The sequence below is a fragment of the Oenanthe melanoleuca genome, chromosome 2, assembly GCF_029582105.1.
Source record: "Oenanthe melanoleuca isolate GR-GAL-2019-014 chromosome 2, OMel1.0, whole genome shotgun sequence".
In the NCBI taxonomy this organism is placed as follows: Eukaryota; Metazoa; Chordata; class Aves; order Passeriformes; family Muscicapidae; genus Oenanthe; species Oenanthe melanoleuca.
The window spans coordinates 102,648,355-102,792,533 of NC_079335.1; the positions used below are offsets into that span (position 1 = coordinate 102,648,355).

The following is a 144,179-nucleotide window of genomic DNA, read 5'->3' on the forward strand; positions in this document are numbered from 1 at the left end:
TCTTCTACTTTAAATTCTGTTTGCTACTTACCACTGTGTGGTAACCATCAGTTATGGCCCTAAACCGTTGCCCTGATGCAATTCCTCCATTCTCCTTGCATGGGACATCCCGAGCATGAGACCTGTCTCCCAGGGTGGTACATATCCTGCTAAGCACCCTTGTCCTATGCAGTCCTTCCTCTGCCTGCCACAGATCCAGCAGATGATTACCAATCACTCCAACTTTTACCAATTGCAGTGATGATGGTAGCTGATGATTATCAGAGGATTGCTGGATTCTGCGTGAGTTATGCTCGCTTGCACCCTGCAAAGGATGACACTAAAGCCTCCCTATGATGCTGACAGCTGGGACTAGCAGTACCAGTGGGATACAGCAGGCTGATGTTCCCAGGTGGCGTCGGCGGGGTGGCACCCCGGGACACCGACGGCTGCACTACAGATCCCAGGGTGCAGCGCGCCCGCCCCCGCCAGAGCTCGGGCCCCGCGGAGCCCACCGGGATATGTAGTCTGCGAGGCGGGCGGGAGGGGCTCTGCCGACGCGGCTGCCATCTGCCGGTCCGGGGCCAGCCGCACTCTCCGGATCAGCCGCAGGCGGCGAGGTGGGCATATCCCACGGCGCCGGGCGCTGCCTCCCCGCCCAGCAGCCGGGAGCCCGCCGCGCAGGAGGCAGCCGGCGGGGCAGAGCGGCGGCGCTGCCCGGTGGAGCACCATGCTGGAGTCCATCTGTGTCACCGGTGAGTAGCGGGAGCGGAGGCGGCGCGGTTCCCGCCGCGCCCGGGGCGGCCAGGAGGCCGCCAGCTCTTCCTCGCTGAGGGAGAAAGCATCGCCCGGACGGCGCCGCGGGTGTCGGTGGGGTGTCACCTATTCCTGGGGAAGGGGGTCCACACCTGCCTGGCTCCAGGAGCAGGGGCCCCCCCGGTGAATGGGAACTGAGCGTGTCACCTGCGGGCCCTGACCCTGCCCCGGGACTCTGGGGAATGCGGAGGTGACACCGCCTCCGCTGGAGCGAGGGACAGACCATGCAAGGAAGAATACGAATGAAACTATTGTTTATTATATCTGGTGTCTTACACGTTTTGACTCTACCCTTTTCTGTGTTCTTAGAGAAGTTAACAAATCCTTATAGTATGTGTGTATAAAAACCTGTATTATGACTATATAACGATAATATAGACGTATATTAATAATATAACTTGGCACTCCACAAACCTGTCTTCTTGTGCTGTGGAGCGCAGGAAAACCTACAGTACAGTTGCTGCTTGAAAATAGATGTTTTCCTTGTTTAAATTTGACATCCTTTCATGTGTCATTACTTCAGCTGCTCAAGCCAATGTTACTTTTCAATGGGGAAATCTATCTATAAGATATCTGCTGGAGGTGTCTTAGTGTGCCCTCATTCCATACCCTTGCAATCATAACTAAGATCTCTTACAACTACTCTCTCTGCGTAATTGATACACTGTTATATCTGTGCATGGATACGACTAGAGTGTTACGTCTGACAATGGGAAAAGAAATAAAGTTCATGGGATCGATCAGAGTATCCCTGGAGATGTGCAATAGCCACTGCCATCTAAAGGATGAGATTTGGTGGAAAATAGTTATTTTCCCTCCATCAAATACTTCTGAGTGCACTTGTGCTGCTGTAGAACAAGCCAGAGACCTGCTTGGATGAGACTTTTGTCCTGTGCAGGTCTGCCTATAAATCAGTGTTCTGTGATTATATCCTGAGTTTATTACATAAGTGGGAGTTTGTTGCTTATTTTCATTAGAGCCAAGTCTTCACTTTTACTGATTATTACAGTGCACATGTCATTTAATTTGAAGAACCTGAATTTGGAGTCAGTTACATAATAATGTATTTCAAAATAGAAGTAAACATACAGAAAAATGCTTGCAAGTCAGTCCCTGTCTTTTTTTTTTTTTTTTTTTTTTTTTTTTAGAGGTAGAAAGAGTGCATCTCAAATAACATTGTAATTTTAAAGAAGAAAATCCAAACTGCCAATTAGCCCTAAAAATTACTTACAAACACTGACAGCTAATGGATCAGATATACAAGTTGGCTGATAGTTGAAACCTGCCCTTGGTTTTGAAGCTCAGAATTAAAAGCTGGATGACAGATAACACCTTTGCAGGATAAAAGTAAATCGCTGGGTTTTTTTGGGGAAAAAAAGAGTCTTAGGTTAAATGTAAAAGTTCCCAATATCATACAGGCTCTAGTTAATAACTAAGCTGCTTGTGAAAATAGAAAGTAACTCAATGTCAGTGTTTTTACAGAAACTCATTGCTTAATTCTGCTGTTAAACCATGTTCAGTCATTATAGACAGAACTTCCAGTGCATTCTAGTTCAAGTTGCCTGGCAGCTTCTGTTCAAAACTAGAGTTTTTAAACTTTAAAGGTGTTTTCAGTGGTGAGGAAATAGAATATAGGATTATATTCAGATTCCATTATGCCACAAATACAAGCCTGTAATGTTTGAGAGGCAGTGGAGCATTACAGGTTCATATGCAACACTTTGTTGCCTACTTTTTTTCAGAATATTCTTTCTATAGCCCTCTGCACACATGAACCATACAGTCTAGAGCCCATAAACTACAGAGTGGTGTGAATCTATTCATATTGTCTGAATACTGGAGATAAACATTTCTTTGTAATATAATTGTACCTTTGCACAGTATATCAAAGGAAGAATCTTGTCTTATCTGTGTAGTTCCTTCTCATCTCACAGTTTCAAACTTAACTTTTGCTCGTAGACAAATCACATACATTATTTGCATTCCTATAAATTTGAAAATTCAAGTCAGCATTGAAATGATTTCTGATTTTGAGCAAAAGGAAACTCAGCCATATTCTAACATGATAATGGTAATCTGAAAAACAAAAGTAGTGTCTCAGATAATTACATCCCTAGGATAGGAGTAAGTGCTCTATGAACATGTTTGCTAAGCACCTTACTCACACTTGCAGTTTGGACAGGATTTGTTCATTATGCATATATTACCTGAGTGATAGCTGCTTAGAGCAAGGCTAGCCAGACAGAGATATCTGTGCCCACAAATATCTGTCATTAACCTCATTCCACCTATGGAACTGGTGGTATTTAAGAAGCTGCTTGCTTAGTAGCTGCCCTGTAGCCTAGAGGAAAGTATTATTTATACAACACTCTCCAAAGGCTAGAAAAATGCTTACACTGGGATTTTACCATGCATATTATTGACTTATTAGCTCAATCCATCAGTTTCTAAAGGACAGAGACCAATAACATAACCTGATTCCTGAATATAACTTAAAATATAACATTTTTTCTAACAAATAACCTTTAACAAAATTAGGCAGTGTCTGCAGTGGTGCAGGGTTAAAGGCTAGTGACTGGGATGCAATTTATACATGGAAAGTGTTTCATTAGTGCAGAATTATCATGAAATTTGTGGTTCTCATGTATTCTCTGTTGGCACTCTTGGACTCCATCCCTTTTCCGGTACTGCTGTGACACTGGAATAAATGGAGTTACAGATAAAACTCGTCTTTTTGCAAAGTCAAACCTGTGGTATTGTTCTGTGACACATAGTACACTTGTGTCTGCAGGATGGAGTAAGTGCAGTACTGCCGGTTCCAACTGATGTTTTGACAATGATGGGATTTTGGCTAGGGCACAACCTGCTGCCCTGGGGTCGCTGCCCTGGCTGGCTGGCTGCCCTGCTCTAGCCCAGCTTATGGGACAGCAGATGCCAAACACCATGGCATAAAAGAGGGGTAGAGCTCTACTCTGGCCCAAGACAGACCGAGTTGCTGTAAACAGGAGGGTGTTCTGTTCTTTGGTACCCTAATTATGACTAAATGGGGACAGGCAGCTCTTTTGTCCCCTCTTGCTTATGTCTCCATCACCTTGCACTCCAAGTGTGGCAGATTGTTTCATGCAATAATTCACCTGTGTCTCTAGGACCATGTTTTTATTAATGTGTTGCTGCAGAAAGGAATAAAATATAAATAAATGGAAGCAAACATGATGGAGAATCTTTTAGGGAGAGACTATATTAGTTTTTTTATTAGACCATATTAGTTTGTGGGTTTTGGTTTGGTTTTTTTTAATTGCTGGAGGACTTGTAGCTTTGTTACTGTTGAGTGTTTAGAAGTGAGAGCGATGATAAGAATTTTTACTTAAATTATATAAATATAAATGTATGAGGGAAGTCCTCAAAGGTAACTGGAGCCCTGGGAATATGTTCATTGACAGTTTTCTACTGCAAAAACAGAAATAAGTCAAATCAGGAAATTCAGATTTGTACTTCTCAGAACACATGTAGCACTTGTGGATGAGATACAAAAGATAAAACCTATGAGATCTGTAGTGTGGTATCTGTATTCTGGTATGCAGGGTAGTGTTAGACCATAGCATGGTGGTTTTCAATCTGCTGTTTACATATATTTTAGAAGAATCATCTGTCCAATGGTATCCAGAATTTAAAAACTGGAAATCACTGCTAAGCAATCCATGCAATTAATCTGAGTTGATAATCCATTCCAACTGGCTACTTTATAACAGCATGGTATCTCAGTACTTTTTGAATCACTGAAGCAGGTTTTCAGGAGGCAGGCTCAGCAATGAATTTGTTTTATATTCAGAATACTAGACCTCTTTTTCAATCACCAGGCATAGCTAATTATTGGAAACGCTTGGATATAGTAAGACAAGTTTCCTAGAGGACAGCATAGTCTTAATTTGGTTGATGCTGCATTTACAGATGTCAGTTTGCAGTATCTGTTATAGCTTAAACAAATATACTAGAGAATGAACTTTAAATTTGGTAATTTGCGACATGATTTTGACATAGTCAAAATATATTATTTTTTAGTTTATTTGGTAGTGTTGTTTAGAAGAATAATATACAGAATATTAGAACAGCAGTTAAATTACTTCTGTGAAAACTGCTTTGTTATCAATTATAAGATTTCAAATGTGCCAGATTACCTGTTGATTCCAGGTTTCCAGCACAAATAGGCATGGAAAAGTATCCTTTAGTCAGAAGGAATTAAAGACAGCCACACTTAGTTTGGCAGTTGAAAAATCACTTTGCTACAAGAATCCGCTTATAAAGTAACTGCAGATTGGGAAAAACTATTTTTGATATCAGCCATGTGCATGTGAAACCTGCCAGTGCATGTTCAGCAGCATTTGTGACATTTTCAGGAGAATTTTGATTTACGGCATTCAGCGATTATCTGTGTGTAAAAGCATTTATGACTGGCCAACCGTATCTCTTTGGTGTAACTTGCTGTCATGAGTTTTTGGTATTAGATTGATTGACACAAGTGTTGCGGGAGGGAGGGAATGGGTGGTTTAAGGTAGTTTTAAGTTGAATTGAATTTCTGGGTTTTTTCCTTTTCTATTTATCACTTCTTAGATACATGTGTGATATTAGTTTTAACTGTTCCAATATAGCAGCAATTAAAGGCTTCTACATTTTTTGTGGCTTTTAAAAACTGGTTAGTAGGGAAAGTGAAATATTAGTGCCTCTAGTTGCATATTTTTTCTTTGCTTATATTTTAAGAAGTAGCTGTGTAATTTCCAGCTCCAATTTTGCCTACCTAGGCAAAGTCATGTGCTCAGAAATTTAATATGTGTTCAGACATTCTGGAAACCTTAGTTTTCACTTACCCTTCTTAAAAGTAAGGGTTCTCTGTAGTAGTTAATATAGGTCTGAAATCAATCTCAAATACTTGCCCAGAAATATGAGAGTGGTCATCCTATTCTGTTGTCCAAAAAGTGCATCTCTTATGTATTTAGTTTGATGTTGTTCTTCTAGTGGTGGAGAACTGTGGTTTCTCACCGTGACAGCTCCTGGGAAAGCAAGATAAGCCATGTAGGCAGGTTGTCATGTATGTGATGAGAACGATCTGACAGAATTTCCAAGCATAGAAAGTGAATTCACAAACTTACCATGGAAGAAAACTGATTTTGCATAGGATACACATGCTTTAGTGAAAGGTAATAATCTAATGCTTCCATCTCTTCTTTCCAGTGGAAAAAACACCCAGGCTGTAGATCACCCATCATATATATGCTCATGTGAATAGGACCTCTGGTCTTTTTTTTTTTTTTAGGACAGGATGTTTGGGAGAACTGAGGAACACAAGTTGATATGGAACTGACAAAGGTCCAACGCCACGAGATACATTTTTATGGTGCTTATGTTGGGAGCAAAACCAGATTTTACTGTGAAAATAAAGCTAAAATTAAATCACTGTTGATTTTTTTTGCCTTGCCGGCATTTAATGATCTCTTGGTGCTGTTTCTTTTAAAGTATAATTACTGTATGTGAAGTAATTACAGCTTAACTATGTATAACTGTGGAATGAAGCTCAAATCCCTTTTGCAGGTTTTAATCATCTTTCAGCCATATCTCTTCTTCTGTAAACCCTTTTATTTTAGGTACAGAAGTAGGTAACGTTTCTCTGTGTCACAATTTATTTGTACCTGTAGTTTCAGCTCATCTAATGCTCTAGGAGGAACTGGTTGTCGAGAGAATGGGATGGTTAGAACCAGTGAAGCGAGGTCACTTCTCTCTAACAAGCCAGAACAAATATTAAATTCAGTTTAAATCCTCAATGACTTTACCGTGGAGCTCCTCTGCACCAGGGACCAGTCTGCCCCAAAGGCAATGCCAGGGGTCAGAGCAATGAAGGAGGGTTCACTCATTAAAGAGACTTTATTTGCTTCTTGCACTTAGTTTGGTTTACAGTGTTTCTTCTCAAGTGTTTTATTTAAGTCAGGTGTTACTGTAGAACATCTTTGATTAGATGAAATAGCCAATGTTTTCTTAAGGATTTTCAGGAGTGTAACTAGCTGACATCTCTCACATCTTTAAATATAGCTTATTGTCTGTATTAACGTGAAACTGAAGTATTTTAAACGTATATTACTATCCATATGCTGTTGTAAATTGTTCACAGTGGCTGGCCTTTCCCAATGTCCTCAGCCTTTTCTGATAGTAAATTCCATGAATCAGATTTTGCAGATAAGATCATACCAGACTGCTTGTATAGAAGCACAGATCCCTGTGGTAAACACTGTAAACACTGCCCACATGCTCCTATACAATTTCCTATCCTCTTCCTTCTTCATCCTTGCAGAAAGCCTTCCTTGCCTGATAAAGATCAATCAGCTCAAAACTATACATTTGTTAATGTAGCAGTAAATGTTTGTGAAGTCCTGCAGAGTCTTTTTTTAAACAACTAAGTTCTTAGCTGCCAGCAGTGTAGTTGTGCATGGGGATGCATGCATAAAATACTTGTTTAAATGGATATTACAAGTCCCAATCTAATTATTCAAAAGTGATATACACACTCAGTTCTCCCCTATGCCTAGAAGTCAAGATAAATGTGATGTGACTGCATTTATGACATTTTGTATTTCGTTTATGTTGCAGTTTTGAGTCCTTAAGATTAGTATCACTGTGTGAAAATCAAGTGTGTCCTCATTATTTTATTCTTCTTTTTTTCCCCCCCCTAAATGCAGAAAAACTTCACTGGCCTAAGACGGAGCTTTCTAGGAAATCAGTCCTGAGTCTAGACATACATAAGCTGGACACTAATAATGAAAACAGCCTTCAGCATCCACCTTCTGGGATCCTTAAGGACATTTTCACCACAGGAACCAGTAGCTACAACGTCCTTTTGCAGAGCAAAGAGGAGAAAAAACACCACGCTCAAAAGCAACCATCCGCCCACCACAAGAAACACAGGAAAACCACCAAGTGCTCCTCCAGCTCGCGGGGCAGCGAGCACCGCCGAGTGAAGGTGCCGCTGCCCTTGCTGGGCGGGTGGTGCTGCGGCCCCAGGCAGCCGCCTCTCCTCGGCGCCGACCCCGCGGCCACCGGCATCAGGATCGCCAACAGCACCTCGGCTGCGGGGAGCGCCGCCGCGCTGCCACCGCGGCCCCGAAGCAGAACGAAAAGGCATTCTAGTCTCACAAAGCCAAAGCAGTCCCAGCAGTCCTCAAAAAGCCATGGGAAGGATGGCGAGGCCGCTGGACAAAAACTCTGTTTACTGACTGCAATCAAGCCGTCCAATGTGGAGAAAGAGAAGGTTAAATTTTTCGACTCCGATTTCACGTACAATCCTCAATTTGAATATGAAAACCCTGCTCTGCCAAACGTGTTAGCTAAGCACAGCCATGCATCTGACAGATTTCTTAAGCAGGTATAATTATTTTTATTCCACTCCATTTCCAGTGATTATTTCTTCATACACCTATGTGGTATTTGCCTTTGTTTGTAGCACATAATTTCTCCTTGTTCTCCCCTGCTGATTGAAAAATGCATCAAAGATGAGAATAGTAGCAGCACTAGTAGAACTGAAATAAAATATTTTTTATTAAAAATATTAAAACCTTTCTAAAATGTACAGGATTTTAAAGGATAAGGGTTTATATGAAACATAATTTAAAGCAAGAAAGACTTTTAGGCAATGAAGCAGGGTCCAGTACAGGAAAAATACAGTTCCTAAATAGGCAGAGGAATAAGGCAGCATAGAAATCCTGCCAATCCTCTTGGTGACACAGGGATTGGGAGAGGATAGCAATTATTTGAGGTCATCATTGTCACATAAGCACATGTTGATGTTCCTTGTTTTAATCGACTTTGAAAGTGTACTTGAATATCCATTAGACTCAATTAAGCAGCAGCCAAATTCCATTCCAGAGAGAGGTAAATTTTAAGAAGACAATTTTGGTTTTTCATAACATGCAGCCACACTGGTAACATAGCTACAGACATTCCTATTCTCTGTAACTGCCTTGGCTTCCTACCCGAGTTACAAAAAAACTAAACAAAAGCCTTTCTTTCAGCCTTGACCTATGTGACAAAACCCAGTGCTTATCTGTACAGTAGCAGAAGCAGTATTCTTCCCACTTTTGCTATTTTTAAATGGTTTAGGATATTTTTTTTATTTTAAAATGGTTTCTATCTTATTTAAGTCTGACAAGCTTTTCTAAACAGAGACACTTATGTTTTCAAATTTCCTTTAACTTGGGAAGACATCCTGCCATTCCATGAGTTTCACTTCTTTGTGATATGAATATTTCACTTAAAACTAAAATTACTGGTGGAAAAGATACATGAATTAAAAGGACTAGGGATTGTAGGAACTGATCCCTGACTTGTGAATCGATGGATTTTTTTTTTTTGTTTTTCTAAACCCAAGAATGCACAAAAGTGCTATTGCCTATTACATCATTGTATTGATAATCTCCATTTTCACATTGAAAATATCTGTATATTTTAACAACTCAGTTTCTGGGTTTTCATTAAAAATTTATTTTCTTTATAAGAAAAGGTTAACAGCTGTTCTATTCTTAAAATCTTCTTCCATACTTCCAGACAATGAACTAATAATAATGACACCGAATAAAACTGCTCCTTGACCAGAGCTTTTTAATAGGTATTCCTTTGATTTTTTTTAGCAATATTAGCAACATAGATTACATCAAATCAACAACTACTGATTTGACAGACCAAATTTAATACAAATTCTCCCTTTTAGTGTGGGCTAGCAGAGCCTTAAAAGTCCTCTTATGCATGATGATTTTCTGATGCAAGCCTGTCTTTGGTTTACGCTTCTTTTAAAAAAAACCCCTAAGCCTAAATACTGAAAATTTTAACAGTGAATGATTCCTCAATATTATTCTGATTTTTAACTCTACCTTTTTCCCTGTCCGTAAAAAGTATGGGAAAATAAAGGTTCTGTAACAGCTTTATAAAAGGAAGTAAAGGATTTAATACTTAAAGAAGTATGATATTTCTGACAATTAACAAGGAAGATGTAAATTGTATCACAAGTCTTAGTTTGAGTCACTAGAAAAGCATGTATTCAAAGTTCAGCTCCTAAAAATACCAAACAAAAATACCATGCACATAAAAATGCCCAAACCAGCAGATTTAACACAGCCCCAAGCCCAGCAGGTGTCACTCTCTCTCTTTTATCTACAACTAGCTTTAGAAATTTTCATCCCTGTGCAAATTTGAATTTAATTTAATGCAAATTTACTATCCAGAAAAAGCAGCATTAATCAAAATTTTAGTTAGCAAGTAGTGTAGGAGCACTTGCTTTTCCTCACTTCCTTCCGTGCAGATTTTAATTATCAGAAGAAATATGTAGGTATCTCAGAGGAAGTTAAGTTCGGAAAGGATGACTTCAGTTGCAAAAAAAGTACTCACAGTATCAAGAGCTTGTCTGCAATAAAAACCATAACTGTATGTAGTCATCCTTTTTGCTACAAGAAGGTTCAATTTAGTTTTGTTGGGGATTTTTTGGAGTGTATTTGGCTTCTGTTCATTACTCCACTTATTTTAGAAAGCCTTGGTAACTGTGAACAAAGTTATTGCTATTTTTTTCTACAAAAGGTGCTCATGGCAAGTTACTCTTTCTTGCTCTTTTGTGAGTGAAAAGCTATAAACCCAGCTCTTACTGACTGAACCCACCATTTTTATAGGGGGCTTTTAGGATACTTAATTGAAATGACCTCAAAACCTGACATTTCAGAATTTTAGAGAATTTTTCAGTCATGTCGAAAATCTTTTTACCCACAACTCTGCATAGCCTGCTAGGACATCAAAACAGATTGTGTTTTCTTATTGTCCTTCCGGCATTTGTGCATGTCTATGAAATTGGTTAATATAGCATTACTGAAATATGTCTGGATGGATGACATATCACACTCTGCCCCATTTATTTATTTTTTTACAGGCAAAGAGCACTGGAGATTTGTAAACCATTAACCTAGCAATGCTGCAGGGGGGAGCACACAGGCTTGTGAACACCCACTTTACCTCACACCTCTACTTAAATCAAAGCTTTTAAATCCTAGGCACAGCCGAACACTTTTACTGATTGACTTTTCACAGACATAGAGAAAACATTTTTAAGTTATTAATGCATTTGAAAAATACTAATTTTAGTGTTTTTCTTCTCATACTGTGTTCTGTTTGTTTCTCCCTACTTTATGATGTTTTCTTCATAATAAAGGTTTTTCATTATGTCTTTAGGGAGGTAAACTGGAGAACAGAAAATATCATGCATATTTGCACTCTTCATATTGATTAACATATCTGATATTGCAGAATTTAATTCTCTTACAACTGTATTTCAGGCTCACTGCAGCAGCTCTGTGCTCTAAAGGTTTTCTGGCTCAAACTACTTATCCCTCATTGTGAAGCTTCTTAGCACTCAAAGCGTTGGTTCTTTTTGTTCAGATGCTAGAGGTGGCAATATTTGCTTAGAAATAATTATTTGCAGTGTTTGCAGAGCAGATTAACTCAACACTTGCAATTTGCTGAACCAAAATCAGCAAGTTGCAATTTTAGGTAACCTGTTTCTTTGAATTGTACAAGGCAGTAAGAATTCTGTTTCAATATACATTAAAAAACAGCAAAAATCTCCCAACCATTTAGTTGAATGAGTGATCCCCCCAGGAAAATGTTATACATCCTCTTCCCTTCTACTCATAAGAGTAAAGCAGTTTTGAGTTCATAAATAAACCAGTTATACCACATTGCAAATGTTCATGTGACACCTTTTAAGGCAATAATAAAAGTAGCCTACAATTAGCAAATTTATCAGATGTTGAGGAAAAATTTAGGTGGAGCTGGAAGGCTAAACAACATGGCATTCAACACTGAGTAATCCTTTGCTATGTGCAAATGATGTCACAGCTTAGGCAGGTGGAAGATTCAAAAACATGACACTGTAAAAAGCACTTGATTGTAAAACACTTCGTTCTCCAGTAGTAACAAATTTCCTTGTTAACTAAGATTTACAGATAAGGTGGGCTAATACATAACACAAAGCATATCAGGCCATCCAAATGGCACAGGTTCTCAGGCTCTGACACAAACGTCTTTCTTCCCCTAGAAGAGACTAATATATCATCTCTGGTGATACCACAGTAGGAAGATAGCTTTACTTCGGAACAGTCTCATACAAAAACCCAGTGAGTACTAACTTCAGATGATTTACAAAGTAATTCAAAAGTTTTAATTAAAAATATTTTTTCCAGCTCTAAATTGCTTCAATGTGACCTTTATACCACTAAGAGCAAGCATGCAAAAGAAAAGCCCCTATAACCACTGAATAAAACCCAAAATACTACAGCCTGAGTGGACTAGCCTCAAAAGGTACAATTGCCTTCTCTCCCTCTATTGCTCTTGGCCCAAACAGCCACCATTTTATGGCTGTGGATTAGACTAACAAGCTCAGCCTGGTACTGAGTGTTACCTAATGATTCACCTTGGAAGCTTTTTTCCCCCCAGCAGATAAGTTATGCAGGAAGAAGAGCAATGATGTGTGTCTACCTTGTCTGTCTTACAAATATTAGCAGAGACTGCAAACCCTTTGCAGCAGAGCTGCTTCTGAATGTAGGATGAGCTGACTCAAATGGGGGGCTGACTCCTATGTCACTGAACCCCTTCTCTGACTTGCTTGCTTCACACTGCTCATAAGAAGTGTTATCAGTCCATATTTCTACAATAACTCTCAACCACTGAGCTGTGTTGCTGAGCATGGGTGACTTGGGATTCAGAGACCTACTTGGCTGTAAATAATTTGTTTTAAAAAGTCAACACCACCATAACTTAAACCACTCAATTAAACAGCCTTGCCTTGCTCGTTAGTGCTTCTGTATCATTGCTTTCTTGAGCATCAGCAGAGTTTGCTGTGCAAGGGGGCTTGTCTTGGGATTGCTACTTCTTTTGGCACTCTTTGGTAGTGATCAGAAGGATAAGCAGACATTTTAGGTAATACTGAAAAGAACAGGAATTACTCCTAGCCAGTAACCTGGTACAGCCACATAGTTCTTATTTTCTTCCATTTTTTCACTTATTGCTCAGGAGTTTATAGTTTGGCTGAGGAACTGCAGCAGTACCAGTGTTCTGTTGGCCCAGAGGCTGGAAAATAAGCTCACAGTTGGATGCTGCAGTAGGCAGCAGCTGGCTTGCTGGTCTGATTTTTCCCTTTCCCAGCAAGTCCTTGCAACACCTGACTGAGTCATCTTACCTTGGAGGCAGGAGCAGAATCCCAAATTAAGGTCTTAGTATTGTAGTCAGTGCCTGGAAACCAAACACTTCCTAAACCTTTTCCCTTCAGGAGCCACCACCAGTGGGAGTGGTTGTGCAACAAGTGTCCAAACCAGGAACATCACTGGGGATGGGGCTCATCTCAGTATCAGGCCATCTGCCACTCCCCAGAGATTTGTGTGCAATGTGTCTGTGTGATGGCTCTCCCTATTGTTTTGGTGCTTCCAGAGCCACACCTGCCCACTTAGAAAGAATATTCAGGACTTTTTTCTGTTTCACTTGAAGCAGAGTCAAAAGAGAAGGTGACAGGGGTAAGTACCCTTAGTAATTTCTGAATATCTGTTAAGTAATGAGGAGGCTTAAGCTTAATGACTTTCTCAGTATGCAGGAGTTCAAACTTGCAACACCTATCTGAATGTGAATGGAGTGCTAGAATGTGGGTTACTTAGCCTGGCACATAAAGAAGTTTGCCCTTGAACTCTATCAGGTTGAGGTTGAAGAAGTTGGTCTGGGTCTGTGTTTCTTCAGGAGGCCCTGTATCTGAAAACTTGCTGTTTGTATTGTGCTGTTGATTCAAGTGCCTCACAGCATTTAGGAAAGTCTTCAACAGCCGAAGAGCGTGCCTGCAGGCAGGCAGGCAGGCAGGCAGGCAAGCAGGAAAAGCTAGAACCTGGGTCTTCTGACTCCCAAAATCATGCCGCCTCCTGTAGCATGGAGGTCTCAGCTCCAGAAGTTTGCTGTTACAGACAGCCAAGCAGGAGGTTTGATGTGTTTGGTGCTCTTTTTCTCACTGTTTGTTATGAAGAGGTGGTTTTAGAAAATGCCTGCTCTTCAGCTAAGTCGGAAAGTCCTCTGGGATTTCATTTCAAATGAACTTAGATCCTAGAATTTGAAGTGGGTACTTAGTGTTTAGTCTCATAGATTTAATTGAAATTTAATATCAACAAGTTGTGAAGACAAATTTCATGCTAGAAGATGGAGTGCTTAGAAGGTTGATGGAGAGATTACTTATTCATTTACATATTTATTACTTATTACTTCCCTAAATATTACTTATTTATTACTTATTACTTATTCCAGAGTGAATGAATAAAGTTACTTAATTGTTCATAGAAACCCTATATACCCTATATACCAAACAACTAGTAGGTGACATAAATATCTTAAGGATCTGGCACCTGGCAAAGGAGACTGAAGAACTGTTATCGTGAATTGTTCAGGCTGCAGGCTGAAAATAAATTTCCTGGGAAAAGAGTGGGAATATTTAGGTTGCTCCTTTAACCAAGGATTTTGTATAAGACAGGCAAATGCCCCAGCATGAGCAGACACTGAAAAAAATTATAAAACAGACAATGTTCTTAGAAGTTAAAATTCATAGGTAATTTTTAAAAAAAAACGAAAAATTATTTGGAAAAATATATAAGACAAAGAAATACTGAACATTAGGTGCAATATTTCTTTGGCATTCAGGTTGGTGACATTTCCCTCATCAAAGAGCTATTAGACTTTAAGAATATGTCTAGCTGTCATTTATGGATTTCAGTAGCAATTACTTAGGGTTGCTTAGTTTCAGCTGGAAAAACATTAGAGAAGGATTGTTAGTAGCTGTGAGATAAAAAATTAATCCAACTTTTGTGGAAAATCAGTCAGAATTACATAGCTGGAGACAAACGTGTTCATGAAGGGATAAAAGTGTATAATGTAAAAAGATATTCTGTCTGCTAGATTTTCACCTTTCTTGTAAGTGGTATTTTCTTATCAAGAGCATTAATTTTTAAAGGTAGTGCCAAGAGCTTCTGTTATCAATGACTATTCAAAAAGCTATTTCCTGTTGCTGGACTGTTGCTGAGAAAGTAATTATTCCATACCACATTTTCTTTTAATGCTGAAACACAGATAACTGGGGATGAGCATTTCACACCCCACCAATAAAATCTTCAACATATGTAGTTCAGATAATAGTTATGGGCATTGTGCTAAGCTTTGCATCTACAAGGGACTTCTTTTAGCAGCAATTCACAGGAGAATTGTTGATATCACTCTATTTATCTCATGAAATAGGCCTTCATTTTGGGGAGTTTAAAGAAGTACTGTGGTTTAAATGAAAAGTTTAAGTGAAAGTTCTATAAATAAAAGTTCCTGCTCTCTCTTCTCCTCTCTCACACAGACAACCCTGTTACAAGGGATTTCATTGTAAGGAGACGTTTTCATTGTAAGGAGACTTTTGGTAGAAGTACTGTTGTTAAAATTATAGTTACACATTTGCTTAATCATGGTTCAGTGTTCCTAAATTAGAAAATGCCCAGAAATGAAGCAAGATGACCGTAATAGTTGATCTTTATCAAATTCTTTGGAAAAACATAAAAAGAAACATGCTGTCAAACTGCGGATGTCCTGGAGACCTTTTTTACAAGGCCTGTTTTACAAGGCAGTTGTACAACACTGCCAAAATTAAAGAGTAAATGGGTATTATTTACTAGACTGATAATCATCTAATCATCACCCTCATGTATCTGGGTCTAAGATGAGTTGATCAGAATCTTTTTTCAGTACTTTGGCATTAATGTACATCTGAAGATGGCATAAATTCATTGCAGAGCATGTCAGCATGTATTAAATGTATACAGCCTGTTAGTGACTGCTAGTAAGTTAGGAAAGAAGGATTTTAAACTAAGAAAAAAAGAGAGATTGAGAGGAAGAGGAAGAATACAAGTGTCAGTCTGACATGGGGATCTTACTGCACTGATATTTGCAATGCTTTTTCAATTTATAGTCAATTAATATTATGAAGCGGACATTGCAGAAATATGGAAGCTATGAAAAATTTGAACAGGCTGCTGGAGGCAGCTTGCTGACCAAAAGTCGCATCTGGAATCACGTCAGGAAGTACATGGTGAAAGAAGGCTGTCTTGGTGAGGTAAGTCCTGCACTGGATCAGGAAAGAAACACTTACATAGACCTTAGCCATTACATGTGGAAGGACCCAAGAGACCATCTGGGACGCCTTTCCTCCATAATTACAAGAATATTCCTTACATCATACTTTTCTCATGGTTAAGCCCAGTCTAATATTTGAAAAATTGAAACTACACAAATTCATTGTGAACTCTTCAGTCATCTCTCTGAGTCTGTTTCCTGATTCATATATGTGTGTTCTTAAATTGTCTTCTTTTGGGAGTACCCAAGAACGACACCCTTCCTTCCCTCCTTTTTTCAGCTACTTGGAGACCAGCACATTTCCATTTATTCATCAGTTCTGCCATCTGTTCTCCTGCATCAAATTATTTACACCAAAGGAAAGACTTAAGAAAAGGCGAAGAAAAATAAGCAGTGGCCCAAGAGAGTGATTTATGAGAAGCAACACAAATGAAAGTGACATAAGTGAATAAAAATGTCTGAAAGTGCTTGTTGAGTTGGTTTGAGTGCTATTTTTTTCCTGGCTTTAGCCATCTAATTTTTTAGAGCCCTGTGAAAAAACCTTTTTTTCTCTATTCAGAATTTTAGAAGACCAGTTTGATGAAGTTACGTGAAATTGCTTGAAAAAGTCAGATGAAACGGAATGTATAAAAAAGGAATTAATCCAAATGAAATCACCAGATGACAGAGTCAAAGACTTGGGTGAGATCACTGGCAGGGAGCAAGAGAAGTCATGAGACAAAAATTAATTCCCAGAAACTAGGCTTAATTGGTAAACATAATATTATTAGGAGAAACTACTAAACTCATCATACATTTTTGTGAGACTATGATTTGACACGGATAACTAGACTTTACCTGTGTTTCTAAGAGTGGAATTAATAAACTACAATTTAGAGCCAGCAGAAAAAAAATGTATGTTTTGTCTTTTCCTGTGCTTTTATCTCCCTCTTTATTTTTGACTTGGTTTGACTTCATGGCACCTGGATCCTACATCCTCATCCAGTAACCCATGTCCTTCTTAATGAAATGCTTCACTTTTTCTGTGAAAATAGGGTTAATACCTCATGCTTAGAGTGGTCTAAAATATGAAAATACTCTCTCCAGCTGAAGAGGTGTTAATAAAGTTAAGTGGCACCTGTCCTTTAAATCTAAATGCTTTAGTATTTACCAATTTTTCCTGCCTCTAAAATGCATGTTTTATGGGACTGACCATTTGCTGTTGAACTTGAAGCTGAATGGTGAGTTTTGAGTACAGGGAAGTGTTAATATTCATCCCTTTGATCCCTGGGTCCTTTTCTTTGGATACTAAAAAAATAATCTTTCTTTAAAGTAGTCTCCCTTGTACTCTTCTGAGTGGTACTGTTTCTTTAGGATTTACATGAAGAGGGAAAGGTTTTTAGTCTTCAACAAAGAGTTTCACTTTTCCCTCTCAGTCACCTGTTTAAAAAGGCTTTTTGAAGTTAATTAATAAAATATATCAATATGCATTAGTTTTCTTCTGTGCCAGTTTTTGTTTTGATTACCAGTTTTCCAAGAGAAAACAGGAAAGCAAGAACTATTTTGCTGTATAGAACCAAACAATACCAGTATTTCAATATTTCAAGTCTGCATCATGTAACAGGAGAAAAAGTACACAGTACTACCCCCTCTCTTTCAAGTGGCTTTAGAATTGCTTTCAGACAGCTTATTATATAGATACCTAGTCAATTTACTAGATAAGATGTTCTTATCTAGTACTTTTCAGTTCTTAGTAATATTAAGATAATTCAACACAGTTCAAAAACTGGAATTTTCTCTAATTTATTATGCATGCAATTGCTCCCTGCCCTCTGAATTTAGTCACTGTTACTGTACTGAATTTTTCAGTTTCATGTTGGTCTACACCCTCACTCACCCCATAAGGTCTGAGGTTCTGTCAGTAGCACAGGTGAGTAGGATAAACTCATTCAGAAGGCTCTCTCAGGTGATTGCTGACTGCAAGAAGAGTTGTGGAGGGCAAGGGACCAAAGAGAAAGGAAATAATGGAAGGGCCAGCAGAAAAAGCAGGAACAGGAGTGAGAAGAGAGCTCTTTCAGTTCTACCTGAACTCTCTCCTCTTCAGATTGTGGTCCATCTCACAGAGGACCTGCTGTCCCGAGCCTCCATGACCGTGGTGAATGGCCGCCCCACTCTCACCATCAATGTCTCCACTGCGCGAGAGCACTGGCTGGAGGGGATGCTGAGACATGAAATTGGTATGGGCATGATGTACCTTCTGCAGGCAAAGGGGAGTACTTGCATGCATTCTTACTTATGGCCCAGTGATGGGCCAGGCGCTGGATAGATACAGAAAGAGGGAGCATTGCTATCCAAAGAACCCATGCTGGAGATGTGCTAAAGGGAAGGAAAAACCTTTTTATTACTGCAGTAAAATGATTCCTAGGGTTCATGGACATTAGCATTTTAGATCAGATCCAGAGCAAGCTTTTGAAGCAGGCCTACCAGCTAGTCCCACTTACAGCACTGAGGTTCCCATGGCAAAGGAATCTTGGAGCAGCCAAAGAGTAATCCTTTCAGATGGTGCTAGCCCAGAGGCTCTGCTCCAGGGCATACCTTCTGTGCTGTCATTGCTCAGGGATGTTCTGCTCATGATAGCAATTTTTTTTAACTACTCTGGAGTTTAAAAAAAAAATAGGTGGGGAAACAAAAATAGTGTGACCGTTCAACCTTGACCCCAACTATGCCACTGTACAAACCTGCTCCTGTCATGCTGCAAATGTATGCATGCTTTAGGTATGAAGAATTTACACAGTGATCCCTAAACTGGTGTAAAATTGTTGCAGTTTTGCATTACAACAAGGTTGGCCCAGCCCTGTGGAAAATTTCTACAAATTTTTCAGTGCATCTGTTTTAACTAAGTGCATAAAAAATGGATAAACTTGGCTAGTGCCTGAATAGCAACTGAAGAATAAGCCTAGGCAATTGCCTAGAACCACTGCTTCTCACGTTTTAAGGGACATAGCATCTTCCAAGGCTGCAGTAGTGCTGCTTAATCACCTTCAGGAGGCAATATTTCTGCCCTTTTACTTTGATTTTCCTTTATGCTGTTCTCTACAATGCCTAGCCTATGCCAGAGACAATTCATCTTCTAAGACTTCTGAAAATTCATTTTCACAGATTTAGAAAGTCTGATAGTTGCATTCCTTCAGGAATTTCACTTGCAGTGAGCAGGTGAATATTTGTGTAGTGTATATATCTCTGACAAAATTCTTTGTTGTAGACAAGGCTAAAGTAATCCCTTTTCCCAGTGCCCAGTCCTACCAGCTCAGAATTCTGGATTGGGTATCTCCTTATATATTTTATAATTTTTTGTTATTCATTGGATGCTACTGTTCTAAGTGCCAGGTTCCCTTTATTTTTTTTTCAGGAACTCATTACTTTCGGGGTTTTAACAACAACAGCCAGCCTTGGTGCAACCGTAATGGACGTAGAAAACATGGGTTAAAGCCAATCAACCCTACAGAAGAGGGGCTAGCAAGCATTCACAGCGTCCTGTTCCGCAAAGATCCTTTCCTTTGGAGAGCTGCCTTGCTCTATTACACAGTGTACCAGGCCAGCCAAATGTCCTTCAGTCAGCTTTTTCAGGACGTGGGGAAATTTGTCAAGGACCCCAATACTAGGTGGGATTACTGCGTACGCGCCAAGAGAGGATGGACTGACACTTCACAGCCAGGTGAGTTCCCTATTTGTCTTTTCTTGTTTTGTACTTCAGGGAGGTTTTTAGAATATGCACAGAGCTCCTTAATCATGTCATACAGTAAAACCTTTGCAAACGGGAGAAATCAGACCACATTTTCTTAAATGGCATCCCAGGAATTCTGCTATGGAAAAAAAGGCTGAAAATGCTCATGAGTGAGGTCTTCAAGATGAATCAGTAAAGGATTTTTTTTTTTTTTTTTTTTTGTGGATGGAAGTGGAACGTAAATGCAAAACTTTGAAAAAAACCATACTCACAGTTTGACCTGCTTCCTACAGATGTAATGTTGCCTGTGGTTATTCACAGGCCCTATCTTCCATGTTTGATTTCTTTTTCTGGCTAGTGTGTTTTGCTTTCTAGCTAGTTTTTGGAAAGGTTTTCAAAGTCAGGGATATAAATATCTAGTTTTTAAAAATAAAATTGTTCTGCTCTTAATGGCTTCTGAGAACATGCCTTGACGAAACACTGATAGAATGCAATGTATCTCCATTCCTTTCAGGCTGTTTCAATAAGGACCAGGTGTATTTGGATGGCATCCTCCGAATCTTGAGATACAGGGAGTCCATTGATTTTCATCTTCTGACAGCCCTTGGAAAGGTGACTGAACTCATTATTCCCAAGGGTATAGTTTTATCATTTCAGCAAGCCTGTCTGTAATAAGCTATGAGTCATGGTGCTTTTACTTTGATCTAGAATTATCTGCTCTGTACAGCACCTTCAATTACACTGTGCAAGTTGCAAGTATTTTGAGGTCCTAAAAATTTCTACCAGCTTGTCCTCATTCTTCACTTATCAGATTAAGATTTTATGGTCACATTTCTCAGACTTTCCTCTTTTTATGGGGTACACCCTGACTTGCAGTACAACAGCCTGCCTTGGCCAAACAAGGCAGGTAGTAGATAAGGCAGTGGTCCTAGCAGAAAACAAAACCATTTTACAATAATGCACCCCTCCTTCCACCACAAAGAGTATTTCACCTCAAAGCTCTCTCATTGATGGCAGGTGTTTTTCAAAAAATGAAGGGTTTTTTACCCCAGAATAATGGCATTTCTACATTTACAGAATGTGAATGAATTTTAGGTCAAATCTAACTGTCATGGCTTCTTTGTTCTCAAATCAACCTAGAATCACTAGGTTTGAAGAGACCTTCACAATCATTGAGTCCAACCCATGCCCCAACACCTCAACTAAACCATGGCACTGAGTGCCACATCCAGTCTTTTTTAAAATACATCCAGGAATGGTGACTCCACCACCTCCCCGGGCAGACAATTCCAGCACTTTATTATTCTTTCCATGAAAAACTTTTTCCTAATATTCAACCTATATTTCCCTTCGCACAGCATGAGACTGTTTCCTCTGGTTCTGTCAGTTGCTGCCTGGTGAAAGAGACCCAACCCCACCTGACTACATCCACCTTTCAGCGAGTTGTAGAGAGTGATAAGGTCACCTCTGAGTCTCCTTTTCTCCAGGCTGAACAACCCCAGCTCCCTCAGTCATTCCTCATAGGGTTTGTGTTCAAGCCCCTCACCAGCCTTGTTGCCCTCCTGGATGTGCTCAAGCTTCAGTCATCCTAAGAAATGCAGAAATTTTGTCACTTGTTCCAGCCCCAAGGGCAGCTACTCACCGGCAGAGATGAGACTTAGAGACTCGCTGTAGATGTTCCGAAGGTAGCTTTATTTCTTTGAAGGGAATCTACTTACAAAATCCACTTATATGATATAACAAAGGGGTTTTATAGCTTTTTAGAGGATTGAAATCTTAACCAATAAGAACTACAAATTACAAACTAACCAATTACCTTAAAATTCTAAGTAAGAAAAGACCAATCACTTAACTTTAAAAACCAATAGGAATTCCTAAGAGATAACAGAAGTTTTGATAAGGGGGGAGCATACTTTAAGGGGTTTTTTATCTTTAAGGAATCAGGTCCCAGGGGCCCTGTTTGGGGGAGGTAACATCTTCCACATCTTTCTTGAACCAAATCCTTGGATTGCTGAGCTTTCACAGTTCATTAAGCAGGGTTCATACTCACATAAACAGGGAGTCAAATTGACTTGAGCTTGAATTTAGAGCTGCTGTACCAACATTTCTGCCTACTTAGCAATCAATGGGTGATAAAGGGAAGTGGCATATTATGATAGAGGGTTTTGGTCTACATTTGAGTTTTCCCTTTACTGTCCGAAATATCCATATTGATAAACAAAAGCAATTAAGGTAACTAAACCAAGTTAGGAAGCTTTGAAAATAAAATCACACTGTCACATAAGTCTGCAACTTTCTCTCTGAAGTTTCCTTTTGCTTTAAGCCTGCTAAATCACTGAACACACAGTTCCTTTACTGCTTTATGCCTCTTTTCAGAGAGTCTGCAGGTTGTCAGGCCACTTTGAAAACACACTAAGTCATTCCTCATAAAATTGCAGATTCCACTATGATCCACATTGCATGGCACCCACATTAAGGGTCTACAAGCAATTTATTTCTAGCAGTATGATAATTTATAAGTGCTTGACTTTACAACTTTTAAAATCAAGGGATCTTAAAATGTATTCTGAATAGTTTAGTTTCAGACATCTGCAGTCAAGCTAGCAATTTGTGTATCAGAGCAATGTCTGCTCTCAGCTTCACAGATTAGTTGAGGTCTGCAGAGATCTCACAACATCATTTGGTCCAACTTCCATGCTTAAGCAGTGTCAGCTAGAGCAGTTTGCCCTGGACCATGTCCAGTTGGGCTTTGAATATCACCACTGATGGTGACTCCACAAACTGTCTGTATCACCTGTGCCAGTGTTTTTCCATCTTCATTGTATAAAAGTGGTTTTGTTCATATGGAATTTTGTGCATTTTAACTGGTGCCCACTGCCTCTTGCCCTGCCAATGTGTGCTGGTGAGAAGAGCCCCATTCCTGTGTTTATACACACTGAGGATTCCCATGAGCTTGTTTTTCTCCAGGCTAAACAGTTCCAGCCCTCTTAGCCTTTCCTCACAGGAGAGATGCTCCAGTGCCTTAATCATCTTAGTGACCCTTCACTGGGCCCACTCCAAAATCTCCATATCTTCTCATGAAAGAGAGAAATATAAAACTTGCATTGGGATCTAGCCTAGTGGTTTATCACCACTTCAAATGGGGGATTTATTTGGTTTTTTAGGGTGGAATGGGAGGATCAGGTTGTTCCAAAGGGAGTATTAAGCTTGGCTGGCACATTTTCCAGGTCCTGCTTTCCTGTTGCTTCTAACATACAGTGTAGAGGAGTGTGGTATGGATACATGCAAGCTGTTCAACATACCTAGAAGTGACTAAGGAAAACACTTGAAACCTGAGAAAAGGTGCTTCTTAAAAGGAACAGTTTTAAAACTTCACAGGACAGAATGAAATACAGGAAGCACTGCAAAATATTCATGTGGTAATTTCATGCAAATATTGCTGAAGAGAAATAGGATGAAGATATTGGGTGCACTTGAGTATATCATAATTACCAGAGTTTGAAAAACATAAAAGCAGCAAAATATCACCTACTGTTATGTTTCTCAAGAAACACATGAGCACATTACAAAGAGCATAAGTAAGCCTGTTTTAACCTCAGTCTTTTTTATCTAATGCCCTGACTAATAATGTGGTAAGGAAGACAATCTGTTTCCACCAGAGGATGGGATTATGTTTTTGATCTCAGGATGTCAACTTTGGTAATTTTTTTAGCAATTACAAGGACTGGGGAAATACATCCCATTCAAATCACATCTCAGATTATAGGTACATGTTTCTTGTTTGCAGTAGTAACAGAAACCTCTGAACATAAACATGAGGGTGTGGGAGTCCAGAGTATTCCTCTGGCTTCCCTGGAAGGTTTAAGACCCCCCTGGTGGGGTCCCCAAGGACCCTGGAATGGGACCCAGGTGTCTCGGGGGCTGGATTTGGCTCCTTGGAGCAATTTACCAACATTGAGAGAAGAAATGCAAGCCACAAGAGTGAATGGAGTGTAAATTAGACTGTTAGAATGTAGAATTAGCAGATTTCTAGAATGTTTGTGATAAGGGACAAGTGGCCAAGATGGAGAATTGGGGGTGTGGCTACCTCTTCCTCCTTCTTCTCCATGTCATCCATGCTGGGTGACACGCTGGCACTTTTAGATTGGATGAGAACAGATCTGGACCATGTAACAAGATTGTATTGTATTGGGGGTCATTTGTAAATACCTAGTACGTAGTTTAGACTATAAAAGATAAGTCCTGCCTTTGCCAGGCAGATTCTGCCTTGGACGTCTAGCGAGCAGACTGCTGTTCGCTGGACCAAGCATTCCTGAGATAAGGAACAATAAACAACTATGAAAACATCTAAGCACAGCCTCCTGCAGTCTCTCATCGGCGGGCATTGGAAAGAGCTGGGTTCCAGACCACCTGCATGTCCTCCAGAGGTGATCTCAGGTCTAAGGAGACACCTCAGGATGTGACATTTGGCGTCCCTGGGTGGGCTCGAACCACCAACCTTTCGGTTAACAGGGAAGGATGCTTTTTCTTTCTTTAGGCAGGAAAAGAGGTAGAATTTAATTGCTTGTAGTGCTGTGTCTCTACACTGAGAGATGGTATGGTTTTGTAGAGCTCCTCTGTATCCACTTCTAAGTAAGTTAGTTAGATGTAATGCCACACAATCTTCAGATAGCAGTACCTTAGTGACTTGAATAAGCATGGGCGTGGTTGTCTGTTCGTTTTAATTGGGTACATCTTGTCCTTGCAACTAGAAAAGCACACCTGTGTACTAAGATGCAAATTGATTCTTTTTGTGGACTTTGTTCCATTTGCCATCACTGAGATACGTACCTGTCTCTATGGATCAGGTTTAGCAATCTGGATATCACTGCCCTGTCTTTCCAGAAAGCCCTTCCATGCCCCTTGCACATTGGTGAATCCTTCAAGATGAGTAGAAACCATCACCTGCCAAGAGGACAGGCTGCTTCCAGGGAAAGCAGACTGTGCAGGGCTCAGCTCCTTAGAGGAAACATGGGGCAAAAGGTTCGAAGGAGCAGGCTCCACTCAAGACACCTGGCACAGCATGTGAAGAAATAGGATGTGTCAAAAAGTAAGCGCAGCAAGGCTGGTGGGCTTTGCCAAGTGCATATGCTGCTGTCTGCAGGGTGCCAGGACACACATCTTGGAGACAAAGCGACAACCACACAAATTTCATCACACTGGACAGCTGCCCAAGGAGTCCTGCTCTGTGTTTCCATGGCAGCTTGCGCCCAGCCAAAGCATTCACCCTTTCTGGACTATCATTCACAGCATTTTGAGCAACTGTGATTAGAAGTCCTAGCTTTTAGAATTGTAAGACTATGAAGATAGCTTTTTTCCCCTAAGGGAAATGGATATTTCTGTCAGGTCCTGTAATAGCTGCAAAATGAGAGTTCATCACCAATACCCAGAAGGCTCTGATGCCATGAGGCAAATCCAGTCTCCACTCTGCTATTGAATGGGGCAAACAAAAAAAACTAAGATTGGGATGCTTAGGTATTGTTCATATTGTAGTTAGTTACTAGAGATGCATTTTAATTTAGCTTTGCATAAGCACATTTACAGGTAAAAATGAAACAGCAGGCACCATGCATTTCCCAAACTGTTTCCTGTGCCATGCCTGTCCTGCCCTTTCTTTCTAGTTCCTTAGTCTTTTGCAGTGTTTTTTCCATTTTCATGTAAATCTTTCCACCTTGTTGAGAAGACATTCCAGGACTCACATGTGCTCCATCCTTTCTTTCTCTTTCTATTCCTGCAGCTGCTGTAGATGATTCTCATTCACATTCCTACAAGACTGCTTACTGATTAAATCAAAAGCAGAATCAGGAATTATGAAGGCATGTGCTTAATTTACACTTCTTTTTCATCTTCCACTGAAGCCCACAGTTGCTCATGTTTTCAAATGGTTCTCCAAGATTTTAAATTCGCCTGCTCTGAAATATTTTCTTATTTACAGGAGAGAATTTATAGCAGCAGCAGAGAAGTTATGGGACTGTACTGCTAAATTGACCCATGTACTTCCTTGCAGATCTCATATGAGGATGTGGATCGCCTGAAAGGATTAGCTGTGATTGAGAACATGAGGGTGCCACACTTTTTGCAAGACCACACCCGGTACATGGAACACTTGAAAAAGATAATGGAAGTCAATGAACTGACTGATGAGGAGCTCCAGGATCTCATAAATTAACAGTATTAGACCTCCATTCACTTACTGTGTGAGGATGTAGAACTGGTCTTCCCAGAGCTTGCAAAAAGGGACTTACGAGGGATGGGAGGGAAGAGTGGTCAGAATATGTGGAATTCAGAAAAAGACCCTTTATGTCCTTTTGCACTGTGATTGTATTCTGATTATTTTTTAAAGGGATTGTGCATTTTTTGTAAAATTTGTCTTAGAAATTCTTCTGCAGTGATCTGTCCAATCATTTACTCTCTTTTGTATGCTTGGTATAGTGCTTAGTGCTGTTTCTTGTAATATATTGCCTTTTCCCACCTAGGTTTAGAGGTGGAGGAAAGGAGACAGAGGAGAAATTTCCCCTTAGTTCACTTATCTTTGGTCATAGCTGTCACCGTTCATAGTGATAGAACTGCTGTAGATTTTGCTGCATTGCTGTCTGCATAACTTTCCCATTTAGTCATCATTACTATGAAAACAGAAAGTTTAAAAACAGTGCACAGAAGCAGGTCTTTGTGCCACGTAACATTACAAAAAGTTTCAGGGTTTTTTTTTAGTGAGAGAATTAGTGTTTTAAAAAAGAGAGAAAAGGTAGGTAGTGCTGTTTTAATGACTGTAAGTGAGTAGAAAAGCTTTCCCTTTCTTTCCCTCAAAAATTACACCATTCTACATATTTATGTGTATAGTACATGTTTCAGGAAGCTGAATTCTAGGAAGGGCCTCCCTCCTTTGAGGACAAGCATAGCACGTCTAGGAAATTCAGCATGGCAGTGTTTTGGAAGGAGGATGGAGCAAAACTGTGATTTCAATATACATAGTTCTAAATAAATTCAGGAACATAGGGCCATGATCCAGCACAGCAGGCAACACTCACTTCTTCGTTGGGTCACCTGAGCCTACAGAGGATCAGGTGATATTTTTGAGCAGTACTCCCACATTACAGCAAGCTTGAGCTTGCAGAGCTCATTTCAGAAACAAGATGTGACTGGGGGAGTGAAGACAACTCTGAAGTGCCCTATTCCTATGTTCCAACAGAAGTGCTGCACCACTCAGAAGCAACTTTACCTCTGTTTTTACTGCTGGTGCTATATGTAGGACCAAGAGAGAAAGCTCCTTACAGCAGAGAGCATTCTCTAGACACATGATGAATACCTTAGATGATGCAGGAAACTTACTATATAAACTACATTTTCTGATTGCAGAGTATTATGGAATTGGTGAGGCAAAGTATATAAGTATTCTGACAGAAAGGTTTATTTTAGTAGACAGAATTTTACAAGGGCTCCTTTGAACTCCTGGGAAGCAGCTGTGGTAAGAGAGCTGGGCAGAAACTAGTGGGAGCCTTGGAGAGGGCTTCTGCCCTTTCTTACTCTGCTGCTTTTGCCCACTGGTAACAGGCCTGGCATGGGATAAGGTGAGTAGATGGAGCCAAGGTTTCCCCCAGACTGCATTTGCATGGACCTGAGCCACAGTATCCCTCTCCTCTTATCCTGTTCTTTAATGTAACAAATGCAATAACTCTCCCACCTTGTTTTACACCCAGGACATTACCAGATATTACAGTAAAATCCTGAAAACACATTTTCTGATCCATAGGAAAATCTGTGAGGAAAAGGTGGCAGTTGGCTAAGAGGGCTGAAGGTTTATGAATAATCCCATAAAAGCAGCTGCCTTTCAGATACTATTGCAGGTTGTTTCCAATGGCTGGCTGGCTGGCTGGCTGGCTGCTGCAAAAAAAGAAAATGTGTTCAACAAGCATAAATTTATTAAATTTAGTTATTTTCAAGGCAAGGACTGAGAACGGCATGCCTTAATTTTGTGTTGTCAGTATTGTTCAGGAGCTGAAAGCCATTCAACTTCTGGATGCCGTTTTCTCTTCTTTCCTCCTTCAGGCTGTCTGGTTTGGTCACTGGTGACGTCGCCTGCCCAGCTTTACTTTAGAGCTGTGCAGAGCAGACATGGCGTTGCATCAGCCTGACAGAAGCCATTTGCAGTCAGTTATGCACATCTCTTCCTGGTTTTGGCTCCTTTGCCAGAAACAGTAAGAAAGCTACATATGACTGAAGTCAAGCCAAGGATTACAGTCAAGAGCTGTCTTAGGAGTAAACTGGACAGAGATCATTTGAGCTACACCGTGGAAAAATCCGGCTCACTTTGCTGACCCTAGGGTATGCAAAAGGGACAATCCTTTAAGAAATTAAGAAACTTTGAACTGATTTTATTCTGGCAGGAGAGATCCCTGCCTTTCTCCTGTGACCTCCTCATAAACAAAATGGTTTTCCTCTTCCTACAGTAGTAGCATCTTACAAACTAAGTGCATGTGCATATGTCCCCAAAACCAGGAGGCTGTGCTAGTCACACTTTTGCCACAAAATGCCTTGCCTGCAGGCCTGACACTTTTACCACTCTGTAGCCGTAAACACTACTACAGGCTTTTTTGCTTTACTTGAACACCTGCATCACCTTTTTTTTGCAAAGCAGTAGGTGCCATTAAACTTCCATTCTTCATTATTCTAGAAACAAATTTGCCTGGTGCAAAGTTTGGAGTCTAGAAATGGTCAGTATTAGTATGTAGCAATAGGCAAAGCTGCCATCTTCTGTTTCCAGCATTAGACCTGTCATTCCTCCTTTGTAAAAATGTTTCAAATTTTGAAGTGTAGCTTTTGTAAATTTTCCAGAATTTTTGTTATTCATTGTGAAGAGGCTGGTTACTGAGTTGTGATACTGAAGTTCTGTGACAGAGTGTGTGGACAGCAGTGGTGAGCAGCAGTGAACTCATGTCATTGCACGGTTTCATGGTGTCAGTGATGTATTGGCAGCCTTTCCTGGCTACCTGGGTTGGTTTTTATGCTTTGTGTATATGTCTTGCTATGTTATTCCTATAGAGAAACCTGGTTGGCATTGGAAAAGCCTCTTCATTTCACCAGATCAATTTTGAAAGGCATTTTATACAACTTTTACAAATAAAGACAAAATAATGACAGCGATGAGAGTATTGAAGTATTTCATCATGTTGTGTGAGGGGGCTGCTCTCTCCAGTGGCCTTGGCTCTACAGCAACTTGGACATCCTATGTTGAAGAGGTGCCTTTCTGACTCTTTTTCAAAAACATCACTTAGGGTTGGAGTCATAAAGGGTCTGTTGAACTCTTACACTGCATATGGCTCTCCCTGCTCAGTCAGAAGGCCTGGCTGCTCATGAGGAAATTATCCTCCTATTTTCTAGGATATGGTCTGAGGCTGCATTGGAGCCTCTTTGCTGCAATGCAATTCTCAGCACCATCCATGTGGGGAGTGGTAACACCAAATGTTGCACTTAAACGCTTTGATTCATCCCCAAAGCCTCCCTCCCCTGCTGCTTCATTCCAGAGTTCCCCATCCCCTCTCACATTATAAAATGTCCTTACTTATCTCCAGGGAGTCCCATCATCTCCCTATGGGTCAGCAGGAGCAGGGGTAGAGAACCCACAGATGAGGGAGCTCTCATGAGTGAGCAGAGTCAGGTTGTATAAATATGGTTTTGAAAAGAAAAAATTCCTGGAAAAAAAAATCCTGAAAAAGTTGGTGGCAGGACAAATGCAGGTGGTGGCACAGGAGGGGTTGGCACGAAGCCACAGTACTCCTGCCATCCCTCAGGGTCAGAGTGGGATGGACACCTCTCTGCAGGGACCTTCTCCACTGTGCAATTCTACTGCACATCTACTCCAGTACAGCAGAGCTGGGCTCATGTTCAGGCTCTGTCCCAGCAGCGCCTTACAAATGGCACTTGGAGGGTCTCACATTTATACTTTAGGGCTCAGTTTCCATCCTGTGGCACATTCCGAGCAAGATATCTGTCAGGCTGTTTTCTCCAGCTTACTGGCTTATTTCTGTCTTGTTTGACTTCTGTCCTGTCTCTAACACTCATCCATCAGACTGGGTTGTTTTTAATCCTAGTTCTTCACATTCCTTTTTATATAAGGAATATATTCTCTACCATACAATGCCTCTCTGAGCCTAAATAGTAAATTCACACCCCAAAAATCCACAGGTGATCTATTAGTCAACCTCTTCTTCCTCTCCTCCTACTAGTATTTTAAAGCTAAGCTACCCTGTATTTTTGATCTTCCTATATAGTTTTCAGTCAAGAAGCTTTTCTAGGCATGGACAAGATACATCTCCAGACACACAGGACCATGTGGAGAAGCCTCCAGTGGGGATTCACTCCTCTATCTGTTGTGTCATTTCTGTCCTTCCCCATTTCCCAGTCTCTGTAGCCCACACTCCTCCAACTCCTAACACCCTTGGTCAGTAAAAGGAACAATAGCTATAGAGTTGAAGGAATCAAGTTAAGGTTCTCCCAACGGAGGCTGTGCAAAGGTACCGAGGTGCCCAGCAGGCACGTATGAGTGACTTTTGTGGGAGCCTACTGACAATGTCAGGCAATAAGAATGGGGGGAGGTAAAGTGACCACTCAGCTGTAAGGCAACCTCTCTTGTCTGTAGACAAGGGAGTAAGGAGATCCAAAGGAAGAGCTTCCCTGAAGGCCACTCTCTAAAATCTGGTGGGGAAAGTCCTCTAAAACCCTGGTGCTCCTTGTGTTTCCACATAAAGTTTGAGCAATGTTGCAGTTCAGGTCTATGCACATTCCTTTCTCCCCTCCTTTTTAAATGACACCTTTCACACAGCTGATAAAGAGAAATTTGGACATCCCTCAAGCTGGGGAACTTGTACAGGGTTATGAGATGGCCAGAAGGATGGGTCATCAAAGGGTCAACCAGCAGCATATCTCCTAAGTGTACATCTAACCTGTAGGATCTCCTTTAGAGTAAATCCTTTGAGCTACTTCAATTTTACAAAGGAACTTTTTTACCTACAGATATGGAGGTAAAAATTACTTAAGGCTTAAAGGCTTGTCTGCAATTGTGGTCTTGTCTTGCTCTGTGGAATGTGGTATGCAACCCAGAACTGCTGAATAGTGACAGTGAGAGCTGTGCACTCTGCTGGTATGGCCCTCCAGTCACCCTGAGAGCAGCCAGCTCACAGAAACCTGCTATTGCATCTCTTCTGGGGATGAAAAAAGCTGCTGCAGGCTGTTTCCCACAAAAGCCCTGATTCACAATCAGTGTGACTCCTCACATGGGGAAGAACATTGCCTTTTGCGTAGGAAAAAAAAAAGAACATAAGCCTCCTATAAAGTTTTTCTCATCTAGAAACTTTGTATGAAAGTATTAGAGTCAGTGGCTTGGAAATGCCTTGCTTCTTGAAACAAGAAAAAGCTCATAACCTAAATACTGGACATTTCCACCTAATTTCTGAGTGCCTAAATTTGTGACCTGACATGCTCCTGGCAAATAACATCTGCTGACCCGGGAGCTCTGATTCCCATTGCATCTGCCTGTGGCCAGTGTGCTCAGTTTAAAACCAAAAATCAACTCAATGTCAGAAGGCAGCATTTAGATGTTTAGGAAAACCTTGGAGTCCTGGACTGATCCTTTTTTCTGTCATTTTCTAGGAACACCGAGCACTCAATCCCCTTAGGGTTTGAGTGCCAAGACCAAGGCTAATTAGCTTGTACAGTCAAGTCTCCACTCCTGCATGCTGCATTGAAACACCCTGTAACTCCCTCCTAGTTAGTTACTCCGAGGGAGCTAAAGTGTGCTACATAAGATAAACGAAGGAATCCAAAAGAGGCTCTTTGTCTTTCTCAGGGATCTTGTTTATTGCATGATGACTCCTTAACAAAGAGGGGACAAAGAGGGTTAGGGTCTCTGCTAACGGACTTTTCTAGGGAAAAGGTCAGGGAGGGGACTTGGCAAGAAGCCAATAGGATGTGGACACATAGGGTAACAGGAGAGATCAGGGAGGACAGAGGCCCTTATGGCTTTCCTGCCAATGATATAGGACCCTAGAAAGAGTTATAGCATTCCTTCTACCCCTGGTTTTGGGTTACAACATCTCCCAGTTTTTTTGTTTTTTAAGTGAGGGAAGGATATTCTATTTATTTTGATTCGAATTATGATTTTGTCCACCATTGATAATTGGTGGAAGAATTGGATTGTTTTATGTTTTTCATTTCTATGTGATTAACTACAGAGGTAGACGGAATGATACCATTAATGGCCTTGAAAATTAAATATCGTAGGATCCCGAACGCCATTATTACAAGGAAAAGAATAACAAAGAATAACAGAATTGTTTTAACTATAGAGGTCCACTACCCAGAAAACTCCCAGCCTCTGAACAGTTAAAGGGTTCATCACTGGGTTGAGTGGAGGGTAGGTTTTCTCTAAAAGGAAAAACAAACATTTTAAAACATGTTATGAGTCTCTGTCTGCCAGAATGTAGTCCTTTATAAAGCTTTTTTCTCTTCTTTCCAGCGGCGTCTTCTTTTCAAAGCAATGGTTACTTGCTTCTCATCTCCTTCTGCTGGAGCTGGATTCTTTGGAACAAACGGTTTGACCCACTTCTGAGGAATCCACCGAGGGCCTGAGGGAGTGGATATGCACGCATAACCACATCCCCAGGTAACAAGCTCATAGGGACCTTTGGTTTCCCATGTTTCTTGGTCCCTGATCAAAACTGGTGGATGCTGAGACAACTTGAACTGTTTACTGCTGTTAAAGTGACAACCACAGGAGGACTCATATTTTCAAATGAGCAATTCAAGAAATTTATAGTGAATAGGGCTTTGCACAACTTTTGCTGTGGAGACATCCACACAGTTGAACTGCTCTGTCTAGCTAGAACCTGTTTGAGCGTCTGGTGGGCACGCTCAATCACAGCTTGGCCTGTGGGGGGAGTGGGGGATGCCAGTTTTATGTCCCACTCCCCACTGCTGGACAAATTCCAGGAACTCCTTGGATGCGTACGCTGGACCATTATCTGTTTTGATTTCCCTAGGTATTCCCAACACTGAAAAGGCTTGCACTAGGTGTTGTTTGGCATGCACAGCCCTTTCTCCTGCATGGGCAGAGGCATAAACTGCACCTGAATATGTGTCAATGCTTACATGGATATATTTGAGTCGTCTGAAACTGGGAATGTGTGTGATGTCTGTCTGCCACACCTCACAGCTGCCAAGGCCTCGGGGATTAACCCCCATACCCAGCGATGGCATGGCCTGGAGCTGGCAGCTGGGACAGGTGGCCACAATGGCTCTAGCCTGACTCCGTGTTAGCTGAAACTGATGGACCAGACCTGGAGCATTCTGGTGGTATTGCTGGTGGCTCAGCTTTGCCTGTTGGAAGATGTCAGGTAGGCGTGCTTTCTCAGCTGGGGCTGCAAGAGAGTCTGCTTTACGATTCCCTTCTGCAAAGGGATTTTGCCTGGCAAATCGGTGTGTGACCTCACATGCATCACATAGAAAGGATGCTCTCTATGTGAAACCAAATAGATTCGTTTTGAGAGCAGCCTGAAGAGATGCTCATTATCGATGTCTTTGAGCACTGCCTGCTCCACTCTAGAGACTACCCCAGCAACATAAGCTGAGTCTGTTACCAAGTTAAATGGCTCCGAGAACTTCTCAAAGGCTCTCACAACTGCAGCCAGCTCGGCTATTTGGGGCGAGCCCTCCACTAACTCCATATCAGCTTCCCAATGCTGAGTCTGTGGGTTTCTCCAAGTCATCACCGACTTATGAGAGGGCTGTGATGCATCTGTGAACACTGTGAGCGCTTTGAGTGGTCTCCTACTCCTCTTCTCTCGAGGAATGAGGTGGAATTCCTCATTGAACAACTTATGAGCCGGGCCCTGGACTGATATTTGTCCACTGTAGCTGTCTAGAGATAATTGGAGGCTGGCATTGCTCTGGAGCAAGTGCTCAAACATCTCTTTGGTCATCCTTTCCGGAGAGTTTCTTCCCTCCTCAGAAAGTTTGATTGGCAGGTAAATGCTTGCAAAGTCACAACCAGCCAGCTCACGCAGCCTCATCCTTGCCTTCTGAATCAGCTGAGCCATCAGCTCTTGTGGCTGAGTGATGGTCTTGGATCTTTGATGGGAGAGGAAAACCCACTCTATGATTAAGAGTGAATCATCCTGCCCCTTGATCCACTGGAATATTAGACCATGCAGGTGTGGCAGTTTTCCCAAAACAATGAATTTGAAAGGCAGCTCAGGTTGATAACGGTGAGCCTGCCTCTCTGCCAAAGATTTTTGTACCTTTTCAATTGCAATCTTTGCCTCTGGGGTAAATTCCCTGGGAGAAACCAGCTCTCTTTCTCCTTTCAATAAATTAAAGAGAGGTTTTAGGTTCTCATTAGTGAGGCCTAACCAGGGCCTTACCCAATTTAAAGACCTACACAGGGAATGGACATCTGCCAAGGTTTTGGGATTACAATTAATTTCTAATTTCTGTGGAACAATAGTCCGTGCAGTAATTTCCAAGCCCAGGTACTTCCAAGGTGGCATCCTCTGAACTTTGTCTTCCTGCAATTGAAATCCAGCAGAGGTTAAAACTTTAACCACTAGGTCAAGTGTATGTTGGAGTATCAGGTTATTGGGAGCACACACAAGCACATCATCGATATAATGTAATATTATGGCTTCCCTTCTTTGTGCACGCACAGGGGACAGCAGTGAGGCTACATACCACTGGCAGATGGTAGGACTGCACTTCATGCCCTGTGGCAGCACTTTCCAGTGGTACCGCTTCATTGGTGCTTCTTATGGAGGGAACTGAGAAAGCAAACCTTTGGGCATCTTCAGGGTGTAGGGGGATTTGGAAAAAACAATCTTTGATGTCTATTACAGCCAATTGCCAATCTCGGGGTAACATTGTTGGGGATGGCATCCCAGGTTGAGGAGACCGCATGTCCTGAATCACTTTATTTCTCTGAGGTCATGTAATAATCTCCACTTGTCCTTCCCCGGTTTCTTTATTACAAAGATGGGGGAATTCCAAGGGCTTGTGGTTTCTTCAATATGGTTTTTTGCTAATTGCTCCTCCACAAGTTCTTCAAGCCCCTTCAACTTTTCCTTTTTCATTGGCCACTGTGCTACCCAAACTGGGGTGTCACTTAGCCATGTTAGTTTCTGGGCAGGGCGCTCCACAGTAGCCAATTCTAAAAATCCCATGGAGTTTTTGGAATAATCATTTTAATTCTCCACAGTGACATGGAGTCTCTCCCCCACAAGGGACATTTGTAATCTATTACAAATGGATGAACACTAGCCAATCTCCCATCTGGACCCTCAATTTGCACCATGGTTTTTGATATTTTAGCCAATTTAATTCCTCCTATACCTTGAATTTTCCCAGCCACAGGTTGCAGTTTCCAGTGTGAAGGCCATATCCTTTTGGGTATGATCATCACATCTGCCCCCGTGTCAAGCACCCCTTCCACATGGAGGTGATCTGATCCATGTGTTAGGTTGCATGCCAAAGAAGGTTTTTCCTCACCCACCGCTTCTGCCCAGTAGGCCTCAGGTGCTTTCCCATCTGCTGTGACTTCTGCTGGAATGGGAATAGCCTGAGCTAATATCTGCCCCTTGCCCAGGTAGAATGGTGGCTGAGGACAGCGTGCTAATATTATGAGGCAGGATACTTTTCCTTTCATAACCATGGGAGCTACTTCAATTTCTAATGGTGTGTGTGCTGTGTCTCCAACAACAAAATACTCACTCTCCATTTCCATGTGCAATACGGTCACGTCTACTAGGCTGCTTGACAGATCCACTGTAATAATTGTCCAATCAGTAGTCCTGAAATGAAAACCTTTGGTAGTCTCCAGTCTGACACGACCACAAGGCTGCCAGACCTGGTGTACAGGAGATTTAACATTTAAATTATTTGGTATACCCACACTTTTTATCCCATCCTCCTGCTTTGTTTTTAAGAGAGAGGCTTTTGCCACAGTAGTGCCCGCAATATTTATATCTCTGCGCGTTATGTTGTTAAGAGCAGGCACGCGCTGCAAACTCAGTTTTTTCTTTTGTTGGACTTCTTGTGTTTCTGGTTAAGAGGGCATTCCCTAGCGAAATGTCCTTGCTTTTTACACTGGAAGCAGGTGATATGCTGCAGCTGTTCAGGTGGCACAGGTTGCTTCCTTTCTCGTGGTGTTTCAGCTGCTGCAGGCTTGGATGGAGCTGGCCTTGGATTCCTTTCTGGTACTCTGAGCAATTCTGCATTACTGGTGTAGGCTTCTATCATTTGTGCTAGGGTTGGTTCAGGGTACATAGGAAGACTTAGAATGACTCTGCGACAGGCCTCATTGGCATTTCTTTGTGCCATCTCTTTTATCAATTCAGCCTGGGTTGCTGGATCATGGACTTGTCTTTCCACCTGCGCACGCAGACGATCCACAAACTGCAAAAAAGTCTCAGACGCATATTGTTTTACATTAACATAACTGCCAGTTATTTCAACTGTTGGTAACTGATTAAAACTTTTTTCAGCCACATTGCAAATTTTATCTAAAACAAATTTGGATAGTACTCGAGTTTGTTTTTCAGGGCAATGCCAAGTCCCTTCACCACTTAAATTGTCAGTGCTTTGGTGAAGCTCTGTTAAAAGAATCCCTAAAGAACGTTTCCACATATTAAACCACACATCATATTCTGAGGGAGTTAGCAAACACCTGAAAATATCCTTTAAATCATGAGGTGTCATTTCATTTGAAGTGAAAGTTGCTCTCAGCATACCCTTGAAAATCTCACTGCTTCTACCAAATTCTCTTTGCACTTTACAAATTTCTTTTTTATCTTGATATGAGAGAGGGTTATACACCCTTCTTCCATTTTTTCTACCCACATAAATTACAGGAGCAGCTGATGGTATATTCTCTCCCTCTAAGATCTGGACTGCAGAGCTAGGTACAGCCTGCTTTCCCCCCGCTGCTGTCAGCCGAGGATCCCCCTCCCCCTCCTCCTCCTCCTCCCTCAGCCTCTGGGCTGTCCCCCGGGGCCCCGCTGTAGCCCGGAGGATTGTTATTTGTAACCTGAGCCAGGAAGAGGTGACTAGGGTGAACTATAGGTGTAGGATTAGGATAGGGGACAGGGAAGGGGGTGGAGAAGAAAGGATTGTGGGATGAAGAAGCTGGGGCATGCCTGCCGCCATGGACCAAGTGGTCCCCCTCACTGTAAGACAAAGGAAGATTACTTTTTGGAGTATCATCAGAGTTCTGTTGAGGTAAATTCGAAAGAGATGGATATAAAGAGGATTTCCTGATGGACTGCTCACAATTTACAGCATTTGGATCCTTTTCAGAGACAGGGGAATTTGGAGAAGATGGGGGGGGTTTCAAAGCTTTTATCTGTAGCTGTCCTTTATTTTCCAATGGTAATAATTGTTTGCGAATATTTAGAAATATAGGGAGGAACAAAGCTGTAGCAGAATTACCTTTTTCTATTTTAGAAGTCAATAAATTTCCTATTTCATCCCAAAATAAAACCGAATTTATATCTTGTTTTTCAAAATTTGGAATTTCTTTAGAAAGCCAAGATATAAATTGTATTATCGTTTTCTGTTTAATTGCTACATCTCCTGAATTTATCAGTTCTTTAAGCTGAGAAATAATACTCTTTTGTTGTGCCGATAATTGAGAGCCCATTTCGATGTTATCAGAGCAATTTGCACAATATCCTATACCTTCACGGAATAATTACACAGAGAACAACGACTCTTTTCCGACCCGAGTTTAAAAAACCCCGCCAGAAAAGGGAGTGCGGGCTCTCCACGGTCGGGATGAAACCCTGAACACGTGGCCCGCGTTCCACCGGCCGTGCCAGCTCCGGGGAGCCCCTGCCGCCTCAAGCGGGTTCTGGGGAGCCCCCAAGAGCTGCGCAGCGCCGGAGCCGCCTGCGGCACCGGTTCGAAAGGGGTTAATGTAGCGATCCCGCTTGTCTCGGCGGGGGAGCGCTCCTTCGAGCCGCTGCTGCACTGCTCGAGGTGCCGCAGCTCCCGCGGCAGCCCTGGGTCCTAAAGCCCACCCTGCTGCCGCACCGCGACCGTCTGCCCGGGGAAACCCGTTCCCTCTGGGATCCCCGCATCCCACCAGGGAGTAGACCTTACCTGTCCTGACGGACCTCGGCTTCTCCTGTGATTCGTGAAGGATGTTTATCTTCTACGGCTGGCTCCCTCCAGCGCTGAGAGGAGTTATTGGCCGTATCTCTCCCTGCCTGGGAGCTGTTTAAAATCCAGCTAGCCAAGCAAGGGGGGTAGTTGATCAGACCAAACGAGGCTATTAAATCCCTGAAAATGGGATTCAGCTACCTGTGGGCTAGTAATTAAAACAAGCTGCACACGTTGGGCGCCAACTGAAACACCCCGTAACTCCCTCCTAGTTAGTTACTCCGAGGGAGCTAAAGTGTGCTACATAAGATAAACGAAGGAATCCAAAAGAGGCTCTTTGTCTTTCTCAGGGATCTTGTTTGTTGCATGATGACTCCTTTCTAGGGAAAAGGTCAGGGAGGGGACTTGGCAAGAAGCCAATAGGATGTGGACACATAGGGTAACAGGAGAGATCAGGGAGGACAGAGGCCCTTATGGCTTTCCTGCCAATGATATAGGACCCTAGAAAGAGTTATAGCATTCCTTCTACCCCTAGTTTTGGGTTACAACACTGCATCAGGATTTATCAACCTGCTGCTGCATAACCTGGTTCTTGGAAGTTCATCTCCAGGACAGTTATTTCCTTGTGTTTGCTCCTCAGAGGTTTTCAGCAATTCTCCAAACCCTTCTGTATCGTACCTCCTTTTTTAGATGGCTTGCAACACTGTAGTGCAACAACACTGCAAAGTGACCAAATGGACATTTGTCAAGTAAGTTCTTTTAAAAAGCCCAAAGGACAAAGCAGAGGCTTTCCAATGAAGCAAATGGGTCAGAGCAAATAGGAAAGGAGAATAATTTGGCTGAGAATAATTTAAAAGTTTTCATTGTGACCAGCAAAGAGGCCAAATACTAGACGTGGTAGCCTTGGTGAGCTGGGTGCTGCTTTAAGCTTTTTCCAGAAGATGCTAAAAGGTAGAAACTCAAACGTGTCCTTCCAAGAGCTGCCTCTCCTGCCTGAAGGAGGAGAGAGCTCCCTGCACTGTATGGTCTGACCAACCACAGCCACTGAAGGGACCATGGGCTGTGTATCAGCTGTCACCACATCCCCTGGCCAGGGGAGGTCTGAGGCTAGCACATGTCAGCAGGAGACAGGAGGCAGCACTGTTATAACAAAGTGGCCAAGGCTTCATGTTCAGTGGGCAGAGAGGATTTTTGCCAATCTTCACTGTGCACAGGTGAGATAAATGGCCTTAGAAAAAAACAAACCTTGACCGAATCAGTGTGTAGCCACTGGCGACATTATTAATGAAGCAGGACTCTGCCTCACAAAATGTGGGCTCCTGAGGGGGCCCCAAAATGTGTAAGTTGTATCCACCCTTCTGTAAGAAAGGCTCACTACTTCTGTACCCCCTCCTTAGTTGCTGCCTTCTTTTAGGGCCTACCTGGGCACTAAAGCCACAACCAGCTGTACCAGCAGAGCTTCCACTAAGAGCATCTTGAAATAAAATTGCTATTCAGGTTTGCTCCCACAGGGAACACAGCCACCACATCAGCTTCTGAAGAACTATAGCACAACAGATGTTCTTGGAAACTCCAAAATCCATCAGACTCACAACCACCTCATCTTCCTCTAGGGTTGTCAGAAAAAAGCAAACAAAGCAAGATTTTTAAAACCCGTGAGACCACAGTCAGGCACTGCTGATTGCCAACATGAAGTAACCAGGCACATACCTCATACAGATACTCCACACAAGGCAAAATTCCACCTCTAGATACCCAATTCCTCCATCTTCCTCCCATCTTATCCCAAGGCATCTTTTTATCTACCAAGTAATCACCTTTCCAGAGCTCTCCACTGGGCTGAGTAACCTCCAGGCTACAGACCAGCTTGATCAACCTTCCCTACAGCTCACACGTGAGTTCTGAAAGGGGCTCAGCTCATTTCCCACACCAGCAACCCCTGTTAACTCATGAGCCAAAGCAAGGGTCTCTTGCACTTTCACCTATGCAGGAGGCTGCAGGTGCTTCCCTAGGCTTTAGTGCCTCTGCACTTATTTACACGCACAGCTGAATAAATGGAATCTGGCCTTTCCAAGTTTTATTTCTAGAGCTATAAAATAATTCCAGCCTCCAAACATATTTATAGCAGGGAAACACTAGCTGGTACAAGAGAGTGAGTGTATTCTTAGGAATTTTACTGCCTCTCACCTCATGTATTCATTTGACTAAGGCAACTCTATTGCATCTTCACCTATATTTTGCAGCTATCCGGTAAGAGTTTCTTGGAGAATCTGGTGCTGCTTAAAAGAGGCCAGCAAAATTGTGCCTGATTGAAAAGGATAAAGCTGCAGCAAGGATAGAGTATGAAAGCTGAAGCCAAGGTCTTCAGCTAGTTTCTTTAATGACCAGAGATTAGTGCCTACACCTCCCATTTTCAACAGGTAATGTTGAGCAACTAAAGGTACATTTTTGACCTGATGCTCTGAGTTCTTAGTCATTCACTTAACCTCTTGAAATATCCTTGAAATCTCCCTCAGTCTGAGACTCACTCCCAGGCTATGCCACCTTTCCTGGGTTTAGTTTTGCATGCAAACAAAAAAGCTGTTCAACTGTGTGTGTTTGCATGGGAATTTATTTAGTTGTTGAGAAATTAGTTACTGTTGTATCATTAGAAATGAGGTGGTATTTCAGAAAGTTAAAGTAATAAAAATATTGCAAGAATATGATACTGTTTTGCTCTAAAACCCTCAGTTACAACATCTCCTTTGGTCTGGTCAAGAGTAGTAAACCATGCCAGAGAACTTTCCTCTCAGCAGCAAAATGTGAGGTCACCTGCAGCCAGGAGCAGCAGGCATTGGGTTAGTGGGCAGCTCAGTGCTCACTTAACCTATTTCTTTTGCAGATGCTGAAGTCCTGATATGTTTCCTTTTTAGGCACCTGGTTATTAATTGCTGCATGAAAAATCTCATGTAGGTGGCAAATTCAATGCTCCCCCTCGTGGCAGGGGGTTGACTGAAGTCCTGCCACCGAGGAATCCAAACCTGCTTGGAAGCAATCCCCATCCCTGCCATATGCACGATGACCTCATGCTGTATTTCGACCTCCCGTTGTGGTGAGTGAATCAGGCTTATACAGCAGTGAGGCTCAGGAAAGGGATGTATTACTGCCAGGTCTGCCAGAAGGAGAAACTGAAACCCCCTAAAAAAAGTCAATGGGTAGAGGTCAGTGCATCATGTGGGTCAGCCCCTGCAGGGATTGCATGAATATGGCTCATCTATAGACCTCCAGTATGCATGGCCTGTTTCTCCCCGATGCAGAATACTGACTCCTAGACAAAGACCCATGGCTACCTCTCACTGATGCCAGCGGCAGGGCCTGAGGACAAATGCTGTTCCTGTAAGATCCAGGAGCAAGGCAAAAGGCAGTGGAGACGCAGATCTGGCTATGCAGAGGGACAAGCTAGTGCTTTCCCAGCTTCTGAAAGTTATTGCGCAGAAAGAAAACCCAATACTGAATGTTGCACCAAACAAAAAGACAAAGTCAAGTTCCAGGAAGCTATTCTGGGGCAAAATGACCCTGCCAGGAGCATAAGGAAGGAGGAAAGAAAGGATGAAGGGTGCCTACACAGGGCTGCAGAAGAACAGTTGTATCTCCTGGCTGGGGCAGAGGGACCACTCAGGTCTCACTGCAGGTCACATAGGGACCAGCTCCAGCAGCTTTTGCAAGTGTTGAATGGTATTTGAGACTCACCAAGAATGTCCACCGTGTCTCTCTTTTTGGGGTCTCTCTTATTGCCTCACTTTACACAAGAAAATAACCACCACCTGCCCCTCCCAGCAAATCCTGTTCAGCTGAATTTTAGCAAAGAACTTTTCCAGTATTAAAAGTACACTTTATTTTCTGTACAATTCTCATCCAAATCTGCAGGCATGGGAATGTCCACTGTGTCCCCAGAAAAAGTTGCAGATTGTTCTGTTGCCATAAGACTCCGTCCAGAACTGTCCAGGAGGGGCACAAAGCCAGGACCACCAAAATCAAGTGCTGATACTTTCTAAGTGCAGGGAAGAGAGCAGGAAGGAGAGGGAGCGGAAAGCAGTCCTGCCGTGCCGTGGAGTCATGAGCAACCAGAGCCTTCCCTGGATGGCAGAAGAGGCACCCTCAAGTTCACGTCATCGTTCATGCTTAGTGTGGAAGTCGTTGCGTTCAGCCGTCACCCCGTTCCCATTCCGTGTCACCTCCTTCCTGTTCCAGTCCTTTTCCAGGTAAAATTCAGCGAGCACGGGGCAGTGCTCTGAAGCCACCCCACCCCAGGACCAATTATCAGGGATCCATGGGTTTGTAAGCCCTTCTCGCACGACAGCCCAGTGGCCTGCATCAAAGAGAATCACAGGGAAAACATTAAGTGATATTACCCAAACAGGACATGGGAGACTAACCAAGCTAAAGGTTACACGACTTCATCAAGCAACTCTACCTGTGAAAATCTTTTTCAAGCTTCGACTGATCCAGATGTTATCCAATGACTTGGACCCTTGTGGGTTCTTTGTGCTGATGTTGGTGAAGGTGCTGGAAGGGACCAGATGGTGAAACTTCTCCTTCTTCAGGATGTCATGGTCACTGCTGTCTGGGGCCTGGTTAAAGTCTCCAAGGATTATTACATCCTTTTCTCCTAGAAAAGAGGAAAAATATAAAAGAATGGGAGGAATGGACATCCATCACTCAAGTACAAGAGGATAAATGGAAAGAGTAAAAATACAAATACTGAATAAACGAAGTGACTGTAATCTGAACTCCTGAATGAAATGCTGTTTAAAGTCTTTTTCACTGACTATTTACTCATGGCCATTCTCTTCATGACAACAAAGCCAGCCAGTACATATTTTATGCTTGTTTTTAAATATCATCTCATTTATTAGAGAGTCATAGAATCATAGAAAATGCTAAGTTGGAAGGGACTCATAAGGGTCATTGAGTCCAACTCCTAGTCCTGCACAGGACACTGCAAGAGTCACACCATGTGCCTGAGAGCATTGTCCAAACACTTCTTGAATTCAGGCAAGCTTTATGCTGTCATCACTTCTCTGTGGAGCCTCCAACCACTCTCTGGGTAAGGAACTTCTTCCTGATACCCAACCTAAACCTCCTCTGAACTCGGCTTCAGGCCATTCCCTCAGGTCATGTCACTGGGCGCAAAAGTAAAGAGATCAGTACCTGCCCCTCCCCTTCTCCGCTTGAGGATGTTCAAGATACAAGGAGATCTCCCCTCAGTCTCCTCTTCTCCAGGCTGAACAGACCAAGTGACCTCAGCTGCTCCTCATACAACTTCCTCTCAAGGCCCTTCACCATCCTCACGGTCCTTCTCTGAATACTCTCTAACAGCTTAATGTCTTTTTTATATTGTGTCACCCAAACTGCCCCTGGCACACAAAGTGAGGCCATCCCAGTGCAGAGCAGAACAGGACAATCCCCTCCCTTGCCTGGCTGGCGATGCTGTCCCCCCAAGTTGGCCCTCCTGGCTGCCAGGGCTCTGCTGACTCATGTTCAACTTGCCATCAGCCAGGATCCCCAAGTCTTTCTTCCACAGGCCTGCTCTTCAGCCTCTCATTCCCCAGCCTGTGCACACAACCAGGGTTGCCCCATCCCAGGTGCAGAATTCAGAACTTGCCCTTGTTAAACTTCATATGGTTGGTGATTTTTCATCTCTCTAATTTGTTGAGGTTTCTCTGCAGAACCTATCTTCCCTCAAGGGAGTTGACAGCTCCTCACAATTTAGTGTTGTCTTCAAACTTACTTAGTATTCCTTCAAGTCCTATGCCCAAGCCATTTATGAAGATGTTGAAGAGAACTCAGCCAAGGACGGAGCCCTGCAGAACCCCCTAGTGACTGGATGCCAGCCTGATGTCACCTATTCACTGTAAATTTTTTTGTGCCTGATCTATTTGCCATCTGAGCTGGTTGCTCACCCATCATGCTACATGGTTATCCAGCTGTGTGCTGGGCATTTTATCCAGAAGGATACTGTGAGAGACAGTATCAATAGTTTTACTGCAGCCCAAATACTGATATTTTTTCCCTGCTACTCTCTGTTAGTGACAAATTGAAAGATAAGTAGTTTTAGTCTCAGAGGTTTTTAGGAACCTGTGCCTTTGCAATCCTCTTTTTCTGCAAGAAACGCCTATTGGCTTTAATTTATGCTGACTTTTTAAAAATAGATTTTCTGTAAAAGTCAAGGACACTTTTGTGAGGAGCCCAGGAAGATGCAGCTTTATGCTGGTATATACCGCAGTCCCAAAAGTGCAGTGCTCATTCTACCTCTGCATTTAAGAAATGCCAAGGAATAGGACCGAGGAGCAGTCTACAAGCCTGATGGCTGAAGATGAGTTGAGAAACCACATGGACACTCCCTGACTACTCTCTTTTTCCTGGCTAAATGAAGGGATACTGCTCAACTTGGAATAGAAAATGACTTCAGTTACATTTTGTTTCCAACCCTAATGAGTGAGAATAGAAACTCCAGACCCTAATCTCATGTCCACAGTGTGTGCTCTCCTAGACCCATAGATGTGGCTGCAGACATCCCATCTGTGCCATTGGCTAAGAGGACAAAGAACAAGCCTCTGTGCCCATCTCAGACCACTGCCAGAAATGTCTGAGAAGACAATTGAAGAGGAATGCTGAGAGCTGACCAGAGATGCTGCCATGTCACTACTTGGAACTGGAGAAGGAGAATGATGGTGAAATGAGGCATAAATGCATCCAAAAAAAAAAAAAAATTATCCCTGACTTCAGAGGTGAGATCTATGAAGAGCCTTATTATAAGCTTTTTCTTTCCTGGGATTGAAGTGGGAGAGGGAATGGGGTGGACAGACTACCATACTTAGTGCTCTGGATAAGCCTCCTCATTTTTTGCTGTTGCTGTAGAAATCACAATCCAGGAGAGGGAGCACAAGCCCAACAAAATCTATTCCACTCCTGCCTTGCAGTGGAGGAAAGATGAATTGGGAAAGGGCAAGAGAGCAAGTGGAGACTGAGGGCATATGACTTACAAATACTTTAAAACATGGTGCTTGCTAAGATGCAGAGGGGCAATGAATAGTTAGTGAAATTATTTGTGGTTTCTCTACCCTTTGTAAGTCACAAACAATACGGTAAACAGCATGAAGTTTAAATATTGTCCTATAAAGCATTCATGATAGCAGTCTTCCCACCTTTGAAGGAAAAAACCCCACCTGAATCTGAACCTGAGTTATTTTGAGCTTTATCAGAAACCTCCAACACTTGTTTTAATTAATACTTGTTTAATGGCCCAGGCAGCACTTGGCTTTTCCATGCTTTCATCACCACCCTACATGGGAAAAGGCCATTACAGAAACAACTGGAGCATATCTTTGGTGTGTAAAAATGACAGAGAGGCCAGGGTCTTAACAGCAGTACCTTGATTATGTACAAAATCTATTCTATTCTATCGTAAGCTACTCATGCTTCTTTAAGCAAATCCTCAAGCCTATTTCCTTGATAGGAAAAATCCATGATAGGAAAAATCCATGAAAAACCCCACCATACTTACAAGTTAAGAATTTAACTGACTGAAAATTTTAACCTTTCCATTCTGGAGAGGTTAGAAATAGCAGAGGATAAAAGACGCAGTGCTTAGATGCTTGTTTTGAAGGAGGTAAGAAGTCACCCCTGGAGCTGACTGCCTAGGGAGAGAATCACTATATTCTTCACCCATTTAAAATTTGCATGCAGAATAACTAAGCATAAAATCATAACAGCGTAAAGTTGACAGACAGAATAGGCTGGAGCATGTCAAAGAAGTTGAAACCCCATTTGCCACTGGGGAGAAAAAGGAGAGCTTTTGGTTCCCCTCTGACAGGAGCTTCTGGGGCTCCTCAGACTGCAAGAGTGAGGAATATATTGGGTAGTCCTGTACAAGGTAGAGCAAGCAACCAGCTTTCTAAACAACCACCAACTTAATTTCCCCTTTGTCCTGGCTCATTGTCAGCCCTGCTCCTACCTCTGCCAGCTCCTGCAACAACAACATCATGCACCCGAGCACGGCAGTTTCATGTCTTCTTCCTCCCATGACCCTGATAGACATTCAGCCATGAGAGGGAAGAAGTGAACCCTCCTGGATCCTCCCGAGTGCATGACTCTGTTTAAGGACACTCCTGGGTCTCTCAGCAGAGGCAGGAAGCAGAGCTGCCCACGGCAGCTGCAGCTCCCAGAGGCCTCATAGATGAGCCCCGATGGTTTCAGCAAAACTTAGCAAAAGTTCTGGAAGAAATCATGCCCTGCTCATAATGAGGGATGATAACTGATCAAAAACTGCAATCATGATGCCCACAGCTATAATCAGATGGAAAGAAAAACAGAAAATTAAGACAATGCTACGGGTGCAGTGCTGTGATTTTCCTCTTTTGGAGGAAATGAGTTTAAGACTGGTGAGGCTTGATTCTGTTCCTCAGGAGCCAGAGGCTCCTTGGCCAGTGCAATCTGGTCTTCCTTCTCCTCCAACAGACAGAGCAGCAGGAGTTCTCTTAACAACCAATCTTCTGCTGCAAAGTTCCCTGACACAGACTGTACTGTCCACAAGGACCCAGAGCCTCCATCTGTTGGGACATGGTGGCATAAAGCCCACAGCAGCCAGGTACATGTTCTGTTCATGACCTCTCAGCAGTGCTCCCACACACACCCATACCCCCTGGGCCCAAAGCAACCATGCCCTTCTCAATGGAGAACTCCTCAGGTGAAAAAATGAGTCTGGTCTGTTTGCAAATGCATCTTCAAATTCACTAAAGCATCAGTGAATTTGGCAGCCTGAAGGTGGCTCTTGGCCAACAAAGCAAAGCAGAACCTTAACTCAGCCCTCTGCTGCAGTGGCTGAGCTCTGGTGTGCCAAGGCAATCAGATGAGGTACTGACAGTGACTGCAGAAGGTCTGCAGTGTTGAAATATGCCTCTCTGCAGGAACTGGGAAACCCTGCTTTGCTTTATGGCTGGTCAAGAGGACATCTGTAGGACACACTCCCTGATTTTACCATACCCTGGATGATTTCCCTCATGAGTTAAACAGACTCTTAAATGCTCAAATCCTTCCTGGACAGAGTGACACACGTATGATGAGGATGTGATGTTACATTGGCTGCTAAGAAGTCTTCTCAGTAGTCTAGTAAGCTCAGTGCCTGATGCATGGATAACCCATGGAATATGGCCAAGCCACATGGGAGAAGATATCACAGAATCGCAGAATGGTTTGAGTTGGAAGGGACTTTTAAAGATCATCTAGTCCAAAGCCCCTGCCATAGGCAGGAGCATCTCCCACTGGAGCAGGTCACTCAAAGCCCATCTAACTGGCCTTGAATACTGTAAAGGAGGAGCATCCACAGCTGCTCTGGGGAACTTGTACCAGTCCTTCACTATCCTCACAATAAATGATTTCTTCCTAGTATCTAATCTAAACCTACCCTCTTTCAGTTTAAGAGGGTAATTCCTATGTTGTTCCATCGCAACATGTCATCATAAAAGGTTCCTCTTCAGATCTCTCATAGGCCCGTTTCAGGAAGACTGCTCTAAGATATTCCCTAAGTCTTCCCTTGTTTAGACTAAACAATCCCAGATATGTCAGCCTTTCTGCACAGGAGAGGTGTTCTAGACCTCTCATCATCTTCACAGCCCTTCTGTGTACTTGCTCCAACAGGTCTATGTCCTTCCTATGTTGAGGATCCAAGAGCTGGATGCAGGTCTCCAGGTCTCACATGGGAACAGATTAGAGAGACTAAATCCCCTCCCTCATCCTGCTGCCTGCACTGCTTTTGATGGAGCACTCAGCAGGATGAGGCTTTCTGGGCTGCAAGTGCACATGGCTGGGTCATGTCCAGCTTCTTATCCAGCAGCAATTGCAAGTTCTTCTCCTCAGGACTCTCTCAATCCACCCAGCACCTTGGTCCCTGGGTCCAGCCACTACCAGGACATCCAGAATAGCATCTGTGTGCTGCCCATAGTCACCTTACTGAAGACAAACTGGTGGTGTTCTTGAGAGAAGACAGAAGAGCTGCTGCAAAGAGTTACCTATTAGCTATTATGCATCTTTCCAGTATTGATGAAAGGAAAAAAAGAGAGGCAAAAAGGAACCAGGACCCACTAATCTAATGGGAGAAATATGGGGATACTATGACCTATGTTGATGTTGTGGATAGTAAACAATGTTCCTCAAATGCTCACATGCCTCTTAGTAAGAATAAAAGATAATAGAACAGGCATTTCTTAGCAAAATGGGAACAGAAACTCAAATTTATTGCAGTATCCACAGACAAATCAGTTCTTACTGCCAATATTTTGTGAACTAATTTGGAAGAAATTGAAGGGTGGTGGTAATTTTAAGCATGATATTCATTTTGGCAGGGTAATTCAGTACTTCAAAGTCACATGTGTGCACTATCATTTCCTTAGGAGACCACACCTGCATCCCACAAGTTGGGAGGAATCTGAATTTCTTCTTTTGTGAAAGATTTAGCCAAGAACAAACATGTTCCTGTAACATGCTGGCCATATGAAAATTAAAACTTGAAATAAAGAGAATACTAACAGACTAAATTTAGATGCTGTGGAAGTACAGCTCAGTTGACTTCAGAAAAGCTACGCATTTATTCCATGTTTCAGTGCAGCCTTTGGGGATTAAACAAATGATCCTTTTGTTTACCTTCATCCTTTCCAATTTTAAAGTACGTGGACAAATGCTTAAATCAGTAGCACTTAAAATAGCTCTGACTGGCTTCTGAAGCTCAAAAGGAACAACAACAGAACATGCAGAAAAACTGCAAATATCTTTTTGAGTTATACAAGAAGGATATTAATGCTTCCAAATCACCAACCTGGTTGAGCTGGGCCAAGCTGAAAATCATCATGTGAATACCTTGCAACATTTTCACATCTTTCTTAAGCATTAAACAAAGTGCTAGACTTTTTCTGTTTCTATAACACGATCAGCAACATTTAGAATCTAAACTGCTATGTTTGGCTTCACAGGAAGTTAAACATAATTTGCAAGCTTCAAAGTAAAAAGCAAATTCACAGAAATGAAGAAAAGAAATCCAGCTGCCTATTTAATTGCTCAAGCTCTGGCCTGAATTCTGGTGTCATTTCATCCTGATGTAAAGCCAGAACAACTTATCTGAAATCAACAAAATTATTCTACATATTACATCCAGGCATCAAAGCAGGATTTGGTCTCTTTTCTCATTATCAGTCATCTGCAAATTTGCATTGGATTTTCCAAAGACCTTTCAATTATCCAAAAATTAAATATATAGAACCTATTTCTCTTGGAAGAAAAAAGTAATTAAGCTTTGCTTTGATATCAGGTAGGTGTCATTTCCACAAAGCACTTAAAATAGGGTCTCAACTCCAGTGACTTCTTTCCTTTGGCAGAACTTGATGTTACAGTAGCATAAAAACAGAAGGAACATAATTTGAAAAAAAGGGTGTCAAAGTCAGTAGGATCTCCTATGCTGTTAATTAGGAAAGGCTGTAAGACAATGTGCAAGAGAAAAACATATTTGTCATGCTATGCATCACACCAAATATGGGTAAAGAATTGTGAGGCTGGTAATGATTTTTCTGAAATGCTGAGACAAATTTTACTCTTAAAAATTCCTTTGAATTAGGTAGTATGCACATTAGCTGCACAGATAGCTGGCAGTTAAAACCCTGCCTTACCTTTCAGAGTCTCCTGCAAACTCTGTGCACAGGCTGCCAGTTTGTGGCTATCATGGTTCTTCTCAGTGTTCTCTCCTGCACAGGGTGGCAAGGCCAGGTGAAGGTTAACCACAGTCAGATCATTCATTCCAACCTGGGGGGGCAAGGAGGAGAAATCAATGCTATGCACGTGGGGAATGTAAGGTCACAATGAAGAACCACATGCCAGTTCCCAGTAATTTCAGAAGTAAATCTGCAGCAGTAGGACTCATACTGCTGTATATGTGGTGTGTCTTGGTGTGTCTCAGTGTGAGAAGGAAGAAGAGGGAGGCATTTGCATTTTGCAGCTTTGTTTGCAATAACCTCATATCCTCTCAGTTCTGGGGAAACTGGTTTGCATTAGCAAACAGCTTCCTTTCACCACAACTGCAGAAAGAAGTCAGCTGCTTATGAAAATCAGTTTATGCAAAACCAGTTGTTAATAAACTACAAATAATGTCACGGTCATTAAAGGGGCTAATTACTACTGTCTTGTGAGCTTGTCACTGAAACTAACCAAGAAACTTAATATACCTTGAAAAGAGCTGCTGGATCCCTTCAATCTCCTGTTCACCTTCTGGGAATCACTTGGACCTATTTCTCTGATCAATTAATTACTAATACTTTATTTATTAATATTATTTGATTAATGCTTCTCTCAAAGCCTTACCAGAGATGTCAAGTTCCCTAAACTGGACCCTTTCGCCATAGCCTGTGTGGAGATGGGCTCTCCCTGCTCCTATGTTTGCTCCAGCATATGCCAAACAACTGGTTCCAAAAGTGATGATGTTCTTTTAGACAGGTTTGGCCCCTGTGAAAAAGCTTTAAAATGGAAACTCTGAAGTGTGACAGCAACATAAGATAGGCCAGCCCAAGTCTCACTGGAACACTGTGCCTTATACACACACATACTCATATATGTAAAATCCATCTCCATTCTCCCTGCACTCATCCCGCCTTGTGGCACTGACAAGAATACCAGCCCTGACTGGTATTGAGGATCCACTGACCCTCAGGTTCTCAAATACTTCCTTGCAGCAGGGTTTGCTTCCACAGAAGCAAGGGAAAGGACTGACTGTGGTGAACTACCACATGTATTATGGTGCATTAAGCACCTGTCCATAATCAAGCCCTGGGACAGTAATGAGAAGGGTCAGAGGCTCATGCAAATTTTATCTGTGGGAAGGCTGTGCCTCTTTTCATCTTAGCCAAATTTTTTTTTAGTAAAAGTTCTGCAAGGCACTCTGGCAGTTACCTTGAAATGTGCAAGATATGGATGAGGATATGAGTGCCTCCCATTCCCATTAGTCTGTGCACCCTCCCGAGATGAGGCATCTTTCAACTCAATGCCAGCTGTTGTATCCCAGAGGAAGCCAGAATATTCAACTCCCTAGAATTAAAAAATAAAGAGAAATGCCGGTCACAAGATGGTAAAAACAAAACATTCTGCCCAAATGTATCCCTGTATCTATCCATATCTACATCTACATCTACATCTACATCTACATCTACATCTACATCTACATCTACATCTACATCTACATCTACATCTACATCTATCTATCTATTGAGCAGGAAGCTCAATAGGCTGTGCCCAAGCATAAAGGAGAAACTTCCTGGGCTATCAGTGGAAGATACAGAGGACAAGTAGAAAGGCTTCTTCAGTTCACCCCTGCCAAAACTCCCACCAGATGTGTGAGGAATGCTTCCCGGGAAGCTCCACTGACTTCACTGATAAGTGAGTGTACCAAGCTGAAATACGCATCACTCTGCTTATTCACAGCCCCTCACACCTGCACACTGGCTACTGGACACCCAGTTAATTCCAGCACTGCTCCAGTAAAACCAAGGATTTAATAATCTGTTTTATCTTATACAGGCAGAGCATGTTCAGGACCACTGGAGGGATGAAGGATGCTGCTTCTCATGTGTGTGTTTGGGCTGACGTGGTCCCCATTTCCTCCTACTCCAGGCAAGGCACTGGATACCTCTGAGCGTGATCAGTAATGAGGTAGTTTGTTAGCCACATGATTAATTGTCTAACCATGAGTTCGGTGCCTTGAGGTTTCACTGGGTGACTGCTAGGGGTCGCAGTGGACGATGCTGTGCACAGTTGTTCCTTCTCCCCAGGCTCAACACCATCTCACAGACTTTTTTTACCCACAAGCTAAAAATATCTGGGCCTTTTCAGTCTCTTGGCTTGAAATCTGGTCTAGACCCCTCAGCCCTGTCAATTTCTCTGTCTCTTTTCCAGCTTGAATGTTTCATGCTCAGCTCTCTGCTCCTTTCAGCTCTGCTTCTATGATCCTGAATGTTTTGTCTTTTTTTATTACTTCATGATGTGGAATTGGCATTTTCAGAAAGCTGTCACACCAACAGCAGTATCTAATTTAAAGACTGTCAGCCTCTTCTATTACCCAGACACCACTTCCCTCAGTATCATTCAAACCACTTCCCTTAGCAAATCACAGTTAAATTCATTGTAAAGAAGAGTTTTCTCCATTTCAGCTGCAATAAAAAAAGTGTTACCTGCTCCACTGACTTCCCAAGAGCCTTGAAGGGATCAAGGCTGGTTCAAATACTTTGGTAGCTCCTTTGATAACTCACCTTTAAAATACTGACAAAATTTTCCACCAGTAAGAAGCCTAAGGTCAAAAACTGATGCAGGAAAAGATGAGGAAGAATAGAACTGCTGTCAACAGCTGTTGGCTATTTCCAGACTTTGTATCAAAAAAGCTGTCAAAAGTAATTGCCTGGTTGAAATGCTCAGAATGTATGGAAGCATAAGCTGGAGGCACCATCTACCATTTTGTGTTATTTAGCTATACAAAGCATCCCAAAATCAGTTTGTGTCAAAGATGCTGTCTTCTTGGGTTTACACTGTATTACCTCACTGCATTTGTGTACACAGTGCACAAACCTCACAGACTCGCTAACTAGCCCCAGGAAAAGAAGAGACTTTTTGACTTAGTGGAGGGTTCTCCAGCTCAGCCAGATTGCTGTTAAAGCAGCTAAAATGAAGAATCAAGTAGATACAATTTATATTCTTAGTTTGGCTGCACATTTCTACCATAGTTTCAGGAACCATTCATTCTTATATCGCTCTCCATAAAACAAGGTGGATGATCACTTTTATTTACTCACCCTATATTCAAAGCTGCCATTCTTATCTTTGGAAGCACAGCTCAAGAAAGATCTGACTAAAGACTCTGAATTTAACATAGAAATTCTGAGACATTTATTAATAATTCTTGGTAAAAAAAATGTGGAGGAAACAACTTTGACAACTTTGCACAACTATTTATATTCAGTGTTTTAATGATCTGGCCTAACAAGAGATCCCAAAGGAAAACTCTAGCCACAAATAAAAATTTCCTGAAGGACACTTACACTCTGAATTTCAATTAAGTGTGAATTTCATTAAACTTCAGACACATTCAGACACTGTATCTTTCCAGACCCTCCTGACCCTGTATGTCTGTCTAGCAAGAGTAAAATCCTTGAGTTATTCAGGTGGCAGGTTTTGGTTTGTTTGGGTTTATTTTTCCTTCGTTCTTGGGTTTTTCTCAGAAGGGCAATAAAAGGAGGTGCACATGCAAAAGGAGGAATCAAAACCAGTGATCGGTGCGACTCGATTTAGAAAAGCCAAAATAAAGAAATGTGCATTTTAAGCAGCATGGCTATAGGACACAACTGCAGCCATATATTTAGTAACAACAGTGGTCAGAATAGATCATTCTGGATCAATAGACTGTTGAAGACTGCCCCGTGTACTGACAGGCACTACTTGTTGCATGACAGGTCTCAGATCTTGCTTCTACCTACAACAACATCCACACTGCAATAACTGCACCATGAGAACGACCCTGTTCGAGGCTCAACCTCGAGGAGGACACTACTCTGAAAACTCATTAGCACCCTTAAGGGTGAAAAGGAGAGATTTCCCTTGGGCGCAATGGCTTTTGAGCACTGTTAGTGCCCAGCCCAGTGCAGCTACACCTTGAATATTGTCAAGGGTAGGCAGATGCAGCTGCCACCACCTTAAAAAATCAGTACCTCCCTGCAGTAGATAGTTATATACACACACACACACACTCACACACAGACTCTGTATCTATATCTACATATATATATATATATATATATATATATATATATATATGTATATATATATACACATACATACATATATATGTTCCCAGAGCAGATACCGCAGGGAAAAGCACAGTGCAGTACAGTGCAAATTTCAAATGGAGTCCACAGCACTTTAAACACCTATGCCGAGGACTCTGGGGAACACACAAGGTAAACTTTTCCAGGTGAGGCTGGCAGGCTGCAGGGCTCCTCTGCAGGCTCTTCACTTGCAGACTAGGAAAATGGGAAGCCCTTTCAAATGCCAGCCAGTACAGCACCAGGGAGCAAGCTCAGTACTGCAGTCAATGTCAAAAGTACTGCAGCCTGCCAGGGGAAAAAACTTAGGACTCTTACCTTGTCCAAATGTGTGACCTTTCATCTATATATCTATACTGCTTTTATCCACCTCCCCCAGGTACATGCACAGCAAATATACACACACACATCTTCATCCTTAGAAGTGGACCACAATTCTTTCAAAATATAAATTGTACAGTCAAATTAAAAGCTATAGGAACAATCAGCTTAAAAAACAAGAAATGCAAACCTTGCCAAAAAGGATTTTCAAAGAGAGCTTCCTTAAACATTCAAAATATGTCCTTGGTTAGAGGGGGGAAAAAAGCAAAGCCAAATTTCGGACTTAGGGATTAATGTACCTCGTGTAGCTGGCCTGAGGGTTTTTCGGAAACAACACCCTTCCAACATCCTCTAGGGCCCTTCCACTTGCGGATGTTTGGCAGCGTCGGCTGGTTCAGCTCCATACAAAACTAGAGAGAGAGGAAAGGGGAAAAAAAAAATAATAACATCAGCTTGGAGGGTTTTAAAATAATTGCAAAATAAAGTGTGTAGTAAAGCACTGGTAAGAGGCACAGAGGAGCACAGGCTGTGCTCTCTGCCTTCCCTGAAGGCTTGCAAAGGAGGTAGTCTGAGCCACATCCCAGGCTGACTCACCCCTGACTTAGAGATGGTTAAAAACTAAAATAACTCAGTGCAAAAGCTGCAAGTAGAACATTTATCCCTCAGACCCTTTTATTTTCCTCCAGTGCTACTTGTTTGATTGGAAAGAGGTTTCCTCTATAATGCCTCTGGAGATGCTGGCTGCATCATATCCCACCCTTTGCCTGGGGCTTCACAAACAGCTGCTGAATCCTCCTGGGGGCAGGAGGCCTCCATAGCATGGCTGGCCCCACTCCAACAACACAGCCACCAGCATGATATGAGAGGAAGGGTGTAGGCCAAGCTTAATAGCTGGAGTTTTGGGGTTAAGGCTCCTCTGACTTCACGCCAGGGACATGTTCATTTCCTCCGTGCACAAAGGAAGCAGCTGCACACTTGCACACAGTTCTAGCACATCCTTCTCATGCTTCCCAGAGGTGCTCATCTTCCTGGTCACTGCTGAACAGCCACAGCATTTGGACACCGTTACATGTCCAAGCACATGGTCAGAGCTGGAGAGGCTACATCCTAATGCCCAGCAGATCAGAGATACCAGAACTCTGGACACTGTGGAGAGCCCCCAAGTCTTCCTGTGTAACATCCTGAGACTGAAATAAAAGTAAGTAAATAAACAAATATTAAAAGCCACCCTGGAAAATCTGGGATCTGAAAGTCGGTGGTGCAGACAATATGGAATACTTCTTGTCAGGGGTTTCAAACCAGGCTCAACAGGAGCTAGAGTCCTTTGAGAGGCTGAAGTTGGCTCCAAGCAGACACTGGCTGGAAGCTGGCAGAATTTGGGTGCCCTAGTTGTGGCAAAGGTTCTGGCTGAGGGGAAAGGGCTAGTAAAAAGTCAGCCCTGTGAAAGAGCAACAGGGACTTCCACCATGCACCATCTTGTTCTGATACTGGAGAAACCAGGTTAAAATGCAGAAGTTTTCACAGTGAAGAAGTATCCTCAGACAAAATCTTGGATCCAGAACACCCCTCCAGATCAAGCAGCAATTTAACAAAGGATTTTCAAGCCAAACAATAACTTCATGTGCACAGTGACTCTCTGCAGTGGGACATTCCTAACACAGTTTGAAGAGCTACAGAGCTGTATGGATATAAGTATTTCCTACATGGATACCAGTAAAATGATGAAATAGTTATTTTCATGTTTATCTTTTGATTCAGAAACTAAAATCAAATCCTGATCTTTCACTGACTCCCTTGTCTGCAAGTTCAGTATCCTGAAGACTGAAGCTGTAAGCAGCCTGATTCTCAAATACACACAACCCAGACACCCTTACTTGCCTCAGAGGACCGAGAGCTGTTTTGGTTGCACACCCGAAGCAAAAACCCTTGGTACAGCTTTTAAAACAGTTTTCTGACGTGCAGAGGTTGGCTGGGGCTTCTCATTCAAGATGCCACATTAACGTATGTTGTGACCTTCAGGCAGTGCTGGGGCTGGGCTGATTTATGGAATTCGGAGACAGGTAGGGTATTTTCACAGCCTCGGAACACAGCTTTGCTCTCAGCTGATCGCCAAGTCTACCCCAGCTAATACAATAAATCACAGCAGCAATAATTACTCAATCCTGATGGCATTCTGATGTCTTCAGAGTGAATTTGGTCAATGAGTTTTCTAACACTTAAATAACTTAAATCAGAAAAACAAAAATACTGTTGAAATTAGGAGTTCAACTGTAACCTGACAAAAGACTTATCTCTAGGTTGCAGCTATCTAGAAAGTCCAGCCAGCACAAAGCGTATGACAAGACTTGAATAAATCCTACAGAAACCATCACTTTATTAAAAAGAGCATCTGCAGTCTACTAATTTGAATAATTTGATTCCTTCAAATTGATTTCTTTTAAGGCTTTGATTTGATTTCGTGCAAGCAAAAAGACAACAAGATTATACAGTTTGTTGTGGAAAAAAAGCCCATTCTGGGTACTGCTGCAGCCATGCAGAATTTGTCCTACAGCAGCTGATTTCAATCTATACTCATTTTCCAAGGCTTACAGGCACACATATTTTGAAGCTGTGACAGCATACTTGCTGAGGGCATGTTTTTTGCTAAAGTGAGAACGGCATTTTTCAAATCATGTTATTTTGCCCACAAAACCCAACATCAACCAACAATCTGCTGCTCATGCAGCAAAAGTATACAGACAAGCTTCTAGTCCACACTGGGAATGAAAAAAAATGCCTTTCATCTTTTGCAAAACTAAGAGCTATGCCAACCCTTTGAGAGGCAAGTCTTCAAGTGGTAAAGAAAAGCTAAAATCTCAATCAAAACAATTCTTTTTTTCACTTCAAAAAAATCCTCCTAAGGAAAAAAGTTCTAGTTTTGTTTTTCTCTAGAGCCTTTCAGCCTGCAAGTTTCCTGAAATTCAATCAGTTTGTTCATTATAACCTACACATATCAAGTTGAAGCTGATGCACACACACACACATACCATGAGACTAACAGCACCACAACTTATTTACACAGATGCCCTGTGGCCTCTCTTCCAGCTGGGAGCTGGTTTTCGTGGGATAGGCAGTGCTACCACAGAGCAGGAACATGGCAGCACCAGGCCCCAAGGCATACTCTAAACAAAAGAGCAGCCTTGCAGTGCTTGTGAGTGGTCAACCTCCTTGTGTTAGGTGACAACCTGCCCATTGAATATGAGTGCCCCCATCTGGCATGCAAGGCACCAATATGAGCCACTATCCCAGGAACTGGGACAAGCCCTGTTGCATTTGCTGATAAGTAACACATCATTTTCCCAAGAAGGAAGGATCCAAAGATGAAATTGCTCTTTGTCCACCCGATAAAGTGCTGGCACTTGTCCCTCCCTGCCTGTCCAGAAGCAGAGACACGTACTTATGGCTGACTTTGGAAAAGAACACAACAGGGTCCCAAAGCTTGATCCATCTGAAGGCACATATGGCTTTTTCCTCAACTCAAGAAGGACTCATTTTTTTCCTGGAACATGTGCTGCTTCTGCTTCTTAAAGAGCACACCAGTAATTCAGAGGAAGGATTTATTTCCTCTGAAGACCAGATTCTCATTCAGCTCTGGAATGACAGCTCCAGGCACTATGTTATGGACCACAGAGCAAACACTTACCATACTGCAGCCTCATCCCCGTTAGCCTTGGTGACCTAATTTCCCAGCGTTGCTACAAAAGCTACTTCTAAGCTTTACACTTTTAAAAAAGAAACCTTCAGGACTGAGCTTCTCAAAGGAGACAGGATGAGGAAGGACCATTTTTTTAAGCCAAATTATACATAGGCTAGAAACTAAGTGGTCCAGTCCTTCTGCCTGCTTTAGAAGTGGGTAATTCCATGTCTGCAGACAGGCATTGCTCAGCAAAGCATCAGAGTAGACCATTATTTAAGGCACCCTGGGGTTAGGCAACAGCTAAATGATGCTTGGCAGGGTTGGAAGGTTTTTCAAACTGAAGGCATTGTTTCCTACATCAGGTATCTGAGCCCCTTTATGAGCTTGACTCTTTTTTGAACCAGCCCATCGATGTGGGTCCAGCTGGACACATGCCCCGCTCCTGTCGCTGCTGTGTTACTTGTACTTTGGGAATGTGCCGGAAATAATTATGCTGATAAACTTAACATAATCTCAGCTATCAAAAGTGTGTGAAGGTTTGTTTCCACATATGGACTTGTTGGAATCAGATCACTTTTTTTTCCTAAGTCAGGCTTTACAGGATCCACTGGGGAGTGGTAGGTGCCTAAGTTTGCACTCCCAAGTTACTTGCTTTCCGTTTTGAGTACTTACTTTGGAAAAACTTAGCAGTGAGTTTCTACACTGCCCGTCCAGATGAATTATATCACCACAGCCACTCAAATGCTCAATTTTCTGTAATATCTAAGAGGAAATTACTGTTGAAATCTTTGAATATATGATTAAAAAAACAGATTGTTGCTCATAAACCCAGTTCTTTGCTCACCTTTAAACACTCTGTTCCCAGGACAACAATGCAGAGCATTCACTGGCCAGTTCACCTTCATCCTAAACAATGGTGATTATTTATATAAAGGGTGTCTTTTTATAGATCTTCAGACGGAAGACAACAAAGAACCTTTGGTGAAGAGCAACAAAACAACTGAAAGAGGCAGTACAATAACTCCACTAACACATTTTTAGTGCTGGGAGCACTAGTGAAGAATTTTGGAATGTTCAGTTGCCTATTGTCAAAATTGAATACTCGCTTTCATCCAGTATGCCATTTAATGGGAAGGTGTCTACATAGATGCTTGGTGGAAATCTATGCTGCCCTTTACCTGTGGAACAGGACAGCCATATCTACCAGGCCTACATGTAGAAAATTTGTGGGTTTTTAATTTTTCATGTATCCATTCAAAAGCTGAGCTTTTCCTTGTACTTGGCGGGATAGACTCATTGGGCAGAAGACATTTCCTGACTACTTCATTCATACTCCTGAAGACTTTTCTTATTTTAAACATAGATTATAAATTAAGGCTTAAGAGGTCATCAAGGATGGTCAAATTTATTTTTAAGTCTCTTCAAGACAGTGTTTCATACTTCATAAGTAGGCTAGGCACTATAATCATTAACAGCTATAATGGCATGCCAAGGGGACTGACATGATATAAAAAGGAACAAAAAGAAGCCCTGGTGACTGAGAATGTCTTTTTTATCAAGCTGGTTTTACCAAAGCTGAGTGTTTGAGTTTGTACTCGCACTATGTTGTCATCAAATAGCACCCAGCTCAACTGAGTAGCTGTGCTAAAACCACAGAATCATGAAAACCATGAACATCCATGAAGCAGTTGTCTGAAGACCTAAACTACATGTTCATTTGGACTGGATATCAGGTACGGGGAAACCAGGACTCAAAGGTTTCCTGGGAACACCTTTCAATGTTTTGTTTTTTTTTTTAATGGGTTTAGAATGTTTGCTGGTTGTAGGGTTTTTGTGGTGTTTTTTGGGGGGCTTTTTATTTGTTTGGGAGGTTTCTTTCGCTTTTTGTTAGGGGATGTGGATTTGATTTCTCATGCTCAATCCTGAGTCAATTATTTTCCGATGAAGCCCAGGAATCAATTTCTGTGGTGTGGTGTAAAATGACACCACTATGAATACAACCTTACTCACCGGAACTACCAGGACTGCATGAGATGACAATGAGTTTATCAGAACCCAGTCCTTAATATAGAAAGCAAATAGAAAATCATCCTATGAAACATGAGATACAAAAGTGATAATAAATCTCTTATACACTGATTTAAAGCAGCCCATAAAACCAGTGAGCTATATCAATCTGCCATCATCTGAATCTCTTCACTTGAATACCACCTTCAGCCAGAGGAAAAGAGGAGAGGGGGAAAATGTGCTAATGAAAAAGAACAAATAGAACTGAAAGGGAACAGGGAAATCACAATATTTTAATGTTAATAATCAAGGAAAACTGCTTAAGCATGTAAGCTTAGGTCTCCCTCCATCCTCATGATAAAACTTCACTAATATCTAGAGGTAATAGTGAGTTGGGTGTTTTGTGGCTCATTTCTTCCCTGCTGTTAGTATTGCTGTTTTCCCCAACTGATTTACATCTCTGTTTTAAGAACTCATTCTTTCCCATGGTAAGAACACAAAAACAAGGAAGAAAGAAACACATAATATGACTCACAACCACTGCCAGTCTCAAATATTTGTTCTTCCTTCAGGCATTGATTACACCACCCTACAGAACACTGTGCCACCTTCTGTAAAGTTATTTAATTCTGCCTCACCTCCTAATTCCCGTTTTTTGGGGTTTTTTTTTTTTAATGCTTATTATCTGGAGGATCTCTTCCAGGCTGCTAGCACTAGGTCATGTTATCTTAACTGAAAAAAAAATTTAAAATTTCATACTCCTTTCCTTTTTGTTTTTACAGCTCTAGCCCTTAATTTAAAGAGCCAAATTTGACACTGACTACTCTCTGATACAGTTCATTCTTTATTTATAAGTTTCTGTGAGTAAAAATACATGGTTTTCTGTCTGTCCTTACTAGCATGCCCTCCACAGAATCTACAGGACTATCCTTCAACCCTGACCAAAGTTCTGCTCCAGAACAGATGCCATGGATTCTGGCTTCCCATAGAAAGTACATGCAATACTATAAAAAATTATTTGGGATGACATTAAACCACCCTTGCTGCTATATCAATATATTAAAAAGAAAAAAAAAAAAGGCAACAAAACCAAAAAACACACTTCCTCAAATTGCTGACTATTTAAAACTCTTCCTGTTCTTTGAACTTGCTTTGCCTCCTATCATCTAGTAGAAATCAAGGAAAAAGGACTGGGTAAGTCCTTTCTTCTACCATCCACAACCAAATCTTAACACTTGCCAGCACTTATGAACACTGATTTTCTGTTTCTCCCTGCTCTGGAAATGTAGACAATGACTTCACTATTGGGTGAGTTTGGCTTATGTTCAGGGATAAGACCAGCTGATCTACAAAAAAATGCCAAGCTATTGGAATAAACAATCTCCATGCCACTACTGATCACAGAGGCAGAGTTGTGGTCTAAGGAAGAGGGCAGCTAATAAGGGACAGCATTTCAAGAGAATCGGTGTTCTCTGTAGCTCCCTCTGTTGAGTATAGCAAGACTTCCAGTGTTTCGTTTATTGAAGTCCACTGATCATCAGAAAAGAAACAGGCAATGCAACTGCAGAGAAGAAAATCCAGCCAATATCAAAGACACCAGAAATCCTAGTAGATGAAAGCCTGCGCTTCCAATGCTGCTGATGTTAACTTGTCGGTGAGCGGCCTGGAAAGACAAAGTAGTCATAGGTCCTCTTGCAAAGAGCTACTGAAATCATCATGGACCTCGCCAGAACTGTAAGGCCCATCAATAAATGTCCTTAAACTTCCAGCCATCTAGATCCCTTCTAGAGGACAGAAAGGAAGAAAATATGAAAGGCCAGAAGCAAACACAGTATAGCTGCAGTGTTCCTAAGGAAATTTAGTAGATACGATAATGCCAAAAAAGCCACCCATTTAGTAAAAAATGCTACATCATTTGCAGCTCCACTCAGACAAAAATTATTCCTTTCCAATTACAGCTATTCTTCCCTTCACTCTCAGGTTTCATGACTCCATGGGGTGAAGTCTGAAAAAAAAAATAGTACTTTGTATTCCTTAATATTACCTGCACTCAGGTAAACAAGCAAGACAAGGGAGAGAGGGGAAAATACAGGAAGGGTGTAGGAAAGCAAAAGGGTAAAGTAATAGGGAATAAGGTGAGAAAAAGAATTAAAGCAAAATCAGCAGGATGATTTGGAATAATCTCCTTTTACTCTAAGTGGCCAATCATTGACTCCATTGTGGCTTTGAAGGAACAGGGCAGGAGGACTTAAATCAGCTGATGAACTCTGCGAAGTCCATCTCATAGCTCAGAGTCTTGACTTCAGCTATTCTCTCTAGAAATGGGGAGCAGAAAAATGAGGCAATGACAGGGCTAGAAGAAACTGATCTAATGTCCTGACTGAGTCAGTGGCCAAGTCGTCATCTCCTTTTCCTGATCTCTGAAAGCAAGACTGCTGTTTCCTTATCTGACTCTAGAGGACATCCAAATATACTTAATTTTCAAAGGGGTCAACATGCTTTCTGGAAAGGATTGGTCTAAGAACAGGCAGTAAATATAACTCCTTTACAACAACTAATTCATTCACTGCAAATTGCCTTATGACCTTTTTTAACCAACAGCCCAAAGCAAGATTGCAAGATAGGGCTCGCACTGTACAGAAGGATTATGGTAATTAAAAATATGAACACAAAGACTCAGTCCCAGACTAACTGCATTTCTGGGCTACATTTAAAAAAAAAAAATTACATCAAATGCACGCACAACCACATTTATATCCATGCAAGCAAGATGTGATGTGCCTATGCTTACCCCGCAAATGAAAAACAGCACCTCTCTTTCAAACCTTAAAAAGCTCCTAGGAATAACCTTTCACAAATAAACAACCTGCTCTGCTCAGAGAGGGATTTTATAAAGAACAGAGATTACAATGGGCTTAATCATGATTAAACACTGATCTGGCTCAATCTACTCAAAAGCAGACAAAAGATAAATAAAAACCTCCAGTAGATGCATTTCATACTGGAAATTCTGGAACCTCAATTGACGTCATAGTTTTTATGTTCTGATAATATCTGGAGGAAAAAGTATACTGGATCAAGAAAACAAAAGCAAATTTTTAGTTAAAATTCTCCATGTGCTGTGTAAAAAGAAGGCTACAGCAGGGAACACACAGGGCAGCTCAGCATTTTACAAACCTCTTTTTCTCTGCAGCTGAAAAAGCACTAGCAGAGCGATGCTACTAAAAAGAAACAAGCACCCCCCTTTTTGCCTCATCTCCTACATCTTACCCTGTAAAACTGTGCAACAGTAGTCACTGAATTTCCCTTCATACAAAAGCCACTTCGGATCAGTGGCAATCATGTTAAATCTCTTTTAGTAAAATAATGTTACCTCCTCAGTATCACCCCAGTTGTGCTTCACTGATGCACAGTGTGAAAATTCTGTGTGATAGGAAGGGGCTGAATTTAGCAAATATTTCCCAGATACAGACATCTGGTCTTTCCTATGGGTGAGGAAATCCAGGAAACTGATTCCACATCATGGAAGACAACTTCAGACATTAGTACTTCTGAAGGAGGTGGGAAAAATAAAAAAAGAGCACAGATTGCAGAGATTGCTTACAGAGCTAAGTTTTCTGTTTAATGCAACAAGGTAAATATGAAGAAAGAGAAAGAACTCTTTAGATGGGGTGGGGGGGAATCTATGTGGAGGAGAAGGCTAATCATATTTTTTCATTCTATCATCTCCAGCAAAAATTCCCAATGGATGACCAAGTAAGGTTAGGCCAGCAGACAGAAGAGATCCCTTCCTTGAGAAGGTGCATGACTGTCTGTCCGCATGGCCAGAGAATGCATTCTGTGCTTCAGAGGTACCAGATAAAAGACTTTCAATCCCTCTTGATTTGTGACCTCCAAAACTTCTCCAGTGAAAGCAAAAATCCCCACACAGACAGTGCAAGCCTACTGATAATTGTTTTGCTCTTTTCACTTTCTGTGGGAGTCCAGAGTAGTCCTCTGGCCTCCTTGGGGGTCTCAAAGACCCCTAAGTGAGACTCTGGTGTCTCAGACGCTGAATTCAAACCCCTGGGGGAAATTACCAACACAAAGGGAATGGAAACAAGCCACCAAAATTAGTAAAGTGTAAATTAGATTGTTAGAACGTAGATAAATACACTTTTGGGAATGTTTGTGATAAGGGACACATGGCCAAGATGGAGAATTTGGGGTGTGGATACCTCTTCCTCCTTCTTCTCCGTGTCATCCATGCTGGGTGACATGCTGGCACTTTTAGATTGGATGGGGTCAGAACTGGACCATTTAACAAGAATGTATTGTATTGGAAAATTGTTATAAACATTTAGCACGTAATTTAGACTATATAAGATAAGCCCTGCCTTCACCAGACAGATTCCATCCTGGATGCCTGGCTGAGAAGACCGCTGTTAGCTGGGCAAAGAGTTCCTGAGACAAGAAATAATAAACAATCCTTGAAGCCTCTGAAAACCGTCTCCTGCAATCTCTCATTGCTGGCTTTGGGAAAAACAGAATTTAAACCACTGCATGTCCTCCTGAGGTGATCTCAGGTTTAAGGAGACACCTCGGGTTGTGAAAACTTTCTTTTCACTGACCTCTTGGACACAGCTCACACAAATTTGCCATCATTGTTATAGGCAGGCCTTAATAGTGAAACTTATGTTACTTACACTGGTTGTCAAGCTGCAAGTTATTGTCAACTTCAAGAACATAATCTGTAAACAAAATCAAAATTCTCACCCCAATTCCTATTGTCCTTCAGCCCACCTAGTGTGTGTCATAGCAGTCTATGTAGATCTCTTCTAACTTCAGGCAGAACAATCATCACTTTGCAGATGAATTCCACATTTCACAAACTGCAGCTCACAATCATGTGATTTGCATTTCCTAGATGAGAAGCCAACAAACTTTTCTGTCTGGGGAGTCAAGTGGACAGACCTTTGTCATTTCAAGTAACAGCAGATGCATTTACATTTTAATACACAAATAGGAAAATAATGGGTTACTGTTGCTTGTCCACAAAGCAGGCTTATCTTTTAAAAAGCTGTCAAGGGATTATTAAATTTTACAAATAATTTAACTTTCCTCTATAACCCACTTCTGAAGGAGAAATGAGCTCAAGAGCCCCTCAATACCTGAAAAATGCAGGAGGAAATGCTTAGAATGCAAAGAATATTTTTATTTTTCTGGTAAGATGGATGACTCTTGGTGTACAACTTACTGGCATCAAGCACCAGTGAGAACAATTGCTTTGGTGTACATGCTTGCCTAAGGAAAAGGGCTATGAATTTAAATCCTAAAACAGTAACCAATGTGAAACTTACACAGATTTATTTTTAAATATAAAACCAGCACGTTCCTTGGGAAGAATTATTTTTCCCCTTCCCCAAATAAATACAATTAACATTTTCCGAGTAGAATTCTTCTTCTGCAATTAAGGACTTGCCAAAATTAGATAAAGTAAAGTACTCAAAAACACACTGGGGCAAGAGTGTCACTGGGAGTGTCTCCCAGAGCTGTGCTTCTGGAAGAAGAGATATTCCATACAGGACTCAGCACCAACAAGCCTGCATGCCTGTGCTTCTGGAAGAAGAGATGTTCCATACAGGACTCGGCACCAACAAGCCTGCATGCCTGTGATACTTTTTTCTAAAGCCTGAGTGGCCTTGAAGCCTTGTGGGAATGAGGCTGACACGACTGGAAGCCCTCCCATTGCATCTTGCCATCTGCGTTCTTCCCCGCCTCAGCAAATGCCAGTCGCACTTCCTGAAGGGAAGGCATGTAAGTCACGCAATCCCATAGCAGGAGAGCAAACTCAGCAAGGGGGCAGGGGGAAGCAAACACATCGATTTGAAGGTTCAAGGTAGGAAAAAAAACAGGTAAGCACAGGCTTGGTTTTTAGCTGCCTGTAAGACTATTCACATGGAGCCTGTGCTGGAATGGATCTGACGGGTCACAGGAAAAAATAACCCTCAAACAAACCCATCTCTGACCCAGAATTTTCTCCAGGTAAAAATTCTTGTTCTTCTTATGTGACCTGGTTCACTGAAATAAATTATTATTTTCCCATTCCCCCTAACAACAGTAAGCATGGTGCTGGGGCTCAACTCCACAAGCAGCACTCTGTCTGTGGTGCTTACAGGTGCCTGTGGCACCCCGAAAAAACAAACCAGCTCATGAGCAGCATCCAAAGGTCAGTCAAGCTTTTCCCAATCCAGGACAAGCTGTAATTAAACCCTGCCAATCACCTCTCCTGTTGTGGCAACACCAGGCACAAATGCCACCAAGTGCAGTAGATCTTGGGCTTAAACGGCCATTTTGGCCCAATTTGCCAAAACGCTGGAGTTTAGGAAATTAAACAAATGAACTCCTTGTATGACACAAAGCTTCTCACAGTATGTTCAGTTCATTTTCAATAGCCAAGGTGGGAGAAATGTTTAAAGACATTTAAGTACCTAAGATAGAATGGCACAAAATCCTTTTCCAGAAAGCAAGAGCTCAACAGCTCAAGCAAGTTCTCCCAGCTTGCTCCAACAGTCCACTGGATGTGCCTCACATCACAGTCTGCCTGAGTAATTTGAATAACCAGGGCTAGAATAATTTGATGACACTGTCTTGAGGCCCTGGCTCTCAAGAGACTAGTTGCATATGCACTTAACTTCAACGTGGCTTGATTTCATAGAGCTAATCTGCAGCTCCTAAGTCTGGGGGGCACTGCTGTTCAGCAGGGAGCTTCTGCTCACTCTGGGACTCTGTGCAAGTGTCAAAAATATATAAGAACACTTTCAAAGCTGGACAGCGAATTTTAGAAACAATAAAGTTTCCAAAGTTCCAAACCATCTATGACAGACTGGAAAGTGTCCTACAGGAAAAGCAGTTTTAAGTTATCATTTTAGAATAAATATTAAAATATTATCATTTATTATAAATAATATAAATATTATCATTCTGTATTCCGGCAGTATAATGCTGATAAATGACTTAAGAATACAAAACTCAGCATGGTATTCTCAAAACCTAACTCTGCAAGCAGGCTGAACAAGGGATTCTGTTCTATTCTGTGGGTTCCTTTCCCCTCCTGTACTTAAAAAATAAAGACAGCAAATTTCTTTGAACTTAGATAATTCAAGCCTGTTTTTTTGCATAGGGCTAAACCAGCCTTTTAAATTCTTTAGGCTTGGCATTGTATGAAAGCAGATATCAAATATTCAGAGAGTTCAGTTTAGAAACATCATTTTTCTGAGGCTGAGCCTTTCCGAAGAGCTTCCTGCAGCACTCCAGACAATGTCTCAAATTGCCACTCCCACCAGGCTGAGGTCACTTAACCTTTCCAGGCCATGTTATTGGAGGTAGGGTACCTCCAAAAGGAAGTATGGGTCTGTTGGAAAGGTGGGAAGTGTACAGGGTGTGAAGGTGTCCAAAGAATCCGACTGCTGCAAACAAAATTTGCTAATAACCTGCTTTGCCCCATTTGAGTGGTTGAGAACTGTGTCTTGTCCACGTGTGAAAAACTACTATGTCTCCTGCGTAGTCCTCTGTCACTGCCTTTTATCAAAATCTACCTCTTCATGTCAAAATCACAGTTCACAAACACCAGTGAAGAGATGCCCTGTGTGAATTAACTGGGGTATATGGAGGACCTCTGTGAAATGCATATCCAGTCAGCGGCAAAGTACAAGGCTGAAGCACCCACTGCTGCTGTATTTCATTTTATTCATTATTTCTAGAGTACCCAGCAAATGCAGCCTGAACACAGCAGAGTAGGACCTCCTCTTTCACACAGACAAGAATGTGTTCAAGGCAGGAGAAGGGTTTCTCCTTCCTCCCCAGGCCCTGCCACACCACTTGTAGGTACAGAGGGGCTGCTTGGGTCAGGACCAGTTCAATGCCGGCTCTAAGACAGAAGTTTTTCCATTAAGTCTCTCATGCTGCCTCACAGCTGGCTCCTTGCTCTTGCAGGTGAAGGAGTTAGTGTAGAAAGTGAAGGGAAGCCACTGGTCCCAGTATGGGCATTGGGAGTTTGGTCCTACATGCCAGGCCAGAAGAATCATAAAGCAGTAAGAAATGTGGTTCTTCATCCAGAAGAAGGCCATCATAGAACAGTTTGGGTTGGAAGGGACCTTGAAAAATCATCTGGTTCCAACTCCGCTGCCATGGGCGGGTGGCTCAGAACACCATCCAACCAGGCCTTGAACACTTTCATGGATGAGGCATCCACAGCCCTGAGGAACCTGTTCAAGTGCCTTCTCACCCTTACAGTAAAGAATTTCTTCTGTGTATCTGACCTAAGCCTTCTGTGCTTGCAATACCCTTGGATGAAGAGCAACACTGGATTTTATTAGTTACCGCTTATTATTAAGCATTGCTTACCCCAAGCTTGCTAAAATCAGAAAACACCAAAGCATATGGTCAGCTTAGACAAAACATTGACTCTCTGCCTTCATGCACTGTGTAGCTAGGAAGATGTCCTATTTTATGCAGCATGTTATCCATGACGTTAGGAAGCACAACTAACACAGAGGACTTCAAGAACTTAAATGTGTTACAATAGTTGCATAAGATGTATTTTTTAATACCTTTTCCAGTGCTTCTCTGTCAGCCAGCTCCTGCACAGCCAAAAGCTTGATACTGTAAGAAAGAAACAGAGAACAAAAGAGAATTAATCACTCCACTTCAAGCATTACAGAAATCTAAGAAACAGCAGAACTGAAGATCTCTTTTGATCTTGTCTCTTGAAAAAAGAAATACAAGAAATGCTCATGATGAAACAAAATAAAGCAAGAGAGAAATGTCAGTTGTTTGCCTTGAATTAGCCATCACAAGCAGATTTTTTGGTTTTTTACAAGTGTATCTAAATTTGCCTTACAGAGAAACTGCATCAGTCATTACTTTTGTAATATCCCAAATTAACACCAAAGGATCTTCTGAATGACAGGAAAATATTCTAGATATTTCTATCAGTTGTAGGCAACTTTGTTCTTCAGTGTCAACAGGTTTCCCTGAGTCCCAAAAAGCCATTTTAAGGGATTTACAACATTATACATGAGGTGCAGTAATTAAGACAACCCAGCTCAAGAAATTTGAGGGAGAAATGACGGAAATGTGTACCACCATTTAAATTCCATTTATTATTCTTGTAACGCCTTTTGCTAATCAATCCCAAATTTCTTCACCTACTTAATCTTTTTTGAGTTTACCTCCAGGGGTTAAATCCTGCACAGTGAATTTCATTCACTTCAGCAAGGTAATGAGAGTCACTCAAGCAGGATTCTACACCTGTATTGCAGCTCCACAAGCTCACTCCGCTTACCCAGTCTTAAAGCCAGACACTTAATATATTATCCTTGGACTCCAGAGGACAATTTCCTTCACCCAGGGATACAAAAACATTTGCATATCAATAGAAGATCAAATTATGCATATAAATATTGTTTAAATTACTCTCACCACCCTGCATACAGTAAAAAGCCAGTATATATATAGTTAATAGCTCATATTCAAGAAGGTATGAATAGCCAACATAGAGGTCGGCCAAAGGATATAATACAAAAAGCTTCATTACCCTTTCAAAACCTCAGAGCAATATTGCATAATTCTTGAGCATCCACTGGCACCTTATAGACTAATTATATACATCCATCCTGCAACAGCAGCTGGCAAAGCATAGTTCTAGTCCTGTCCTACTTTGGCTTTCCACTGCAGGTATTCACAGCCTAATCCCTAAACACCAATGTGCTTTCACTTTAATGGACTTCTAGCTTTCAATATCTTCAAGGTATCATAAAAAGCCTATAGCCAATGAATTATAAAACATCCACAGACAATGCATTTCTAGTCTGCAGACACTATTACTACTAAGACAAAGGGTAGAGATGGTTAGGAAAACAATGGGATACAGAGGAAAATGAAAAAGGTATTCCATTGAAGTCCAATCACCATGGTAGTAGGAAACACGACTTACTGTTAATGTTTGGTGAACACACTAAGCTGCACACACATATTCATCTGAGCTGGAAAGCATTTAGTGAGAGTACAAAACCAACACAAGTTATTTTTAAACATAATTTTCCTTGTAATTCAGCCAGCAGACAAAATAAAGATGGGCTGGGCAGCAAGCAAAGAAGGCAGCTCCATTGAAAAACACTGCAGTGCTGTGTCTAACTCAGAAGGAGCCTCAGCTGATGCATCTTGGAGAACAAAGCCCAGTAACCCAGCCAGTAACAATGCAGCCACAGTCAAGACTTCTCTCTGAATTCAGGAGTCACCTGTTCATTTTAGATGACTCACCTCTGTTGCAGTGCACTTGTTGGGGGTATGCAAATTACACTTGTCTTTTTCTTTTTGAAGCTAGACTTTTTGATTACTTAATCAAATCAGTCAAGGCTGGAGATGTTTCTACCAATTGACTGATTTATTTCTAGAACATTATTTGTGAGTTATCTGACACTCAATAGCTGCAGAAGAAAGATGCAGACTGCCCCAAAAGCAAGTACCACTTTTATTAAAAATCATCATCTCACTGTAAAAACCTTTGACACCTGTAAAGTCCCACAAGAACTTTTGCAACTGGTATGTGTTCATTTAAAACAAAGTATCCAGTCCCACAGAAGCAAGTAATGAAACAGGAAGCAGGAATTCTTTTGCTTTATTTCATTATATTATGGAGATGATGTATCAGAGGTGAAGAAACCATACAAAGGGTTTACATCTTGCAGAGATACTGCATATGCAGTTCAGAATCAAATCTCAATTCAAAGTTGCTACATGATTTGCAGCAACATTAGTTTGATTCCTGAAGAGAAAAAGACTTCCTGTGCTGTTACAGATTAAGAGATCAATGTTTGCCCAGTGCTTTACTCTTTTCTCCTCAGATGACACCTGAAAATACCTCAAGTATTCTTCCATGGTCAAGAGGAATCTGTGAACACAAGTATCAGCCTTTATACAACCTGCTGCAAGATCCTTATTTCCTTAAAGCATCATCAGAGTCTCTGTCCATTGGATTACAGCCCACTACCTGGAAAATTGCTTTAGATAATAGGTTATTTACTGCTATTTCTTCCAGCAGTTCCAAGCAACATTAGTATGCGCTACTTAATGCAATATCAGCTTGGAAATGCAGCTTCTTTTAAGGCTGCTGCTTTGGGCACTTGATGCTTTAAAAAGAAATCAGGCTGCTTATTTAGGCACTACATGAGCAATCTTACAACCACTGAGGGCAGCTTACAACTTCATTTGCTGTTTGTAGCTTTTTTGTTCACCAAGGATTTCAAAGTAGATGGGAATACAGTTAGTAACTGGGGGGGAGAGAGGGGGAGGAAGTCACCAATTAAAAAAAAAATCTCAAATGAAATGCAAATAGAGTTACCAAAAGCCAATGCTGAAGCCCAAGCTCTTGCAGTCTACAATATAACTTAAGTACTCTGTTTATATATATCTCCTTGGCATTATTTTTTTCATCCTCATCTTGTTGTGCAAGCACTAACTCATTAATAAAGTCATAGAAAAACCGTATTTCCCAAAGAAACTTTATGGCTCCTGAAGAACCTACTCTAACCTACCAGCTTTAAAATATACTGATTAAGAAAGCTGTAATGTAAGTAACTATACTGAAAATGGCTCTACTTGAATCTGAAACTGTTAGAAATACTCACTGACAATTACTTACATAATCTATTTAAACAAAGCTACTGAAATTAATATCCTGGCACCCCAGGCACACCCAAAATACTTGAAAACATGTAGTGATCAGGATGAAGGACTCTCCTACAGCACTAAAAATATGCAAACATGATGTGCTGTCAAGGAAACACGACTCCCTTTTTTTCTGGCCCTGGGTGACGCATGGCATTCTCTTCTAAGGGAATTCCTTTTGGTTTCCAGAAGATTAGTCACAGTGCTGAACTACTGCCTATAGCTACAGCACATTTCTACGCCTCAGGGTATCATAGCAATTCTTTCCTCAAAGTCTTCCTACTCAAAAACAAGTAGCATTGGGTTTCTCTTTTTAATCCTGCATACTCAGGAGTAATTTAAGTCTTTTTGGCAGTCTTTTGCAATGCTGCAAGCTTGCAGAAAGGTCCCTTGCTGGCTGATGCATTCCTGTTCACCCTGAGGCATCACGACTGTGTTTAATTTGCACTGAACTTCACTTCCCAGCTTGAATTCACATTGCCCACAAAATCCCATCTGCTCTTACAGTGGGGAATGCTGGGCTTTCCTAAGAACCACTGGAGGGTCATCTGCCTGCAAACCAGTGAACCTATGGATCTGCAGCAAGGCCGATGGGATAGACTGAGACTGCCACACAAGGCAGATCCCAGATCCATCAGAATCCATTCAGAATGCACCTCAAGTCTTGATCTCAGGAAGAGAAGTTGCTTCCTTCAAAACCAGCTTGAAGGGTGCTTTAGGGGTAGAAAGTTTTTTAGAATTACAGTCAGTTTCTGGACCAGCCCTGCATAGAACTGGAACTGCAGCCATTACGGACACAGGTCACCTGGCTGCCACTATCAAGAGAGAGGATCCGTAGAGCAGAGCATCAATAGGCACAATGCCCTATGTCTGCTGAGCTGAGCACAGCATGGAGCTGAACCTTTCATTCTATGTAGAGCCTGGTAATTTTGAGGAAAAGAGGAGAAAGAGAGGAAGAGTTCAGCAGAGACTCAGTGAAGTGTTTAAGCAAAAACTTAGCCTCATGACAGCACCCTACAAAAGCTCAATTACATACCTTTGCTCAAGGCCTGAGTTTTTCCAAAAGCCTCATGCTTTCTATCAGCCAGTGCACAAGCCTAATGTTAACATCATTGAGAAATGCTATCTGAATTCTCTTGCTTTTCTGTTGCCTTCTTCAGCACACAGCTGTACAAAATCTTGCTTCAGCTAGACTAATAAACATTATAAATACCCCATGCAAAAAGCACTCATTCCCAAACTATTTCGAGCAACATTAAACAATTCCTTTATCTTTTCCTTTTAGTCTACAGACTCTTCCTCTTTGCTCTTGAGATAAGATCCCACAAATATATTACGGCTGATGATGAAGTTTTGTGGAACACTTACAAATCTAAGAGTAAAGCACGAATGCACGTAACTGAAGTGTTTACTGATAGACACATGTGAGTTAGTTAACAAAAAGGAACAGGACAAAACCATTTGGGCTACCAAATTTGTACGCCAAAATTGTACATAAAAAACCTACCCAAACTGGCCTCGCTCATAAATCTATTCTGCTCTAAGAGATGGGCATAAAACAAGAGAGTTGGACTAAAAAAAGAAAAAAAACATGCAGCAGAGCTGTGCTAACGGTACCTGGGAGGCAGCACTCCTCATCAGCTGCCTGCTCTCCCTGTCCCTCACCTTAGTCTTCACTTCTGCTGCAGAAAGGACACACTCATCACCATTCACACCACAGCCTCTGTTTTTCCTTCAGCATTTGCCAGATGACAGGGTAACAGTAAGGATGGATAAGCTACCCACGCGTGTATGTATTCTCTGTGAGGGCTGTGGTGGCTCCCACTGCCCCAGCTGTCAACAGTCTGAGGTTAAGCGCTCTGATTAACTGCTTCCTGATTATTTTAAGCATAGCCAGATGCTTAGAGAAATACATGCAGAACAGGGAAAGGTAACAGCCCAAAAGTGACAAACACAGAAAAACACAGACCTTGTTGTGGCTTAAATAAATGTTGGGGAAGGTGGTGGGGTGGTGTGCATAGAGTGGGTGGGGGTTTTTTGCTTTTTGGCTGTTTCTTTTAAATATAGATCTGCTGCTGGACCTTGCTGGTAATGCCTTATGGGACCCAAGGCTTCTCTTCATGACTCTGTCTGCCTCTGTGATGATTACCTTGCACAAGGGTAGACAAAAGAACAGTGGGATCCCACCAATATCATGGCAGGCTAAGCTTAACACGGTGAGATGATAGGGGAGCAAGTCTGACCACCCTGGGGCTGCAAAGAGATCTGTGCCACTCCTTTTTTGGGGCTGCCCACACTGACCAGGGCAATGGGTCACCTAAGTGGGATGCCTTTCAGTGAAGGAGCAACCTTTAAGACTTTCATCAATGCACGCTCTGTAAAAAGACACTTTAGCTGGCATATCTCATTTACAAAGTTGTCTTCCCCCGCCCCCCGGCCAAGACCCTGTTCACTCACACCCCCATAAAAAAAAAGCAGACAGAGAAAAGAAAAGTCATGTTCAATGACTTTCAGCCTTGTACAGTTTCTTCACTTACCCCTATGAAGCTGGATAAGGAAAAAACCCCGGTTTCTCCTTTTCCAATAAAAGCATCTATTTCTTCTCAATCACTCTTTAAATGGAAGGAAAAACTGTGTTCACTGCTACACCTTAAACAGCTGCTGGAAGCCACCAGAGAGCATCTGAAGTAAGCTGATGGGCTTGGATGGGAATGCCATGCCACATTGCTTTAGTATTAACTGCCACCTAATGACACAAGAAAACATACTGGAAGATTCTCAGGAAAAAAATGTATCTACAGTAAGAAGAAATTATGATAAAATCAGGGAGTTACATTTCCTATGTATTAAATGCATTTATATCTATCTATACTATAGATTAATAAAACAGATCATATGCATGTTATATATAATTTTCTAAAAATTCATACATATATATATATATATATATATATACACACCCAACTATATCTAGGTGAATATATTTAGAGCTACTTTTTTTGCAGCTTCCTCATTGGGATGAAAGCAGACATTCTTCAATGTCTAGTCATTACTGATTTGCCTGCAGCATGGTCTGTAACCAAAAAGCAGATCAAGGCACCACAGCTGGAAAGGGAACCAGGAGTAAACAGAAGGAGCGGAGAAGCTGAAATCCATCAAGCAAATTGGCAATGTAGCGAAGGCCACACCAACACTCCCATCCTGACGTTTGCATTCATGGATCCTATTACATTACGTGAGTGATTGAAGTATTTCTCATGGGGAGAAAGGACACAGCAATGGAACTAGAAAAGGAAAAACATAAATTATGGATAGTTACTACTGAGAGTTGAAGGGGGAGAACAGCAGCATTACAAGGCAGGAAGCAATCAAAACAGTTAGTTTCTTCCCTTTCCTATTTCAGTGCTTCTCTGGATTCAGGGATGCTCTCTACTTGCTTGTCTCTGCCCTAAACTTGCATCAAAGCCATCACTTGGCAGGACCTAAGAACTTTGCATTGAGTATCTGATCTATGTTCAGCTGATGCTGTGGTTTCAGTGCAGCTGTATCACTGCAGGAAGAGAATTCATAAACTCTGAGTATTATGTATTCCCAATGCACAAAAGAAAAAGCCAAAAGTTGCAAGAACGGCAAACTTCTTCCTAGAATTCTGGAAGGGAACAAAACATGCTCACAATGACCCAAACTGCAACCAACTGCAGAAAATATGTGAATGCCCGTATATAATGAGACCTAGAAGCTTTCTTGACCACCTTCTTGGAAACACCCAACCAAAGCCATTTCCAAATGGGTGAAATCCATGCTGCTGTGCATATAGACTTTCACTACGTCAGTAAGCAGAGCCGGTCACAATCAGCAAAATTAAAAGGGGAGCTGCTCAAAACTCAGAGTATCTCTCTCTGTGAAACTAAAGAAACATCACTCTCATCCATCTATCCAGAAAAGGTGTCTTCTGAGTTGTGAAGCAGTGATGCTTTTTCAGGACACTTCTGCAAATTCTGGAGGCTTCTATCATAGAGAGTGGGTTAGAAGCAACAGTGAAGAGTCCTATTTACCTCTTTCTCCACATAGACGATCAGATCTCGGGCCTAATTCTTTCTTCTTTTCAGGTAAGGGGGAAGGAGACGGGACATAATTTCTACTTGTATAAAGTCTCTCAGAAGATTCCCTCAAACGTTTACACTAGAGGAAGTCACAGAAGGGTCATGCTTCGGGTGCATGCAATGCATGTGTAAATACTGTCCTTTCTTTCATTATTAGGTTCATAAATCTGCATTTGAGGTACAGAGTACTGAAGACTCAAGCACTGAGCTAACCATAATTTTCAGAAACATTTGACTAAGTTAGAGGCCACCCTATGGCCTTTTCTTTTGATATCCTGTATCATTCTTTCCTGTCTTTCTCCAATTCGGTCTCTGCAAACTGGTGCAATGCCAAGATGATTCCTGAGAGGCAAAGGTTAATTAAGCAAATGGCTCAAAAGGATCAATCTGTTCTGACCCATTATTTGTTGATTTTTTAAATTTTTTATTTTTTAAGTTTGAAAGAGAGTTTAAAATAGACTAGGCAGCTGAAAGTAAGTCCCAAATTCCCAAAAGCATGAGATGAAACCACAAAAGGTCTGGGACTGCCAGGAACATAATGACTACACAATAGCAGCCTAATGAAAAAAGAAACAGTAAATCAAATACCTATATTAAATTATACTAAACACAGCAATCTTGTTCATACATAAATACTAACAGGGACCAAGCATATGCAGTGACAATGCAGCCAAACCCCCAAAATCATTCAAAACTCAGGGTGACAGTTCAGCAGGCTTTTTTGTCACCACTTCCACCTTCACTGATGTCTCCTGTGACAAACACTTTGCTACATGATAATTCAGGCAACAGAAGAGAGTACTACTGCAAGTGGCACATATGCATATGTGTGTTATATTTATGCACAAAAAATAATTGCATCAGTTGTACAGAGAGTTAGTCTATCACTCACTTCAGACAGACAGCAAACCAAAATTAGTTGCCTGCATTAAAAAAGGGGATAGTTGGCTTTTAGTTTAATTCAATGATAAAATACACTTTTCCTCCTCAGTATTTAATTTCTCACTATATTTAGCTAAGAGCAATAATGTCTTCATCCAAACCACTTCACCTTATGCTCAGTTGTGTTGAAGTTGGGCAAAATCCTCTGTATAATGTCCACAGACACAGGATTTAATTTTCTAATTAAAAAAAAACCTGGCTGTTTCTTTATAGTTCCACAGGAACAGAAAGACTCACAGAAAATGTTGCGTCTGTGGCAACATTGATTTCTTCTGAGTCATTAAAACTGGACATGAACAGCTTATTTAACTTGCACTGAATTATTCAAATCTGTCCAACAAGGGAGGAGACCAACACTGAAAAAAAAAATTTAGAAGGTCACAAAAACCAAAGGTGACTTAGAGCTTCCAAATATAGGCATTATGTTATAGTGTATGCAGTCTCTGGCATTTGGCTCTTTTTCTGGATTTTCTGAATCATTCCCTGCTAGGGTAGAGAGTCTGAGTTCCAGAAACAGCACCTTCTCCCACCCAATCCTGCCCTACTGCAGCAGAGGAAAAACTGAGTAGTTTCTAGTTAAATAGATGGATATGCTTGGGAAAGGGCACACCACCACACTACTGTTCTGCCATGAATTACAAAGCTTCCAGCAAAATTATGGGGCCTTGGGAGGCAAAGTGGTTAATAGGGACTCTATTTTAAAAATGTACCTCTGTGTCCCTGCAAAATAAAATGTGATTTCAAATAGCCTGCTTCTCTTTCTCTGTTAGGTACATGAACCATATGCTATTAAGCTCTTATGTGAAAGCTCGTCATGCCACTTATTCAGCCTAAGGAACATAAGGCAGTATTACTTTGCCATACATGCACAGCCTCACCTCAGAGAAATGAGTTTACATAGTTAAAATCATATACAAAAGAATACAGTGAAAGTCAGTTTGTTTTGCAAAATGCTTGCTCAAGAGCAATGCTGCAGCTTTATGGTAGTGCAACCATGATTAGCTGGTGACATCTGAGTGGCACTAAGATTTAGCCTGGTGTTGTGCAAAGATTGTTGAAGCTTCCTGGCTGAATCTGGATACAGAACTCTGCAGTTTTTTACAGCACACTCTTAAGAAAAAGATTGACCCTCCAGAGCTGGCTCCTACTTCAAAGAGGCTTGCGAAGAGCCACAGCCATTGTGCACTTCATATGCACATCTTTTTCAGAAGGTGTCATGCCAAACTGGAATTGTTTAAGTGGTGGAAGGCACTAAACAGTGGGTATTAAAACAGAAGAAGGTGCACAAGAAATGCTCTGAGCGACCCTGCAAATTACTGAGAAGAGGCACTGTGATGAGGGAAAATGAACACTACAGAAACCAAGAGCAGTGCTTGGGTCAAGTGCACTTTTCTCCTTGTCTCTGACAAACAGCTTATGTTGTCTTACAAATTCAAGGACATTTTGACAAAAAGGCTAAAATGAAGTGCATCATTATAACAGGTGGGAAACAAAGCAGAAACTGCATTAGCAGACAGCCTGTAGGTTTTAGAGACTTTCCCACTCGGTGGCCAAAAGTCAGCCCACCTGTATTCCTAGAGTGGAGCTTGGTAAGCTGTCAAGACGTTGACACCAGTGCTCTGCAAGGGCAAGGGGCAGACATCCAAAGACTTTGCCAAGGTAACTGAGACCTTGTTGCCATGAGAGGGGGGAAAGTGTGGGTTTAACAAGATAACACTCATACATTACTGTAGCGGCCGGGGCTTGGGTTTTGCCCCAGGCTGCCACAACAAGCCCAGATAAAGCATGCCATATGGTACAGATTTTCCTGGCTGCTTCAGGCAGACTTCAGCCACAAGGTCCTTGGATGCAAGAAATGCCTAAGCTTTAGGCTATAGCTCTTTTGTGATTTCATCTTTGCTTGCACGACCTTCTTAGCAAGCTAAGAGAAGAAGAGATCTGAGAAAGCTGCACAGAGGTTCCGCAGGCAACTTTATTTCTTTCCGCAAAGGGGTCTGGCAGCAGTCTGAGTACATACAGTATCAAAGGGATTTTTATAGGGTTAAGGTGCCCTAGGAAATGAACCAATAATATTAAAGATTGAAAACTATCCAGCTAACAGTGACCAATTACTTAAAGGATAAAAGGACCAATTAGAGCACTAAAAGATAACACGGGGGTCTACAGAAGGGATGAGATACTTCTAGCATGAGTCATTCTAAAGAAGCAATTTCTTACCTAAGGGATGATTTTCCAGAGAGGCCCTGAAATAGTATCTGCTTCATCCACACATTATTACTCCAACAAAAGTCTTCAGCGCAGGCCTAGCCTAACACTACTGAGTCTGCATGTCAACAGAGTGGAGCATCAGTCAGCACAGCCATCTGCTGCTCCACACATAGGAATGGCGTGAGGATCCACTGCCAACAACTGAGGTGCTCTCTTTTCAGCATCTATCCCATATGGTGAAGGAAAGGTCACAACAGATGAGAATTCCTCCAAACTGTCACTCAGCTAGCCCACTCAAACGTTAGAAACAACCCAAGCTTTGAATGAATATGAACATTCATCCGCCTAAAAGAGAGGTCAATGCACAGTCCAAAACAAAAAGTGAAGAAATGGAAAACTGAGAAAAGAAGTGGGCCAGAGGTAGCAAAGGCAGAAAACCCAAGTTTTGCCTACCAGTGAAGATGACACTCCTCCATCCATGCACTCAAGCCTTTAAATGTCAGTAAAGCCACAGAAGACATCTCAGCCTTCTGTCAGTCTTCACTACTATTTACAAGTGGTGTTGATGTTAAGCCATAAAGAATTTTGTTTACACTGACGCTACACTCTTAGGTTGCCAGAAATGCAAAGAATATTGTAGTCAGAAAACAACAGTCCGCCAATACTGAGGTTGCACCTACAAGAGTCCACAGAGAGCACAAATTAGGTAAGGAAACAACCTGTCAAATAAGGGTAAGACATTAAAAGCCTTCTTTCCAAGAGCTAATTACAAAAGTATCTTATTAACTTCATCTACAACATCACATGATACTGCCTTAGAAAAGGGAATTTAGCTTATGGGGCATTTGAAGTGCCATTTATGTAACTTTAACCCCAATAACAGACCAGATGGTCTTTCTATCAGTCCAGTTGTTTTGTACTTCAATAATGACTTTGAAGTGTCATGAGGGTTATGTGAAGCTTAAGCCTCCAGTTAGCCAAAAGCCATAACCGAATATAGCCTTTGCTCTCAGTATCGTAGTAACACGGAAAGGTTTTGATTTAAACCTCCAACGGATGCATCACATAGCTGTAACTCTAATCTGGGAGCAAATGTAATCCGTCCTCAGTTCTCAAAGTCAGAAAAACTGGCTGAATCGACACTCTCCCAGCCAACAGCTGTCCTCAAACCAGCCTCTGCTCTGTTTGCTGGCAGAGATACACCAAGCAGAAGGGACAGACCACTCAAAAGAAAGTATAAGCAATGTTAACATGCAGCCAGGCAGACTACAGCCTATTTCCACAGCTGCTACCATTCACTTTTTCTACTGCATCTCAGAAAATTCCTTGAGACAGTCTGTGGCAAAGAGAACCTCTACCAACCAAATCCTGTGTGCCTGACTCTAGCAGTACTGCAGAGACACAAACACAGGAACATCGGTCAAAAGAGACTATTTGATGCAGCAGTCTCCTCAACATGGGGCCATCATGAAGTCAGCTGTAGTCTTGAAAACCTCTAAAACACTAAGACACCATGACCTTGAGATAACATCTTTCAGTGCTGCATCAGCTTCCGAGTGAAGAAGCTTCTTTTAATGTTTGTCCTGAAGATCCCAAGCCAACCAACTGCCCGCTTGGACTAAAGCGGTGAGTTATTTTACCTTCAGTGCTGGGCTATGGGCTTCCATTTGAGCTTCACAGGCCTTCATTGACACAATTGAGTTTCTTCAGGATCTTGTGGATTCAAGGGCTACCATCTGCCACAGTAGCCACTCCCTCAAATTACACTACTATAGAGCATAATAACTTATTACTCATCATAAAGGATAATTATCCTGCATGGCAAATATCTACTGCCACAAACAGGCTTTGTTGACAAAGGAAGAGGCTTATCTGACTAGATACAGGGGTCAAGCAATGTTTTCTTTCCCCTGCCCCAAGAGCAGCTTGTGCCAGATTCTTTAAAGATACATGGTAAGGAAGGCAAAGGACACTTTCCCCGCTGCTCTCATCTCATGTAACAGGATGCCACCACTGTCCACATAAGCATCTCATCTGGTGGTTCCCAGGTTTTCTGGCCTGCAGCCAGCTATCAAGATTGAAGCTGCCCTTCAAAGCAGATGATACGCTGTTGTAAAATATACGACCAAAAGATATACAAAAGGGATGTCTCATCAACAGTGAGACCATAGTCAAATCAGTTATACCTCAGGAATGAGGCAGGTGGAGGGCAACTAAACCTGCCTAGGTCCTAAACTGTGTGGCATTTTCTGGCATGGGTTTAATATCGTTAAAAGTTTCCTTGAAGAAAGCACAGCAGAAGATTTTTCCCCTTGTTCTATAATGTGCTTAGCAAATAGCACAGCTGAGTTACTTTACATTCACTTATCACAGCAACTTCTTTGTTCTACTATCTTATGACTTTGAGATCAGGACAAAGTCCATCAGTTAAGGAGCCTCATTAAAGTGATCTATTTTTCCTAGAGAAGACAATAAATCTTAAGTTTCTGTCACGGAAGTTATCACTGAGATTTTAAATTGTGGAATGCTTATATGTGGAATAGCAAGTTTCAAATCAAGACTGTTACATGAAGAAGCTGTGATAATTGGCACTGTTACAAAAGGAGATCTTATGGTCAATGTCTGCAGAAACACTGAGCACTGCCCAGCGGTCTGCCTACTAAATGCTTCCTGCAGCAGAGGTCTGTGCACAGAAGCATGACAGCTCACAGTTTCTCCTCGATCCTAAGGAAAAGCCATGCACTGTGGAAGCTCAAGAGGAATGCCATCAAAGTGGAGCCTCCTAAAACTCAAGGTGAATGGGTGGAACAACAATGAAGCCAGGACAACATGTCACTTCTAGAGCAATTCCTGCAATTTCAAGAGCATGAATCATGACTTTATTTGCATTTGTCAGAGTGTTATTAAAAAAAAAAGAAAAAAAAAAAAAAAGTAAAAGCAAACAAATGAAATTAGTGTCAGTCTCCAAGTGTCCGGATTTGATAAGGAATAGTATAGCACATCTGAAATAGCTGAACAAGGCCAGGCAGAGCAGCATCATGCAGCACTGCCCAGGCATTCTGCTCCCAGTGCCAGCACTGTGCAGGCCACATCCACCCTCTTGGCGTGGCTGTATGGCAGAGCTCTGTCTCCCTCAGTGGGCAGCAGGACTGACAAAATGCCAGAGCTGACCACCTGGAAAACCTCTCCCTGTGCCATGTTGCCACCATACAGCAGTTCTTCTGCCTGTGTAATTTAAATTTAATGTCTTCATACATCTCATCCATATTCCCTGTTGACTTCCACATGCTTTACAGAGGCAGCAAGTGGTGATGCCCAAACAGCCAGGCTGTATTCTGGCTGTCTCTTGCAACTGCAGACAACATGGTCTGAGCAGTCACCACTCCTGCTCAGCAAGTTGTATTCAGCAGCTGTTTAAGTGAAGCCAATTTACTTGGCAGACAAGAAGCTCCCAGATTAATCTGGATCAGCTCTGGGTGCTGAGAAAGAGTAACAAGAAGCTAGCAGGAGATCTCAGGGACATGTGCTTCTTCCTCTTCTTCTTCAGTGATCAGAATGTGCTTGAAACCACAAAGAAGTGATGGCATTCATCCAGCATCGTGTCAGAGATGGAGGTGGACCAGACCCAGAGTGGCTACAGTTCCCAGACACAGTCTACTCCACTTAGACCACCTCATGTTTTAGTTCCTCATTTAGACATTTTACAGTGCAGGAATGCATACACATTAGATAAGAGCTAATTATATAGTGTACAGGGCTCTTACTTTTAACTTAAAGACAGCATTAAGGCATTATTCATTACTTCAGCATTTACTCTTCACCATTTGGATAATTGCTCTGGTTTTTTTAGTAGCCCCCCTTCCTCCTCCCCCCCACTTCACCCCCATTTAGTCAAATAGCTCCTAGCTATAATTTTGATTTCAAATTGCAAGCCCCGGTTTTTAGATTATTAATTATGGAGGTGGAGGCAGAGGAAAAACCTGGTGGATGACAAGTGGTAGTTTAGAAGCTCAGGACAGTAACAGGAAGTGTCAGTCTTCTTCTCAGCAAGAATCTGTTAAGCAACAGAAGTCTGAGGCTGTCTCCTTCTCAAAGGGCATCCAATAAACCCCCAATCCTGAACAGCTGCAGCTTTATCTTAAATGGCCATATCCTATTTAAAAAATAAGCCAAAATAAACAAAAATTCAAACCAAAAGCAGAATATCTAAGAAATCACAAAGGCTGGGAGGATTTAAAGGGTCATTAATAAACAGTGATGCCTGCAAACTGCTGCAGTGCACAGCCAGCGTGCAGGTATGCAATCAGTTACTGTATAAAGTTGTAGAAATGACTATTACATAAATTGTAGAGGACTGCATCTATGGAGGAATTCTATTTAACCAGCCTGCTATTATCCACAAAGAAAAAAAGGTAAGAGTTAAGGTCTAAAGAAAGGACAATGTGTCATATCTGCTTTACCAGATGCATAATAGTGGACAATAAACATAATTCTGCTCTGTCAGCACTGTCATCAAAGGTCTCTTTTTAAAGAGGGTAAAGGGAAACTTAAAAGCAAAATCCCGAATCCTTCTAATTTTAAAAGACTGTGAGCTTGTTGGGGATTTAAAAAAAAAAAAAAATCTTTTTAAAGCTCTTCAAAGATCTATGGAAAGGAGATTTTGTTAAACACATGATTGTCAGCATCTTCTTATTTGTGCTACACAGTGTGTGTTGGGCAAAGATTTAAGGCGCTTTGCCTGTGAGTGGATGCAGCCTGCCATGAGCTGCAGCAGTGTGCATTCCCTGAACTGAAATAACCCTGCTCAGGCAGGGATCCAGCCAGACATCGTAGGGGTTACTAGGATTCACACTGAAAGAGAAGTACTTACTCTCACTCTCTCTCACTAATAAAAATAAAAATTGCCAAAGGCAGATGTCTCCACGTGCTGAAATTCAGCTGGATAGTATATGGTTGGGATTGCATTGCCACAAGATTGAATAAGAGGAAATTCTCTTATCTCCCTTGGTTAAGCAAAAACATTATGTCTTTTTAGCTTTATAGAGAAAAGAGAAAAACAGCTCACCACAAAGCCTCTCTACTACTGTAAGGGAAAGAAGTTCCTAATGTTATGCAATTCCTAGCAGTGTAAGAAAGGTTAATAGTGTTTACTGAACTTTTAAGACGGCATAACTCTAGCATACCTGCACAGCATCAAAAAGGTGATTTAATTCCTTTTCATATTTATTGCTCCATGACTAAAGGCTCATAAAGGAGAAGGGGTTTGGAGGCAGAAACATTTACCAATTCTCCTTCCCATTCACCTTGGCTAAGCATTCCAGTTTTTTGCAGGTTTGCAGCACACATTAAGGGTACTGAAGCTTCCATTGATCACTTCAGTGGGACTGATTTTGGTTTGCAGTCCAGGTGGCCAGGATACCCAGAGAGAAGGAAAGCCTCCACATGTTCTCCTGATGGAGGAGAGTCCATGGAATAGCAGCTTGGAAGGCACAGTCCCCCATCAGGTTGGCTCCTCTCACACACTATGCCAATCAGGCACCTGGGGCTCCCTGAATCTTAATCTACAGCTGAACTGCCCATGGTCCCTTAGAGGATCAAGAGCTTCACTAGCTTAAGCAATAAAACTAAGCAAATTATAACCCTGTGGTGGCATATACATATAAGCCAGTAAGGAAAATCACAAACGCTTCCCCAAAGCCTGAAACTCCAATATTCAGGAAAAGACTGGCCATGTCACAGATGATGAAAAGAAAGCAGGTACAGCAGCATTCAGTCATTTCACTGAAAAAAAAAAAAGCTGAGTTCAAGGTGGCATTCTGGCATCTCAGTAAGGTCACCATGAAGCAATACCATCATTGGGGACAGAAGAATGAGAAAACAAAAAAGTGACCCCTAATCGAGCAAAGAGGATTGGTCTCTGGGTGACACCATAGGTCATAGCCAACCTTTTATCAAGTCCACAGGGTGCTCAACATGGCATTGATGACGAAATTGGGTGATCCCACTCAGACAGTGCCAGATGTACAAATGACCACGTAGTGATACAAGAGGATGAGGAAAGAAGAGGTACCCTTGGGGAAGAAAGGCTACAGAGGCTGCAGTCGTGCCTTCCTCTTTTAGGAGAGCATCAGGAAGAGATGACAACATATAAGCATATCTTATGACATATGCACAGAGAAAAACGCTAAGGACAGCTTTCCCAGAAAAGCAGGGTAGAAGAAGGGTGCAGAAAGGAGAATTTAAAATTGCCCTTCTCCTCTTCAGAGAAAAGCACAAATAGTTCAGGCAAAAAAAATGATACATTTTAGAAGTCAGCATGGCAGAAAGAGAGGCTGAGCTAAGACTGGAACAGATCACCAGCAGTGATGCTCCTCCCTTCATTTAAAAGGATGGCAGGGTGCTCTTCCCAGAGCCCAGGTCAATGTAAAACCTCCCACTAGCTGAAGTTTGCTGGCCACAAGCAGGAGCAGAGAGACAATCTGCACTGACGAAAAAGCAGGAGCAACTTGTGCATGCACAGATACAAAGACATGCAAAGGGAGTTTGGTTACACCATGAGACAGAGTCAATACTTTGCTGGGATCAATCTACCCCCCTGCCTCTGGCAGGAAAACATGAATTAGTCAACATGGCCACAAACCACCTCACAACCAGCTCTGCACTGAAGAAATCTCTCACGAGGCAAACCATCTGATTTCCTAAGTCATCAAAGCCAGCATGCTGGGCCTTTGATTTCCTCTCTGCCCTACTCCCTTCCCAAAACACAATAATGCTTTAAAGCCCTCCGTCAAGAAGGGAAATACCCATCATGTCTGCAGGATGTGAGGTGAAAGCGATGCACATTAGCTGGAGGAGGAGGAGCAATGTGTCTCTGACTGCTGTATCTTTTACATCATATCAGGATGTGACCCAAAGCTCACAGCAGCAACCCACAGAATCACAGAAATATTTCGCTTGGAAAAGACCTGCAAGATCACCAGCTCCAACCATTAACCTGACACTACCAAGTCCACCACTAAACCCTGTCCCTAAGCACTACACCCACGTCTTTTAAATACCTCTAGAGTTGGCAACTCAACCACTTCCCTTGACAGCCTATTCCAACACTTGGCAACCCTTTCAGTAAAGAATTTTTTCCTAATGTCCAATCTAAGATCACGAATATTATTGTGGGATCTGACTGTCAAGCATCCTACCCACCTCCCACTTCAGCTGTCCTATCTCCCAGGAACACAGCCTTTTCTACAGGACATGACTCTGAGGGATTAAAGCAAAAAGTGTGAGATTACAGACCACAACAGATCTGCAAAATTGTTAAAGGTCACTCTAAATTAATCCTGCTATTTTTTTAGAAACTATCTTTGCATTTTTTAATATTCCTAAGAGGAAAAGAGGCTGGCACTGCAAAGGAGGCTCCACCAATCAGTACACCATTGATTTAGGGATCCCAGTCATGCCGGCTGGTGCTCATAGTTATAGATGTTTCCAGGTTCTCACCATTAGGAGAAACCCTTAAAAAAAAAACAGCTTCCCTCTCCTTAAATATCTCCTTGAGCACTCCAAATACACACAGCTAATAACATCGGAAGGAACAGCAGAGCAAACAACAGCACAGTCAGATGTACCAGAAATTCTAACCTCACCTGAGCTCCTGACCTGCTAGAAGGCAGGAAAAGATGATATAACTTAGCCGCAATAAATTTCCTTTACTCCTCTTTATCTTTGGACCTGTGAATGCCTTGAGAGCTGTGAAAAGTCTTCTGGAGCAGCACCTTAAGGTATCAGGTGGGTTCACCTCAAGGCTACCACCTTATAAATGATATAATCCAAACATCCAAGGTCAAATCTCTGCACTGAAAGATGTCCTTGTAAAGACACCTGAATGTATCTATTTATTCATTACCTTGTTCTCTCTCTCTCTACTTGTATCTGGGTTTGGGAAAAAAAAAAGCCAGCTCAGTAGAAAGCGCCCTCTACCCTGTCCCATTAACCCGCTTTCATGTCCCCAGGCTACCAGCACACAAAAAGAAACAGCAAACCAGATGTGAATCATCCTCTGATTGGCTGCAAGAAGGGCGATGGGGGCACAGCGTTTCTTCCTGCTGAAACCTAGACCCACCAGTGCTAAACATTTGTGCTTCTTGTTGGCAGGCCAGCAAGCAGATAAATGGAGCACAGCCACAAACCAGCCTGGCTAACCAGGCATCCTCACTAACACACCACAGAGCCAAAGGCCCATCCCACCATCACAGTCAAAGCATGCAGTTGCCCTCCACCTTGGCTCATCGTTAATTCAGGGTTACGTTATTCCCAGGAACCACCGTCTGTGTTCCCAAGGGGAAAGCCAACAATGAAACATGCTAGCCTTCTGAAAAACCATACTCTGTGAGAAGGAGGGGATTAGGGGGGAACAGTGTCAGAGTGTCTTCAGTGAGCTGGAAGCAATACAAGCTTCTAGCTGCACAATGACATACAGGAAAGAGTTTGAATACTTCTCAGTCACAGAGGACCCCTACGTGTCAGGCTCAGAGATGTCTGGACATAAGAATGGCCTTTACAGCATAAGGATGCAAGAGGACTACAGAGCCCCCTACGCAGACCAGCCCTAGCCAAGCGGGGAATAGTAGCTCAAGCTTAGCTTTTCCTTTCTTGGCATCGGGTGTTAATTGTGTAACTCAGATCATTAATCTTATCTAGGTCAGGAGTTACAGCACAAAATAGTCTTCAGACTTCTTTGAGAATGAGAAAGTCTGCTTTATGCAGACCCAGAGCTCTCCAAATTTTAGAGCTGAAGTGCAAATGTATCTTGGAAAGGGATGACAGAAAGAATTTGTGCTTGATAGGATGCACATACCGGTGCAAAATTATGTCTCATGCAGCTTTTGATATGATTTGTATGTTTTGTGACAATCTCCAAGGCAAACTCTTAACAACCTCCAAGTCAAACAAGCTCTTAATAGACTACATGCAGGGCATGAAACAGGATTATGTGGATGCTTTATGAAGATGTTCCTCATAGGTTCTCCCTGATGCCCTGGCCACCCACTGTCATGCCATGCATGACTCCAGTTTGCCACTGATCTTCTCAAGCTTGAACAGGTGGTAACACCTCAAAACCAGTGGAGAAATGGTGAAGTTGGCAGTGCAGATACCCCCAGGGAGAAGGAGTGAGAATATTGAATGCTGAGCCCTGGTGACAATTTTATTGGATTCAATAATGGACATATAGCAAGATAAAAAGGGCACCAGTGATTCTTCTCAGTGGTGTTTACAACCTGCAGGTCAACAGAGTCCATGGAGGAGAAACTATAAAGCTTTTACAATGCTGATCCCACTCCTGTTTCTTGATTATTCCGAGGAAGAAGTAATCATTGCTCCATGGAAAGTATTCCAGATTATTTCAAGACATGTGTCTCGCACAGACTTTGTTAGTATGACTGACTGCCTCCTAAAGTTGTGCTATAAAAAACAACCTATAAAAACAATCAAACCAGTCATTTAATACCTATGGGCAATAATATGGTACAAAAATATATCTTGCCATTCATTGCACCCATAAGGCAAAACGCCAGTATGGAAAACAAGACATAAAAATAGGGTGACAGGGAAACATGCAGAAGTTTGATTGGACAAAGCATTAAGGAGGATGAAAAGCAAGGGACAATCAAACTGTCCAAAATTTATCCACCATTTCAATGGGAAGAAACTTCTAGATTTGACAGCGTTTCCAAGAACATCCCAGTTTTTAGGAGTAGACCTAGGAGGTGAAACATGAGCCAAGCACAGGGAACAATCTCTGAGCTTTTTTTGGACAGTGGATTCATGCTGTTGCATGATCCTTGCTCCTTGATAACATGACATTGGCCTGCAGCAGATAAATACACAAGGAAATCTCATCTCCAAAAGAACTGAAGTTTTTGGACCATCATAGCTACATTCATACTGAAAAATACACCTAGGTATGAGTTAAGAGTATACACACTTTGTGCTGGTCTGGTTGTAGACTCCAAAACATATCCCTAAGCTCTCCAAAAACTGGGGCACAGGGAACCTTGCATGGGCAATTCAGGCTTTCTCCTATCAATACCAGGGATTAGGCAAATCAAGTTGGCCCTGATGACAAACGACACTGCCATGACAAAGCTCATATTCTTCCATATTCTACTTTCTATTTTTAAGAGATACTCTGAACAGCATGCTGTGCTGAAGAGCTGCTAGACAAAAAGATTCTTATGATATAAATTCATCAGTGTCTTCTCACAGACCTGACATCTCCAGACACTATCTTCAGGAAGATAAGACGCATACAGACAAGGAAGCATAAACTGTCAATGCAGCATGCACCCACACAGCATAATCAGATAGGAAAAAAATACTGAGCACTCACACTGCCAAGTGCCTAAGGTACATACAAACTCCTTTAAAACAACTGCTCTAGGATGTTAAAAATAATACCACATCCAACACATGAGGAAGTTAATAAGTTATTTTTCTGCAGATCTTTTAGTACCTCTGAGGAACAGAAATAAAAAACATAAATACTTTTCTCCTTTAAAGCAATGGTATATGAGCATCCTCTAAATGCAAGAATTTCTAACACCCCCTGGCATAAAATGTGAGACTATAGTTTCCAGGCAGCTTTTGCCTGAAATGTGATCTATCTTAAAAGGCACTGATTTTCAAGCTGCCTGGCAAGAAGCCTCAGCAGAGAAAGAAATGCTGTAGGACATCTTGGAGCAAGAAGATGGCATTAGAATGATTTGGGGGAAGTATCGCAGATGATCCAAGGAAACTGAAGTTCTCAGCCTTGTAGGTGAGAGATGATATTCAACCTTCATGGTGTGAAAGCAAAGGCTTGATCAAGCAGCATTTGAGATAACTGGAAGTGCTCAAGGTATAGCAAGACAAAAAACCAAGTGAAACAAGTGAAAAAGCTTTAGATTCAGCACGGGTGGAAAGAGGACATGGAAGTGGGGAGTCATGTTCAGGTTGCAAGAGCAAGCTTCAAAGATAAGGTCAAAGATAGAAGCAAATTTATGAGGCAATTTTCCTTCAACTTATGGACAACCAATATATAGATATCTGCCCAGTTTCTTACTTTCAGTTTCTTTTTGCCAAATTTCAGAGCTCAACTAGGCAATATAGGTCACCATGGTCACTATCATCCTTTCACACAGCTCCTCAAAAAGTCCACTGCACACACACAAAAAAAAAAATGGATAGAGAAGCAAGTCAAACCACAGCCAAGTCCAAGTACTCTCAGTTTAAAATAAAAATGGGAAACACCACATGCTTGGAGGTGGCTTTTGCACAGGGTTTCTTGGTAACCAGTGTGTTATCTTCACCAAGAGATCCATCTGGGATGTGTTGGAAGTACCTCTGTGCCATCTGCCAGCTATACCAACCCCTTTGCCCTCAGCCAGACCACATGCTGCTTATTGCTCCATGCCATGTTTTTGGGAAAGCAGCCAGCACAGAGGGCAGTGGGCAGCACTGGTAATCTCCATTGATTATGAATGGGGACTGTAAACACAGAGATGATGGAAAGAGCTGTACAAAGGACTAGCAGGAAGATATAGACAGATAGATAGCCAAAAATTGCACTGTCACTGCTGCCAGAATCACAGGAAAACTTGGGCTGGTCAGAATAAAGGTTGCAAAGGGTAGTCAGGTACCTGTACAGGTACTGTAACATTTTCTTGACAATAACATTTATTTTGGCTCTTAATTCACTGGCAGCTTTGGTGTTTTGTGTACGGGGGAAGAATCTCTTGCAGATATAGTGCATTTCCTCTCCTATGTATTGCAGTGCTGGTATGTGCCTCACCACCATCACAAGAGGGGAACAACTCAAAGATTTCCCTAAGGCAGTCCTTACAGAAAGGGACTCCATCATTGCATCAGGTGGAAGAGCAGTAACATCTGCCTATGTTATCTTAAAATGTGATTACCACTGGAAATTTCCTGCCCTATTAGAAAAGGGGACTGTTTTAAAACAAGTCATGTGTGTTATTCCCAGCTAAGACTATCCTCCCTGACAGGGGTTCACACTATTCCATATTTCTGTCTGCTTAAAGGAGAAAAAAAGAATAAGGTAGTCATTTAACATTCTACAGGCAGTAGGTTTGACAGCAAACCTGCAGAACTTGCCTTGAATGTATGAAAGGAAAATTTGCCTGACAGTTCATTTTTCAACACCAAATTAAGACCTGCTTTTGACACAACACCCTGCAATTCAGAGGCATTGAGATAATGAGACCACACTTGGTCTTATTTGTTTAAATAAAATAAATAAAGAAACTAAATATAAGGTTTCTAAGTTAACATCCAGTGTGTATCCAACAGTGCACTGCTTCTAGTTTGGCAGAAAGGTGACTAACCTTTGCTCCAGCCAAGCCTGAGCAAGAGAGGGTGGGCACTGACCTGCAGTTACCTCAAGCAAGCCTGGAGCAAGCCCTAGGCAGCTGAGCGCCTGCGCCTTTGCACCCGCAGGGCTGTGAGCAACAGAGCGACACGGAAGGAGAGGGGAACAACGGAACTATAAATACCAAGGAGTTGAAGGATAAGTCTGAAAGCAAAAGCAACAGCTTCCTTATTCTGCCTGTCTCATGAAGCACAGGGAATGGCAGTTCTGCAGGACTGGTGTGCAGCAAGCACAAGAGATTTAGGGCAGGAAGGCTGCCACTGCCTCATGCAGCCAAAGCAGAGTTGATCAATTTGCTGTTCAGTAACCCATTAAATACCCGTTCAGCTGTTGTAGCTACATTTTCACAGGAGTTCAAGCACATTACCTGAAACACCTATAAAAACAGGGAGAAAAACAGCCATGCAGAAACCCCCAGCAGCAGGGATGGAAAGGAAGTCACTGGCACTGAGCATCTCCGATGGTGACCAAGCAGTTTAAAACACTCATGCCATTTGAAAACGCCACATAGTCTGATGAGGACATGGATATGCTGTATATGCCAGGGGTGAGATGAAAGAGTTTATTGACAGAAAATATCCTTTATTTTTACCATAGCAACATATTCCCTTCATATTTATCTACTACTGATATGATGCCCACCCTGCTCTTGGCACCTTACAAGGCATTTTGGAATCCACTGCGGAGCACCCAGGCCTGAGGTGAGGGAGAGGACCAACATGAGAAAGGAGGTCTCTAGTAGGCCTCCCTCTCTCCTCAGCAAAGCTATCATGCACTTTAACTCTCTGATAAATCAGTGGAGATTACCAGCTATTACTAAAACAAAGTGCAGTACCTCTGTAAAACAATAGTGGGAAAAAAAAATATGGATGCGAAGAAGCTACTGCATTCCTATTTTTAAGAACTGTTATTATTAATGTGCCACGGCTCTTGCCTCCATCACCACACCATATAACAGAGTTGAGAAATTACTGCAGCATATTATAATTATTTCAGTAAGGACACTATGCTTCCACCTGTCAGCTTACACTTGCGTGACAATGAATAACAATGTGACTTAAAAATTAAGTTACGTACACACTGTAATCCATGACCTCTTCTCTGCTCATCCAGCCAAATCTTGAAATCATGATTTGGGTGAGACTCCCAGAGAAACGCTAATTAGAGACTAAAGAAGCAGGGTCCTCCTTAACAATGAAGCTTTAGGAAACATACTGAAGCTCAACTCCATCAAGAAGGATGCAGCTAAATTTGAAAAAATCTGATTGTGTCCTAAAAGACCTTGTTTAACACTGCTGGAGACCCATGTTCACAGTGAGCTAGACCAGCACTTGATTGCAGAGACAGTTTTTTCCTCTAATTAACAGTGACTGACCAAGTTTCTGTTTGCACCTTGTCAGGAACTTAGCAGTCCCTTGGTTCCTCTTTCCCAGTAAGAAATGGGAATGATCTTATTGCTCTTTTCAAAGATAAAGTTAGAAAACCACTCTTCCTGCAGCTGTACTGCAAGTTCCCAAACCACAGAAAAATCACAAAGCATTAAATATTTTTGTATAGAGGATGAAGCCCTGTGTGTAGGTACCAAGTCAAACATGATGAGGTTATAGTCTTGTGGCCTCTGCTTGTGATTCAGGAACAGGCAGTACAACATCACTTAATAATTCACCAATTTATTACCATAAATCAGTCAACCCATTTAATCTTTGCCACATGGAATAAAGCAAACCTTGCAGGATCTGCAGGAATCAGCTGGCAGTTCTGGTTTACCAAAATACCTGCAATGTGCAAAATGAATCCAGTGACAAATCCATAACGTGCAAAACAGTTCAGCAAGCATGGATTGAAACTATGTGGCCACTAAGTGTTGCCAGATGTATCAATTAGACATGTTCGGAGAAAATCATAATATATGAAACAACTCTTTCCTGTTTCTCTAATCTATTTCATTTTAGTCAAGCTTTATGGCACAAGTAATAGTGGCAGGGCACGGTTATAATTTTTTTAAAGGAAAAAAATAATGCTTATTTTATATGGATAAGCCAGCCTTTAACTATATTATTTTTCCAGCCACATTCTCAACTTTAATGCCGATAAAAATTACTGGTTGGATATAGCTCTTGAATATTCAGGAAATATATTGAAACTGTACTTCTGCAAAGTTAAAACAATGCCCAGTTCTCAATTTAAAACAGAAAACCCCTGGAAAGCCTACTTAGGGGTAACTTGAAGGGCCTGCCCTACATTCCTATGTCATGACTGAGGAAGAAAAGCTATGGGGGCAACAGAGACCAAGCAGGATCAAACAGCTCAGTGCATTCACCTCTGAGATCTCCTGCAGAGCACGTGGCTCCAGATGCCTTCTCCAAGTGTCTGGACACAAGGATGGCGTATGCCCTTCATGGTCTTGCTGAAAGTCCACCCACTGCTTTTGATCTCTCCTGCAAAGTCCCAGTAGCAGCAAAGTATCTCAAACAAGCAGCCCATCTCCTGCAGGAGAAGCAGGTGACGCCCATGTAGACAGGCTTGGTACTGCATCCATATGAAGCAGAAGTTTGGAAATAGAATGTAATTAAAACATTATCTGATTAATTTGAAACTGACATCACCTGTTGCCCTGGCAGCAGTCCTGAAAGGGGCTGAAACCCCTATCCAAGACAGAGGCAGTACCTCAGAGGAGCCCTAACCCCCGGGAGAGGGCAGTGCTCTTTAGCATTAAGCTTGGCAGCTTTCTTGTGATTTTACTAAGGCAAAGGAATGGGCCAAATCCTGAACAGGAGTAAATCAGTCGAGTTCCATTTCACTGGAAAACTAAATAACTCAGGGTCTGACCTGCTGCTTTCCCATGCCAGATGGTATGCAGAAGGCAGTTCAAGGTTCCCACTAGTCTCCAGTAAGTAAAATATCACTGGTCTCATGCAGATGGAGGCCAAAAAAAACCCCACAAAAAAGCCAGCCCCCAAAACAACACCTCAGAGAATAAAAATTGGGGTTATGGAAGAGTTATCAGAAAGTGGAAATTAATGGTGGCTTTACATGTATCATTTTTTCTACTGCTCACTAAAATCCCTTTGTGAAGTGCACATATCAGCTAACAACTCCTTTGTTCTCAAGTTTTTTCTGAAGTTGCAGGAGGCAGGATTTCTTCTCTATTACATAAGGAGAAGAGGGTGTATCTGTTCTTTTGCCGTTTAAGACTTATTAGCATGGTCAGGTTACTCCAGCCAGGCCCTCTTTCCTGATCTTTTCTTGCAGGGGAATTATTCTTGGCAAAGCTCCAGCCTTACCCAACAGAGAGAAAACCAAGTAGCTTTACAAAGAAAGAGATATAAAACAGATGTACCTCAAGGTTTTGACCGACCACTGAGAGCTTCAGCAACAGCATAGAAACAACAAATACAAGCCGATGATGAGCCTCTGAAGCATGTAAATACAACCATCATTACTACACCATGACGATGTCTGTTCTGTGGGGGTGCAATCTTTTTCCACAATCTTGATGGAAAACACAATACAACCCTGGAGGCAAGGTACCACACCATACCCCTTCCCATGCAAATTAACGAGCCCAAGTAGCAAAGAACTGTCCCTTATAAATTACCACCTCTCAGCCCAGACTAAGAGACTGGAGTGGAAAGTAAAAGCCCCACCCTGTTATTTTGTGTAAAAATGTTATTTTGTGGAAAAATTAGTTATCTTGCCTCCAGCACCTAGTGCAGGGGCCTGAGCCAGATTAAGTTTTCCTCATGTCTCAATAGGAAGAGACTGCTTCAGAGGCTGGCTCAGAAACTTCTCTTTTTATTAGGTGACAAGAGGATGTGCTTAAGGTCTCCTGGGATAGGTAAGGCCAAGAAGAGGAGCTTTCAAGCATGGTACCTACTGTTCCCCCAGCTGGAACACTGATTTAAATCTCAGACACAGAAATTGAGATTACTTTCTTGCCTTGAGAGATCTCTATGCTTCTGTCAAACCAAAATGAAAGCAGCTAACCAGTCACAAACTTTGGGAAGAAGGAAGAACTGACATGCTCCCAAGCCTTGCTATCCATACCAAGAAAAAAAACAACACCAATGCTAAGTACAAACCTTATACCGGTACTTGTTACTCTACAGGCATGCAAGTAATAACTTTTTTTATAGTGAAGAGAGTCAATCACTGAAACAACCTAGGGATGCAGAAGAATGATACTGTTAGAGGTTTTCCAACCTCTAGCCTGTGTGATTGGACACATTGATAGATAATTTCCTCCAGGCTCCCCTTCCCAGGAAAGACTGGGTCAGATGATATTCTGAGGTGACTTTCAGCCTGGGTTCTTTTGTGGTTCTGCAGTTTTTGTAACAAGTATTAAGGCTTTATTACTTCCACTTTTTGCATGTAGAAGACGTAACCTCACTAAGAAACTGACCAAAGAAAGCAGCAGAAGGAAACAACAGCTTGAGCTGCTTGACATCTGAAAGGAAACAGAGATGGGCTCTGTGGACCTTTGGACCCCCCATCATCATGACACACAGTCCCTCTCCTTTAGCTAGAGCAAGTTCTGGCTTTCAAACCCACTATCAATTTTCAGTCAGCTGCAAAGTGTGCTTACAAGAAAAAAAATTGTTAAGAGGTCTTCACAAAGTTGTTGCTCAGTATTATAAAGCATGAAAACCAGCTGGAACACCTCAACTGAAAACCATGCTGGGGAAGGCGCACAACTGATCACTGCCCTTGTTTATTTGCTGACTTTGAAGCACACAGTCAAACTGGAGTTTGCACCTTTACAGTGCCTACAGTCTGCTGGTGTTGCACATGCCTGCCCCACACTTCTTCATGGGCTCACCTAGCTAGCACCCTGACACCTGTCAGCCAGAGAAAGCAGCCATAGGAGTTCAGTTTATGGCAAGGAGAGACAGGCCTGAGGGAGGTAAGGATAGGAGTAGCAAAAGTACTTTTCTCTATGGACCTAGGGTATAGGACAATTCTGGGGTACTTCCACTGTTCTTGTCCAGAGGAAACACTGGCTACTTACTCTCCACAAAAACACTTGCTGTCTTTGACCTGAACTTCCCTTTTGATCATGCTGCTCTTACTTTACATTTTTCTCTCTTTTTTTTTTTTTTTTTTTTCTTTTTTTTTTTTTTTTTTTGTGAGAAATAGCAGTTGGTTCCCTCATTCCCCCTGAGAATGGGAAGGACATGGGGGCCAGATAGAGGGGATGGCCTGCATCCCCAGGCCAACTCTCAACTTTCTGCCAATAAATCCCAGATTTTTTGAACACCACCTGCAAGAAACATCGCAGGTTTGAGAAAATTCACCCCAGACTTAATACTTCAATCCAATTATGTGTCATGCTTGCCTCCTCATTCATCATGTTAAGCTCTTCTAAAATTACCCTCTAGTCCTCTGTATGAAAACACCTTGCTCCTTCACTTCAAACACAGAATCCTTGTAATATAAGAAAAGAGTGAGGACCTTGTTATATTTCATTATTTTTGCACTACTGCAATGAATTTCAAAATAGCTTAGCAGTAGTAGTTATACTTACTGATTTAATGTACATTTCCTATACTGCTCTTCAGAAATTTAGCACTTCTGGGAATAAGCGTGAAGATTTTGAATCAGTTTTTTTTTAATCTTCTTCCTTCAGCAGGTTATAATATGACATTTTCCTGCTTTTTGTTTGGTTTGAATTAAAGTTTGACCCTCTTTCCTTCCTGCACAACTGTTCCCTCAATGCAAATGGCTGGAAGACAGAAGGAGCTTAGCCTTCTAGCCTCACCTGGAAAGATAGAGTACTTTTTCCCTGTTGTTAACACCTGAAAGAAGAAGCCCAAGGGGTTTTAAAGCTACTTGCTGTGACCAGACTATTAAAAAAAATAAAAAATCCCAATCAACCAACCAAAACATTTTTTAAAAAGTAAACCCCAAGGCAAGGGCCAAAGCAAGCCTTTTAACTGGCATAAAACTCCTCAGTATGTAAAACTAAGATTCCTTTCTTCTCTTTTTACACAGTTTTAGTAATCTTGACTTGGTCTGCTTTATTTCTGGACTTAGGAAATCAGGTGAGGCAGCTCTTCCAGCTGTAAGTACTGCAACAAGACAGTACTCGAGCTCCTGAGAGCATCCTGGACTACTCGAGACCACCCATGATTATAAGGGACCAGCGTGAAGGAGCACACTTAGTCATGTACACTAAAACAGAGCAAGAAGGTGCCCATTGGCACAGCTCGGGAGAGCACCTACTGTCAGGCCAAACAGCCTTCAGATCCACTTCCAGCTTGGGTCATAGCTGGAGACTTGCAAAACACGTGGGACACCCACAGAGCACCTTGAAAACACACCCATGGATTTTGTGAGGCTGAAGTGCTGGTGAGCCCCATTAAGTGATATATTCTTGCCTGGAGAAGCAAGAGGGGAATTTCTCCAGCCGATTGTCTACTGAAGTTGATTTACCTAGGCAAAGATTAATTTGTAAGGCATTCTGTGCATTCCCAGGGTACACCACCTGAGCTGGGAGGGAGACCATGGAGCTCAAAAGCAGAAGGAAGGCAGTTTCTGGCCTCAGCTGAGGCTGTTTTACAGCTGCAAACCTCCACCAACCCCAGCAATCCTCACACAAGTAAGAGGAAATTCCTCCCTGAGTTACTGAGTATGGCTTTTACTAACATATATTTTTTTCCTGTATAGTGTTGCTTTTTTCTGTTCCCATGTTTATTTTCCCAGGAAAGTTTTGCAGGCTTGTCTGTGGATGCACATTGCTCTCATTTCTTTCCAGCTTCTCACGTTATCACAAATTGGATCAAGTACAGAAAACAATTGCATCAATCACCCTGCGTGGTTGATGACACAGATATGTGCAATAGAACAGAACAAAAACAAGTATCAGGCTCCTTTGAAACTTCAAAGAATTCAGGAGACATTTCACAGCATCCAGCACAACTAAGTGCCTGTTGGCTAAACTAGACAGAAACTAAGCACCATGGAGTCTAAGGGCAAAAATAAAACAAAGTTCTAGGGCCACAGTCTGCATACACAGTGGTCAGCATGGGCTAAGGCAGCTTTATTTACAAGCCACTACATCTCCCTGGTTTTTGTAATAGGTGGCCATCTTGTTTGGAGCCTTTTCCCCCAAAATGCTGAAGTTGCAGAAGTGACAGCTAATACTTTACCAGATGAAGACCTTAAAAATTCCTTATAAATGTATATAAAAAATATAAATAAATCACTGAAGTCACTTTTCTTTCGAAACTGGATTATTAGAATTATTCTGAGACTAGTGATAATCTGAGGTTTTTCCCCCAGCAGCTCCACTCCAGCCAACCAGATGCTTACAAAAAAAACCAAAAAAACAAAAAAACCAAAAAAAAAAAAAAAAAACCAAAAAAAAAAAAAAACCAAAGCAAACAAAAAAAAAAATTAAAAAAAAACCAAACCAAAACAAAAAAAAACAGAACAAAAAAAAAATAAAAACAATAGAGAGTGGAGACAAAGCAGGAAGCACAGGATATCTCAGTATACCTGAACTAGTAAAGCAGAATACTGACAGACGTTACGCTGAAACCATCAGTGTAACATCTCAATAATCCTGCTGGTTTACTATCTTCATTTTGGGCATCAAATAATGGTGGCTGTGAAATGACAGATGTTTCCTATATGGGCGCATCAGGCTCCCAAGCAGTGCACAGCAGAGGTATCCCTGGCCACAAATACTGTACTGCAGCGCAGGATTTCAAATCACTGTCACCATCCTGCTCACACACCTGATCTCTGCAACTGCACCAACATGAGCTGGTTTTCAGCCTATTATTGGAAAACGACAGAGATAACAGTTCATCAGCACTTCCCCTCCCCACCATATCACTTTCACAGAAGCCAAAGAGTTCCCTGCCCCTATTCATTTCCTGCTGCAAGTCTGAATGGCAGCCAGAGAGAAAAGTTACTTTACCTCTGTTGTAAACTAAATCCCAGATCATCTGGGACAGATTTGACACATGAGAAGGGAAGGGCTAGAATTATTTCAAAATGTTTACTGCAATCAACATTCTGTGTCCAGCAGAAAGTTTAGTAAGACAGACATTCCCAGCACTCTTGCCCAATTACAGGCAAAAAATAAAACACAAACTCTCAGCTTTACATTAACACCTGAAGTATCATCCTGTTGGCCCCACCATCAAGTGACCTTGCCCAGTGCAGTCAGGGCACAAAGCCTGGCACAAGGATAGCACAGCCTCCATAGGCAGGTGATCCATGTCCCACACCCCCGAGGATGAGCAGTCCCTCCAGCTCAGAAGATGACCCATGACCACTTATTAACAAGCTGTGTCACCCTTGTGGGACAAGCTGGCATTCCATACCTGTTAAATAGCCCTTCCCCTGCTACTGTCCCCCAGCTTCCGGCAGAAAAGGACCTCTCCATGAGATGTTCAAAAGGTTCTTAATGGAGAAATTAACAGCCCAGTCTCCCCTGCAGAGCCGTGTGTACACACATACATCTCCTCAGGAACTCCACTGCCTGTAGAGGGTTCTAACAGCTTTATCAAGGGACAGTCACTATAGCCCCAGCACTACGATTCAAACAGGGTTTCATGCAAGAAGACGGAAACATTCAGTAATCCTGGGAAGGAGTGAGTCCCACTAGGATCACAAGACGACTCTACAGTGCCCAAACCTCAAAGGCATGAGCCCCACAATCCTGTGTTGAGCTGGGCCTGCAGGTCAGGTACTGCCTCTTACCTGTTCTCCAGCAGCGTCATGCACACGACCTCCCGCACGCCTGGGTTGTTGGCCTTCTCGATGGAGCAGCTTTGCAGGTTCCACGTAGCCACCCTTAAGACGGGTCTGCCATCTCTCACGCCCCCAAACATCTCCACAGAGGGACGAGTAGATATGATCTGGGTTGGACCTCCGGGAGGAAAGTCCAAGTCCTCACTCTGGAGGCTTAGAGAGGTGGGGCTGGGGTGAGGTTTGGCCATGAAGTTGAGGCCACCGTTGGTGTTTGTTGAAGGGGGCCTGGAGCGCTCTGCAAAAATCTGGTGTCGGATTTTGTCCAGAAAGGAGGAATTGATGCAATCCATCCTCACCAGGTCCTCGATACTTTTGAAGGGTCCATGTTCTTTACGGTAGTCCACGATGCTATTGGCGATCTTCTCAGTGAGGCCACGGATGCTCATGAGCTGTGCCGGGGTGGCAGTATTGATGTTGATCTTAGTGGCGGACAGGTAGTGCTCTGAAGCCGGGTCCTTTCGGAGGGAGCTGGGCGAGTGCTGCGCCGAGCTGCCCTTGCTGCTCACGCAGATCTCGAACTTCACCTGCTCCAGCTTGGCCGCCCCCACCCCGCTCACCAGCGCTAGGTCCTCCACTTTCTTGAAGCCACCGATATACTCGCGGTACTCCACGATGTTCTGGGCCACCACTCGGGTGACCCCGGGCAGGGTCATCAGCTCCTCCTCCGTGGCCGTGTTGATGTTGAGCCTCTCCTGGTTGATGAGGATGTTACTGAAGTTGCACGCCGCGCTGAACTTGCGGCTGTGGCACAGGTCGGCTGGGTCGCGGGGGATGGAGCGGTGGCAGCCCAGGCTGCCCCCCATCTCACCGCCGCCACGGGCCGTTGCCGGAGCCGCGGGAGCGGGGCGCTGACGGGGCTACCCGCCCGCGACTCATAGACCTCGCGGGAGGCCGGCAAAGACCCCGCGCCGCCACACACACCCGGTCCGGGAACCCCCCCGCCTTTCCTCCTCTTTCCTCTTCCTCTGCCTCCTCCTCTTCTTCTTCTTCCTCGGGCACTGCCGCTCCAGGAGGAGCCTGCGCAGCCACTGCCCGCCCGGCCTCGCTCCGGCTCCCGTCGCTCGCCGCGGTCGCTGCTCCGCGCTCGGCCGGCGGTAGCAGCAGCTCTGCGGGAGCCCCCGCCCCTCGGCCGGGCGAGGCGGGGCCGCCGCCGCCGTCACCTCCCCTCGGGCGTCACCCGCGCCGTGCCCGCCCCCGCCCGAGCACCGTGAGAACTGGTTGCTGCTGGGCGGGGAGCGGCCGAGCCGCAGCTGCCTACTGAGGGATCTCTGCCCGGTCCCCGGCCCCGGCGTCGGTGCCAGTGGGGGCGAGAGGGAGGAGGAGGAGGAGGAGGAGGAGGAGGAGGGTTGAGCTCCTCCTTCCTAAGAACGTCCCCAGTGCTGTCGCCTGGCCGCTGAAGGTAGGCTTTTTCCGTCCCCAGGTGAAAGGACACAGATGTTTAGACAGCATTCCTGTCCCAGAAGTTCTCTGGGCTCGCCTCTCTGCAGCTGGTGGGGCATAGGTGTGTTTTCAGACCTCATGAAAACCTCAACCGTCATCTCCAGTTGTTTTGTGCTCCTGAGACACTGCGCTTTTATACCTCGGGGTAAAGTCTGCGTTTTTTTCCATTTTTTTATTTTTTTTAATGTCTCAAGCAATTGCAAAAGTACTGAACAGCTGAACAAACTGAAATTCCCCACGGGATGATGCTTTTGGACATGTTAGGTCTGGATACTAGGTCTGCCTCAGCCAGGTTGGTGGTCTAAAGCATGCCTAACCCTTCTCTGAGAGTAACCTCATTATGCACCTAAATCGTGTATTGCCCGTGTGCCTCAGCTGGCTTTAACATAGTTTGTTCGTGCCCTGAGAGCCACAGTAGCCCACCACGGCCCATTTTGGTGAAGCCACTGAAATATTTATCCAGTTTCTACTGCATCCAGTCCCATGCTGCACTGTCTGTAATGCTATCTGTAGCCAAATTAGCTCATTTGAAGCTTACTTGCCCACACAGGAGTCACTGCAATGTCAATGAATCGAAATATAATCGGTGAGTGTAATTGAAAGGAAGGGGGGAATTGAAAGAAAGGGCAAACATATGATTGCAGATGCCAGCTATGCACCCTGGTGCTGCCTTGTTCTGACAGTCTCTCTATATTTCTTTTAGCTGCACAGAATACGATAAATGTGTATTTTCAAAATCGAGACTCTTGGTTGGCCTTCTAATGAAAATAGAACTGCTTGCAGTAGAAGCTTGTGCATGTATTTTTATGGCAAGCTAATGGAAATTATTTGGGTCCTTCTGAAATGAAAACTTAAATTTATTCAGCTTCTTGGCAAAGGAGAATGTGATATGCTTAAGGGACTGCAGGCTGCATCAGGCTTTAGCAGGCTTTCAGACTGCACAGGGGCATGGGTGCTTTAACACTGGCTCTGCTGTGCATCACACCCTTCTGTTCTCCTGAGCTATGGAGTTAGCAAATTATCACTACAGGAATGGTACTGGCTGCATTAGGACACTGGCTGCATTAGAGCATTGGCTCTTTGCTGGCTGCTGGACCGAAGAAAGTGCTCACTTAAGTAATTAAATGCTTCCATGTCTGCTGGAAAGGGCTCTGTGTGCTGCAATAGCAGTGGCCAATGCAGCAGAAGTCATGCTGGGCCTATTCCTGCTGGGATGATACCAGCACAGAACTAGGAACAATTAACCATTGAAATTAGTATTCTTTTTTGAGGCAGTATTATCACAGTAATAGCTCCACAAGCTGTTATCTTAATGGAGAACACACTCTTTTGCTTTCTACAGCAAATTGTTTTGCATTGATCCAGACTCATTTACTAGGTTTTGAAGTTGGAAAGCCCCAAAATCCATCTGAGGCATCATCTAGGTTGCAGGCAGCACTAGGTTTTCTGTGTTTCAGAAAAAAAGGCAGGAGCATCTTCAGAAAGAAAACAGATGCCCTTTTGTCCAGGACTTTCTGTTGACAGCAACTACTCAACATTTCTTGAATCTGCAGCACCCAAATAATCTGAGACTGGATGCAGTTGAGGAAGCAGAGCTCAGAGGGAGGCAACAAGTGTCCCATCACCTCTTCCTGAGTATGACCTCATGCTAATGTGAATATGAGAGGGAGAATGTGGGGATTATCATCCCATTAGCCCCTTTCCTGTATTTTTTGTTGTTGTTGACAGTTATAAGAAGCTTGCTGAGATCTGAGTCAGCCTGGCACATTTCAGAAAAGCACCAAAAGATCTGAAAAGGTACAGGGTTCTTTAATATCTTGAAAAGTTAAACAGAAAACAAGTGAAAAAAAAGGTTAATTAACTGGCCTGACATCAGTGTTAGGCAATCCATTAATTTTAGAAAGCTAAAAATGAGGTTCAGTTAGTAAATAATTGAAAAAACAATGGCAAAATTATTGACAGCCAGTGTAGGCAACAGAAAATGTCGTGAAACCCAGTTAGATACTAAATTTTATCTTTGGTCCAATCTTCAGCTCAGTGTATGTAAATTTATTCAAGAAGAGAATGGATTGATCATGGTCTCCTGGTGATCATTGGCTGGCAGGTAGCCTCCCTGGTCTGCTTGGCACCTGTCTTGGCACAGGGCCGTGAATCCAGGATTCCTGAATCTCCCTCATCCCCAACAGGGGTTTAGAGGGCTCTGAAACACTGTGGTTGGCTTATTCCTTAGGATCTGCAGCTTGCTGCCTACTGAGCAGCTGGCTGCTGGCCAGGGCTGGCTTAGAAACCTCCCAGTGACCGCAAAATTGAGTTTCAATGCTCTGAGGGTGTGAATCTGAGGAGGATCTCACAGGGCCAGGCAGGGTCCAGCGGTGAGATGTGTGGGGGGACACCCTCCAAAGGCCTTGGGAGCAGCCATCCCACTTCATGTAGAGTCTTTTTGTGTTTCACTGGACAGTACTACAAAGCAGGGAGTTAGAGAACAATGGTTTTATCATTGCCCAGAGGCCATTTTTTGATCTTGGACTTGCTTTGCCACTGTCTACAGCCCTCCTCAATTGTACATCTCACATCCTGTCCCCCTGAAAGAGGTTTCTGGACAGCATGTGGCACTAGGGCAAGCAGGGGAAGGGTTGTATCACCTGCTTGCCAGCTCTGGAGGTCTCTAACGCCTCTTCCCTGCAGGAATTCTTCAAAGAGGAAAGAACAAAACCAAACCTCTTCCACCTGAAGGAGGTTCTGCAGTACTTCAGACCTATAAATGAAATGTTTAAGCATGATCTGGAAGTGCTCGAACCCAATGGAGTGGGAGCAGGTACTGGTGAACAGTGTCTTTTGACATAGTTAATGCAAAAAATCAGCCTACAGGCCAATAGATTTTAAAGGCTAACTTCTTAGTATATTAAGATGGTCTTAAAAGAATCTAGTAATCTATTTTTACAGTTTTTAACACCCCTCATCTACACTACAGAGGCTCTAAACAAATAAACTGGGTTTTATAATGAGGCATAGAAGGAGCTAGAAGATGTTACTCAACAGAAAAACACAGAGTTTGTAATCAGTCTTCAGGCAGCAACTGCAGTTCCTACCAGCCCACCATGTGATAGCAGTGTCTTTTCCAGCTCTCACACAGCCTCTGGGGGCTTGGCAATCACACTTTCAGAGCCTATGTTTTCTGACCTGCTGCACTGGGCTCTTTACAGGCAAGGGCTCAAAAGGTCGGCTGATTAACTGCAGTGCCTATATTCCTATTTAAGGGAGCTATTAAGATAATTGTTTTCTTTCTGGAAGGACATCTGCAGTAACACTTGCAATAGATGCCCGAGAGAGAAGTCAGGCAGTGTTTTTATGAGGACAAGTTAATAACAAGTAGGAGTTTGCACTTTCATGAGCAGTGGGACTTATAAAGTTTGATTCTTGGTGGCTCTTTCCTTTTTCAATTTTCTGGTGTTTTATAATAAAACTGAGTCTCCATTAGTCTCTCAGTGGGGTTACTAATCTGGATATCTTTGTTATACATGGCCATGAATACTTGTGACCCTTTTAGAAACTTTATATTTTTGAGACATTTAACCTTTATCAACTTTGCTTGAAAATAGACCCCTCTCTAATGAAACCCCTGGGGAAGGGATGAGGGACCGAGTAGCAGAACACACAATCACTTGAGTTTTTCCTTCGGAATCCAATATCTACAATGTGAGCTCTTTCTCCTGTAAGGCGTTCTATATAGTTGCCAAACTTGTTGCGAAAGAAGTGATGTCACCAGTGCTGTGTTGCCAGGTTACGGGTGTCACATCCTACAGAGAAATACAGTCAGAAGGATGAGCAGAAGTGAGTCATCCTCATACCTTGATTAAGGCTTCATTTGGCTTGGGGTTGAGTCTGAAACCTAGACCTCTCCCTTCCAGAGGAGATCTCAACTAGTGGCTCACCCAGTACATAGTAGGACAGCTCATCCTAGAGGGAAACAAGAAGAACCCAAGCTAGAGAAGACCTTTTCTAGCAAAGCATGGGATACATTTTCCAGTTTTCATAGATAGCAGGGTTGGTTCTCATGCCCGACATTTGAGGTGACTCAGATACCCCTTGGGTCACAAGGATAGAAAAAACCTAAAAAATCTAGTCCTTCCTTAACCCCAAGCAGACTCATAGAGGTCACATTTACAAGAAGCTTGCCTACTCCAGGTCTCCAGTGGTGGCATCTCCTGAACTTCCCAGATGAGAAACACAGGATGTGGTGGAACTGTGACCCAGCTAATGTTTTCTTCGAGGCCTAGTCCATCAAGTCCAAAAATGCCCACAAATTACTGCTGTGTGAATCTGGCATGGGGGAGAGTCAGAATTGATGACTTGTGAGCCAGCTGCCTAAGCTCTCAACCAGGGCAAGCTTTCTGCAGTTCCACCAAAGGAGAGCACCAAGTGGATTTTTGTGGAAAATATACAGGCACCTTGACAATCAAGCAGGAAAAGAGGAAAAATAAATCAATATGCTGGAAAGAGTTGGTCAGTATAGCTTTCAGCACTTTACACAGCACTTTTGTCATCAGCAGTTGGACTCCAGACTCCCAACTGAATAAATTACTATTTTCCATAATCTGTAATTTTATCCTTCACTTGTAGTTACTAGGTTACCATAATTAATTTTCTTGTTAGCAAATTTTAAAGAAATGTGTAAAAAATCAATTTCATATTTACCTTTTACTTTTCAAAGAGTTTCATGACCATTAGTTAATGCATACATACAGCTTTTTAACTCAGTGATTCTGAAGTTACTGTAGCAGCCACTGCAATTCTGACCAGATTTATATATTACTTTCACTCTTTGAGAGGCTTGCTTTTGGTTTGTCTTTTGGGTTTCATGGGGATTTTTTTTTTTTTTTTTTTTTTTTTGTTATAAAAACATTAGAGGTTAGTCTCTACTCCTTATTCAGATAGGCAAAACCTGGACTTTTAGTTTTCCTAATTTTCTCAGATAAAAGAAGGGGTCAGTCAAGTCTCTGTGTGGTTTACTTGTGTCATGTTTGTTTTCTGTCTTTTCCCAAACATATATAAAATTCTGTTTGCTAAGAACAAAAAATAAAACACAAAGTAGAATCAACTTTCCCTTAGTTCCAAATTCTCACAGGAGATCTGCAGAGGATAGAGCCCCAGTATAAAACCAGAGTCTGTTCAGGATCAGGTCATTGGCTTATGAAGCTAAAAATGTTCTGATTAAGACTTTTCACACAAAACATAACATATTTCATAAATTAGCATCTCTGCAATGCTCGCCTGAGAAAATCTCTCTCTCACATTTCAAGTCCTGTACCAACAATTAAAATGATTTAATGGCTTCAACCACTCCCAGCAGACTTTGAACTTTTCTGAAGAGCCTCCCTGACAAGCAGCACAAGTTGCCTAATTATTACAACACCTTCAGTGAAGGTTTGTTGCAATTCCCATGAAGACAAAAGAAAATGCCCAGAATGATTCTAAAGGCTTCTCTGCTGACTTAGACCAGCAAGAGGACCTGCACTATATGTGGAATTGACTACTGTTATTCTCTATCTGAGAGCCAAGTCTATTGAAATGAAAGCATGAAGGAGGAAGAACAGCAGGACAGTATAGAGGTCTTCCTCTAGGAACAGGTCCTGTAGGATAGCTGCTTGGAGGAGATAGGTGAACTCAGGTCAGCACCATTTGAGGGATGGTCAGTAGAGCATCTGAGCAATACTGGACCAAGCAAGCCTCTGAGCACCTGGAATTGAACAGCACTGAGCTAATTAAAACCAAACTGAAGGACCCATTAAACCTAGCTTTGATCCCTGGAAAGACCATGGCACAAATTAGGATTTTAAGTTCTTGGAAAGTAATTAGCTGTTCGAAAAACCCCACCAGCATGGCTGTACCAAACTCACTTTTTTCTTTGGTGGGATGAATGACTTGAAGGATAAGGCAGAAACAGCTGATTAATGACAGAGGGTGTGGAAGAGCATATACCTAAAAAGCTTGTGGGTGGAGTCAGAAAGTCTGCAAAGGTCTTGGCTGGGTAGGATCAAGATTCAAAACGGGCTACACAGGTCAGAGAGACATTCCAAAAATGACAAGACAAATTTTGTAGAGACCTAGGGAAGAGAAATCAACATCATCCATTCAAAATGAGAATACCCGAGCCACAGATGGGGCAGGAAAGGCTCAAAAACATAAAGAAGAGTCAGCAAGGTGGCCCGTTAAGTGGAGACCAAAGTCTGTTTCTAGCTTATCTTACAAATCCAAACACCATGATTAGGAAGATCGTTATGCATTGACACAGGTGCAGTCAAGAGCATGGTGCTTAGAGCCACCATGCAAAAGTGTTGGTGAATTGCTGCCAGATGTAATACACAAAAAAAAACAGAGTTCCCCCGAAACAAACCCCACCGCTCTGAAGTGGTTACTGTTTTAAGGCTAGATCCTAGTCCTTGCTTATGCCAAGTAATAGGTACTCTAATAATTGGAAAAACAGGAACTATGAAATTCTGTTGGACAGGAATAAAGCTTGCATAGCCTGGGGTGAGGAGTTCGCTGCCTAAATGAGGACTTAATGTACATAAGATGTTAGAGTATTCTTTTTACTGTGTATGAAGTTTTGGATGAGGTCCCATTCACAGCTCCAAATCTTGTTCTAGCCAAATAACATGTATTTTGGAGAGACTTTTCCAACGTTTGGAGAGACAAGGAAAAATAGCTCTCGCCACGTTACACAAGCTTTTGCATTATGTCAGTTCCCAACATTCTGCAGGCCATTCATTCCTTCTCACCTGGTGTGTTCTCACCACCAAGACTCAGCACAAAAACACCATAGCACGTATTGGTTGGCTGCCATTTCTATGCAAGCACTGTTCTGGGTATTGTGGGATGTCTATTTTTTCTTTGATGTACTGTCAGACTTTGCTGTGGTACAAGCATGACTCCAGCATCTCCTGCTTAAAAAGTAATCTCACTAGGTATCCTGAAATTGGGTTTCAATCCTTCTCCCAAGTGTCCTGAAGCATGCAGTTGATTAATTCAGATTTCACACCACATATAGCCATGTCACACACAAACACATTCTTGCCAGCCGTAAACGAGCCACATTCTTCCTGTGTTAGTCATGGAGCATGTCTCCTTTAACCTGTGCCCTTGCAATTATGGGACGTGGAGTGCTCCTCCCATGACTCAGGAGATGTTCTTGTCACCTGACACTGCAAGGTGCTTGGCATCCTTATCCTGATACCTACCAAGTGACACCAGGGAATGCTGGTAATCCACCAGCATGAGTCCTAAGACAGGACAGAAGGAAGACAGGATGCTTAGTGGGGTCAAACTTGGAGAAATGGATGAATGACTCCAGCTGACTAAAGCCCATGCCAAAAGTTCCTGTTGATGACTCTGACTGTTTCTGACTGTGCATGCACACATACAAACTGTGGCAATCAAACACCTTTGGGAAGACAACTGCTGCTCCTCCAGTTTATGTATCATATTGCCATTGCAAACTGGATGAGAACTCACTTCACTCTTAGGACTGACACTTAGGGCTGACTGCCTGGTGGTGTTCCATGGGCTAGTGTCTCGGGCTTCTGAGTGTCAGGTACCTACTTTGGACATGCCAATTCCTTTGATCTGACATCCAGCATTGCCTTGGCAAAGTCACGATGCTGCCCACACACGTTCACCTCTTAGACTATTAGATTTTCCAGGTATTAATTGCCCTAATCAAGCAAGCAGTCGTTACATGAATTGTCACCTCCATCCTGCGCAAGGATGTGGAGACTGATTTTCACCAAACCAAATCAGCACTCTTACTATTTATTTTTTTCACCTTCAGCTTTTTACATTGAATTTCACTGCTTGCCATTGTTATTCCTACTAGCATAGGATAGTAAGATTTTAGAAAAGCCAGTTAAAAGAATACCAACAGTGGTCTCCATGTATTTTAGAGAACTTCAATACATAATTATCCATCATACCAATCACAGTTTGCAGGTTTCTAATGGCTGCTGGTGAAGCTTTGCGAGGTCTTTGTATCTGAGTCTGCCGTTTGTACACTATGCATGAGGATCTGCCATCTGCACTGCCATTTTTGAGTCCAAGCCTCTCTAGTGTGATTATGACTAGCTGGAGAGTGGGGGCTGCCCTCTGTGAGAAAGGATATCAGCACATAGCCTTCACAGGGACTGTTTGACACAGGCAGTCAAACATGCTAAAAGCTGGCAAGGACACTAAACTGCATTCACATCAATCAATGTTGATACTATCTGGTTCTGAAAGAGCTGGTTCTTTCAAAGATAAACACTCGAGGCTTCTCGCCACGTTTGAAATAGATTAAAAAGAAATGGGGAAGGAGTTTTGCTCTGTGCTCTCTTATTCTCGATAGATGCTTTTAGATAAGACAATACAAATTTGCAGATTCCCTTTGGATTTAAGCTAGTCATTGTTCAAGGCACAATGATAACTCTGTATCACAAGAACAAGTCATGAAAGAAACATCCTGCGAATCAGGAAGGCACTGTGTTTTGTCCTTCATTAAGCTGTGAATTTCATTTGGTTTTAGCTGGGCGGGGACTGTGGCAGGAGCAATATTGGGTGCACTGCCCGGCAAAAAACGTTCCACCAACTCACTGTAGGATCATAAGTCGAAGTGGATACCAGAGACAAATTCTCTGCAATGTTTGCAAGGCCCTCAGTAGTGGCAGGGACATTCTTCCCCTTGGAATTCAGGAAGGATTAGAGATTCCCATGAGATCAGGCCAGGTACATGAAAACAAAAAGGCAAGGAAATTAGTGTTAGCATAAACCAAATGGGGAAAAAACACAACCAAAAAACCCACCAAAAAAGCCCCCAAAACAATCAACCAACCAACCAACCAACCAATCAAACAAACAAAAAACAAAACTCCCACCCAAAGAGAAAACAATAAAAAACATCTAGTTATATAAAGGTCAGGACTTTCACATGGTTCAGGAATTTCACAGTGCTTCCTCTAGTTCCCATTTTTAATTAAAATGTTCAAAAACATTCCATCAAGTAGCTTCAAATTCCAGAGCCGGAACATACAATAAAAAGTCAACTATAATCTTGGTTTTAAATATTAAATTAAGCTTTTTTAAAAAAATAGAAAATTGGAATATCTCAATAAAAATTTCTTAGTTAGCGTATTTGCTTTTGCTAAAAGTTTCGGACATTTGTGATGTCAAACAATTTGTCTAAGGACTTTTTTTTTCTTTTTTTTTCTTTTTTCCAGAACAGCATGAAAAGCCTGTCTATATTTGTCTGAATTATGTTGTTAAAGGAACCAGCTGTAAGGGGCTTCACTCATTATAGTGTGTCACTTTTTATGGTCAGATATTTAATGCTCACATATTTTGATTTTTGGATAAAACACAGAGGCTACTCACAGGTAAGATATCCAACACTCTCCATAATGTCTTCTGAGTTGCCTATGACTTAATTTTATAGCTCCTTGACTCATATGATGTCACCACAAGAGACTTATACTCAGGTCCGTTTAATATCGAGGAGCAAATTATCCAGGAGAAACCATTTGCTTTGCTTCCCATTTTCTGTACCACCAACTCACCTTTCTCTTGGCATCCACCCTTGATCCTTAGAGCTATTTATGACCTGGAGCTAGCAGTGGCAGGAGTAGCAGTAAAGCCTGAGCTGGATGAGGAAACATGGAATGGCACAAGGGTTTCTCTGGGTATCCTAGAATGCTCCCACTTTGATCTCCACAGCTCTACTCATAAGGCTGTGCCAGCTCACTGCTGCAGCTTTTTTACTCTCCCTGACAAACCAGAGACTCCTGTCTATGCCTCTGAATCATTAAAACTGTGTTAAGATTCAAATTCAGTGCTCGGATTGCTGAGATGGAGGAGAGTCCTTTATGCCTTGGTGCAAGAGGAGAAAATCCATTACTGTGAACCATGGCCTGGCTATTAAGAGTAATAGAAGTAATTTTAATAGCATTAAACTCTTGAAATTTATTCAATTTCAGCAGAAAAATTCGAGTCATCTTTCCCCTGCAAATATGTCCGTGGCAGTGGTGCAGCCCAAGGCTGGGGTCCAGAGAATCTGAGGGATCACCACCCTTGGAGATATTTGAAACACAGCTCTATGTGATCCCAAGTAACTTTGATCAGCAGGTCAGACTAGATGACCTCCCTTTCAACCTAAATTGTTCTGCAGCTTTGTAGAAAATGGTGGTCTTGGACTTGTTGCTGTGATTAACAGGTGCTGGAGGAGGATTTGGTAAGCTGCAGAGAGTAAGTGTAAGGTTTGGGGATTTTTTTTATTTTTTGGGGTTTTTTTGTTGGTTTTTTTTTTTTTTTTGTTTGTTTGTTTTGTTTTTTGTTTTTGTTTTTTGTTTTGTTTTTGTTTTTGTTTTTTTTTAAGAAGGTATGTTATTTAAGCTGGATTAAAAACAAAAAAACAAAACAAAAAAAAAAGAATCAGGCAAAAAATCCTCATCCATCTGCTCTCAAATAATTAAAATTTGTTTCTGATTCTGCAGGATGGATATGGTGGTTTGTTAATACTGTAAGAATAAAATCCACATATTCTGAACCAAAGCTCTGTTGAAATGGTCCAGCAGAGAGACTCCAAGAGAGAAAAAAAACTGCAGGGCTTCCTTAGCCAAATAGAGAGAAGTTTGATCACTTTAGAACAATGGAAGCCAAGAGAACTCAAGGGAATTATTCATCTTGTAAATGGAATTTGATTTTCTAATGCAAAGAGCAGGCTTTAATTACAGCAAATTGAAACAATAGAACATTTCCTTACTAAAAAGTTGGAGGTCTTTTTGTTACTATGATTACTCTGTGAAGGGGACGTTTGTAACTAGAAGCCCAAGCAATTATAGGAAGATTTAAATTTCAGTAAATGTTACTATAATTGACAATGAGAATGTTTTCCCGTAACATACCTCTCTTAAGGGCCATGATGTGTGATGTAGAAACCAGGGACAGAAAGGGACAGATACCTCTGCATCGGGAGCATGGCCCAGAAGAGAAGCGACACAAAAGTATCTCCATCGGCCACAGCAAATAGGATTTCCCATCCCTCAGAAGAAAGATATCAAACACTTAAGTCATGTTATAGTTCTGCCTAGTACTGCATGAAACAGTCCATGCTAGCTCATGGTCATTGTTTTTGTTAGCATCTAAAAAATTTGGTTTTATTATTTTATTGTATTTATTATGACTAGTGGCACTACTGGGATAGTCCAGAGCTCAGTGGATATGTTATGATATGATATGATATGATATGATGGTATGATATGATATGATATGATATGATATGATATGATACAATATGAAATAACACTCTGGTCAGGTGTTCAGGCTTCAAATGTTGATTTTAAAGTGTATTCCATAGCCACACTCCCATCATATCCTGGCATCCCACATGTGCTTGTTCTTGGCATCACTTTTGGAAACAGAGGTTCCAAAACTTGAGGAAACTGAAGGAGAAGAGGAAACTCCCATACTACTGTGAGACTTTCTGAGTATGAAAAAATGCATGCTGTGTTTCTTAGAGGCTGCGGTCACATTAGCACATAATTACATTAACATTTAATGCTTAAAAATGTCAGGAAAGGAGTAGGGGGAGGAAAAATAAATTAGAACTCAGAGACAGATGAGATGCACACAAGTTTAATGCTGGATTTGGATTCCCAATAAGGAACTGTTACCACTACTTTTGTCTCATGTCAAACTGTAAACAAAAACTTAGTGTGTTTAATCTTAAGATGCCCTCACCTCCAGCTTGCTAAGCTAGGTGAAGCTAATCAAATTGAACTACCACTTCAAAATAATTTTGTTCCCTGAAATGTTGTTTCATAATGAAAATTGTGATAGGGATAAAAGAGATCATGCTCTTCTGAGATCTCAGGCCTATCAGCCACGGTCTATTTAACCTTAGCAGTCAAGCTGAGCAGGAACCTCAATCCTTTTGCGGGCAGTAGATGCACTCAGAGCTGACTTGGCAACAGAAACTGTACCAGCATAGCAAGGAGAAATCTAGAGAGCTGCTGCTTGTGCTCAGCATCTTGTTTCTTGAGCCATGTAGCTCAGAACCTTGTGCCTTTGGGAGACTGGTGGCTTATCAGACTGAAGGGAGACTAAACATACAGTCAGTGCATCCAGGTGAGAGAATACAGAAGCCATACACAGAGATAGTCCCTGCTGATGGAAGAAGTTCTATGCTGTCATCCTTTTAGTAATGAGATTTCTCCTATCAGCAGCTGTGCAGAAGACTGATCTTGATTATTTACTTCATAAAAGCCAGATGGAGTATTTTTTTAGCTCATATTGAGGAATAGCTTGGGATTTTTTATTTGTTGTTGTTTCAGTTTTTAATTATCATCCCCTCAAATATTAGTGAGGATTCCTACAAAGTATAAGTTGTGCAGTCCTAGAAAGTCCAGTAAAATCTTGTGCTTTTGTGTTATTTGCTGAATGATACTCCAGTGGGATCACATTGCCAAGAACTTGGGATTTCATAGCAAAGTGAAATTCCCCATTAAAAGAGAATGCTCATAAAATATGTTCATTTTTAATGAAGACATTAAAAATCCACTCAGAGCTTTGTCTCCTCACTTCTGTGCCCAGCCTACTGCCACTATAATGATCCCAAGGCTAGGAACCTTGAAGAAGATAGACGCCTCAGTGTCTCTCTGTTAGTGAGATTTCAGGGTTTTGATCTCTTCATTTATGAAATTATTTTAAATTAATGCATAATAATGAAAGTAAAGTGCCTGAAAAATTTGAGCATAAATATTTTTGAGTGGGGCCAAGAATTGTGTGACTCCTGAGTCTACTCACCATACATAAAATCTTATGAAGGTTCTCTCTCAGACTGGGCAAGCAGACCAGTGGCCAGAGGTCTGAGACAAATGAAGCAAAGGATCATGAATCTCTGAATACAGACAGCTGGGTTCTAGAGCATCACATAGAGAATTTCATCTCTCCTCTCTTCTAACAGCAAGGTTCAGCCGTAATATGTGGGGCTCCTGTATTTCCATGCAGGAAACTATCAGTGAAGCTATTGTCTTGAAGATTTTTGATGATCCCAAGTCACATTAACAAACTGCTCAGAAGCACTTGCTCTGCATGATCCAAAAGGAGCAGGTCTGAAAAAGGAAAAACTAAGCATGTGGGATTGGAAATAATTTGCTGAGGTACTTTCCCATCTTTCTAATCTAAGTGCTTTAGGAATATCACAGAAATCTTACCTCATAGCACCTTTGTTACAATGGAAGTGCCATTAAACTTCTTTTACAATTAAGAAACTAGGGAATAAAATAAAACGCCTGAAGTCTCAGAGCCTGATTTGTCCCAAACTTTACCCTTTCCCCTGGAACATATGTAACATACAGACAATCCTGTGAAGTCAATCTAGGCAGGATAGAAAATTGGAACAGCAATTTGTTATAAGAAACACCATTCAGGCACTGAGTCAAAGCAAGTGTTTTCTTCCTTCAGTACCCTCTCTTGCCAGCTCACCAATTTTTCAAGACAATATGCATAGAAAGGTATTTCTGTATTCAGGTGAAAATTAAATGTCACTGTACAGTAATGGCTTGTGCCATGGACATATTTTGCATCTGAATCCTTGCTTATGATAGTTTTCTTTCTGGACTGTGAAATCTTGGCCACTTGACTCTTAGATTAATATATTAACAAGATAAAATTATATAGCATAAGGGTACTTAGATAAAAAGCTTAGCTATGCAAGGGCTTCTTATTATCCCTTTTATCTTTTGCTATGTCAGAATTAATTATATCATCGAACTTCAGCTAAATCCCCTATTCAATATAGATAGGATAACATTTATTTTATTTTGGAATTTAACTTCAGATGAGGTGAGGTGACATGCAACAGAATGGAGCATAGAAACTTCAAAACAATCTCCCACAGTGTGACAAATTACAGAGTACAAAGGAGCAATGCAGAGGCAATTAAAAATGGAATATACCCCTGGAAGCTGGCAAACCCATGATTAAGTAGCCAAGATGAGTCTTCAGCAATGTTTGTGCTCACATCTAACCATACCACAGGGCATGAGAGGAAGAAGTCCAAACAAGGAGAACTTTGGTTCTGTGGCAGTGGTTATTTTTCCGTAGAATAAAGGCTGTCACCCTATACACCACCCCTCCCTTCCTGTGCCATTGTTCATGAAGTCATTCAAAATCATGTAGTACAGCTGAGTAAGCTGGAAGATCTTGCCTGTGCTGAGACCTCCCTCTCCATGCAATAAAGTTTCCAAGCAGCTGCTCATCTTGCAGTAACCCCAGTGACTTCACTGGCCTAATGGTCCTGCATGCGTGCTTGTGTTTCTTTGGCTGGAAGAGGGCCCCTTCATTTGCCTGGCTTCTTGACCTCAGCAACATGATCTACAGACTTACAGGAGCTGGGATTGTCAGCAGTGTCCTTTAAGCCAAGCAATGCATTCAGCAGCTGGCCCTGTCCTCTGGAAAGGATGCTGTATGCTGCAGGTACAGAAGGTAGTGGGAGCAGGGGCACCGATGGATTGAAATATATAAATTAAAACTTTAAAATGGCCATGGTAATAGAGCAGGAAAAATGTTATACCTCCTCCTAGCTTAGACTGCAGAGTGGAAAAGACATTTGGCAAAGTCCATTTCAAAAACATGCTAAGGCAAAGAGTTAAGATGGGCCTAACTCAGAGTTTCATATCTGTTACCAAGGTGTCTTAATTGTTACAGCAACTAAGCTATCACACCAAGGCACTGAAATTAATCACACAACAGAACACTATAATTCACGTTGTCAAAGCTATTTTTATTCACTTGGAGCTGTTTTTACAGACTGACATAATTGGACAACAAGTATGATAAGCCTTTACTGTGATTTTATCTTCACCAAGACACAGATTTTGTTGTAGGAGAGGCTGAAACACAGGGCTCTGACAAACAACCCAGCATAGAGGAAGCCTACATTATAGACAAAATACATGAGCAATAGGGAGGAGGAAAGAAGAGAAAGAAAGGGAAAAAAAAAAAAAAAAAGAGACAAAATAATACTATGTTATTTTTAGCTAAATTCACCTTTCTGCAATCTCTTGACTCAGGCAGCTGTCTTTTGTTTCCACATTCACCTTCAAAGTCCACCTGCAGACCTGACCATACATAGCCACAGATCTTCAGAGGACATGTCATCAGCACAATAGGATTTGTTCATTCCTTTACCTTACCACATGTATGAGGTTGTCCAGAGAAGTTGTGGATGCCCCAGTCCTGGCATTGTTCAAGGCCAGGTTGGATGGGATTTTGAGCAACCTGGTCTAGTGAAAGGTGTTCCTGCCCTTAGTAAGTGACTGGAATTAGATGATCTTTTAGGTCCTTTCAAACCCAAATAATTTTTTGATTCTATGTTAGCCCACAAAGCTCGTCTTTACTGACCCAAACAATACCCCAAAAGAGCAAGGATTTGTCTGTACTTTGTCAGTATTAATATACTTAAACAGTAACTTTTTCACAGTGCTTCCCAACTTGCAGACAGACTGACTTCTTGTATTGGCCTCATTATGGAAATTGTTAAGATTTAGCCTCATTTCACTCAATGAACAATTAATTCTAGCAGAGAAAGTAAGCGAGAGCTCTGCAGCCACACAAGGCTACAGACTCTGCTGCTTGGCAAAATAGACTGTGCCTCTCTAAAGCAGTGCCTATGTGGTCATAAAGTAACCAAAATGAAATGCAATATTTACTTCCTCTTGATTTCAGCCTGGTCTGAAAAAGCAGAAAAGGAAAACTTTGAAAACCATTCCCAGCTTTGCTCTGAAAAACTCTTCTCAAAAGCAGCTGGCAGCTAAGGCTTAAAACCCACATTGATTAGAGCTGACCTGTGCTGAGTTAGAAAACCTGATGCTTAAAAGAGGCAGAAAGTAGCTGTGTCCCATGTCATTAGATGTTTTGCCCATAGAGCTTTAATGAGTCGGCACAGCTTTGGCTTTCAGCAGGAGTTTCTCATCTTCCTGAGATTGCCTGACAAAATTCCCTAGGCATAGACTCCTTCTTTGTCATCCTTCCTGCGGTGTTCAGCCCGGGCTAGGAATAACACAGGCTGCTATAACATGAATAAGGAAGAAAAATCCCACTGTGCTGCCAACACCGGGAGAGCTCACTGCCTTGTGGTGAACAAGGAGATAATAATTCTACCAGTCCTGGAGGGGATAACCAAAATGTCAAGGCTGATAGCTGCCCTTTCCCTTCTGACATGATCGTTAGCCCCTCGGAAGGAAACAATTACTGAGCCGCTTAACACCTCATTAGGAGTTAAAACTATATATTTAGTATCTCCAAGTTAAATTTTAAAGCAGCTTGGGCATTTAACAGCTAGCTATGAAGCTACCGCTGATAGTATACAGCACTGTTTCCTTCAGGGAAGCATTAAATATCTTCAAATCCTAGGCAAATTTTTTTTTTCCATTCTCCCTGCTTAGCTATACTGGTATGAGATGTACAGTCTGTTTGTATTTATAAATAACCCACTTTGTTTACCAATTATTTTAAGTATTTTCAGGAAAGGGAAGGAAGAAAATGAGGAATATTGCAATTGTCTGTCTGCACTCATTAACCCAGTAATTATTGGACTGTAATTCAATTATTTCTTGTACTCGGTTCCAGATAAGAAGACTACAAAGGCAATAATAGCTTAAGAAGTTTCCTCTTCTCTTTTTATTCCTTTTTTTCCTTTGTTGTCTAAAGCTGTTCTTCCCTGCCTTTGCATCATTCTGCCCTCCTCGTTATGATATACAGGGGGCTTGCTGCTGTGCGTTGAATCAGAGCTAAAAATAATCTTCCTTTCTTTTCATAGATTTAGATTGTTTTTAAACCCAGATCGATAGTATTTGCATGGTGCACACACTCTCAAAGCTAAATAAGTTTTATCTTATTTTATCCAAGTTAGTAAAATTTGCAAACATGTTGTTTTTCCCTAAGTTTGTCCAAACTAGGACACATGTTGTGACCTATTACAGGAAATTATGATGCTTTATACCCAAATCTGTGATGACTCAAGACTGTGTCAAAGCAAATGCTTTGAACTATAAACCAGCTTTTGACGCTCTTTACTGTAGCAATGGAAGTAGAGAGCACAAATGCAGGTCCCATATATGGAACTCTTCCTACCAGAAGTATGAATGGTGCAAAATAATCATGTAAGGCTGGAGTTTCTAGACAGGACCAGATTCCTTCTGCTGGGACAAAAATTAACTGTCAATCTTGGCTGTTCTGTGGAGGTGCTGAACATCACCTGTTGTCTTCATGAGTATGTTGTGACCAGAGGTGCAACCACAGTGGCACCTCTGAGGGCAAGAGCCTAGAGCTCTTTCTTACTGTGGTTTCACTGCAGTGTCTCATCTTCCATCTCATGTAACCCCAAGGCTTTGGCTTGGTTATAAAAACACAGTTGTTATCTACCACAGGGTGGTTTTCTGTCACCCGCAGCATTCCCTGGCTTAAGAGGTTGTCATTTGTTCTCCATTCAACTTCACATGCAAGTGGATCATATCCAAACACTGTCACCCTGTTCATTTGCTAAGGGGGTCTTCTTTTGCTTACAGTTCCAAGGACAGATTTGAAGAAAAGCAACTCTATTCTGCTACAAGAAAGGAGGGTGGGATGTGGTATTTAAATACAGATCCTCATTCTTAGAAAAGCTTCAGGCTTAACTTGATTGATGTAATTTCCTCAGTCACTGTATGGTGGACCAAACTGGTTTAGAATTCTATTTTGAGCCCAGCTGTAAAGCAAAAATGATTAATCCTTCCACTGCTTTACCTAGAATTGCATTTCAGACCTTTAGACCTTTCCTTACTCCACACCTTAGGAGTGTGGTATATTTCTCCTCCTGACACACACACTCCCACGTAGCTCATCAGAGCAACTGTGTGGAGCTGCTGTACCAGAATCCTGCTTTCTAAACCAAATGGCAGCCACCATCCTTCCTCTACTTGGCAAGTCTGTGTCACTTAGGTTTGGCAAGTTCCAGTGACATCTGTGTATGCCTGATCCCACCACAAGAGATTGGACCTGTGAAGGGCCATGCACCAGAGCAGATGGAGAATCATGCTCCACTGATCAGCTCCAAAATGGGGAAAATAACTCTGGTTTCACTCAGAGGAGCTGCATGCAATGTCTATGTATTTATCTTGTTCATAAGCACGGGCTTTCTTAGGGAAGCCAGGATGTTTTGGGACATGGATTAGAAGGGGGAACTTCCTACCTGATGCCACTGATATCTCTTGGATGGGAACAACATGAATTTGGATGGCCTATCAGGGCTTTTTGATCAGCCAAATGTCTACTGCCTTACCTCTTGTGTACACTCCAGATCCAAATGGGTGGAGGAACAAGAAAAAAAGTGAAGAAAAGGATTTTAAAAGTTTCCAAAAATAAGCCTGGGAGAACTCTCCAGCTCCCAATTGTGATTAAGAGCTGCTTTATAACAGCTGATCTCAAAGCCAAGTCTTCCATTAGCCTCCCACTCCCCAGAGGTTTTCTGGGGGATTATTTTTGGGTTTCACCACAGTTATGAATGGATAACCCATGTCCTCGCAAGCAGTGTTACCTGCCCCAGCAAGAGGCTATGGGGGAAAAAAGAGGAAGAGGGGATGGTGGCTTCTGCTGAGCTTGGCTTAAGTCAGGCTGAGTCACCAGGAGGGATGACCAAAGTGGATTAAAATGCTTCCTCCAGAAAGTTTTTGGAAACTACCAGGGTCCTCTGAGACAGCCTCAGGCCTAACTCTGTGTCTGAATCCAACATCAAGGTCTGTTTCAGCCAGTGCACATCTTTGGGTGCAATGTGAAGTTCTTCTCAGTGTCATGATTTTTCTTAAGGGTTGCACAGGACATGTTAGCGTACTAATAAATGTCCTTTGATATCATGTTGCCAGAAGGTTTTAACACCCAGCATCAGGAATGGGAATGGCTTATCTTGCAAAGGAACAAGAGGGACAGATGCCTGCTGCTGCCCTTGGGGTGGGGGGGAGTCTGTTCAGCTCCTTGCCTTCAGTCCTGCCTTGGCAACAGTGAAGGAAACTATTATTCATATTTTGATACTTGGCAGAAAGCACCAAGGCCCAGCATGAAGAAGAGAAACTAGCTCCGGTGGCAGCAGCCTAAGCCTTTGAAGTGGTGAGAGCTGCTTTTCCCAGAAAGTCATTGGTGACTTTGTAAATGACCTTGGCATGCAGTGGTGGGACAACTATTAAGACCCGGCTTACTGGCTTGCTACAGCAAGGTAATTTCCAGATTTGCTGCAAGGAAATCAGAGAAGTCCAACACCACATTCTTCCCAGAGAGGGGATGGCCAAACAGGACTCCTGCTGATCTTCCTGTACACGGACTGTCTCCATTTAATACACCCCCAGCTGTCTTATCAGTCCTGCAAATGTGTCTGTAGCATTTGCACTACATCCAGCAATGCTGTAGAGCAGTAGAGCAGCAGATTATCCTGTAGAGATGGGTGGATTTCTCTGACCTTATTTTGGATCTCCTCAGGTATTATGGATTGGAAAGTTTGTCACAGCTGTGCTGTATGCCCAGAGCTGGAAAAGACCTTGGCACAGCCCCTGCTGATGCAGTGTGAAACACCCCTGCTGCATTCCCCATCATGCAGCTTGCTGGCCAGATCTGCCATGACTGACAGCCCCCTTATAAAAGAGGATCAGCAACAGGTGGAGTGGCATTAGACAGAAATTACTGAGCGGTAAGAGGGAACATTCGATCATGTACTGAAGTGGGGCCAGCCTGGGGATCGAGATTAATAGCTAATAACACCATGTACGCCTCGTTACAGTGGAGAGGTTTTAGCAGAGAAATCCACTATGCTGCAGGATTTTCATCCAATGGCTTCTCTGTTTTCAGCAGCAGTGGATAAAAATAGGAAGATATAAGAGATAATTAACGCTGTTAACTTCAGCTAAAGTCAATTAGGATGAGCAATAACTGCTTCATTCACTTGAAACATAGTTTTTAGGAAAGGATCTTAAGTCAAAGACTGCCCAAGAAGGGAAAACAGAAGGATAAGCAGAACACAATGCTTCTGACGTCCTCCAAGCCACACTCAAAAAATTGGGATAAACAGCCCTATGGCCGAGTGCACAATTCCAGTGGTATCATCTATTTCAGTAAAAGAAGTTATAATACTTTTGAGAATCTCAGCAGCCACTGGGGTTTTTTGGTAAGTGAGAGATCCTCAAACCTTAGAGAAGCTGTCCTACAATCACGGGCTCCTGGTTTTCTGTTGCCACCATTGGGTACCATAGCAGTTAATTTGGGGAAGTATGTGCCTGGACAGTGCTCAAGCTGCAAAGAGCAGAGCAGTTGGATACAGACTGGCAATTTTATTCCAATGCATCAGAGGAGAAGGAAATTTAAGAAAAATTAATTGCATTTTGCTCTGGCTCAGTACATACCCATTTACACAGAAATGCTGGAGAAGTTTTATTTCAAGAAGAACAACATTTTCCACATAACACAAAAATCCAATTTCACACTACAAGTTTTCTTTTGAAGAAAACTTAAAACAACATGAGAATCTTCACAAATTATTTTGACGGTTTTGATTTGAAAGGAGATATTTTTAAGAAGCAAGGCTTTGTGTGAAAAATTCAAATTGCCTGTATTTGAATCCAAGATTGGACTGATATAAAACCCTGGAAAGAGCTTGCCAAATATGTGTATCCCATTATTTTTTTCCAGTTTATTGCAAGCACACTTTAGAAATGGAAAGCAAGGAATTACAATGGTTGTATTTTACAAACAAGACTTGCAAAATGTAAATTAACAATGCCTGTTTCTGGGATTCTGCATCCTTCTTATGCCATTTTCTAATGGAAGGGAAGTGCTGCTTGTGCAGTGCTGGCAATGAAATATTAAGACACACTCAGTGGAAAATCGGCTTGTCTCAACTTTCAGCTTTGGCTCTGGATAAGACACTACCAGGAGAAGCTAATTTTCCTGACAGGGCTGGTCTGGAGAGCAAAACTTGGTCACTGACAGCAGAAGAAAGCATTGCTTTGAAACCTGTTGAGCCACAGAACCCTTGCAGCCCCTTTGCTACCTTTTATTTTCTGGATATTAAGTGAAGGTGGGAGGTTTAAAATGAAGAAAAAGAAGCAGCCCTTCATGAAAAGCCTCATCAAGCTGTCTCTCGTCATGGTGCCAACCCCATCAGTTCACAAGGACTGCAAGGATTGCGAGATAGGCCTTAAGACAAAGCACCTGAGAGCCAGGAAATACCCAGAAAACACCAGTGAGTACCCCATCCTTATACCTGTTGACAGGCACACACACCAGCGTAGGGTGGCATAAAAATGGGGACCATGCTGGTAGCCAGCCACTGATGTAGGCACAAGGAGAGCAAGGCAAGCTTATCCCCAAAATGAACACAGCAAGATGTAAAGAGTTAAACACATACTGAAAATAGTGTGCAGATCAGCTCTGAGCTTATCAGAGGAAAAGGGCTGCAAGGCATCTGTGACTCCAGGGTCTGTCTGGGCCACAGTAACACTGGCTGAAAAAATACTTGATTGAATTTTGCCTTGCTGACCTGATTACCTGGCTACAGCCCAGCTTTTGACACCCTTGTTTCATGCCAGAAGGGAAATGCTGGCCCATGGCCAAAAAGAAAGAACAGCGGGACAGATTAAGTTGGACAGGCATTAAAAAAATTTCTAAAAAATACATTAAAAGTCTTTAAAGTACAGGATTACAGAGAGTGAGGCCTTTAATATTTATTTGAAACTCTTATATATTTTCTTGTGATAAACAGGTAGCTGCTGGGTCAGGAGTACCCTGTGATTTCCAGTCTAATTTCAATGTTTTACTGCTGCCTTCAGCTGGTAAAGAGATAAAGGCATCAGCCAAGCACTGGGTTCCTTCTCTGCTGAAGTGAGTATTGAATCCAAACTCAGGTTTGAAACAAAACAAAACAAAACCAAACCAAACCAAAACAAAACAAAACGTCCTAAATCTGAGTGTATCTTTGCAAAGCAAGAAAGCTGACAAAGCAAAAACAATGAAATTTTTAGTGCAAACCCCACTGCAGATGATACCTCTGCCCCCATACTGGCAGCCCTCTCTGTAGGGGATCTCGATGTGGGGCATACCCTGAGTCCCAGTCCTTGCTTCAGGCACTGCTGTGAAACCATTTGGCCAGAAGCAAGGATCCACCAAGTCCCCAGGACACACAATTTCTATACTCCAGAAAGCAGTAGTTAAGGAAAACTTACAGAAAATTTTTCTATTTCCTATTGCATTTACTCTGCAATCACTGGGATTAAACTTCTCGGGGGGTTAATAGCTCTCTGTGTTGTATATTGCACATACCAATAAATTTTTATCCCCAGATAAGATCTTGATATAAGGTATAAGCCATCTTTTTTTTTTCTGCTTGCTGAGGGCCCTGGCACAGTTACAACATCTTACTGTGACACATGCAATAAATAGTAAACCTTTGAATTTTTAAGGAGTAATTTAGTACTGGCTTGGGAGTTTCCTCAGATTCTATAAAAAGGACTCAAATCTTATTGAATTGGCAGTTGTTTGAATAGATATCAGCTGCAGTGTAGCATGCCCATCCCATGAGGGATTCCTTTGCTTCCACTGTAGGACCCTCTGCAAAGTCTGTGGCCCACACCAATGTTTAGCCTCCTTGTTTCACCTTTTTCTAATATAACTCCTTGTCAGCAAACACCAGAGAATATTGGAAAAGTGTGTTCAGCCTGGCTAGCACTTCCTTTTTTCCTATTTTTCCCCCCTCAATGATTTTAATTTCTCTATTTCAAGGGTACTAGGGATACTCAGGTGAAAAAGGTATGCTGCTAGAGAACAGACTTCAGAGGCGAAGACTAAATGTCCCAACGGGTCCTTTCCTCACAAAGAGCTCATTGCAATTAGAAACCTCATCCTCAGAATGTCCAGAGATAAAAAGAGTTGCAAGTATCAAGTTTCCTCCAGCACATGCCGTGGAGGACACCATTTATCTCTCTCTCTATGCAATTCACTTCACTTACTGTACACTACATTTTCCCTCCTGATTTGTTCAGACCTTATGCAGACTCAAAATCAGAGAACAATGGATCTCTTCTGCTGGATTTACAGATCAGTACTGATATGAGCAGTGAAGAGTAACAAATTCAGAAGTCAGTTGTTGTTAGATTATGTACACACACAGAGCTACATTTTGCTCAAATTATTTGTAAACTCTTAAGAGATATTTTTATGTGTGTGCATCTGCAGTTGTGTCTCTATGTAGCTCTCTGCATGTATTTGTCTACTTGGCACCTCCATTAGCCTCTCCTTAGAAGCATGGTATGCAGCTCCAGCTTCCCCCTTTTTTTTTTCCTCCTACCCACATCTCTTTCCCTTTCACTTCACCTGCCTATCCTCATTCCTCAGTTTCCCTCATTCCTGTCCTCCCTTCCTAGGCACCTCACATACCTCTCTGAATACAACTCTCAGGGGTTCTGTGTGTTCCAAAGCAGCTCTCTACACCTGTGGTGCAGGCAGCAGCCACGAAAGAAAGGGAAAATAAAGATACTGCCTCCTGCCAGCTTGCTGCAGCACCTAACCCATTTCTCACTGCTAGGAGCAAAACTCAGGCTCTTCCACCTGGTTCAGAGCCCTTAGGGAAAACTACATTTTGTTATTATTTTTTTCTCCCTATCTACAGAGCATATATTCACAGAAAGGCCAACAAAAGCAGACCAGGCAAGCATGAAATTTCTAAGCCAAAAATACAGTTGAGCTAAATAAACTCCCAAATAAAACAACAACATAAGGAACAGTTTTAATTTTTTTTCAATCATTATAAGTTTGAAGTGCCTTCCATAAATTTTAATAAAAAAACCAGATCAACCTGTGTGGGTGAAGTAAAGAACATGTCTATTATTGGCAGACAGCATTGACTTCAACTATAGATCTTGTATCTTTTAATATCTCCCAAAACAGTCACCAAGAGTACGGAGAAAGGGGGAAGGGCAGTGAAACAGCTCTGGATTTGCTTCCATATGACTCACTTGCTATCCTGCCTATCCTGCACCAGTGTGGTGGGGATACATGGTCTCCCCTGCTGCCATCGCATTCCTGTGATCCTCTTCAGGCACTTCAACAGCCGCAAGCCAGGAAGAAGCTGGGTGTGTAGGACCAAGCCCCTTCAGCCTTTGCTTCTAAAACTAAAACTTGGCAACTGAAACTCTAAATGTAACAGGCCCTTGCTGGCAGAGAGCAGCCAGAGCCAGCTGTGTGTGCCAGGATGAAGTGCTGGCACTTGATGGTAACAGATACTGTTAAAACTTCCCTTGCAGCTCACTGGGAGGCCGGCTTAGCTCTGCAGGGCAGGGAGAAAGGTCTGCCTCCTGGCTATAATTAGCAAGTCATTCAGCATGCCAGGAATGATTCAGTAAACCAAAGCGGTTGGTGCACTTGCACTATAAGCAGTTCAACAGTTTTATTTCAGAGAAGGTCTGGTCCCCCCAACAGTGTCCCTGTCACAAAGACTTAGGATTGGTCTGGGCCCCAGATGGAGCCAGACCAGTTTTGATGTGCACGGTAAGGCAGCTTCTGGTTTGGCTTCCTTCTCAGGCACCTGGGTCAAATAAACCAAAGTACCCTGCAGGTGCATCCAGCCCTCACATCCCAACACACAACTGTTCCGGGTGAGCGGGAGGCGAGCAGGCACAGACTCAGACTCTCAGACTTGCATCTCTGGGCTGGAGGAAAAGGAGGGTTGAGAACAAAGAGAGCAGGCCTGACTCTGTACTGTTGCTAATGTGCAGGCAGTCCTTGGGCAGATAATGGTTCTGGCAGGCTTGGGTCTGCCCTCTCCCAGGATCTGGTCCCTCAGTCCCATCATCTCCCAGATAGAGCAGGTCTTGTTGGGATGGTTCTGCACCTCCTTGCATGCCTGGGACCAATTGGTATCACTGTTACAGAGATGGGGGTTGCTATCGACCATCACATCCTTTAAAGGGAAATGGGAGAAGGAAAAAGGAAAAAGCAAGCAAATTTCACACCATGCTACAAACTCAGGACTTGCTATTGACTTTTACCAGGGAAATGTCACAGCTCTGGATAGCCTCACACCTGAAGTGATAAATGGACACATTCATCACAGCTTGTGGCATTGCTTGACCTTTGGGGAAGGCTTCAAAGAATTTTCTTTCCTTTTTTTTCCCTTCTTGCTTGGGAAGCAAGCTATGTGCATGGGAGGGTTTAAATGAGCTCAAAAACATCATTAAGAAATAAAGCAGGCCAAGTTTTTGAAGGGAATAATAAGTCTTACAAATTCAGCCATATTGTACTCAAGGGGTCAATAGTCTTCCTGCATATTTCATGGCTGTGTTATGAAGTATTCAGAGCAACAAATAGGTGTTTTGACTGGAAATAGATTTCTCCAAAGAAACATTTCCCTGTTTTCACACCCACTTCACCTAGGACTAAACCAGCAGCAGTCGTGGCTCTCTGTCAGCTGCAGAACAAATTCTTGCAGCAGTTTGCATAGCTGAGGCCCCAGATGGCCACTGCCATCTGTGGGCTATTAATAAGGACTGTTTTGCAACAAATTATCATTTCACAAGCAACCAGTTATTATTATCATTACTGCCAGCTGCAAGGTGTTTTGACTCTGTCATGCATGGCAGATGTGGCCTGACCAAGAGATGCAATGGTGCCAGTGTGAGTGATGAGCTGGCCTCTGTGTGCAACTTTAGCACTTGGAAAGCTGATGACACCTATCTGCCTGTTTGGTTATTTACAGTAATGACCTGGAGCAGCCATTCTTTATTGCTAGAAGCAAAAGAGACAGTGCTGTTCAAATTATCTGTGTTAGTCCCCTCAGGTATTGCTCCTTCCCTTCCCAGCACACACACTGCAAATGGAGCTTGATAACTCAGAGTGGCAGAGCTGCTCCCATCTGAGTCAAGGCTCCAACTTACTTGTTGCTTTTTAAAGATTGAACTCTTCAGAATAATGTGTTCTGCATGTTGAAGAATAAAACCACATGAAACAATAAAAAAAGGAAAGCAGGAATGTATGATGAGGCAGCATCAGCCCTCAAGATAGTACCTCAAGGGGATCTCTGCTTGGAACCAATCTTGAAACTTTTATTCTTTCAAATTCCTATCACATGAAAAGGCAGCAGTGAATTGGGTGGGGTTTTTTTGCTATATGAGTTTGGTTAAATGCCAGTGCTGTCTTTAACTTCTATTCCTCATTAAGTGTCTTCTACAAAACACTCTTTTGTCCCACCTGCCTCTCAATCCTCTTCACCAGCATTAGGAGGACAAAGGTAGGACCAAAAGGTTTTCTAGAACAAAGCCCAGTTTTCAGACAAGTGTTTCTGCCATCGTGGCTCTGCACAGCAAGAGGTGTAACAAGGGACAGGAAAAACCCACCCTTCATTGCAGTGACAACAAGGTCTTTCCAAACCAAGGTAGCCAACATTCAGTGGCCACTAGGGGAGTGCACACCAGGGAGTGATGCTCCCAATAGCCAGGCTGCTCCAGACACCCCACTTCAAAATTTGCTGGAGAAAGCAAAGTAACTCCCTTATATCTACCCTTTCATCCTAAAGCTTCCTGACTATGGATTTTGCATGCTTATATGAAGTTTTTCACCGTTTGGGCGAGAAGCCAAAAAGCAGACTTATAATAGAAACTCAACCGAAGCTTTTGGTATAGTATGGCAGCTCTAATCCCGTAATAAACTCAAAGTACACGTGAGTCTGAAAAACAGTGTGGTGAATTCTCTATTCCTGTCCTCAGTATTTTTAGCAACCAGGGTAAATTTTAGCCTGTGCTTTTCTGTTGTTTTTTTTTTTTCTCTTCTCGCTCTCTTTCAGTGTAAAGACGTCAAAATACAGGCATTGCTTACAGTGCAGTTGATTCAGATGGACATGCCTGACATTTCAAAACACAAAATGCTCAGCAACTAAATTCCTGGCATGCTGTGAAATGCAAAAATGTGAAACTGTTACCTATGGCAAACATTTCTCAATTTAATGTATCACAGGACAGAGGTGAGGAAATCAATGGAAGAAAAGAGAAAAAGTCAGAGTTTATGTTTTGCAGATAGCTTAAGGGAAAGGAAACCTAAATCTTGAGCAAATGTTTGGTTTTTCATTGTGGCAAAAAATGTTTGTTTCCTTAACATGGGGTGATTACAATGCAATCTGCATTTTTGTTTAAAAATAATTCAGCTGTCTGGGCTACAGTGTAAACAGGATGCATGGAAATGTTAGTCCATCCGTGGGCTCTGCTGTGGCAGACGCACGCAGAGATCCAACATACTCACGCTCAAATATAACCTGCTTCCCCAAAATAGAACTTCATCACCCTTACAGAGCCATCATTGTCTAATTACGGCTCCCCAGGCATAGGGGATCATGGGGATGGGTAACTCGATGGTTGTAGTTAGTGTGGCCAAAGGGAAAGGCTGGGGAATGAGGTGGGGGAGACATCCATAGCCAAGCTGTGCAGGAAGGCATCCTCAGCAAGGAGCCTAAACCTCACTGTAAATGCTACCTCCTCTGATCATTGGAATAAATCCATCCTGGCTGACTACTTGCAGTTGCCCACCCCTGCAGAGTTAGCTGACATGGGACTGGATTTTTTTCTTGAACTGAGTTTCTTGAACTCCCCACCACAAATTTCAGGAAGAGATCAAGATGCTTGTCTTTAATAGTTTTTCACATTGGTACAAACTTAAGAAATAGAGACTGCATTGTTTGCAAATTTTTCTCCTTAAAAAAAAAAGGACAGGAATCCTGCCAACTCCTCATGATCAGGTCCTGTCTTTGCCTCTAGGCAAAGCAAAGTTAAAACACTAATAAAAATTTTCCTGGAATAATGGATGTTAAAATTCACACAGATAAATGCTGCTAGAGCTGGAACCAGCCTTTCTTTTCTGCTCTCCTCCATTGAAAGTTGCTCATATCTAAACTTCTTTAAAAGACAGATACATGAGATCAATAGGAAGCCTCAGTTAATAGACAATCAACATTCAACACACTGACTGTGACAAGGCCAATAACCATTACATGGCTCCAGTGTCTGGCCTGAAAGAACTAACATTTTCCTTGTCATAATCATGATTTTTATACAACACATTTCTCAGTGAAAGCATCTTCTCCACAACAGCTCCTGCAATGGTCTTCAGTAATAAAGATGTTCTTTCCTTCATGCTTTTCTGAGTCCTGATCCAAGATAACACTTCAGCACAAGGCTTCCTTTAAGAATGCCTCTGATTGAGAGACTGGAAATCCAGAATCCATCACAGGGAGGCCACTTGCAGTCCTCTTGGTTACAAAGGCCCATAATCAGGTTTCTTAGAAATAAATGTTTCTTGGAGCCTTAACACCAAACACAACCTTACATATTTTGACTAATAAGACTTGGATCTATGAGTATGTCAAGTGCTTCAGTACTCCAAGATCTTATTCAGTGCAGGAGTTACACTTCTGTTAAAAAAAACCCAAATCTTTTCCTATAGCTCAAAGTTCTGACAAGAACAGCATTAGATAGTTCAGATGGGTACAACCACATTAAACTAACTCTTTATCCCACAAGCTCATGTCTGCAGAGATTCTTAAAACCACAATGACAAAACTTCTGGTCTCCAGCAGTGGTGTCCAACCAAGCTAAAGCTGGAAAAAGGGTTTGGGGAAGCCCATTTCACTCAATTGTCACCTCTTCTCAAAACAAAATCCCAGAAGACCAGCTGAGTTTTTACAGAAAAGTCATTTGCAGTTTCCTTGGCTGTGGAAAAATATTTGTCAGCGCATCACAACTGGAAGGGGTAAGGATGAAACTAATTGCTTAGAAAATTACTTCACAAAATTAAATAAGGACATTTGCTTCAACTCAGTGAGCATAAACTGCCTCTTGAAAGAACCACCTTCTGTTTTCTTCTTTCTGGTTAATGACTGAACAAATAAGCTTGTTTTTCAGTATGTAGCCAACAACTGTAATCATCATGGTCCCTTGAACCAAGTCTTTGCTCTGTATTTCATCCCAGAAATCGATGACAAATGTAAGGCTATCACTGAATTTCTTAGAGGTGGCTGAAAATCCTTTGAAAGAGATTTATCACTGAGATATTTTTGGTCTGTCTCTAAAGCTGCCTGAGACTCTGGTGGTATGAGGGTCTGCCTAACAAATCTGTTTTATTGTGTGCTGCTTGGTTCCATATGCAAAAGTGGTTTGTAACATGCAAATGCATCTGCTAAAATACAGCACACATCGAAGGAGGTGAAAAGATCCACATAGAAACAGTTATAACATCAAAAAAGTGTTACGTGCAAGTGGGACACATTCCGTTTGAGGGTTGAGAAGCCTCCTGACTTGTCTCTGCTGGGAAGGAGTGGGAAGGGGTGATGACAAGCACTGTTAACAGCCCTGCGCTGGGGTCACAAATTTGACCATTCACATCTCTTCCAAATGTGGAGTGCTGCAATGCTAGACTGTTTCTGGAATATAACATTGACTGGGGACATGGCTGGAGACAAATTACACATCCCTCTGTGATCCATGTGACAAAAAGCCTCTTTTTTTTCTGAACCCTCCTTAAATACAGGGTTCACCTAGGGGCCTGTTTATCAAACCAGGCTAACCAAACTGAATCTCTTTTCCATGGCCAAATTAATTGCCTAGCTACAAGCCAGCTTGTGCTATGACAATTTCCCATTTCTTTTTATTAAAAAAAACATGCAACTTGTTCTCTGTCATCTTACCTGCAAGGGCCCTTTGCAGGCAAGATGGCACAGACAGCATGAGGTTAATTTGAATGAGGCTTTTACCTAATTTAATACACTTAGCTCTCCCAATGTGACAATGTGTTCCATGTATCACTGAAGCTGCAGCACTTATGCTCAGGAGCTGTCAGGCAAAACCTCTACCCTTTGGTTGAGCATGTCACAATTTAACTGCTTAAAGTTATAAATTACAACTTAACTATGCAAACAAGAAAATATTTAATCCCTTAAACTGAAATTATAACTTAACTCTGTAAATAGAAACATTCAACTTTAGAATTGAGAGAAAACCCAACTCAACAGAAACAAACAATTTGTAAGCAGGAAAAACTAATTTTTAAACAAATTAATTTTAAAGTTATCTGTTATTTTAAAAGTCCTGTAATTCTATGAAGTAAATGAACAAGTTGTTTCCATCATTGCTCTACACATGACTCCACCACATCCATCAGGAAAATGTTGTCTGTGGTTCTGGGCAGAACAGACACATCTGACAGGTACCCAGTGCGTACCCATGTCCTTGGAAACGTGCATATTCTCGACCTCAGGTGATAATATTCCACAGACCTCCCCACTTACTGGTGGCAAGGTCTGCACCATCACCTTGGGTTTAGGTGACTGATCATCACCAGATGATTGTAGCAATAGGAAGTGATTTCAAATGACTGGGTTCTGGGACTTTTCTATTAGTCTCAAATGATTTAGTGTATACATAGCTTTAGCTATCCTGCTCTATGGGGGTCCCACCACACATTCCTCCCCTTTGTTTTTCAAGTATATGTTTTAAAGTGCCACGTGCTCTTTCCATGATGACTTGTCCTGTTGCTAATTTAGGAATACCAGTGCAGTGTGACACACCCCAGAACTGTAGGAAATGTCTTGTTTTCTGTGAAATATATGTATACATATGTATGTATATGATATATAGCATATCATAGATAGCTCTGGTGTTGCCCTCTGTGATGAAACACAGTGAATTTGTATGACTTCTAAAGTGTAGTATATAATAAGGGCAAGTTCTGACTTGGATAGAAAGGCATCGAGTTTTTAGTAAGTTAAATAGCTGTGTATTATCAATTTCATTTAATAGTGCTTAGTCTAATCTCTGTGTGATGTCAGCTACATATGCAGAATCAGTTACAACATTTAGAGGAATGTGGGGAAAATGTTGGAAAGCTACAGCTCCAGCTCATAGTTCCACCCTTATATCCCTCCAACGTTTGCCACCCACCTTCTTCTTTCCATGTTACAATGGCTTTTCCTGGTTTTCCAGAGCCATCAGTAAACACTGTAACACCTTTCAAGGGTGTGTAGCTATTCACAGGTTTTAGAGACAGTTTCCCCACTTAACTTCAGCAATCTATGGCTTGGTAGATAAGTGACTTGACCTGAAAAATCTTGCAAGGCACTTTTCAAGGTTGTGCAATTAGCAAAACACCATTTGAACTGTCAAAAAAATAATGATTTTTGAAGGATCAACACCTGTGATGACATTTGATAATTAATTGTGCAATTAGTTCAAAGACAGTGGGCACTGTCTTTTTAGCATCCATTCTAGTATGTGCAAAGGATCAGGCCAGTGTGAATTCACCTGTCCAATAATGCCACTAGGATGAAAATTAACAATGAGAATAAATACAGTGATACACACCTCTGGGCATATCTAGTGGACTTGTCTGTTTGTTATGGCTTGCTCTACTGTTTCAAGAGCAGCTTTTGCCTCTGGATATAATTTTCTGGGAGAAGTTAACTCAGGATCACCTTTTAAGAGGTCAAATAGAGGTGCTAATTGTGAGTAAGTTAACCCAAGATATCGCCCGACCCAGTTGATAATAACCAAAAATTTCTGTGCATCATTTAGAGTTTGAATCTTAGTTGAAAATTGAATAGCTTGTGGCTGTATAGTCTGATTCATTATTTTGAGTCCCAGATATTTCCAGAGTGCTTGCTGCTGTACCATCTCTGGTACTATGTGGAGCCCAAATGTTTTTAATGCTTGCAACAGGCTTGGCTGAATCTGTGAAAGTTCTTTTTTTGTTTGCATTGCTACCAAGATATCATCCATATAATCATAACAGTATGCCCCTGGAAATAGTTTTCTCATGGATGAGAGTGCTTGTTCCACATACCATTGATGGATCTGTTTTTCAAGCCCTGTGGAAGAACATGCCATTGATAACACTGTGCTGGTACAGCATTATTAATGGAATGTACTGTAAAAGCAAACTTTGGGTTATCATCTGGGTGTAGAGGAATAGTGAAAAAACTATCTTTCAAATCCACAATCAGAATGTCCCAGGAGGCAGGGATGGCATACCAGGTTGCAAAGTGCCCATGTTTTCCACTAGGGAATTAATTTTTCTCAGGTCATGGAGTAACCTGCACTTATTAGGTTACCTTTTTATGACAAATACCAGAGGATTTCAAGGGCTCATAGTGGATTCTATGTGTCCTTGAACCAGTTGTTCCTGTACCAGGGTTTGGAGGGCCCCTCTCTTTCTCAAGTGGCCACTAGGGTACCCACACTGGCTGAGTTGTAAGCCATTTTAGAGTGAATGTGAGACACTTTTCATCCTTTAATACAATGGCCCCTGTCAAAAATCCAACCCCACCCAGACTCCCCGTGCTTACAAAACATCCCTCACCCATAAGTTCAGATATTCTGCATTAATGTATGGCCAAATTGTAGCTGTTTAGCCTTTATGATTTTTGATCATCACGCAATTGTTGCTCAAGTAGCTCTGTGTGATCCTTCCAATGCCAGCAACAGCAGATTCTGCAAGTGTAGTAGTCCATGATGAAGGCCATTTGTGGGCAGAAATGATAGTGACGTCTGATCCTGTGTCAATCATCCCCTTGACCTCTATCTCCAAAGGCTTAGCCTTAGGCATGTAACAGTACACAGGTTTTCCATCACCTATGACATGAGTACAGTATACCTTGGTCTCCTTGCTCCCTAGAATTTGCTTTGGGGACACAAGACTTAAAAGGGATAAGTTGAGCAATTCTGCTCTTTGCAGGGATAGTCACGGGTGGAGTAGGGGTTGACACCGTGGCTTGTATTTATCCTGTAATATCTGCATCTATAACACTGGGATACACAAAGATACATTGCAGGGTGGCACTAGATCCCCCCATAAGGTGGGCACTCAGTCTTTCCCTATGGGCCCCTGGGCCTCGAGAGGGACTTTATGTACCAGTGATGAGTTTTTAGTTATTGGGATTGAGGTGTAAACATCCATGCCAGCTGATCCTCTTGCCCTTACTGTGAGCTGGTCACACAGGTTTGTACTGGAGGGTGGGAAAATATTTATGTTGTCACGCATTTCTCCTTCATGTTCGGCTTCTTGTTTCCCTGGTTCTTAAGAAGTTGACCATTAATATGACATTTTGATTTGCACACCTTGGTTACATGTCTGGTCCTTCCACATCGGTTGCAGCTTGAATTTACACCACTCTGTCCTTGAACTGTCCTTTGTGGGATGGATTTTTTGGGACAGCTCACCTTCACGTGGCCTTGTTGTCCACATTTGTAGCAATGGGGTATCCACTTTATTGCAGCTGCAATAGAATTAGCTAACATATCCATGTTATATGATCCAGTTCCAACATTAGCACATGCATTAATATTTTTTTCTAGGGATGGATTCTCTTTGGATAATGTATTTGTAACCTTTCTACAGACCTTGTTTGCATTATCTTGTGCTAGTTCCAGCATTAATTGATTCCTTTCTTCACTGTTTGCAGTTTGTTTTTCCATAGCACCCTGCAAAGGTTCTATGAACTGCATTTATAATTTGTTGGGGTTTTGTCTTATATTTGAATGTCTTTGGGCTGGCACAGACAGGTTTGTGATCTTATTTAGGGCTCACATGCCTAATTCTTTTGTTTGGGCTAATTCTTTTGTTTGAAGAGATCAAACGAGCTTGGGTTTGTGGATCTTCCATCGGGGGGTAATCCCATGAGTTGTGAGAATCCTGCTCCACAGCATGGGTTCTGCTGTGAAATTATTGAATTTTGCAGTCCCTGATCCTCTGCATATGACCTCCAGAGTGATTCAAACATCATGTATTGCACTGGAGTAGAGAGTCATTTTGCAATTTGTTTTAAATCATAGGGTGTCAGTTCAGTAAGAATTATAAATTGAAGTGTATTTTCAATTGCAAGGGACCCCAACCTGTGTTTAGCAGCCAGCTGGTGCAATTCTGAGAGAATTTGCCAACTAAATAGTATATATTTAATGGGGTTAGTTCCATTACCTCATATCACTGGGAATGCCATAATTGTCTGGCTTTTAGTCAGTCCTCTTGTGATGATGAAGAAATAGGCACAGAAATTAGTTCAGCTCCCCCTACATCCCCATTTTCTATCACCTTTGGTTTTGACCTCCATCCAGAAGATAACCAGGTTGCAAGCAGACATGATATCTAATTGAAACATCGATGGGCTGGAGCTGATGCCGGTATCACTGCTTCCTCTCGGAGGTTGGCAGCAGGGTGGCGACTTCCCAGGTATCTTGTGTGTCCATCAGTGGTGTGGTTCCTGGGGCTGTTCCAGTCTCGGCTGCAGATGCGATGAGGCTGTAGGCACTGTGGCAGCAGCAGGAGCAGGGCCGAAGTTGGGAGTAAGAATGGAGTCTGGCTCCCTGGTGTTGGTATTTCATGGTTCTGGTGCATTTGCAGGAGTGATGTAGGCTGGGATCCGGGCACCTGTAGTGAGATTTCATGGGGCCTGCCCCCGTGCTGCAGTAGCAGGCAGGTGCAGCCATCAGAGGCGGGGCTGTAGGTGTGGCTTGGCAGCCAAACCAATCAACTTTGGGTAGGGATGGTCTGTGCATTTCCATAGGGACTTGGGGCAGGGTCATGCTCCCGGAGGGTGGACAGGGAATGAAAGTGAGCCCCACAGAGGAGGCATGGCTGCTTTTTCCCCGGCTGAAGGCCATGCGGTTGCCACCATGTTGGGTGACCACCAACCGAGACACACTGCAATTGCCATCTTGGGGTTTTTCCACAGGCCTTAGTGCATTACCAGGTGCTTCCATGGCAGCTCAGGATGGAGCAGGGCGCTCTGACCCCATGCAGCAGATTGGAGTAGCTGCTTCTCTGGCAGCCATGGGCTGGCTGCCTGCCGAAGTCACTACACGTGGAGGAATTATGCAATCCACCATGCCACGGTCCACCAGGGATTGGCTGCGCTCCCCGGCCCTGCTGCTCGCCTGTGTCTGGCTACCACCCTCCATTCCACTTCTCAATCAGATTTTATCTGTTTCAGCAATGTCAAGATGCACCTCCAAGGTGGTAAAACCTTCATTGCATTTTGATCGCCTTTTCAAGTGGCATCTATTATTTGTTTCCCAGTCCACATCCAATTGTTTATGTCTATTGCAGTCTCTTTAGTTGGTTCCAATCTCTGGGTTTTTGTCCATGATATTAAGTCTAAAAGAGTTTCTTCCTCATAATCTATATCCCATTCCTTTAGAAATTTAAACCATGCCTGAACGGCTGGGTGCTGTTCCATAGATAAATCTACCTAGATCTCTGGTTGATTTTTCTTCTGATTTTCAGCTTTTTTGCTGTTTCAGTGGGTCTCCTTGCTTGCTCTAAATATGTCCAGCTTTTTGCTGCTTTTGGTGGCTCTCCTCACTCACTCTAAGGTTTTCAGCTTTTTTTCTGTTTTAGCAGCTCTTCACGCAGGCTCTGTCTCCCCCATTCTACACAGAGGATGGCTAAGTCGGATCGCATCAGGATCACCAGATATAACATTGACTGGACACGTGGCTGGAGACAAACGACATGTCCCTCTGTGATCCATGTGACAAAAAGCCTCTTTTCTGTTCTGAACCCTCCTGAAATACAGGATGTGATTGGTTGGGAGTTCAGATTGCTCAGCTCTCTGACCAGTGGGTGTCTGCAGTTTAGGATGGAATGTCATTGGGTGAAACCCCTGTTTGGGTTTGAATATATCCTATCATTGTTCACCTAGAGGCCTGTCTATGGAACCAGGCTAATCAAACTGAATCTCTTATCTATGGCCAGATTAATTGCCTAGCTACAAGCCAGCTTGGGCTGTGACACTGGAATTACCAAGAAATCCCCGTTCTCCCAGTGGCCAATACAGGTTTAGGGTTTTTTCCTAATAATTTTAAGGTGTGAACAGATGACCCATATAGACATAGACACCTTGTTATCAACAGAAAAAGACTTATCTGATCTGGTAAGTGCTGTGTGAAAGCTGAGGAAAGCCAGCAGGGATGGCTAGCATGTTTTGGATTGGCTGGCAACTCTTGGGCTTCTGCTGACAGATTTTGGCTGAGCTGACAGGTATTAGCAACACAAGGTGAGGAGGTGGCAGCAGTGATCAAGCAGTGTTTGCTGCTTAGAAACAAAATACCATAAGGTAGGTAGGCCTAAACACGTGAAAACCCCAATCCTCTTCTCTTTAACTTTCATTGAGAACAAAGATAAATTTTAATAAAAAAACAAACCCACAACCCAGTCACAATTTGTGTTGGTGTTACTAACACAGAAGTGAGGTCACATTTCTCCCACTCAATCCCTGCTTGGAGTACATCTATACATGACAGGTGTTTTACCATGCCAGTGGGTTGGGGTCATCCAAACCCAAAACATCCATACAAAGTGTGCGGGATCTGGACACTGATGGAACACAAACTGCCTGAAATTTCTGCTGCCTCCATAGCTGATAGGCAGCATCCCAGCAGTGGGAGCTCAGTCCCCATGACCACTGTGGGAGGGCATCAGCTCTCACTCATCACCCCTGTGCTTCTGGCACTCCTGCTTTCAGAGAAGTGCTTCAAAACATGCCCTTACCTGCCCCCCACTCCACACAAAAAGAGCCAGGCATTTAGTATTGCTTTCCTGCTGAGGAGATTAGGATGTTTTAATGGTGTAACAACAACTCATAGTTTCAGGCAAAGGATGGACTGTCTCATGACTTTGAACTCCGGAAGCTGACAAGGTAGTGAGGGTAAAGAAGCTAGATGCTAACTCTGAAAAATCAGGCTTCCTTTTCCCCTCCTCTCCTCCCACTCTTTCCATGCACCAGATGTCAACTGCTACATGCTGAAATGCCTACCATCCTCCCAACTCCCTGCCTGCTGGCTTATGGCACTGCCTTACCCGCTTCCTGCCTGCCAGCAGGTCTTCTCCAGAGGCAGCACTCAGTGCATGCTGAAAAGGCATCTGTGCTCATTCCTCTCCATTCTCCTCCTCCACTTGCCTGTTATACACTGCAGAGGTGACTTTCAGATGTGATAGCAGATATGTAAAGAGTGCATTAAAACATGCTAAATAAAAATCCTGACAGGGAGGAAGAGCCCCAGAGGAGCTATAGCAACACAGAAATATTAATCATTTACAATTAAATAAAGTCCAGCAAAAACCTGTTGCAAAGCAGCAGGGTTTCCCCTTTTCTCCTTCCTGCTTTAAAGATTGCGCAGTTGGGTTGCTTTCCTACTAATAGAAGTGCCGTGCTCAAGGACATCTTCAAACTATAACTAAACCCCAGCCCACCATGAAGGTGGGCATGTTCAACAACTTTATCGTTCAACAACTTTATGTTAAACAACCCATGACAGCGTGATGTTAATTGAAAATATTTCAGCCAAACAGTGCGCCTTCCATGATCTTTTGGACACAGAGAGCCTCAGCAGCAGTTTTGTGCAGAGCCCATTCAGCCCCACCAGCCTTGCAGCATCCAGGGCTGAGCTCTTGCCATGCTTCATGGAGAGGAGCACATAACCCATGAGCTTCAAGCCCATGACCATGGGGACCACAGGTTATTCACTGCTCTTAGACTGGGAAGGCTTGAAGGATTTTCTCTGATGAATAGAGATGCCCCCAGAACTGAGATACTTTAAAGGAGTGGGGTTTTTCAAAACTGCTGGGCACTAGCCTAACACCACCTCCAGAAAGGTGAAGTTATGCTCGACTCTGGTGGAACCAGCCAACGGTTTGTGCTTTCCAAACTCTTTCCTTGAGGTTAGAAACATGCTATCCTCCTGCCTTAACAGTCCAAATATGGGGAACTCCGCACAGCATGGCTCTCAGAGGATGGGATTTATTGCCTCACTCCGAGGCAGGGAGAACTCAAACTGTTGAATTCCTTTGCAACCAAAGCCTAGATTGAGGCTTTGACTTGTGAATCAGCCTAAACCCAGTATTAGAAATACCAGCAAGGGAAAAACTGAGTTTGACAGACACTGTACATTCTCTGTAGGTGAGGAACTTTTGCTCCTTTGTCCTTTTGTCTTAAGTGAACAAGCCAGACTTAGTGCACAGTTCTGAAGGGACAAGGAAAGAAAGCAACCTGAGCTTGCTTTGTAACAGTGCTCTGCACACAGAGAGTGCAAAAAAACCACAAAACCCAGCAAGCAGAGCAGGGGCAAAGTTTATCTCTGGGCTTACCTGAGATGGGGGTTATGCTAAGGCACCTCTCAGCATTTTGTCTAGGTTTTCTACTCGCTCTAAACCAAGTTGGAAGTCCAAGCCTGGATAGCAACACAGAATGAAGAAATAGCTTCCCCACCAGCTGTCAGAGGGCAACAGAATTGCAGATAAGAGTACGGTACTTTCTCTCCAGCTGTCATCACTGGTGCCTGAAAACAAAACTTCCCTGCATTCTACAAACAGTTTTCAAAGTTTACTGCCATACAATCTGCATCCCCACCTCTAACTTCTTCAGCCTTTCTTGCCATGCAGTTTTATTTGCACAGCAGTATCTCTGCCACCCCATATCAAAGGAGCCAAGTGGCTCCACTCTATGCCACAGCCTCTGCTGCAATGACCTCCCACCAGCACATCACTGGGATGGAATTACTAAGGGGCACCTCCTGAATATATGGAGGCTGAATTTAGTCAATGAGACCAAGGCAATGATTTAATCATTCTTGTTAAAGATTGGTTTTAATCATTGTATTTATTAAAGATCATAATTTTGAAGAGAAAATAGACCAGAATGTGATTTCGAGCAGAAATCATGTTCTGTAGAAACATTTCTCGATCAGCTACTGAGGTCACCTCAGTATGCCCTGTACCTGAAGGCAGCCTGAGATGAAAACATTTGTCTGGTAAATGCTTGCACAGAATTGAGCAACAGCTCAATTCACCACACATCTAAGGGGTCAAGATCTGCCAGCCACAAAACGCCGTCACACTGAAGGAATACCATCTATACTGTTTGTTATCTAAAATCCTTGCAAGGGAAAACTAACAGAGGGAAGAAGAAATCTTCTCTGTGTTTTTCCATTCTGTCCAGAAAGAGGTAGCACAACTTTGCTGAGGTTTCTTTTCCCCACAAGCAGCAGCTTAAGGTCTTTGCACCTCGTGCCTGGCAAAAGCCCAGTTCCAGCCATGCTGGACAGGGTGCAGGGGTGGGGGACCGGGACAAGGTGCATGGACGGAAGGTCCTGCACTGCACAGCTTTTGCCAGGAGCAAGTTGTCACATCAGAGACTCACTCTAAGCAAGGAGAAAACATTAAATGGATCACATCCAATTCTGTCTGCCTCCACTCTACCTTGCAGCACTGGTGGAGAAGAGCAAGGAGACAGTGGGAAAAGCAGAGGGTCTCTGGAGGGGAGGCTGGTACTGGTTACTGTGACTGCTGTGTCTGCCAACCACCGCAGCTTGGCCTTCATGTTACAAAGAGAGCTGTGATTTAAGATGATGCCATATTGGGGGATGCCCAGCATAAACACTGCAGAAAGATCAAAGTTTCAGGGAGTTCTAAATGTTTTGAGAAAGCTTCCAGATGGTTGCCCAAATGAAAAACTGCAGTGTTTTCTTTTCTTACTTCATCTTCACTCCTGCAACCCAGCAAAATCATGCAAGGAACAGATGCACAGAAAAATGAAAAACAATTGGGAAAACACATTTTAAAATAGCAGCACTGTCCATTTTGCAATGCAGAGAGGACAGCTATGTAAGGAACACATTTTGATGCCAGCAAAGAAACTCAGACAATTCTGTTAATTAAGAAGCACCAATAACCAACCCCACTCTCTTGCTCCCATGACAGGCAACAGTTGACTCTGGCTCTAGAGCAGTAGCCAGCAGAGAAGCTCATCCAAAGGAGTAGAGAGACATAGGATGATGAGTTTTAGTGGCCCTTGAACACCAGCACTCCTGCCTTCTTCAGCTTTCCCATCTATGAGACACTCCTCTGTGCTGCAGCATCGCTGAGCTCTGCTGCTGCAAAACTACACACAGCTAATAATTCTGGAGGATCGCCATAGTAGCAGTGACAGTACAGGTAGGTCTGGTGAGCTCCTACCTTATTTCTCAGATAGGATACATTTTTTGAAATAAAGACTTCTGAAGACCAATCTTGCTAAACCTTGCCACAGACATCTGGCTTCTCTCTTAGCTTTAAGTCAGCTTAGAAGGGCCTTTGCTTCCCCACATCATGTTTGCAAATCTAGTATCTCACTGCTTCTCATCCAGTCTGTTGGGAAGGACAAGCTGTCCAAGCTCTGCCAGCTGTGCTCAGGAAGAAACCTCCTACAGGCAAAGCCAGCAGCTCTGCTTTTTGGGTTTGACTGTCTCTGCACTTTTGGTTATGCCAGTCATGCACCACCTTGTGCAGGGCTGAGCTTTCTTTACATAAATGGTAAATAATGCTCTGGTCAGTCACCAAAGGGCACATTTATCTCCCTAACATCTCATTCATCAGCTGCAGCTGAACATTGGCTCTGCTCCAGTCCAAGCACAACAACCTCCCTGCAAGAGTTACTGGAAGAGCACCAGTTCTCTGTTCACTGTTGTGAAAATATATTTAATTTCTTTTAGAGACAGGACCCAGGAGTAGAGACAAGTCAGGCTTAAAACTTAGAAAGGTACAAGAAGAAATTTATTAATAACACAAAAAAATATTCAGAATAAGGTCCCTAGATTGTTCCTTCCTCTCCTTCATTCAACATTTCTTACCAACAAACATACAGAGAACACTTCAGTCAGTGATACATCCAAATAATTAGTTCAGTTCACTTAAGAGAGAAAAGTCCCTTTTTTTGGTTATGGCTTAGGGGGCATCTTCACCTTCACAATCCACATCCGCCTGGGAAAAATATTGCAGAAAAATATTTCCTCCCATTCTTTCACAGTCCTTCCAGAGCTGTGCTATGGGTTATGTTACCCTCTTGGGGTATTACTTTTAAAGGCAGGCTGCTGAAAAACAAAGTTCTCTTCATCTTCTTCTCTATCAAAAGTCTCTGTACCTATTCCAGTCCCAGGACAGAGAGAGCTCCATTTCCCAAGGCAAAAAGTCTTCTTCTCTATTAAATGTCTCTTTTTACATTTCAGTTCCAGAACAGAGAGCTCTATTTCCCCAAGGCAAAAATAAGGTCTTTTTTTCAAGCATCCAAACCTCCCCAAGTATATTTCACAGTTTAAAGGAATTTTAGTGAAGTCACAATCCCTTTAGCCCACAAAAAAAGGTTTTCAGCTATTTATCAGTTTGCATCTTTTCAATCTCTTCCCACTAAGAACTTTATCTTCATTCTGCTGACCTCTGTAGTTTCCAGGCTTTATTTCTTCTCATTCAGGGGAGCTTAGAAGATCGAAGATCTTATTCAGGCATAAAGAAGTTACAATTGCATCCAGATAGCGAAGAAACAGCATGGGCAGCTGGAGACCTCTTCTCTCAGAATAAGGTGGGAAGGGGGAAGGGAGAGCCTTTGCTGGCTCCCCGATCCCCCCTGCTCGGCCATGCCACGTGGAGAGGGGAGCTCCGGGCCGCGTGGAGCCATGTGGTCAAGGAGAGGGGGCCGGGACTATGCGGCCGGGCCGGGCCCCCCACCAAGCCAGGGCCGGGGTCCCAAGCCGGGCCCCCAGCAGAGCCGGGGTGCCGATCCAGGGGTGCTGAGCCGGGCCCCCGCCACCCCGCAGAGCCGGAGCACCGGGCCAGACTCCAGGCCGAGCCCACAACCGGGGCCGGAGCCCCCGGCCGGGGACCACCACCCCCGGAGACCGGAAGCTGAAAGAGAGCCAGCAAATCTGATCCACTGTGATTTGTGAAAGCGAAATAACTTTTCATTGGTTTGCCGAGCTGTCCATCACCAAATCAGCTCTCTGATTGGTGCCAGCAGCTCACAGGGGAAGCTCCCAGAGACGGGAGAGCCCCTCCCACTTCCTAGCCTCATGGAGCCTGTTTTGAGGTGAATCTATCCCTCCCTCCAAGCACGTGAAACCAACAGAACTGTATGGTACCTCAAGCATGGGTATGTAGGAGGTAGAAAGCACACCCCTGACTGTTGTAACCCAATACCATAGGTATAAGGAATGCTTTGACCCTTCCCCCCTGTCCCCATCCTATTGGCCTGACCCTTTCCTAGAAAACATTATCTGAGATCTTCTTCCTCTTTTTGCCCTGGGACCACCATGAAATAAACTACGAACATTAAGAAAGGCAAGGAGCCTCTTTTGAACCTTTGTTTATCCTATCCTATGCTATGCCTAACTCCTTCTTAAAGAAATAGCTAGGAAGGAGTTACAGCTATTAGCAGTTGGCGCCCAACGTAGGGCTTGAAATTAAGAGCCCACAGGTAGCTATAATCCCATTTTTAGGGATTTATTACTCTAGTTGGCTCGATCAACTACCCCCCACGCTTGGCAGCTGTTTTTATACAGCCCCAAGCAGAGAGGATTTGGCCGATAACTCTCCTCTAGCGCCACAAAGAGCCAGCTGAAGGATAAACACCTTTCACGAACCACACAACAGCCGAGGTCCGCAGGACAGGTAAAAAGTCCCTCGAGGGAGGCAGGGACCCCAAAATTTGCCCCTAGCGGCGGGGAGGGGGTTCCCCAGGCGGACCGGTCGCGGCACGGCAGCAGGGCCGGGCGCTAGCGCCCTGTGGCGCAGCGGCAGCAGCAGCTCTATGGGCGGAGCAGCTCCCCGCCAGCGCGCGGGGCTGCAAGATAAACCCCTCTCGGACCGGTGCAGCTCGCAGCTCCGGCGTTGCACGGCTCCCGGGGGCCCCCCCCCAAAAACAGTGCAAGGAAGCAGGGCTACC

The 144,179-nt window shown here is 42.4% G+C and overlaps 2 protein-coding genes across 4 annotated transcripts; one reads left to right on the forward strand and one right to left on the reverse strand.

Moving 5' to 3' along the window:
- The first annotated feature begins 512 nt into the window (after window positions 1-512).
- MATCAP2 (microtubule associated tyrosine carboxypeptidase 2) lies at window positions 513-29,195 on the forward strand. Of its 2 annotated transcripts, XM_056483207.1 has the most exons (7): window positions 513-734; window positions 7,518-8,200; window positions 15,842-15,985; window positions 18,089-18,221; window positions 19,394-19,699; window positions 20,223-20,320; window positions 25,755-29,194. In XM_056483207.1, exons 1-7 carry the CDS (start codon window positions 710-712, stop codon window positions 25,914-25,916), a joined length of 1,551 nt encoding a protein of 516 aa, XP_056339182.1. In that variant the 5' UTR covers window positions 513-709; the 3' UTR covers window positions 25,917-29,194. The 2 variants fall into 2 exon arrangements, with proteins under 2 accessions (XP_056339182.1, XP_056339184.1); XM_056483209.1 differs by lacking the exon at window positions 15,842-15,985 and having other exon boundaries at window positions 533-734; window positions 25,755-29,195.
- A 9,076-nt stretch (window positions 29,196-38,271) lies between these two features.
- EEPD1 (endonuclease/exonuclease/phosphatase family domain containing 1) lies at window positions 38,272-101,074 on the reverse strand. 2 transcript variants are annotated; one of them, XM_056484574.1, is made up of 7 exons: window positions 99,875-101,074; window positions 68,368-68,419; window positions 54,393-54,503; window positions 50,858-50,992; window positions 49,585-49,717; window positions 42,342-42,536; window positions 38,272-42,236 (listed from the first exon to the last, which is right to left on the reverse strand). In XM_056484574.1, the coding sequence occupies exons 1-7, from the start codon at window positions 100,726-100,728 to the stop codon at window positions 42,037-42,039; spliced, it is 1,680 nt and encodes a 559-aa protein (XP_056340549.1). In that variant the 5' UTR covers window positions 100,729-101,074; the 3' UTR covers window positions 38,272-42,036. The 2 variants fall into 2 exon arrangements, with proteins under 2 accessions (XP_056340549.1, XP_056340550.1); XM_056484575.1 differs by lacking the exon at window positions 50,858-50,992 and having other exon boundaries at window positions 40,838-42,236; window positions 99,875-101,036.
- Window positions 101,075-144,179: the final 43,105 nt, after the last annotated feature.

Excerpts from the sequence above, each read along its gene's own strand:
- MATCAP2 (XM_056483207.1), top strand. The coding sequence starts at position 710 with ATGCTGGAGTCCATCTGTGTCACCG. Across the intron at positions 735-7,517 it reads GGAGTCCATCTGTGTCACCG|AAAAACTTCACTGGCCTAAG; the intron begins GTGAGTAGCGGG and ends CCCTAAATGCAG. Across the intron at positions 19,700-20,222 it reads GACTGACACTTCACAGCCAG|GCTGTTTCAATAAGGACCAG; the intron begins GTGAGTTCCCTA and ends CATTCCTTTCAG.
- EEPD1 (XM_056484574.1), bottom strand. The coding sequence starts at position 100,728 with ATGGGGGGCAGCCTGGGCTGCCACCGCTCCATCCCCCGCGACCCAGCC. Across the intron at positions 68,420-99,874 it reads ATGACGCTGCTGGAGAACAG|TATCAAGCTTTTGGCTGTGC; the intron begins GTAAGAGGCAGT and ends TCTTTCTTACAG. Across the intron at positions 50,993-54,392 it reads CCTCAGGCCAGCTACACGAG|GGAGTTGAATATTCTGGCTT; the intron begins GTACATTAATCC and ends TTTTAATTCTAG.